We start from the raw sequence: 144,179 nt of genomic DNA, 5'->3' as shown, positions 1-144,179 counted from the left end.
TACGGGGATAGAGCCTGGGTGGGATTGTTGTCGGTGCAGACTCGATGGGCTGAATGGTCTCCTTCTGCACTGTAGGTTTTCTATGATTCTTCGATTCTATCTGCTCTGAGTGATCCATTCCTGATGGCATCTCAACCATTCACTCTGCGTCAGCTAGGGCTGTTGAATGGATTGTTAACCTCAATATTGACCTATAACTGCTTCCCCAACCATAGAATAGAGGCAATCTTTGTAATGACAATACCATTAAAATCAGATGCACTTTTGTTTTGCCTCATTCATCCAACTGCCCTCTCAGAAGATGCCTGGACATTATTTAGCTCGGAAAATCAACACTGAATGATAATTGTGTAAACAAATTAACAATTCACAAGGCGATGGCCTACTGGTATTATCACTAGATTATTAATCCAGCTAATGTTCTGGCAACCCGGGTTCGAATCCCGCCACGGCAAATGGTGGAATTTGAATTCAATAAAAATATCTGGAATTAAGAATCTACTGATGACCATGAAACCATTGTTGGAAAAACCCATCTGGTTCACTAATGTCCTTTTGGGAAGGAAATCTGCCGTCCTTACCCGGTCTGGCTTACATATGACTTCAGAGCCACAGCAATGTGGTTGACTCTCAACTGCCCTCTGAACAAGGGCAATTAGGGATGGGCAATAAATGCTGGCCAGCCAGCAATGCCCCATATCCCACAAAGGAATAAAAGTAAAATATCATTCCCTCCCTATCTCACTTTCCAATCTCACTTATCCAGACAAACACAAAATCAATAGCCTACACCTTAGGAAAGCCTTCTCCCCACTGGCTGCTAGCGCAACCGCCCACACCTTTTGCTTCAGGGCTGAGCTCATCTTAAGGTTGGTATCCAACAGCTTAATGTAGAAAAGGTGCATTCACAATTGACCAAAAAAGCCCCTGCTGGTAACTGCACCCTCTGATGTTGTGCCCAGTTGTTCTGTGCTCTCCCATCCATTCCCTCCCACAGCTCTCCACCTCAGTACTAACTCCAGCTGCCTCCCAGCCGTCTTTTGCTTGCTTCCTTCCAGAGCTCCTTCCTGGGCTCGAGTCCGCGTCCGACACCTGCAAACGTACTGAAGTACCCTCAAATGTGTTCTTATTTTATTCCAGGAAAGTCCAACGGGTGAACTAAGTGAGCAGAACATTCCGGAAGTTGACCCAGCGTTTCAACACCATCCTGAACACTCGCAAAGCAGAAGCACCGGCGTTTCCACGGCAACAGAGAGACAGAATTCCTCCAGCAGTTCATCGGACGGAAACTTCCCTGAAGAAAGTAATCTGAATTTCATAAGCAGCTCCCAGTTTGAAGTGATATATTCACAATGTGCTGCAGATTGAGAAAGATTCAATTCTGCTCCATCATTGTTAGAAGAATTTTGCAGACATTTCCTGACAGGCACTGTGTAGAATCTGGGAGCTCAGAGCAAGTATGTGCAGCACCATTGTGAATATTAGTGAAAATCCCCTCAGATCATCTTTCCAACTGAATCCTAAACACATTTATATGCTGCTGCATAGATAGATCGGAGAAAGATTTATCTTGTGGTTTCTCCAAGTATCCATGTTATTGGCATATTCATAGAATCATAGAAACTCACAGATGCCCTCCAGCCCATCGAGTCTGCACCGACACATTAGAAACAGCTAAACTCCCATCTAATCCCATCTGCCAGCACTTGGCCCATAACCCTGAATATTATGACGTGCCAAGTGCTCATCCAGATACTTTTTAAGGGATGTGAGGCATTCCTGCCTCCACCACCCTCCCAGGCAGCGCATTCCAGACCATCACCACCCTCTGCTTTTCCTCTCGTCCCCTCTAAACCTCCTGCCCCTCATCTTGAACCTGTGTCCCCCTTGTGACTGACCCTTCAACTACAGGGAAAAGCTGCTCCTTATCCGCTCTGTCCATGCCCCTCATAATCTTGTACACCTCAATCAGGTCGCCCCTCAGTCTTCTCTGCTCCAATGAAAACAAGGTGTCTGTTGCGATCCTCCTCATCTGAGCAGATCCTGTGTATTCGGAAGGCTTGTCCGTAGGGGATGGCTTCTTTAACGTGTTTAGGGTGGAAGCTGGAGAAGTGGAGCATCGTGAGGTTATCCGTGGGCTTGCGGTACAGTGAGGTGCTGAAGTGACCGTCCTTAATGGAGATGCGTGTGTCCAAGAATGCAACCGATTCCGGAGAGTAGTCCATGGTGAGTCTGATGGTGGGATGGAACTTGTTGATGTCATCATATAGTTGTTTCAGTGATTGTTCACCATGAGTCCAAAGGAAGACAATGTCATCGATGTATCTAGTGTATAGCATCGGTTGAAGGTCCTGTGCGGTGAAGAAGTCTTGTTCGAACCTGTGCATGAAGATGTTGGCATATTGAGGTGCGAATTTGGTCCCCATGGCTGTTCCGTGTGTTTGGATGAAGAACTGGTTGTTGAAGGTGAAGACATTGTGGTCCAGGATGAAGCGGATGAGTTGTAAAATTGCATCTGGAAACTGGCAGTTGTAGGCGCTGAGCACTGAGGCCGTTGCAGCAATGCCATCATCGTGGGGGATGCTGGTGTAGAATGCCGAGACATCCATTGTGATGAGGAGTGCTCCTGGTTCAACTGCTCCATGTGTGTTGAGTTTCTGTAGGAAGTCCGTAGTGTCGCGACAAAAGCTGGGGGTTCTTTGTACAATGGGTTTCAGGATGCCCTCGACGTAGCCAGAGAGGTTCTCGCACAGGGTCCCATTGCCTGATACGATGGGACGGCCGGGTGTGTTTGCCTTGTGTATGTTCGGGAGGCAGTAGAGATCTCCAACGCGGGGAGTACGTGGGATGAGAGCACGGAGGGTGCTCTGAAGGTCTGGATCAAAGGTCTTGATCAGAGTGTTGAGTTGACGGGTGTGTTCTTTGGTCGGATCTGTGGGTAATTGTCTGTAGTGTTCCTCGTTGTTCAGTTGTCGGTACACTTCTTTGCAGTAATCCGTTCTGTTCAGTATGACGATGGCCCCTCCTTCGTCTGCTGGTTTGATGACAATGTTGCGGTTGGTCTTGAGAGCGTGGATGGCGTTGCGTTATGCTTGGGTGATGTTCGGGGCTGTCTTGTGAGTGCGGCTGATGAATTTGGTGTTGACGCACCTCCTGACGGCTTGGGCATACATGTCAAGTCAAGGGCAGCGACCTTCCGGAGGAGTCCAATTCGACTCTTTCCTCTTCGGTTGCACTGTGGATCTCTCTGTCGGCTGTTCCGGTTCATTGGCTGTCTCATTGTGTTCGCTGTTGGCCTCTTGGGGTTTGTGGAAGAACTCCCGCAGCCTCATTCACCCTCCACTCACATTATCTGTATCTTTAAGACTTGATTAGTTGTAAGGATTCGCATTCTAATCAGTATTCTGTAACTTGATCTTGTGTCTCTGTGCCTTGTTTGAGAGCAGATATCCACTCCATCTGACGAAGGAGCAGCGCTCCGAAAGCTAATGGTATTTGCTACCAAATAAACCTGTTGGACTTTAACCTGGTGTTGTTAAAACTCTTTACTGTGTTTACCCCAGTCCAATGCCGACATCTCCACACCAATGAAAACAACCCAAGCCTATCCAACCTCTCTTCATAACTTAAATACCCCATCCCAGGCAACGTCCTGGTGAATCTCCTCTGCACCCCTTCCAGTGCGATCACATCGGATATTGATAGACTAGGTGAATGAGCAAAACTGTGGCAATGGATTTCGATCTAAGCAGTGCAAGGTTATTTATTTTGGACCGAGAAAGGACAGATCACAGTATGTTCTAGATGGTCTGAAGTAGATCTTCAAAGAGACTTGAGGATTCAGGTGCATAGATCTTTAAAATGACACATACAGGTGCAGAAAATATTCAAGAAGGCTAATAGAATGCTGGTCTTTATATCTCGAGAATATAAGGATATACAAGTTACACTGCAGCTATACAAAACCCTGGTTAGACCTCATTTGGAGTAGCATGAGCTGATCTGGGCACCACACCTTAAGAAGGATGTTTTGACGTTGGAGGCAGTGCAGTGTAGGTTTACAAGAATGATGCCTGGATTTAAGGGGTTTAATTATGAGGAGAGATTACACAAATTAGACCTGTTTTCTCTCGAATTTAGGAGGTTAAGGGATGATTGATCAAAGTCTTTAAGACACTAACAGGAAAAGACAGGGAAGATAAAGAGAAATTATTTCCACTGGTGAGATTCTAGCATTAAGGGGCAGAGTCTAAATATTAGGGCCGGACCATTCAGGAGAGATGTTAGGAAGCACTTCAACACAAAGGATGATAGAGGTTTGGAACTCACTTCCACAAACAGTAGTTGATACTAGATCAATTGCTATCTATAAATTTGAGATCGAGAATCTTTTGTTAAGCGAAGGTATTAAGGGATTTGGGCCAAAGGCAGGTATTTGGAGTTAGGCCACAGACCAGCCATGATCTCGTCAAATGGTGGAACAGGCTCGATGGGCTGAATAGCCTACTCCTGTTCCTATGTTTAAAGTATGTTTCCAATCATATCATCATTCTGGGAGTTACCATTGGCCAGAAACAGAACTGGACTAACCAGATAAATACAGTGGCTACCAGAGTAAGTCAAAGGCTGGGAATCTGACAGCGAATAACTCTCCTCCTGACTCCCCAGTCCACCATCTACAAGTCAGGAGTGCGATGGAATACTCTCCACTTACCTGGTTGAGTGCAGCCCCAACAACACCCAAGAAGCTCAACACCATCCAGTACAGAGAAGCTCCCTTGATTACTACCATGCTAAATTCTCCCTCAGTGTTCCTGAACAGGCGCTGGATTGTGGCGACTAGGGGATTTTCACAGTAACTTCATTGCAGTGTTACTTGTGACACTAATAAATAAACATAAACTAATTTCATAAGATAAGATTTTCTTTCATCTTCCTGCATTGTACTGTGTCTGCCAATCCTGTTTATCTATCAATGTCCTCCAGCAATCTTTCAGCCTCCCTGTCACAATTTCCAAAACCTCCCAACTCAGTGTCACGAAAAAATGTCAATATTGTTCCTTTATTTTTTGAGGCTGGGTCATTGGCACCAACACAGTGTAGAACACCAGCCACCCCACACTTTCCCAGTCTGAGGAACCAGTTTTCTGCCTTCCGGCAATCTCACTGCCAGTGTGAATAAATTCTCCTTAAACCTGTGCCTCATTTATTCTCTGGTGGACGACCTTATCGAAATCCATATGTACCACATCCACTGCCTTCCCTTAACTATCCTTTCTGTTCTCCCCAAACAAATTCTCTGAGGTCTGGTGTGGTACCCAGGAGACAAGCCAATTGTGACTCGCACTCATTGTTACAGCAGCTCCTGTCTAATGCTCCCATTGTTAAATATCTCTCACTGTGACCACATCCCTGAACATACTTGTGCGGTAGTCTACTCATGGTTGCCCTCTTCTGGATCTTGCCTGTTGCAGCAAATGTACAGGTGCTGAAAATGTGTTCGTCACAGCAAGTATCCTCCTGGGAACCCTGGTGTTTCCTTCCTTCTGTTGATGCATAGTTACAGTTTTCACTTATGTGATCCCAGCATGGAGCTTTTCCCACCAGGAGCATGTATCAGGAAATGATGCAAGTAGCCCATAATGTTCTGTCTAGACTGAAAATCATAGACTGTGTGTGTCGGATTTAATGCTATGCACATCCAGGAAATTCTTTCCTTTATAAAATTTACTGCATAAGTTCACTAAGAAAAATAAACAGTCAGCCAATTACAAAAGTTGACCTTCTGAATGAGTTGGTTCCACCGGATGAATAATCACATTAGCGATAGACAGCATGGTTTTGTACGAGGGAGGTCATGCCTCACAAATTTGGTTGAGTTTTTTGAGGAGGTGACACAAACGATTGACGAGGGAAGGGCCGTGGATGTCGTCTATATGGATTTTAGTAAAACGTTTGACAAGGTCCCTCATGGCAGGCTGGTGCAAAAGGTTAAATCTCACGGGATAAAAGGTGAGCTAGCTAGATGGGTGGAGAACTGGCTAAGACATAGAAGACAGAGGGTAACAATGGAGGGGTCTTTTTCCGGTTGGAGGTCTGTGACTAGTGGTGTTCCGCAGGGCTCTGTACTGGGGCCTCTGCTGTTTGTGATATATATAAATGATTTGGAGGAAGATGTAGCTGGTGTGATCAGTAAGTTTGCGGACGACACAAAGATTGCTGGAGTTGCGGATAGTGATGAACATTGTCAGAGAATACAGCAGGATATAGATGGGCTGGAACATTGGGCGGAGAAATGGCAGATGGAATTTAATCCAGATAAATGCGAAGTGATACATTTCGGTAGATCTAATGTAAGGGGGAGCTATACAATAAATGGCAGAACCATCAGGAGTATAGACACACAGAGGGACCTGGGTATACAAGTCCACAGATCCTTAAAGGTGGCAGCACAGGTGGAGAGGGTGGTGAAGAAGGCATATGGCATGCTTGCCTTTATTGGACGGGGCATAGAATATAAAGGTTGGCAAATGGTCTAAAGATGTGCAGGTTAGGTTTATTGACCATACTAAATTGACGTTGCAGCTGTATAGAACGTTGGTTAGGCCACATTTGGAATACTGCGTCCAGTTCTGGTCGCCACACTACCAGAAGGACGTGGAGGCTTTGGAGAGAGTACAGAAAAGGTTTACCAGGATGTTGCCTGGTATGGAGGGTCTTAGCTATGAGGAGAGATTGGGTAAACTGGGGTTGTTCTCCCTGGAAAAACGGAGGATGAGGGGCGAACTAATAGAGGTGTATAAAATTATGAAGGGCATAGATAGGGTGAACAGTGGGAAGCTTTTTCCCAGGTCGGAGGTGACGAACACAAGGGGTCATGGGTTCAAGGTGAGGGGGACAAGGTTCAACACAGATGTCAGGGGGACGTATTTTACACAGAGGGTGGTGGGGGCCTGGAATGCACTGCCAAGCAAGGTGATTGAGGCGGACACGCTGGGACTTATCTAGATAGCCACATGAACAGACTGGGAACAGAGGGATACAAAAGAATGGTCTAGTTGGGCACATGAGCGGCGCAGGCTTGGAGGGCCGAAGGGCCTGTTTCTGTGCTGTATTGTTCTTTGATTGTAATTCTGATTATAAAGCTACTTGCTTCTGAGTAAAAGTAGTTAATTTATCAACCTTTATTTATCTTTTCTGTTGTGTTTCCATGTGCATCAGGTGGAGGCTTTGAGTGGGATGACGATTTTCCTTTAGTGTCAGTGAAATCATCCTTAGTGGCAGAAGGTTCCTCTTTGGTATCTGAAGCTGCTTCCAGTGCTGTTCCCACAGGACCAGAGCAAAATCAGGTGCAGATAACACGGTTCTCCCGTTTCACTGTCTCTCCTGCCACCGTCTCCAGGTTCTCAATTACACATGTATTGGACTCAGAGATTGGGTCAGTTGGAGGTAAGCGAAAGCTCCTTTAATCAACTTTGCCACTCTGTGGCTTTTGCAAAGTGAGCAACATTGGGAGATTTCAACAATCTTTCTCTAAAAAGATTAGCGTTTCAAAAGTGTAATTCCGCACTCACCATTTCCTTATTTTACAATGGTGACTGCATTCCAAATGGGGTTGCCAACTGTGATAAAAATATTCCTGGAGGCTTTATCAATGATTGCCCCACACTGCGGCCAACACACCAGTCCTTGTGATAGACCATAAGATATAGGAGCAGAATTAGGCCATTCGGCCCATCGAGTCTGCTCCGTCATTCAATCGTGGCTGATATGATTCTCATCCCCATTCTCCCGCCTTCTCCCCGTAACCCTTGATCCCCTTATTGATCAAGAACCTATCTATCTCTGTCTTAAAGACACTCAATGACCTGGCCTCCACAGCCCTCTGTGGCAATGAGTTCCACAGATTCACCACCCTCTGGCTGAAGAAATTCCTCCTCATCTCAGTTTGGTTCTGAGGTTGTGCCCTCACGTTCTAGTTTCTCCCACCAGTGGAAACATCCTCTCCACGTCCACTCTCTCCAGGCCTCTCAGTATTCTGTAAGTGATGTCCTGCCTTCCGAAGCCAATTAGAAAGCAGAAAAGACTAATTATTTAATTGGATGCTGCCTGACTATCAACCAAACAGCCTCTCTCTTCCCATTTTCAATATTTTTATACCTGGTAAAGAGAAATGTTCAAAGATTTTTTTTAAAAACTATCTTTTTCAATGTTCCAATTTTTCTCTAGGGCTGCACACAGCAGTGTCTTGGAGATTGATCAACTCATGGAAACTCCAGGTCAATCCTGAAGGATTGGCAACTCTAGTTCAATGGTCGTTAAGTGTTTTGGGATGTCATAAAAGCAGTATATAAATGCATGCTCTGTATTTGCTTATCATAAAAATATGCCGCACTATCCCTGTTAGAGAGATGGCTTCACATTCGCCTCAGCTGCCCTATTCTGATCCTGAATAGTCCAGGTTTTGAGTTGAACAAACTTTTCTTTGCTTGGACAGGAGATAGATTCATAGAATCATAGAATCCCTACAGTGCAGAAGGAGGCCATTTGGCCCATCAGGTCTGCACTGACCACAATCCCACCCAGGCCCTTTCCCGTAACTCCACATATTAACCCTATTAATTCCCTGACACTAGGGTCAATTTAGTATGGTCAATAAACCTAACCTGCACATCTTTAGACCATGGGAGGAAGCCGGAGCACCTGGAGGAAACCCACGCAGACACGGGGAGAATGTGCAAACTCCACACAGATAGTGACCCGAGGCTGGAATTGAACCCAGGTCCCTAGTGCTGTGAGGCAGCAGTGCTAACCACTGTGCCACCGTGCCGCCCCAATATAATTGACTACTGTGGGTCCCCTTGTGCTTGTTTCTTAGTGAGTCCCAGCATGTGGGGAGATGATGGCATAGTGGTAATCTCACTAGGCTTGTAATCCAGAGGCCTGGATAATGTCCTTGGGGGTAAGGGTTCAACTCCCACAAAAGCAGTTTGCAGAATTTGAATTCAATAAATAATCTGGAATTTAAAGCTGGTCTCAGTGATGATGACCATACAACCATTGTTGATTGTTGTAAAAACCCATCTGGTTCACTAATGTCCTTCAGGGAAGGAAATCTGCCATCCTTACCATGTGATTCCAAATCCACAGCAATGTGGTTGACTCTTAACTGCTTCTTGAAATGGCCGAGCAAATCACTCGGTCCCAAGAACTGTTAGGGATGAAGCAACAACTTGTTGGCCTCGCCAGGAACGCCCACATCCCACAAAAGAACAAACAATATGGTAAGACTGGGTCCTCTGATTTCACTGCACGCCCCCCCCCCTCCCCCCCCCCCCTCCCCCATTCTATTCAAGTGATTCACCAGTGGCCCCCTCAAACAAACTGGCTCCTCTTTCTCGAAAGAATTTACTATATTCTTAGAACACACTCAAAGGTTCATATTAATGTGAATTCTCATCCCAACATGTTTAAAGTTTATTTATTAGTCACAAGTAGGCTTACATTAACACTGCAATGAAGTTGCTGTGAAAATCCCCTGGTCGCCACACTCCGGCGCCTGTTTGGGTACATGGAGGGAGAAATAAGCATGGCCAATGCAAAGATGTACATCTTTGGACTGTGGGGGAAAACCGGAGCGCCTGGAGGAAACCCACACAGACACGGGGAGAACGTGCAGACTCCTCACAGACAGTGACTCAAGTTGGGAATCGAACCCAGGTTCCTGGTGGTGTGAGGCAGCAGTGCTAACCACTGTGCCGCCCCGTGTGTGAACAAGGCTAGATTTTGAAAAAGTACCTTTCATTGTCTAAACTTGCCCAGTTCAAATCTTCTGACTTCTCATCTGAGTTTCCCAATGTTAGGTGCATTGGCCATGCTAAATTCTCCCTCAGTGTACCTGAGCAGGTGCCGGAGTGTGGTCATTAGAGGATTTTCACAGTAACTTAATTGCAGTGTGAATGTAAGCGTACTTGTGACAAATAAATAAACTTTAAAACTTTAATCCCTGCGAAGCTATAAAGTTAAAGTTTATTTATTAGTGTCACAAGTAGGTTTACATTAACACTGCAATGAAGTTACTGTGAAAATCCCCAGTTGCCACACTCTGGTGCCTGTTTGGGTACACTGAGGGAGAATTTAGCATGGCCAATGCACCTAACCAGCACATCTTTTGGATTGTGGGAGGAAACTGAAGGAAACCTGCGCAGACACAGGGAGAAGGTGCAGACTCCGCACAGACAATATCCTAAGCTGGAACTGGACCCGGGTCTCTGGCGCTGTGAGGCAGCAGTGCCACCTTGACTTAACAGTTGAATTTTTAATGTGGTTTCAAGATCCTCCTCTTGTAGCATAGTCAGGCATCGGGAAATGTAACAGCACCAATCCATCAAGTTCCTGGCTCAGTGTGCTATTTACTTCAATTGGTTGACCAGGTGAGGTCAGCATTCCTTGTTCATTAAACTGGGGGTAAGCTGCAGCTCCAGAGTGTGTCTGCAGAAACTCTGTGTGAACATGTGTGCACACGTACCTATCCGTCCTTGCCCATGTTGTGATGCCCATTTCCGTAATGTGTGTGATCTTCCGGATTGGTAAAAGGTGAGTTGGGACCATTATAACCATTGACGCACATGTAGCAGACTCAGGCCAGTATGCACATTGTTAATCCATGGTGTTTCCAAGAGGAATAGGGGACCTTTCCGTTATCCTGACCACTATTTATCCATCAGCTGAAAACAGATTCCCCGGATATTGTCACATTGCTGTTTGTGCTGCGCACTAATTATTTTTATTCATTTGTGGGACATGGGCGTCGCTGGCTGGGCCAGCATTTATTGCCCATCCCTAGTTGCCCGAGGGCCGTTGAGAGTCAACCACATTGCTGTGGCTCTGGAATCACATGTGGGCCAGACCAGGTAAGGACGGCAGATTTCCTTTCCTAAAGGACATTTGTGAACCAGATGGGTTTTTCCAACAATCCACAATGGTTTCATGGTCATCAGCAAATTCTTAATTCCAGATTTTTTTAATGAATTCAAATTCCACCACCTGCCGCGCTGGGATTTGAACCAGAACATTAGCTGAGTTTCTGAATTAATATCGAGCAATAATACCACTAGGCCATCGCTGCCCCTTAACTGATGCTGCGTTTCCTACATTACGTGGAGATGCCGGCGTTGGACTGGGCTAAGCACAGTAAGAAGTCTCACAACACCAGGTTAAAGTCCAACAGGTTTATTTGGTAGCACAAGCCACTAGCTTTCGGAGCGCTGCCCCTTCATCAGGTGAGTGGGAGTTCTGTTCACAAACAGGGCATATAAAGACACACACTCAATTTACAAGATAAAGGTTCAATTTATCTCGTGTTGTGTTCACCCGGTGTCGTGAGACTTCTTACTGCTTTCCTACATTACAACAGTGACTGAACTCGACTGTGGGACATCCCATCACTAATGCCTCTTTTTTTCCTGAAATTTTTTTGCAGGCAGGATTGAGGAGGATGAAAGGGAATGACTCACACGGACCAGGGCTGGAATTTTATTTTATTTTTTGGACAAAAAAAGCAAAAGGACAAGATCTGACAGAGGAAAAAAAAAGAATCGCAAATGAATGTTTCGCTCAATGACTTTAAATTGCTTTGAATTGTTGGACAATTTGATTGCGAGTTTTGGCTGCTAGCGCAAATGGACGCACTTGTTACAACACCTGTGGTGGCTAAAGTTGCTGGGCAATTCACAAATCTCCTCCTCGTGGGCACCCTCCCCCCTATCCAGCCGACGTGTATTTAATCAGGATTGCGTGAGGTTCACTGCAAGCAAATGTGATGGCCGTTTCAATTCCAGCGCCCAAAGCCACTGGGGCAGATTACCACTGAAGGGAAAAAAGATTTATCGTACAGAGGAGACTACACCACACACATACACACACACACGTCGCAAGCCTACCACGCTATCTGCCAGGCGGAGCGACTGTGAAGGTTTAATGGGAAAATAGACACTGCAGACTGTTACGGGGTCCATTTGTAACGAAACCACATTTTTGCAAATAACGCCACCCGCTTAATAGTTCTCATCTGCTCGGGGCATCTGACGAGAAGTTCTTGGACGAAGTTGGCTCACTAAATCTGTCTCTGCCCACATCACACCGTACAAATGTCGTACCATTGAAGATGCTTCTCAGTATTTCAAGTCCACAGTATTTAGTGTTTCCGCGTTTGATATTGAATAGTGTAGAAAAATCAGTCAAACTGCAATCTCTATACTATTTTTGTAAAACCATTCAGACTACTGATGAATATATTGTAAATGTTGCCAAAGAGATGTAAAAATTGTGCAGCTCCGAGCTACATTAGTTGCTACCTGTATGGCTTTAAGCTATTGTGTCATAGTACAGATTTTAAAAGAAAAGGAGATGCTTGCTGAATATGTAGCAGTTTTTTGCCTCTCCCATCAAGCTATACAGACGCAACATTTAATTATATTTAAAAAAAAGACCAATTGCATGAAAGCCAGTGAGCAGGGCTGTCTTTTAAATGTTACAGCTGTTAGTACTTTGTATAAATGATCAATACGGGTCATTACTGCTCTTCAATGTTTATTTCCATTTCGCTAGCAGCATGTGGTTTAAATCGCCAGACTAATAAACTTTTTACAATATCTTACATTCGTTTTTTTTCGTTTCCTGCCTGGTCCTCCTGGTACCTTAAATCTGCCGGCTCCAAGTGGAGAGGATCTCCAAGGAGATAGCAGATCTCCCACTCACCTGATGAAGGAGCAGCACGCTCCGAAGGCTAGTGGCGTTTGCTACCAAATCAATCTGTTGGATTTTAACCTGGTGTTGTTAGACTCCTTACTGTGTTTACCCCAGTCCAACACCGGCATCTCCACATCCTTTCTCTGCTGGACAGGATGTATCTCTGCTTCTCCCCTCCCCAACTCTTTTATTTTATATCTCTGCCCCCTTGTGTAAAGGTTCTCCCTCGGTCATTCTGCACCGGTCCCTGATAATAACGTGACCCCGGGTGTAATTTAAACCCCGTCACGGTGAAATTCTTGGATTTCCACAGAGAAGCGGGCGGAAGCGCAGGATTTGAACCCAGAGCGCTGGTAAGAATCCCATGCGATAGAACAGAATTGGACTAACTCAAGTCACCCTAAGCAAAGGTCTCTAATTACTGCCGACAGTAGTCCTGTTTGTACTCTACAGGGAATGTCCTTGCTGAGACAGAAAGAGAATTGACCAAATTGCAGAATGCAACTTATAAAACGCTGGTTTATTTTTTTTAAATTGGGAATCCTGTATATACAGAAACAAAGTTTCACTTATTCTGTCACAGTGAGGCTGTGGTCTAAGGCAAATTAACCAGTCAAAAGCTAATTTGATAAACGGAGCAGTAGCCTCTGCAGTGATGTTGCGAGTCAAAGGAGCGAGTTTTAAATTAAGTTCGGTTGAAATTTCTCCTGCTGCTCCTTGTGACTCTGCAATCTCTAATCATTTAGAAACTTCATTGCAACATACCTGAGTTGAAGTGTATTGGTAACTGGAGCAGTTTGATAAATTTACTGTGGATTTGACTGCAGACTACTTGGACAAGTTCATGTGGAATCCGGGCAGCAGATTTGATTTGATTTATTATTGTCACATGTACTAGTTTACAGTGAAAAGTATTGTTTCTTGCACACTATACAGACAAAGCATACCGTTCATAGAGAAGGACAGGAGAGAGTGCAGAATGTAGTGTTACAGTCATAGCTAGGGTGTAGAGAAAGATCAACTTAATGTGAGGTCGGTCCATTCAAAAGTCTGACAGCAGCAGGGAAGGAGCTGTTCTTGAGTCGGTTGGTACGTGATCTGACTTTTGTATCTTTTTCCCGAAGGAAGGAGGTGGAAGAGAGAATGTTCGGGGTGCGTGGGGTCCTTGATTATGCTGGCTGCTTTGCAGTGGGAAGTGTAGACAGAGTCAATGGATGGGAGGCTGGTTTGCGTGATGGACTGGGCTTCATTCACATTGGTAGATTTTATTTACTTTAAGAATCAAGTGGGTTTTTTTAAGTATACAGGCAGACTTGTTAATGCCTGCCTATTTCTTTTTTTTAAGTTCAGTCCGATTTTCCTTTGCTCTCTAACCTAGCTTTGCATGAAGATTACACATGAACATAGGAGACTGACGAGAATATTTTTTAAAAGTCCCCTCTGGTCAGCATTCATCGCACTTCAAATGTCAGAAGTACTTTCTTTAGAAGATAGTGAATTTTCATCTCTTCCTCTGACCCTGATCATCTAACCTTTCCCGAATGCAGGAATCGGGGTTTCAGAACAGCTGCCAATCCAGAGAGTTAGCTCAACAATTAGCCTTTACTTGTGACTTGGTGATGTGTCTATTTAAATATCTCCCCTGTAGGGAGACTATGAACGCTGGCCTGGACAGCACAGGGTGGGTAAAAGCGCCTCCATTTTACCAGCTAAACATTTAGTGGCTTTCCTTGAAGAAACCTGCCCATAAAGGGCTCGCAATCTCTGAGTTGTGACTTTTCCTTTTCCTCGTGGTACCTTAAATCTGGCACCAAGTCAAGGGGATCTCCAGGTATGCAGTAACCATGGTGTCAGCAAGCAGCCAATGGCATGGAGGTATTCCCACAGACAGCAAAACAGGAAGGCACTGATTATCATTTTTTACTTAAACTTTCAGGTAGCAGAATGGATTATTATGCAAGTTAAAATGCTCTATTCTGCCAACTTTCCTGAACTAAAGATATCCACTTCGTCCTCCCCCTGTTCTTGTTCTTTATCAACCATCTGGTCAAAAAAATGTTTCTGATAACAGAACCCTTCAACTTCCTTATCTTTACTCTTGGATTTCTCCTCCTGTCTCAACCTGTGATTTTGTGATCTTATTACCACACAGGAAAAATCCCAGGATATATGTCCTTTAACACCTCGAGTTTTGATTTTCCACTGGCTTTTCAACCACAGTAGGCATCATTCCCACCTGTGACCCAGCTATATCGTTACTCAGGATAACCTATAGTCCTGGACAAGATAATTCCTCTATTACTCCTACCACCACATCACCGCTTTTCACCAGACTCTCCAACCTTATCTTTATATAATGGAACATTACTCTTTTCACCATGAACTCCACATACCACCACCTTTACTGGCAATACACCTTCTGAACTATGTATCTCCTCTTTCAACCATTAGAGATTGATTTGATCCTGTAGCGCTTAAAATTTTAACCTTACCTACTCCTCCTCATACACGAGTAAACCTTATCCACATAAATAATTCTTTAACGATCTGGCACCTACTTATCGACCAATCTCTGACCAGGCTGCACATTCTTTTGCACTTCTTTAGCTTCAGCCATGGTTTCCTTTGCCACTTCAACAAAACCCACTGGCTTATCCTGTTTTGATGTGAAGGTGCTGGCGTTGGACTGGGGTAAACACAATAAGAAGTCTCACAACACCAGGTTAAAGTGTGATAAAATGTGTTATGCCAAAAAAAGCCACCAGTACTTTTGCACAAACACCAATGTTTACTTCTCCATTCCATAGGTACTAGCTTTCGGAGCGCTGCCCTTTCATCGGGTGACTCACCTGACGAAGAGGCAGTGCTCCGAAAGCTAGTGGCTTTTGCTACCAAATAAACCTGTTGGACTTTAACCTGGTGTTGTGAGACTTCTTACTGTGTTTATCCTGTTTTACCACATCTGTCTTTGCAGTGCTTTTCTTAAGCCATCAACACTGTGACCTTGCGTGTCTGACTTTATTACAATGAAAATATCTGAGACTTTTTATTTCTCTTCCACCTTCATATGTTTCCTTTCTAACCTGTGGCAAATTATCTTTGCTATCTCCAACGAGATCTCCTTTGCGTTTACCACCTGAGGATTTTTCTTTTCCCCAGTTTCTATCCCTTGCAGATTAAAATTGATGTTGAAAAGCAAACCTTGATTTATGAACCAATTCAAAATCATCTGCCATTTCTGCTGCTACTCTTGTAGTTTTAGCCTTTTGCACTTCTACTTTTTCAAGTTCGAATTTTCTTTTCAGTTCCTGAAATTCTAATTCTCTTTTTCTGTCTTGCCTTTCTCTTTTCCTTTCTGTTCTGCCAAAGCTATTCTTTGTTTTTCTCTTTGTTCTGTCAGGGCCATTCTCTCTCTTTCCCTTGCCATTCTCTTTCTTTTTTCTTTTTCTGCCTCAGTTGCCTCTCTCTCTCTTTCTGTTGCTTTGAATTCCAATTCAAGCTGTCTTATTTCATTTTCATGTTGCAACTGTCTCAATTCTTTTTCCTGTTCAAGCTGTTTCATTTGTGATTGAATTTTAGCCATTTCCAATTGTGCCATTGGCAAATGTAAATGCTGAACTATCACTGAAACTATCTCCATTTTCCTTGCCCCTTCAGGTGTGGTCCTGTGTAATAGATTCTAGCATTTTTAGAATCCTTACAGTACAGAAGGAGGCCATTCGGCCCGTTGAGTCTGTACCAACCATAATCCCACCCAGGTCCTATCCCCGTAATCCCACACATTTTACCCTGCTAATCCCCCTGACACTAGGGTCAATTTAGCATGGCCAATGCACCTAACCCGCACATCTTTTGGAGTGTGGGAGGAAACCCACGCCGACACGGGGAGAGCGTGCAGGCGCCGCACAGACAGTGACCCAAGGCCGGAATCGAACCTGAGTCTTTGGTGCTGTGAGGCAGCAGTGCGAACCACTGTGCCGCCCCTTAGGTCAACTCCAGCTGGTCCACCAATTCCAAAAGCTTTGCTTTAACCACCTTTTGTAAACCCCTCTTAGTGGACTCTTCCTTACCCAGGAAAACTTTAGCCATTGAAAGAGCCATTTCCCCACAAGGCACTCCCAATTTAAACTAGTTGAATGCAACACCCGAATGAAAACACCAATTCCTCAACATTCTCTGTTTTATAGCGTTTAATCTCAGAAAAGAGCCTCCAATTTGTTAGGATATCAAATCAGAAATCCAAAGGTATATTATGAAGTCAGACTAGACCCCAGCAATGTTCTGTTCTGGCATTAATCTGAGGATGTTTCACCCCAGGTGTGAGATTCTACTGACAACTGGAGAGCTTTTATTAAAACAAATTTTTATTAAAACAAATTTTTATTTAACAACACAGTTTAACAATAAGAAATCAATTAGCTTAACATTTAACAATTGAATAATACTTAAACATGACGCGATACAATTCTTAACTAGTCACCTATCCCTATGCGTTCCAATTCAAGCAACTTTCCTCTTAAACCCCCTCTTTAAAAATTGTCAACAAAACACAGGCCCACCTGCTTGTACTTAGGTTGCCAGTTTTGGAGCTTTCAGACAACTTCTGGAGCGAGAGGAAGAGAAGTCTTGCTTCTTTCAGAACTGGGCAGTAACAGCTTGTTTTAAAAATGAAAGAGAAACTGTGTTTTCCCTCAAGCTAAGTTCCTCCCATTAAGCACATGACTCTGTCCCCATCAATCAACCTAATCAAAACTCTACTTGAAACCCCAGGGGAAACCTAAATAGACACATATGCATTAGCTAAGTTTTAAAAAAACTTATGAGTACTGTGCAAGTCCACAGATCCTTGAAGGTGACGTCACAGGTAGAGAAGCTAGTGAATAAGGCATATGGCATGCTTGCCTTTATAGGACGGGGCATAGAGTATAAAAGTTGGGGTCTGATGTTGCAGTTCTATAGAACGTTGGTTCAGCCGCATTTGGAATACTGCGCCCAGTTCTGGTCCCCACACTACCAGAAGGACGTGGAGGCTTTAGAGAGAGTGCAGAGGAGGTTTACCAGGATGTTGCCTGGTATGGAAGGGCTTAGTTATGAGGAGAGATTGGGTAAACTGGGGTTGTTCTCACTGGAAAGACGGAGGATAAGGGGTGACCTAATAGAGGTGTATAAAATTATGAAAAGTATAGATAGGGTGAACGGTGGGAAGCTTTTTCCCAGGTCGGTGGTGACGTTCACGAGGGGTCATAGGTTCAAGGTGAAGGGGGGGAGGTTTAACACGGATATCAGAAGGGTGGTGGGGGCCTGGAATGCGCTGCCAGGCAAGGTGGTGGAGGCGGACACACTGGGAACGTTTAAGACTTATCTAGATAGCCACATGAACAGAGTGGGAATGGAGGGATACAAAAGAATGGTCTAGTTTGGACCAGGGAGCGGCGCGGGCTTGGAGGGCCGAAGGGCCTGTTCCTGTGCTGTATTGTTCTTTGTTCTTTGTTCTTTGTACTTATCCTGTGCTTCCAGCTATCAATTTAAAAGTGTGCTAGACAAATCGGCACCTTGTGAAACAGATCAGAATTCTAAACATACCCCTTACAAGAAACATGGCATTTATATATTCCTAAAGGCACAGTATCATCACACCAAATATTTTTTAAAAGTAAAAATATGTGGAGTGTTAATCATTAATGAAAAATTTTGACATCCTGCAAATATAAATTTTGATTTTTTTTTGGGACAGTGTGGGTGATTAATTGTAATTATGATGTCTTTCAAAACCTCCTTCACCAATGTGTAAACTTTTCTGAGGGTTTTTACAGACAGATTAAAAGCATTAAAGTGAAAATTTCCACCAATTCCCTGATTTCTTCGAGAGTGCAATTTGCGAAGCCTCCGGAGGAATGTCGAAATCATTGACCACAACGGTTTGGAGTCCTGGGTAATTCTGCGGACACCGGAAGTTGCTGTCAGTTTCGGTGGAGTAGTGATATCGAACATTAAGAGTTGGCCGTCATCCATCACCACAAAACCTGGGCCCCAAATCCTGTTCCAGGATGTCAGATCAGGTGAGGTGCAAAACCACTCGGACTAACTCTCTCTAAGTCAACCCTAGAGAAACAATGACAGCTGCCTTCGTACAAAATTTTAATTGTCTTACCAAGAGAGCTTCAAATCTATCCTTAAGTATACATAAACGGGGAAATCTCACACTAGGAGGAATTTGGCAGCAGAGTAGTTAGCACTGCTGCCTCACAGCGCCTGGGACCCGGGTTCAATTCCCAGCTATGTGGAGTCTGCACATTCTCTGTGTGGGTTTCCTCATACAGTCCAAAAGACATGTTGGTTAGATGCATTTGCCATGCTAAATTCTCCCTCAGTGTACCCGAACATGTGGCAACTTGGGAATTTTCACAGTAACTTCATTGCAGTGTTAATGTAAGCCTACTTGTGACACTAATAAATAAATTTCCAAACTTCTAATACCCTTTGCATGTTAAAGTGCTTCCCAAGATCTCTCCTGAATGGTCTGGCCCTAATTTTTAGACTATGCTCCCGGTTCTATATCCTTTCTAAGGTATGGTGCCAGATCTGCTCTCACTACTCCAAGTGGGGTCTAATCACAGTGGTATGGTGGCACATTACTGTCTCACAGCGCTAGGAACCCGAGTTCAATTCCTGACTTGGTTCACTGTCTGTGTGGAGTTTGCACGTTCTCCCCGTGTCTGTGTGGGTTTCCTCCGGGTGCTCCAGTTTCCTCCCACAGTCCAAAGTATGTACTGGTTAGGTTGCATTGGCCGTAATAAATTCTTCCTCAGTGTACCTGAATAGGCGCCGGAGTGTGGCGACGAGGGGATTTTCCACATCCTTCCTGTAATCTTCATTGCAGTGTTAATGTAAGCCTACTTGTGACACTGATAAATAAACTTTAAAAACTGTAATGAGCAAGATTGTAAAATGTCCTCATTGCTAACAAAACCCCTTCTAAAGGCACTTCTGGCAACCTGGCAGTGGTGACCTGAACTTTTTTTCCCAAAGATGTCTCAGGGACAGGACTGGATACTACAGGTACCGGGATTCAGATGTTTCAGGAAGGACAGGGAGGGAGGCAAGAGAGGGGGTGGAGTGGCACTGCTGATCAGGGATAGTGTCACAGCTGTAGAGAAGGTGTATGCTGTGGAGGGATTGTCTACAGAGTCTCTGTGGGTGGAAGTTCGGAGTGGGAAGGGGTCGATCACTTTGCTGGGAGTTTTCAATAGGCCGCCCAATAGTGACAGGGAGGTGGAGGAGCAGATAGGGAAACAGATCCTGGAGAGTTGCAATAATAGCAGAGTTGTTGTGATGGGAGACTTTAATTTCCCAAACATAGATTGGAATATCCCTAGGGTAAGGGGATTGGATGGGGAGGAGTTCGTTAGGTGTGTTCAGGAGGGTTTCCTGACACAGCATGTGGACAAGCCTACAAGAGGAGAGGCTGTACTTGATCTGATACTGACCAATGAGCCTGGATAGGTGTCAGATCTCTCAGTGGGAGAGCATCTTGGGGATAGCGATCATAACTCTAAGTCCTTTATGCTTGCATTGGAAAAAGAGAGGATCAGGCAAGCTAGGAAAGCATTTATATGGAGTAAGGGGAAATATGAAGACATAAGGCAGCAAATTAGAGGAGTAAATTGGAAGGAGGTATTCTCGGGGAAATCTACTGAAGAGAGGTGGCAGTTTTTCAAGGAATGTCTGTCTAGGGTTCTACAGGACAATGTTCCGAGCAGACAGGGAGGAGTTGGTAGGTTAAAGGAACTGTGGTGCACGAAAGCTGTGCGGGACCTAGTCGAGAAGAAAAGGAAAGCGTACAAAAGGTTCAGAGAGCTTGGCGAAGATAGGGATCTAGATGAGTATATGGCTTGTAGGAAGGGACTAAAGAAGAAAATTAGGAGAGCCAGAAGGGGGTCACAAGAAGGCCTTGGCAAGTAGAATTAAGGAAAACCCTAAGGCATTCTATAAATATGTGAAGAGTAAAAGGATGAGACGTGAAGGAATAGGGCCTATAAAAGGTGAAGGTGGGAAAATCTGTACAGAACCGGTAGAAATGGCAGAGGTGCTTAGTGAGTATTTTGCCTCGGTTTTCACAGAGGAGAAGGACATGGGTGGATGTACTGTGGGCTTGCAGTGGACTGAAAAGATTGAGTACGTGGACTTTAACAAAGAGATTGCGCTGGAATCTTTGAATGGCATCAAGATAGATAAGTCACCAGGTCCGGATGAGATGTACCCCAGGTTACTGTGGGAGGTGAGGGAAGAGATTGCAGAGCGTCTGGCGATGATCTTTGCGTCGTCGATGGAGACGGGAGAGGTGCCGGAGGATTGGAGGATTGCGGATGTGGTTCCTATTTTCAAGAAGGGGAATAGGGATAGCCCAGGAAATTACCGACCGGTGAGTCTAACCTCAGTGGTTGGTAAGCTGATGGAGGAGATCCTGAGGGACAAGATTTATGAGCATTTAGAGAGGTTTAGTATGCTCAAGAATACTCAGCATGGCTTTGTCAAAGGCAGATCGTGCCTTACGAGCCTGGTACGAGCACATGTTCTTCAAAAATGTGACTAAACACATTGACGAAGGGAAAGCGGTAGAAGTGGTTTATATGGATTTTAGCAAGGCGTTCGATAAGGTCCCCCATGCAAGGCTTCTCGAAAAAGCGAGAGGCCTTGGGATCTAAGGGGCTGCTGCCCTGTGGATCCAGAACTGGCTTGCCCAAAGGAGACAGAGAGTGGGTATAGATGGGTCTTTTTCTAATTGGAGGTCGGTCACCAGTGGTGTGCCCCAGGGATCTGTTCTGGGACCCTTGCTGTTTGTCATTTTCATAAATGACCTGGATGAAGAAGTGGAGGGATGGGTTGGTAAGTTTGCCGACGGCACGAAGGTTGGTGGGGTTGTGGATAGTCTGGAGGGATGTCAGAAGTTACAGTGGGACATAGATAGGATGCAAGACTGGGCGGAGAAGTGGCAGATGGACTTCAACCCAGATAAATGCGTAGTGGTCCATTTTGGCAGGTCGAATGGGATGAAGGAGTACAATATAAAGGGAAAGACTCTTAGTACGGTAGAGGATCAGAAGGACCTTGGGGTCCGGGCCCATAGGACTCTAAAATCGGCCCCGTAGGTGGAGGAGGTGGTTAAGAAGGCGTATGGTGTGCTGGCTTTTATCAATCGAGGGATTGAGTTTAGGAGTCTGGGGATAATGATGCAGCTATATAAGACCCTCGTCAGACCCCACTTGGAGTACTGTGCTCAGTTCTGGTCGCCTCATTACAGGAAGGATGTGGAAAAGATTGAAAGGGTGCAGAGGAGATTTACAAGGATGTTGCCTGGATTGAGTGGCATGCCTTATGAGATAGGCTGAGGGAGCTCGGTCTTTTCTCCTTGGAGAGATGTAGGATGAGAGGAGACCTAATAGAGGTATATAAGATGTTGAGAGGCATAGATCGGGTGGACTCTCAGAGGCTTTTTCCCAGGGTGGAAATGGCTGCTACGAGAGGACACAGGTTTAAGGTGCTGGGGGGTAGGTACAGGGGAAATGTTAGGGGGAAGTTTTTCACACACAGGGTGGTGGGCGAGTGGAATCGGCTGCCGTCGGTGATGGTGGAGGCAAACTCAATAGGGTCTTTTAAGAGACTCCTGGATGAGTACATGGGACTTAATAGGATGGAGGGTTATAGGTAGGCCTAAAAGGTAGGGATATGTTCGGCACAACTTGTGGGACCGAAGGGCCTGTTTTGTGCTGTAGTTTTCTATGTTTCTAAAGACTTGGACTGGTTTCTGAATTTGTTGTCATTGTAACCAATGTCTGTAGTTAGAGAAAAGCTCTGGGAATGTTTTGAAGGGACCAAGATCATAAACAATGGACAAGGGGAGGTGATGGCCTAGTGGTATTATCGCTGGACGATAATCCAGAAACTCAGCTAATGTTCGAGATTATTACAAAAGCAGGAATCCTTCATTTATGATGATTTTTTTTAACATAAAACCACTATTTGCATCCATAAAATGACAAATAAGAAAAACTGGGAAGATAAGGGTGGCACCATGGTTAGCACTGCTGCCTCACAGCGCGGGGAACCCCGGGTTTGATTCCTGGCTTGGGTCACTGTCTGTGGGGAGTTTGCACATTCTCCCCGTGTCTGCGTGGGTTTCCTCTGGGCGCTCCGGTTTCCTCCCACAGTACAAAGATGTGCGGGTTAGGTTGATTGGCCATGCTAAATTGCCCCTTAGTGTCAGGGGGACTAGGTACGGTAAATGCATGGGGCTACATGGATAGAGCCTGGGTGGGATTGTGGTCGGTGCAGACTCGATGGGCCGAATGGCCTCCTTCTGCACTGTAGGGATTCTATGATCTATATGATTGGGTCTCTTGTGCTGGTGATCCAACTTTTCTCTCCTCTACATTTCTACCATTGTCAAATTTCTCCACTTGGGTTAATTGAGGGAAGATGGAGGCTGAAATGAATGGGAAAAAAGAGCAACAGTGACTATTCTGGGTTCATAATTACTGGTCTGCTAACAGTCGTATTCTGAGAAACTGCAGGGTTCGAAATTGCACATTCCCACAAATTCATTCACAGGATGTTAATTATGAAGAGAAAGGACCATCACTGTTTTTTGTCAAGAGGGTTTCACCCAGCGAATGCTCCTCTCCTCAGCTCCAGCTTTTGCAGCGATGGTATTTAGCGTCTATGGAAATAATGTGGGATGTTATTCACCTCACTGATCTCATGTCGAATGTGTCAAGAGGATCGTTGCTTCTCTTTCACTTGCAGCATTGGCTACTCATTTATTACAGACAATTGACAAACAGTAATTAATGACTTGTCTGATACGAATAAACAATTATTGCCCTCGCTGTGTGTACCAGGTGAGTCAATTAAAATTAGAGAAAGGTCAAAAGACAAACATTGCGACTATTATTAGTGGCTAACAGCAATTACTGAATGGAAATGATAAAACAGGCCCCGTCATGGGGTATTACAGGATGCTTATATTAAACGCCTGCTATTAAGGGGCGGGCCATAATTGTGTTCCAAGGATTCTGCAGCTGCAATCATTTCGTTAGACCAGCTGGAAGCTTGTTTTAAATCAGGCTGAGGTTTTATTTTGCCTTCAAGTGGTGGATTTAAGTACTATAGAATTTTCATTTTTATGCACCTCGTGTTAACATCTAGCACTGGGGTCAGGAGCACTTCAGTGAGACAGTACATTTCTGTCCTGCCTTAACCCCAACCTCACCGAAAAAAAAATCACACTTCAAAAGACAAAGATGGCAGAGAGGGAAGTGGTCTGGCTTCTTGATAAAGGAATTGACAAACATTGTGACAGGGAGCTGGGGAGATTTGAACTGATCTCAGTGCAAAGGGAAGACTCGCAGAATGGTCACAGCACAGGAAGAGGCCATGGAGTTAGTCAAGACTCTGTGGGCTTTCTCCGAGAACAACTTATTTAGTACCACTCTGCAACCCTTTCCCTGTCACCCTATTTTGTTCACCTTCCAGTACTTTCATGGGCTGAGCCAGCATTTGATGCCCATCCCTAGTAGTCCTTAAACTGAGTGGCTCGCTAGGCTATTTCAGAGGGCAGTTAAGCGTCAACCACATTGCTGTGGCTCTGGAGTCACATGTAGGCCAGACCAGGTAAGGATGGCAGATTTCCTTCCCTAAAGGACATTTATGGGTGGCACAGTAGCACAATGGGCGACATGGTAACACAGTGGCTGGCACTGCTACCTCACAGCACCAGGGACCCGGGTTCGATTCCTGGCTTGGGTTACTGTCTGTGTGGAGTCTGCATGTTCTCCCTGTTCTGCATGGGTTTCCTCCGGGTGCTCCGGTTTCCTTCCACAGTCCAAAGATTTGCGGGTTAGGTTGATTGGCCATGCTAAATTGCCTCTTAGTGCCAGGGGGACTAGCTAGGGTAAATGCATGAGGTTATGGAGATAGGGCCTGGGTGGGACTGTGGTCGGTGCAGACTCGATGGGCTGAATGGCCTCCTTCTGCACTGTAGGATTCTATAATTCTATGACATTAGTGAACCAGATGGGGTTTTTATGACAATTATGACAATGGTTTCATGGTCATCAGTAGACTTTTAATTCCAGATATCTATTGAATTATCCAATTCCCCATTGAGACACATGCCTTAATCTGCCTCTTTTGTGGCCATGCCTTCCAGTTCGAGCCACTCGCTGAGTTAAAAATGATTTTCCTCATGTCAGTGACTTACTACAATCACTTTGAATCTGTGTTCTATGATTCTCAACCCTTCCTTCAATTGGAACAGCATTTCCCCTTCTTTACTCTAACTGGGCCATGCACAATGTTGAATATCTCTCTCTAAGCTGTCCTCAATCTTCTTCAAGGAGAACACACAAGCTTCTTTGATCTGCGCATATGACTGAAGCCCCTCTGAAGAGGCACTGGGGGCCCAGGGAATGCAGAGGAGTACATGACTTCTAGGCTGCACTACAATACAAACAGTTTGTATCAATTGTACCTGGAATTTGGAATGTTACTTGCGTTTTTTAGTGTGGAGCCATCGTGGGTTAACACTGGTGGGAGTGAGCTCTGGTTGACTGGAACTTGCAACATTTAAGGTGCAGTATGTACCAAGGGCCCTTCCTAAGAGCAGTGGCTGACGCATTTGGGAGATTTAAGAGGAAATGAATGGATGAGTTCAAGGGACAGTGAACAGCAGCCTATTGTGAACAGTAGTTGCTCGTTAGTCCAGAGTGGAGGAAACAGAAGTTTCGTGAAGCCGATTGCACAGTGCAAGGAACAGGGAAAAGACTTGCACAACTATATGTAGAGGTGGTCGGAGAGGGGCTGCTGATATAGTTAGCGATAGCGCATCACACCCTCTACCTTCATTTCTGCTGTTATTTTAAAACTGTATTAATACTTTCAAACTCTTTTCCCAAGTAAATATTTTAACCCATCATTGACACGTGCACTGCCACTCTAATCTAGTAATCATGTAACATAGAAGGATGTATAAGTGAGAAGGAAAATGAACTGTGAAGGCTTGTGGTTAATCCTCCATTTTCTATTTTTGTATTTCGTAGCTTTGCTTATGGGCGGCACGGTGGCACAGTGGTTAGCACTGCTGACTCTCAGTGCTAGGGACCTGGGTTCGATTCCCGGCTTGGGTCACTGTGTGGAGCTTGCACGTTCTCCCTGTGTCTGTGTGGGTTTCCTCTCTCAGTCTGAATGATGTGCTGGTTAGGTGCATTGGCCATGGTAAATTCTCCTGACTCGGTGCCAGAGTGTGGCAACTAGGGGATTTTCACAGTAATTTTATTAATTAATTTTAATGTAAGCCTACTTGTGACTAATAAATAAACTTTAGTTTCAGCTCAAGCTCCCCATCAGGTCCACCCGCCTGAACTTAGTTGCAAAGGGCTCGCATCTTAAACCAGGGTCCATTCCCCCTGAAATTGATATGTGCAAATGCAGAACCCAAAAGAGAAAATGCTGGAAAATCTCAGCGGGTCTGGCAGCATCTGTAAGGAGAGAAAAGAGCTGACGTCTCGAGTCCAGATGACCCTTTGGCAAAGATAAAAGGCATAGAAAGTGGGAGATATTTATACTGCAGGGTGAGGGAATGAAAGATAAGTCATAGCCACAGAAACAAGGGGAAAGGCTGCTAATGGCAGCCCAGAGAGAGAATAGAAGGTGTGAATGGCCAAACGGCAGAGAAGCTGAAATCAGAGGGTTAGCTGTGACAGATGAAGATGTGGGTGGGAGAGAGGTAAAATTGAGAAAAAGGGGGGGGTTAAATAGGGGAAAGAGTGGGGGGGGGGGAATGAAAGATAGAGAACAGTTTAAAAAATAAATAAAATGAAAACAAGGGGGGTCGAGGTGGGGTAGAGCTAATCATCTGAAGTTGTTGAATTCGATGTTGAGACTGGACGGTTGTAATGTGCCTAGCTGGAGGGTGAGATGCCCTTCCTCCAGTTTGCAAATACAGTGTGGAATTTGAAAGTTAGTTCCAAGCTGAGGTGATCCACAGCAAATAGCCTTTGGAGCTTTAGCCAATGACTGACTTTCAGTGCCCTTCCTCGAATAAGATTTCACAGCCTTTTATTGCTTTGTATTGTGCCAAGTGGCAGTGGTTAGCACTGCTGCCTCACAGCGCCAGGGATCCGGGTTCGATTCCTGGCTTGGGTCACTGTCTGTGCGGAGTCTGCACGTTCTCCCCATGTCTGCGTGGGATTCCTCCAGGTGCTCCGGTTTCCTCCCACAGTCCAAAAGACGTGCTGGTTAGGTGCATTGGCTATGCTAAATTCTCTGTGTACCTGAACAGGCGCGAGTGTGTGTCGACTAATGAATTTTCACATGTAACGTCATTGCAGTGTTAATGTAAGCCTACTTGTGACACTAATAAATAGAAACCCTACAATGCAGAAGATGACCATTCAGCCCATCCTGCCTGCAATGACAACAATCCCACCCCAGGCCCAATCCCCACAATCCCACTCATTTACCCCTCTAATCTACACATCCCAGGACACCAAGAGTCCATTTAGCATGGCCAGTGCACCTAACCCACACGTCTTTGGTCTGTGGGAGGAAACCGGAGCACCCAGAAGAAACCCTCGCAGATACGGGGAGAATGTGCAGACTCCGGACAGACAGTGAGCCAAGCCGGGAATTGAACCCAGGTCCCTGGCACTGTGAGGCAGCAGTGCTAACCACTGTGCCACCCAGTGTCACCACAACTCGCATCTCAGGTAGTTGAACACGAATCTCAGCGGACAGCTCATATTTTGTGCCACCTCATATGATCTTATGACCATTGCTCAAATGCCTGTATCATAGAAATCATAGAAACCCTACAGTACAGAAAGAGGCCATTCGGCCCATCGAGTCTGCACCGACCACAATCCCACCCAGGCCCTACCCCCATATCCCTACATATTTACCCACTAATCCCTCCAACCCACGCATCTCAGGACACTAAGGGCAATTTTTAGCATAGCCAATCAACCTAACCCGCACATCTTTGGACTGTGGGAAGAAACCGGAGTACCCGGAGGAAACCCACGCAGACACAAGGAGAATGTGCAAGCTCCACACAGACAGTGACCCAAGCCGGGAATCGAACCCAGGTCCCTGGAGCTGTGAAGCAGCAGTGCTAACCACTGTGCTACCGTGCCGTATCATTCGCTATTAGCCATCTGATAAATAATATGCATGGATATTAATTTACCTTTTCCTCAAAGACTATTTTCTACTCATCCGATATTGCTGGGCTTAATTTCAGATTGGTTTGCAAGTTTTTCACTTGTGTTCAGTTTCATTCACACTCCATTTAGAGACCAAGAGACACAGCACACTTCTTTCAAAATGTCTTAGCTGCTTTCATGTCATCAGGGCTAAAGCTATAATTTGGGTTTGGAGAAGCTGCATTCCTGATGAGATTAGTCACTTCCATTCCACTGATGTTTTTTGGAAAGTACATTAATGGCAACTAAGGAGTTGCTCATGTGAACTCTAACTACAGAGCAATATTGTAACACATCTGTGCTTTACATCTGTCACGACAGATGTTCCAGCATTGACTCGCCACAACTTTCGCCCTCCACTGATCCACCTTCTTTAACCATCTCATTCATATTTACCCCCAAATTACAAAGGAATAAGAATGCTGCAATACTATTTTTTTTAAGCCCCTTACTTTGTGGTGCTTGGTACAGATTCTCTGTACCTGGGTATATTTTTTACTTTTAAAAAATGTCTTTCAATTGGCAATAGGGAGTGATTTTAAAGATCCTTATTCATAATCACTTAAATGTTATTTTTTGGCAGTCCCTGAGTTGAGGGTAGAATCATAGAATTCCTGCGGTGCAGAAGGAGGCCATTCAACCCATCAAGTCTGCGCCAACCACAAACCCACCCAGATCCCTATTCCCGTAAGCCCGCACATTTACCCTGCTAATCCTCTTGATACTAAGGGACAATTTAGCATGGCCAATCAACCTAACCCGCACATCTTTGGACTGAGGGGGGAAACCGGAGCACCCGGTGGAAACCCACGCAGACATGGAGAGAACGTGCAGACTGACAGTGACCCAAGGCCGGAATTGAACCTGGGTCCCTGGCGCTGTGAGGCATCAGTGCTAACCACTGTGCCATTGAGGATGACTTGCTACTGTGTTAAAAATGAGTTCTGAGGAGTGAGTCTTTCAGGAGCTTTGTGGCTACACTGTGATCTGCTCACGACCACCACCACCTCCTTACCACTCTTGCTTTGACATCTCGATGTAGCAGTTCTAGGTGACAGTTTGCCTTCCTACCCATTAGTAATTCAGCTGGAGAGAGTCCTGTTGTTGTTTGTGGTGTGATCTGATACTGTGTATTGGAACAAGAGCCAAGAGAGCTTGATGCCAAGTATCACCTGACATTCTCTTCAACTCTTCGTTCAGTGTCTGAACGGCTTACTCCACTAAGCCAGTTGAAGCTGGATGGAAGGGCGCAGTACACACATGGCCGTGGCGTATTCCATTCCATTGCATAGACTCTTTGAACAAACCACTCAAACATTGCCCCGTTATCAGAAACAAGAGAATCCGGTAAACCTTGAGTTGCAGAAACGTGGCGTAGTTTCTCTATGGCACTGGCAGCTGTGATGTTGTTCACGATGTACTCCCAACCAACCAGAATGTGCGTCCACAACAACTAAAAACATCTGGCCATAAGGTCCTGTAAAATCCACATGAAATCTTGACCTAGGACAATCAGGCCACTCCCACGGATGGAGTGGTGCCATCTTCTGGTTGAGCAGACATGCAGAACAGATTTCACTTTGTTCTCCAAATCTTGATCCATATTAGGCCAACAAACATATGACCTGGCTAGACTTTCCATTCAGGAGATACCTGGATGTCCCTCGTGGATTTCATCCAGGACTTGTGAATGACCTAAAGGTGAAACCACTACTCTGGACCCCCAACGAATGGCATCATCATGCATACTTGGCTCATCTTCCACAACCACAGGCCATCCCTGCATCAGGAATTTCTTCACCAGAGTCTATCCACCGTTTAATTTGCTTAGCACTCACTGGAGAATGTGTAAGTGTCTCGCGTAAGAATATTGTCTCTGGAGGGAATGATATCTTGGTTGGCACATCAGGTAAAGGAAGACAACATGTCTGCATTTGCCCTGCCTTGTATACGATATTGTACTGGTAAGTTGACAGTTTGAAAGCCCAATGGCCCCTGTACTCTCGCCAAAGCCTTGGGGAGGAATACATTTGGATTTACTGAAAAATTCATCAAGGCTTGTGGTCGGTATATATAGTGAATGAATAACCATAAAAGGTACTGATGCGACAATACTGTGCCTTTAAGAAATGTATTTATTATGTTTCATGTAGGGGTTTGTTTAAAATTCAGCTGTGTTTTACACAGAGTTGATTTATCTGCACCAGGCAACTTATGCACAGAGAATGCAGGTTAATGATTGATTTTAGCTAAGGATGTTTTTGCTTTAATCCAAATCCATGCATTTTTGTTTATTTTGCCTTCTACCGAGGTTTCAGAGTAAGGTTTTGTTTAGGTTGATTGACAGAGGCAGAGTCGTGTGAATAGACAGAGCTAAGCTTGCAGGGAAAACAGTTTTCTTAAGAGTCAGTTTCTGCCTGGTCTTGAAAGAAGCAAGAGGTGTCTTTCTCCCTCTCTCAGTTGCTGTTTGGGGCCGTCAGGAGACAGGTGTCTCTCTGTGGGGATGTTCAAGAGACTCTAGGACTGAGAACAGACACACAGTATTGTGTGTGTCACTAACTCATTTTGAAGAGGAGTTTAAGTCTACAAGAGAAATATTGATTGAAATGGATCCAAGAGATATATTAGCAGTATCTTGTCATGTTTAAGTATTTCAACTGGTAAAAGTCAAGCTAATGCATTTGTTATAGTTAAATAAAAGCTTCCTCATGTATCAATAGAATCATGCCTGGAGTGAAACATCTTATCCTCACACTGAATAAAAAGTGGTGTCTAGTCAGGTTTCATAATGCGAGTTTCTGCTCTGGTACTCGTAACACTGCTGAAAGTGTTTCTCAGCAAAAGAGACGGCTAGGCCTTTTTGTATCCAAAGGGATATTCAGCTGGATAAAGTAAATCACTGAGGATGCCTAAAGCTGAAACAAAAACAGAAAATGCTGGAAAATCTCAGCAAGTCTGATAGCATCTGCGGGGAGAGAATAGAGCTAATGTTGAGTCTGGATGAGTCAACAGTGCTTCTCCATCATCTTTTAGTGCTTCAGCTATTTGCTCAAGGTGCCTTTTCTTTTTAAAGCTATCGAATGGCCTTTTCTACCTTGGACTGGTTAAGGTTGTGCTGAGATGTTGGCAGATAGCATGTTGTGGGATGGCGTTTCAGTTTTATATTTAATATAGAATGTGCTATTCTTTGCTAACTCAGAGAAACCTATATTTACAAACTTTACCCCATACTAGACTTCAGAGATTGCTTCCAACTGCAACACACTAGGAAAGTATTTAAGTGGGTAAATGACAAAACAGTGGTGCTGTTGTGAAATGTGTCTCTGATATCCCAGATAGGAAGTCTTCAAAGCTTACTTGGGGAGGGGGCAGGAGGGGACAAAGAAAAGCAGGCATCCTGACCGTTTTCCTGAACAAATCTCAACAACCAAGCCACAGGCTGAAGTAACCCCCCCCCCCCCCCCGCCAAGAGTGCAGGCTCTAGAGCTCTAAGGACAAGGTAGGAGCAGAGTTCATGATAAAATGACCATTGTGTGTAGTAACTGTTAAGTTTTCTAGTTGAAAAGTTCCCTGTTTTAAAGGAACAGAGAAAAGGAGGATTTTAAACAGTGAAACAATTTTTATTTCGCATAAGTTACTATCAAAATCATTTTTGATTACAAGAAATAAATTCTAAATAGGTCAATTTAATTCACAAAACCTGGTGATTTATGAAAAAAATGGCAGCTATAGAAATCTGCATTACAATACAGATTGTAATCAACAGTCTTGGCATATTTTACTACATTACAAAGCTCATGTAAAAATGAAAGGCACCAATTAAACCATATTCCTGCTATAGTGAGGGTTTAATACAGAACTGAAAAAAATGGTGGCTGTTTTATATGAAGAGTTTAAATGTACTGATTTGGCAAGTGGATATATTTTTCTGTAACAATCTCCACAATAGCACAGCATAAGAGACTAGAAGTGCCAGGTTTTCAACAAAAATAAATATGAAACAACACAGGTTGAATTTGGCATTCGCTGCTTTACAAGAAAAGCACAAAGCACTCTCAGCAAGTGTCTATGTTTCAACTACCTTTATCATCTACAAGCAACTTAAGCCAAATCAAAGTGACTGATGCAATAAAGTTTCTTTTAAAATTTTAATCCACTGCCTTTGCTCAAAATATACCCACAGAAAATCACAAATTTCATTTGGTTCTTGCAGTATATCATTTAAATGGTTAACTCCATCAATCATCTGACCATTGTTCCTTTAGCGATGATAGTTTCTTTCTTTTAACTTGTGTGCAAACCAAAAAGCTTTGTTAACTTGACAAACAAATGGGACATTGTTAACAAGATTTCTTTTCATCATCGTGACTAACCATATATCATTTCCTAAGAGATTACAGAACACTTTTCATACGTAAGTGAACCACAGAGTGTTTTGTCTTTGCTCATTAATACTGGTTATCTCCATGTCTAAACAATCCCTGCTTTAAATATTCCATTTGCAAGAGAGTCACCACTCAACTATTGCTGTATTGAAATGACTGTCACGTCGTATACCTGCCACATCTGCAAATGTTTCATTTTACAGAATAAAAAAACTTTTCAATTCCTCTCCCACTTTGAAGCAATGCTGTTAAAATAAGTAAAGGGATGCTTAATACATTCTTTCCACCCCTGAAGCTAGTGCAAGAGCAAGAATAAGAATGTTTCCCAAAGAGTCATGCTTCCGGTCTCAACTCAAAGGCATGGTTTCATTCTTGTGGTCTTCAGTGAGTCATTTATTCATTCAACTGACCTATCACTCTTGATAAGTCAAAAACAGTGTAAAAAGGAAGCACTACACATACTACAGACTGGAATGTGAAATGATCTTTGATAAACTTTGTGCTGTTTGTTGGGGGAAAACAACATGAAATTCTACAAAAAGTATAAATTCTTGTTTCTGCAGATTGTACAATGCCTTTGCCATCACCAGAGTACTTATTACTTGGAATGGAAGAGCAATAAGAGAGAGCAAGGATTCGAATAGCAACCATTAAATTTCTGACAAGTTGAGGTAACTCTGGACCAAAGTTAGCTCAGTCTCATGTACAATTCTACAATCTCATTTTTACTTTCATCCTCCCACCAACCCCAAAACACTTATTTGGAAATTGAGCACGGAATGCGCTTTATAACTAGTTTAACAATGGTCAATATTGCAGTAAACTAGTTTCGACAAAGTATCAACATTTAGCCAATTCCCGCAAATAGCCAGGTAATAAAATATTGTTTTATATGCTGATTAGTACAAAGTATATAATAGAAAAATACTAACTGCTAATTCTTAAACACATGCATAAATTACAAACACCATACAAATCCCTAGCCAGACAAGTGTAATTAACAATTCCCTCCACATGATCCCTCAAATATAAAGCAGGGACTAAGATGGGTGGGATTTAAAAGTGGCATTTCCATAGCAACATGTGCAACTGATATATCTGTAACTTTAGTGACCATCTTCAGATGGGTCAATTCTAGTCTAAAGACACTGTTTTCATGCGGTTTCAGATTTAGACATCTTTGGCCTATTTTGCCAGTAGCAAGTGTACAGTGTAAGAATCTTGCAGAGTCAGTGGTCAGTTCACTTTAGAGGCTGATTTGTCATTTGTTTTGGTTGGCTTCAGTTTGACATTTGCAACAGCTTCTCTGTAGAGAGGAGAGAGAGAAAGCATGTTAACACAAGGGATGATTCAGAGGAACACAGCAGTGACACCATGACAGTACGGCTTGCTAGAGCTCAAGGTGCCCATGAGTTACTCTGTGAATATTGGGAACAAAAAAAATAGGTGTGGCCTGCTCATTAGAAATATAAAATGACTTTCTGCAGCTAGTTGGGAGTTAACAATAAAATGCAGTTTTAGAAACCTGATTTCTGTAAGAATTCTTACATCGTGCTGAGATGAGAACTATATTTTCTTTTAATGTTTGAGGTTTTATAATAATCTATTTCTTCTGAATGTTCTCCTACTAAAAGTTGGGTTTTTATTGCTCTTCCTGGGGTGCCTAAGCCACTCGCACAGTCAGACTGCAGGACTGCTGTTCCCTGAACTCTGTCCAATACTGCTCATGAACTAGCTGCAAAGTGTGCGGGAACTGCTGACTGGGAGTGGCTCTTTGGTTTTCAATGCCATGTGCTCTTGCTGTCTGACACAAGCACTGGACCACATTCTCAGGCGTTTCTGAATTCGCATCACATCTGATTACAAAGAAAACTTGAACTAGAATTTATATTAGGTTTCTTTAGGCAGATAGATTTCTCATTTGCTTGGAGACATTTCTATTCAATCTTTAAATTACTGTAATTTTGATGCCTAATTCACATTAACCTGTAGGCTAGTTTATAAGAATCAATCATAACGGAACACAAGTTTCAGAAATGCACCTGCATTTAATTTATTTGCTTAAAAAATTTGGGTTTGAAAGCTAAATGAAATCTTTAATGTGGATTCTCTGAAAGACACCAGCTGAGCATCATCATGACGTCAGATTGTAGACTGCAATTAATGCCTGCAGCCTGCACACACTGTACTCCTCTGTGACACATCTGCTCTTGCCGTGCTGAAATGGTAACACAACTTATTGGGGGGGGGGGGAAATCACACAGACCAGTAAATTGCAAGCCACAGGAGGACAAGCAGAGAGGTGGTCAGCAATGAATCACAGAACCAAAAAGTGAGTCAATACCCTGAGTCAGAGAAGCTTTTGAGTGATTGGTGCAACAGTGAAGAGACCCAAAAGCAGCGATGAAGTTTGTGAAATGATGACAGAAAACATCAGCTTATTTTCTAGGACAAAAAGACATCAAAAGATAGACCAAATTTATATATTGGTACGGTGCAGGCTTGGAGGGCCGAAGGGCCTGTCCCTGTGCTGTAATTTTCTTCGTTCTTTATATATTATGTACTTACAAAAGTGAAAAGTAATTGGATAACAAATCTTTTAAAGCTTTTTTGAGCATATTTAAGGCCCTATTCCTTTTAATGGCCAGCTTTGTTGGTTTTATTCCCAGTGACATTCTCTTGCTTGCCGCCACCTAGTGTTTTCTGGCAGTTCTTAAGGGCTCCACTCGATGGGAGTGTCAAATGCAAGCGAGGGGGTACCTTAAAAAGGGGAGGAAGCATGGCAGAGACTAGCCATACCATACACTTACTGCCAATCAGTTCGGAAGTGGCATTAAATAGTAAACAATTAAATCTGGTAGATTACAAATCATGGCACACAGCACTGTAACAATGTCTTAAAAAGGAGCCAGGATTGATTCAGGAGGCAATTACCCTGATAATAAAATTCTGACAATCCTAAAATGGAAATAGAATTCCAGTTACTACATTTGACTTACATTGAAAAAAAAAATGCAACAATTTCTTGCCAGAATGAAACACAGAAACAGATGGAGCTCAGGACTGTGGAGAAAGTGAGACAGAACTTGCCCATTCGTGAAGCCACAGTGGAAAATGAGTGATTGTCACCAGCAACAGACAAGGCGATAAAAGTCAGACTGGCATATTGAAATGCCAAACTTACTAATCTAGAGAGGCCTTATATGTGGCAGAAGTTTAAATTCAAAACCTTTCAATCTCGGCATCAGAACTGCAATGAAAAAAATTCAGTCGATTTGTACCTATAATTGTAAAACTCTGGGAGGGAAATCAAACGACACAACACGAAGCTCAGATATACCATAATTAACATAAAAGCAAAATTTTCACCAACTTATTACCAATAGATGAAGGACCTCCCCTCATTCAATGGTTCAGTATTATCTACAGAGTAGCTGGTCCATATGGACCATATGACCAAGCCACGACCACTGGCCCAAGGACGTTATGGGTTGGGAAGAGGAAAGCCAGTCCTGCTCACCATTCAGAGGGAAGGCAGCAGGTGAAGATGGGGAAAGCACAGCATTGGTCTTTGCTTTGATGCTTCCAGCTGTGAAATGCTGGCCGACCTTCACCAAAGCTCAGTAAAGGCCGGAGAGTAATTGAAACCTGTGGAATCACAATCTGTCCAAACGTTCCGGAAAGGACAGGAGCCAGAGAAATAAATGGCACTCAGGATAAAATGTTAACATTTAAAATAAATGTTATTGCACGGTGCCAACTCATTTGAAAACCCAATACCAGCATACCAGAAACCCTGCTGATTTTACAAAGCAATATTTAAAAGCCAAGAATTTCCCACAAAAGTGGTGGAGGAATAAAATGAAATAACTAAGTTACTTTCAGAAGATACGCCCGACACGAAAATTAAATTAAAGCTTATTTATTAGTCACAAGTAAGGCTTACATTAACACTGCAATGAAGTTACTGTGAAATTCCCCTAGTCGCCACACTCCAGCGCCTGTTCGGGTCAATGCACCCTAACCAGCACATCTTTCAGAGGAAACCGGAGCACCCGGAGGAAACCCACGCAGACACGGGCAGAACGTACAGCCTCCACACAGTCACCCAAGCCAGGAATTGAACCCAGGTCCCTGGCGCTGTGAGGCAGCAGTGCTTGCCACCGTGCCACCCTGAAGATTTTGGGGCATTTTATTCAGATAGGGAACCCATCCTGCAGCAGCGTGACCTCACATTTGATGCTGGCTGCCCAATATTGAATCAACTGACTATAACCTGGCTTACAAAAGCAACATGCTGCGGATGCTGGGAATCTTTAACATAAACAAAAAGTACTCAGCAGGTCAGGCAGCATCTGTGGAGAGAGAGAGTTAATGTTTCAGGTCGGATAGGTCATCGAACTGAAACGTTAACTCTGTTTCTCGCTCCACAGATGCTGCCTGACCTGCTGAGTATTGCAGACATTTTTCTTTGGTTTTATAGCTAATCTGACTTTGTTGGTTTTTGCTGTTACTTATGAACTTAATATTTTAAAAGCTTGATTTACGATTTAGTGAAAAAATGTAATTTTTTTCTTACTTCAACGAGAGTCTTGAATGATTGAATTCCGGGCCCTAGAAAGGATGAGATAAGTTATTACGAGAGTGTCCACTAGATGTCAGCATCAATGCTTACAATCAGTTACTACAAACCTACATGATCAACTTTTAGCAGCGATGAATCTAAACACATTAAGATTGCGCTCATTGTTTTAACTTTTATATTGTGCACGCCATCACCCCCAACCACTACCTCAAACATTTAGTGGCCGAAACTGAGAAAGATTTTGCATTTTATACATCTTGCCTAGCCTCAGGATGTCCCAAATAACTTCACAGCCAGTGAATGACCTTGAGGGGAAACATTTGAATGGGGGCAAACAGAGCAGCCAATTTGTACACAGCAAGGCCCCACAAAGAGCAATGCAATGAAGAACAAATGAAATCGGTTTTTGGTAGAGGAATAAATGCTGTCTAGGTTGCTAGGAGAACTCATTGTTCATAGAAACCCTACAGTGCAGAAGGAGGCCATTCGGCCCATCGAGTCTGCACCGACCACAATCCCACCCAGGCCCTACCCCCACATATTTTACCCACTAATCCCTCTAACCTACACATCCCAGGACTCTAAGGGGCAATTTTTTTAACCTGGCCAATCAACCTAACCCGCACATCTTTGGACTGTGGGAGGAAACCGGAGCACCCGGAGGAAACCCACGCAGACACGACGAGAATGTGCAAACTCCACACAGACAGTGACCCGAGCCGGGAATTGAACCCGGGATCCTGGAGCTGTGAAGCAGCAGTGCTAACCACTGTGCTACCGTGCCGCCCTTGTTCTTCAAATCGTGCTACGTAGCTTTTTAATAAGGCGGCAGGCGGGACCTCAGCCCCAGCATGCCTTCAGAAAGATGCCTGCTTTGGTGATGCTGCATCCTCTCGGTACTCAGGCAGTGCGAGGATTATAGATCCACACCCCAGTGGGGACCGGGGGGGGGGGGGGGGGGAAGGGGCTTGAATCCACAATCTCTGATTCCAAGACGACTGGCACTCAGTCTATTTCTTAATTCACTTTATTGTCTTGATATAAGGAACTAGAAAGCCATTTGAGGTTGTATTTTTTCGTAAAGCAGGTGGACTATCTGACTTATCATCAACAACAGTGGTCCAATCAGCTGGGAAACTAAAAAGTCTTCATAGCTCATAAAATCTCCACCAGGGTGAAAATCCCAAAACCGCAAGACCAAATCTTATTGGGTCAGCGAAAATATTTATTGAAAAGATTATCAATAAAACAGGTATGGCAGTGAGGGAAATGTGAATTGAAATTTGAGAGAGAGATGAAAATCTTCACTAATAACATTCAAAGTTTAAGTAGCAGAAAATCAATACATTATTGAAATCTCTCAATTTCTAGTCATTAGAAATTCAACGGTATTCCCCTTTCAGGAAAAGCAAACAAATTTCAACACTAATTAATTCAAAAATAACTTCTCTGGCCTTGATGTTCACTGATCTAACGCACCAGGTTTGTAACTGTAGCTGTTTCTGAACAGAATATTAAGTTGTTTTAATTACGTAACAAGCAGATGACCTAGAAACTTGGATTAAGGAGTGTTCTGTAGCGTGAAGAGGCTTCACTTGTGCAATCACCATGTTGTAATTAAAACCCTTAAGGTCAGCCTGCATCTCTTGTGAATTTAGTTGAACCTCAGCTATGAGCAATCTAATCTCCTGTTGAATATGGTATTAGTGACTCAATAGCTCTGCTGTTTTGGTGATAACTGTTGAGCTGCAGATGCTTTACATGAGTGTACCACTTAATTCCTTGAAGACAACACTAGTGTTTATGGTGCAAAATTAAAATTTTAAAACTTTAAGTAAAATTTCAAAGTTGTACATTTATTTTTAAACTGTGCAAGAGAATCTTTAAGAACACTCAAAAAGTAATCTGTGCTTTTAATTCTTATGTTTGGTTGAATTTGTTCGTACAATGATCAGGACTTTTTCAAAACACTTAGTTTCATGTTACATGACAAAATGCTGCACAAATTTTTCACTCAGAAGGTGGTGAGTGTCTGGAATGAGCTGCCAGAGGCAGTAGTAGAGGCAGGTACAAATTTGTCTTTTAAAAAGTATTTAGACAGTTACATGGGTAAGATGGGTATAGAGGGATATGGGCCAGATGCGGGCAATTGGGATTAGCTTAGTAGTAAAAACTGGGCAGCATGGACACGTTGGGCCGAAGAGCCTGTTTCCATGATGTAAACCTCTATGACTCTAAATCAACTCTCATCTTCAGAACCCTATTTCAGAGAATTACTGTCAGATTCACAATTCCTTCCATCAGTGCATTATAAAACGCTCAATGCAAGTGTGTACTGAAGTCCTTTCTGCGTACGTGTGTGTAAGACACACTTTCCACCATGATTGCCAGGGGTCACAGCTAAAATATAAATGGTCATAAAAAATAATACTGATGTGCGATGTAGGATAGCTGAAAAGTGTTAAAGAAACTTGAGGCCAGTAGCTTCCCAATTTCAAAAGGTAGGTCACCATAAACACTAGTGTTGTCTTCAAGGAATTAAGTGGTACACAAAAGGTAGGTCTGGGTGCATGTCTACTCAGTTCTACTTTATATAAAAGGAGAACAGAAATCTGGAATAAACCTCAAAAAGATGCAAGGCAGGGCCAATTAAAAATTTCAGAATGGAAACTGATAGTACCCTTAACTCAACAAAAATCAGAATCTGAGGGTTACAAAAATCAAGGAAGGAGCATGAAGCTAATACACAAATCAGCCATGATCTAATTGAATGGTGGAACAGGTTCAAAGGGGCTGAATGGACTAACACACAACAAATTGCATTTGATGTTAGTGTACTAAAAATAAGGAACAATAAAAAGGAACAATAAAAAGTCTACATTTGAGAGAAACAATGAGGTGAAATTGAAGCTTGGTGGTAATACAAACCAGGAGGCAGTGGATCAGCCACCAATCAGACACCTCACCAGAAAACCACAGAAAAGAAAATTGAGTGGGATGTAGAATGTATTGACAATCTACCACCATCACCAAAGCTGAAACTTGCTTACAAGATGTGGTTTTATAAATACCTGAGAGAAACCTGGCACTGCCATACTGTAGGGCCTGGGCTTAAAAGTGCTTGAGGTGGACAGAGGATGAGGCGCCATTTTTAAAGTTGAGCTGTAATCGGGTGGAGGAATGGAGAGATCCTCTTTCTGCAGAAGGTTGCCTGTGCTGCTGCTTTTCAGATGGTTCAAGCTATTATGATGCAAAACATGACAAAATTACTTGAGAATAGACATGGATTGTATCATTTAACACAAGTTTATTCATCATTTGAGTGTATTCAAGGCACTTTTCATGATGGAGTCAGTGAAGAAAACCAGTTTGCAGGACATGGGGGGGTGATCACCAATGCCAAATCTGATGGTGGACATTCAAAAACTTGTGGTCCACCTCGAGAAACCTGTTGTATTGCAAGCTTGATCTGTGCTTTTATAAATTAGATCAGTTATTAAATCTTCTACAATATCAACTCTATCTTGTTTTGACTAAAGAAGTATTGCAATTATTCCCACTTGAGACGGCGAGAGAATTAATTAACACACCCATGGAAACATTTTCTTCCCAGAATCTTTAGTGCAGGAGGTGGCTGTTCGGATCAAGTCTGCATTGACTCTCAAAGAGCAGTCTAACTAGCCCCACTCCCCTACCTCTTCTCCCCGTAACCTTGCACATTCCTTCCTTTCAGATAGCAATCTCACTTCCTTTAGAATACCCCAATCTAACCTGCCTCCCTGCTCTCTCAGGTAGCTCCGTTCCTGATTCCAACCAACCTCTGGGTGAAAAAAATTTTCCTCACTTCACTTTTACTCCTTTTGTCAATTATTTTGAACCTGCGCCCCTGGAAACATTTTCTTGCAGGTATCAATCCCACATTTCTTAAGTAAATTTTCCTAAAAGTATAACTACTTTGTAACTTTCTGATTCATTAAGACGGTTTCTTAACAACATTCAGAACAGAAATTCAATATTTAAAAATAGTGGAATGTTCAATTTGAAACAAAAACAAATTAGTCATCTGTCCTGAAAATTTTATATAAAATCTCAATTTCATTTGTTTCTCAGCATTATTTATAAATGTATAAACCACTCTAGAATCCAGTCAAATTAGCCCAAATCCCTCTCAACTTGGTTGAATTTAGCCTCAGGACACACCTAACAATCGACAAGGGTTACAATCCTCTTAATAACAAGCAACTCCAAGACATATAGCTCAACCGAAGTTCAAGTAACTAAATTACATCCAAGAGATGCTCATTTATGTAAAGCACTGCTACCGTACATTAAAAATGGACTCAGTTCAAGCAAACAAAATGGACAGGTTTAAGAGTGAAGGCTTGGTGCCATGACGGGAAATGATACTGGTCCAAAAAGGAGCCTAAATGCCAAGGCATGCTGGATGAGCAGAACTTGGTTCACTTCTAGATAACTACCGCATAATTCACTGATCTCTTTAATTTTCCAAAATATTTTCATAAAAGGAAGTGGGAGGAAAAAAAACCAGAACTATAAAGCTATTTATTCTCACTGGAAAGAATTTCAGAAACTAATTTCCCCAAAAGAAATTTGGAAGATGAATGAAATGTGGGTGTAGCACTAGAGATTAAGCAGCTTTGAACAGTGGATGTGGCACCAAAGATTAAATGGTTTTGAAAAGAGTAGGTGTAGCGCCCAAAATGAAACAATACAAAATAGATGGTTACGTTTTGATGTTGGTATTTATATGATCCGAAAAGCAGGTGGATACAACTCATCGAACTTCTCCTTTTAAAGGGACGGCATGGTGGTTAGCACTGCTGCCTCACAGAGCCAGGGGCCTGGGTTCAATTCCGGCCTTGGTCGACTGTGTGGATTTTGCACGTGTCCCCCCATGTCAGTGTGGGTTTCCTCCCACAGTCCAAAGATGAGCAGGTTTGGTGGATTGGCCATGCTAAATTGCCCCTTAGCCATGGTAAAATGTACGGGGTTAAGGGGATAGGGTGGTGAGGAAGACCTGGGTGGGATGTTCTTTTGAAGAGTCAGTGCAGACTCGATGGGCTGAATGGCCTCTTTCTGCACTGTAGGCATTGTATGGGATGACTGTGTATTTGCCAGGTGGCATAAAAATTGTGGATGTAACCAGAGCATCTTATTTTGCACTTTTCTTTTGGCTCTGAAATACTTATTCAGCAAAATCAAATCAGTCATTGATAGTCCAAACTAGGAGATTTCTTTATTTTCTCCGTCAAATCAAAACACATTTCCACTTCAACCCTACTTCATCAGGAGGCATACATTATACAAGGTAGCACAAAATAATTTTTAAAATGTTCTCGGCCAAATATACACACTGATCGACTCGAACTGGGATGGTAGAGGCTGAAACCAACAGGAAAACTTCTTCCCCTTTCAGTCTTAAGCTGGTCTTTGCAGAGCAACTGAGCCAGACTAAGTTGGGGAATTATTTTGGGAGGGGGGTAGAGTCCAAATATTCTAATTTCGAAAATTCAGTCACAGGCAAAATTGAACTGCAAGATTAAATCTTCGAATGCAAATAAATTACTCAATCAATACTGAAGTCTGCTAAATAGGTCAAGTGAGCCATTGCAATTAGCAAGTGAGCTAATGAAGTTTTTTTGCGTGCAAGTACAGCCATGAATCTTAATTGACAATGGTCATGTTGGCATATTAATGTGCTGTGTCACAGAGAGGTCAATTACAAGTGGTTTGCTGGAGGTTTGGTAGCTCCAGTAAAACATAAGTGGCCTTTCCCAGGGAGGGAAGCCAACTTTTGCTCCTTTTGTACTCCTCAAAGTGGGTCTCCTCAAAGCAGCTCATTACAGAATGGCACCAGTACAGAAATAGATGCAGGAGGCCAGCAGAGCCTTTGAATGGGATAGTCACTGATGCAAAGTACAGGTGAGGAGCGAGCGCCAGGAAAAAGGCTGTGTCAGGGTGAGGAGTGGGAGTCTGGAGAAAATCAACACATCTTCAAAATCTTATTGATTCTTGAATTGCTACTTACTTGTGCAAGAATCCACCCTGCATTAAACGAGTGTAAGAGAAGGGAAACCATCCTCTCCTAGAAACAGAGTAATACAATTATTGGGTCATGTAATCTTATACAGAATAAAATATCAGGTGTCAACAAGAGCCAGTAACTTGGTAATGCCATATACTAAAGAGAGTTATTTATCTGCAACAAAGATGAAAGGGGGGGGGAATTAAACTGGAAGAAAATATGAACATACAATATCAATGTTACTTACAACCGTGTCTTTTCATTTTCTCCATAATGCCAGCCATCCTTGGCCTCAGGAACTAACAATGTGATGACATCTCCTTCGCTGAAGCTCAGCAACGTATGGTTGCCTTTTGCTTGATGTGAAAAAATAGCTTGCACTTTGGTTCTTCCATTCTTTTCCAATCCAGCGGCCATTGAGCTGGATCTGGGTAAAGTTCTGGTCTCAGCTGAATAGTAAGAAAATGTGATAATGTCACGCATTGGGTATAAAACAAAGAACTTCTGTCTTATTTGCTAAATCTCATTCACACCATTTCCCAGTTTCATCTTAGCATAATACGTTTTTTAAAAAAAAAACCCTCAAATACATGTTATCTGTCAAGAGTAGGGGTTTTCTGCTATCCAACCGAGGCTTGCTAGGGACAATCAGACTTAAAAGAACAAAATATAGCAGACTCTGGAAATCTGAAATTTAAAAAAAAAAACTTAGCTGGACTGGAAGTGTGTATATTTCAGGTTAATGACCTTTCAGCAGAATAGCAGTGTGGGATTGGAGTCACGTATAATTCAGACTAGACAGGAAAACAGGACCCTTGAAGAGCACTAGTGAAGTGGTTAGATTTTTATTAAAAATCTCACTGCTTTCAATGGCTGTGGCCATCTGCTACATTACAACATTTATTGGGCTCTTGCTGTAGTGGTTACTTGAATTCATGACTGTTGCACTGCCAGGTCAGTGCACAAATACAGGGTGTTCTGGGAATACTATCATTTTCCCCTTCCCAAAACATTATTACAGATTGAAAAACAATGGCCAGGAACCAAGAGAGTTAGAGTCAGCAAATAACAAGAACGAGAAAGGGTCCATTATGCAAGTCAAACACCATCTTCTCATATATTGGAACCCATGCCACTGACAATACCAATGCATTACACCAGCCAGCAAGCAGCAAGGTTACTACCTAGGAGTGCAGTGAAAAAAACTGCTGCAGTTACAGAAGGGAGAGGTGTGAAGATGCCCTTAGTCCATTGTTAGTACTGCATTCACTATATCTTTAATTTTCATTTCTAAGTCTCAACTTAAGTGGAACTTTTTTTTAAAAAGCACGAATACACCTTCCAAACAGTAGCCCTGGTATTGTGACGTGAACAAACATTACAGCATAGCATTTACCATGACTGCATCACCACCCAAACCCATGCGCAAGATAAAGCCTACACAAGGAACTTTTGCTGAGCACAAAGCAAGCTGCAGCGATAAATGAAATAAAAAAATACTCGAGATTCTGATGTCAAACAGCACCAGTGAGAAACAGTTAGCCTGCATAATTAATAAAATTGTTAGAACTCGGATGTATTCGGACCTGTTGAGTATCTCCAGCATTTCAAGATTTTTTTTCAGATTTCCAGCATCTGCAATATTTTGCTTTTGTTGTCGCAAAGAAGCAGGCCTGCTTCAATCCCATGCCACCACACATTCTAGGCTAAACGTGCAATTTATCCATTGCAAAATCTATTTATCCAATAAACTGAACAGCTTCTGGTGAAACATTGAGGCAGTAATAATCATACTGGACAGTTAGTTATTGAAAACTAGTGACTTTAGCATGACCATCACTATGGAACTAAGTGGAGTTATTTATATGTGACAGGATCCAAGAGTTAACAACAGTAAGAGGGCTTGAAATATTAACGTTCACATACAACTGGAATGGGGGTAGTCTTCTGTAATTTAAGAGAAAAACATCACAGGACTGCCTCAACTATTACGAGGATAATTACAACACTTAAAAAAAAATGTTCTTCCTGAGTATTAAGGAGGGTGAGGTACATTCCATAACCACCTTGCACCAAGTCTACACCCAGTTCAATACCTGTTATGATTAAAGAATCGTACAAGTCAGTGCAGGACTTTTTTTTTTTTCTATAGTATACATTTTGTGCTTGATTGCCATATATTTCCCTCATTAGCACCAGTCAATGTCTAGATTAACAGCCGCTCACCTGACAAGGGGCTGGCTTTCAATGGCATTGCTTTGCGTGTGGGTAGTGTATTGGAGTAGACATCATATTGTTGTTTTGGAAGCTGAGGTGGTGTGGGAGGCTTTGGTTTGAGATCAGGCTGGCCTGTGGTCTGATAGTCCGCAGGATGTGAATTTGAAAGGTCCCCGTTAGGCACTAATGAAATATCCTGACCCATCATGCGCTGAAATTGAAATAGAAAAAGTAATTAATTATTCAGTATCTAACTTAACGGTGTGTGAAAATGAAATTAAAATGTTCTAAAATATACATATTTCATATCCTTGTAACTACATAAAGCCAAAAGTATCAGGTTTCCATTATTTTAGTGTTGTACAACATTTGTCCTCATCAGCCTTCAAGATTTTCCCCTTTTCAGTAATAAGTCTTACATATTAATTTACAGTTAACAAGTTATGCGAATACTTGGATAAGTTTTCTTTAGCAACATTAACCAGAGTGCAATTAAAAATGCATTTGCTCTCTTGCCACTTATTTTAACAGCTTTGCAAAATTCATATCGAAGGGTTTCAATCACACACAAATTACAGCTCGGAGACTGGCCATTCAGCCCCAATCAGTACGAGCTGGTATTTAGCCTCCACATAAAAAGCGGTCTAATCCCGGGTGCCTACCCTCTTCCAATATTGCTTTATTCCTTTTGTCCTTCAAATACCTCTCCAACTTGGTGTTACATGTTGACATGGCTTCCTTTTCCATCACTAAATCTAATGGTGCACTCAACAATCTCAAGTACTTTAATAAAAAGGTTTCTCCTCTTTATCTTACCTAAATGGGAATAAAATGGAACTCCAAAAATGAGAATAATGACTAGTTGGTCATGAGCAATAGATAGGTACAAAATAAAGTTAAGGCCCTAGAAATCTGAGAGTCTGTTTTGCAGTGTTTTGCAATAGTGTGCGCAGTTCTGGTCACCTCACTATAAGAAGGATGTGGAAGCACTGGAAAGAGTGCAAAGGAGATTTATCAGGATGCTGCCTGGTTTGGAGGGTAGGTCTTATGAGGAAAGGTTGAGGGAGCTAGGGCTTTTCTCTTTAGAGCGGAGGAGGTTGAGAGGCGACTTAATAGAGGTTTATAAGATGATGAGGGGGATAGATGGAGTGGACGTTCAGAGACTATTTCCTCGGGTGGATGTAGCTGTTACTAGGGGGCATAACTATAAGGTTCTTTACTCAGAGTGGTTGGGGTGTGGAATGGACTGCCTGCTGTGATAGTGGAGTTGGACACTTTAGGAACTTTCAAGCAGTTATTGGATAGGCACATGGAGCACACTAGCATGATAGGGAGTGGGATAGCTTGATCTTGGTTTCGGAAAAGGTTCGGCACGATATCATGGGCCGAAGGGCCTGTACTGTTCTATGTTCTATGTAGTCCACACTCAAACAGAGGTTTAAGGAGTTGAGATTTTGGACCTTAAGATATCATCATGCAGAAGGAGCAGTGGGTTTGCGCTTCACCAGGTATGACTGGGCCTCAGTGTGATTGGGTAGGGGGGAGTTGGAAAAGATCACAATGGTCTGCACTATTATTAGGGGAGTGGAATATCGGGATGGCAGAGAGATTGGGTTGGGGCAGAGTCACATCTCGAGGTCGGAGTAAGGAGTGAGGTCAAAGATCTCAGGACCAGGAGTGGCAGTGATTTAGGTGCTAATCTTTTATCAGTCGTTTGGTTTTCTAGGAAGCAATCAATCCCATGTTGGTTGCCTTGGGTGCAAATCAAAGTTGCAAGAGGGAATCAGGTGTTATGTCCCTTATTTAAATATGTTAATTGCCTCACACCTAGTTCTGTTGGAGATAAAGGACACCTCTTAATTGACTCTTACCAAAATGCATCCAGTGTGGTCTGCAACAAAATTATGCGCACACATGGAAATCATTTTGGACATATAGCCCTCATAGCATTGACAAACTGGGTGCTATAGAACCACATTTCTAGCCCAGTGAACCCAAGAGCTAGCGCACATTAGTTTCCCCATACATCAGCTTTAGGTTTTGTATTAGTTATTGTACAATGATGTTAGTCACTTATCATAAGGAGTCAACCATAAAGGAATTTGGTTAGGTGATCAGCAGTTCTTTTATGCTATATCCTCATTGCCCTTTATTAATTCCACAACACCAAGTGCCAGGGACAAGTAATTATACAGAAATCAATTCCATTAATTCAAAAAATTAGATGCTTAGTCAGATTTTTATTTGTATTAAAACAGAAACCTTATTCAATAACTCTAAGTTAATGGCAGCAGAATGGACAGGTTTGCTTTCTCAAAGTAACCCTGGATACAATTTAGACAAAATCTACCTACTTCATAGATTAGAATCCCCACAGTGCAGAAGGAGGCCATTCGGCCCATCGAATCTGCACTGACAACAATCCCACCCAGATCCCAACCCCGCAATCCTACATAGGTCCTATCCCTGTAATCCCACATATTTACCCTGCTAATCCCTCTAACCTACATATCCAGGGACACTAAGCGACAATTTAGCATGGCCAATGCACCTAACCTGCACATCTTTGGACAGTGGGAGGAAACCTGAGCACCTGGAGGAAACCCACGCAGACACAGGGAGAATGCGCAAACTCTACACAGACAGTGACCCAAGCAGGGAATCGAACCCAGGTCCCTGGAGCTCTGAGGCAGTAGTGCTAACCACTGTGCTGCCGTGACATACTTATTAAATCTAAAAGAACTTTTCAGAATATCAATGCACTGAAAGAAGATAAAAACCAATGAACATAAATTAGACCAAAATTAATTCAATCTCAAAACAAACCCACAGATACCAGAACTCCTACTGAAATCTTTGGAAAAGATATTTTAATTATAGTGTGAATAACTGGTCAGTATGTCCCAGACTTACTGGGGCGAGATTAATGGAAATCACTGTTAAGATAAACAGTGACTGACAACTTCAATTCATGCTTGCATTAGAACTTAAAAAGTATGCATGGTGTACATTGATTTACAACACATTTATTAATCTGCACAATCTCCTTGCAGAATGTGTGGCACCATGCAATTATTTCCCAGATAGGTTTTGGGTCGCAAATTGCTTGACATCTGCTGTCTTTGCCACTCACTGATTAACTATTGGGAGGCAATATTCAAGTAGGATTAAATCAGTTATTTTTCTCTTGCTACTGTAATAAAGAAGAACTTGGTATTAACAATGTCGAGCCAGGCCAACTGAAAAGCGATAAGACCAACTGGTCTAGGCTCGAGAGTTCCAATTCTTAGAGCTATTGCAGTATACAGTTTATCCTCGAAAACACCACGCAGCAATGGGGAAATGGTGAAAAGATCAGCTAGGCATCTGTTCTTTAAGTCCAGTTTCACAATAAGCACAGATCATTTATCTCATTATTGCAGCAGCACTAAAGTTCTATCTATTGCTTAAACAGTTGAGCACTGTTGATTGTATCCAAAGTCTTTTCCGGTGGAATCAAGCCATAGTTACATTTTGACCTTGATTTGATAGATTTGAAGACAATTCCATAGCCGAGTAATAGCAATGATATGAACCCACCTATAAAGTGCACCCATGTAACCTCAGTATTAAAAATGCTTAATTTAACAAGCTCCTCTAGTGCACCAGTCACCAATTCCATCCATTACTATAAAAATACCTCAGATTAATTTGGATCAGTTGCTGCGATTGTCGAACAAATCAATAACCAGGACATCAACTACTCCCAGGAATAGGGAAGAATATGATGACTCAAGAACGAGAACTACTACCAACCAATTCCCAATAGATAATCTGTCAAACGTTAAGCTACAGTTGCAGTCTCCCAGCTGCAAGATAATAGGGTAAAGGCTGGGTATTAGCTTATTAAGAAGGGGACTGAAGAGAAAGAATCAATACATAAACAGTTTTGATATTCAGAATGTTAGGTAGTTCAGTATAAATTGATCTGAATTTAATGGAGATATATAACTGCAATAGTGTTGGGAGAAGAAACACTCAACAAAATTATTCAGTGAATAAGAAAGCATTAATTTGGAGACTGGTGTTTGTTAATTGCTTAAACCTGTATTGCATCTACAACTGCCAGTTGCAGTGCATTAATAATCCTTAACAACATTTCACAATTCTCCTTTTATGCAAGTGCAATGCCACTTATTATGACTTCATCAACACTGACTTTATGGGATTACTGAAGGAGGTTAATTTAGCTTAATTACATAAAAGATTGCATCAACATCAAAAGTAAATTTTCAGCCTCATAAGAGTTGCTGTTGCTTCCAGCTGATCGGGGTCCCAGAAAAATCTCTAGGGATAGAAATCCTCCGGAAGAGAACATGTGACCAATTTCAGGGGAAAAAAAAAACTTGGTATTTATGGAAATCAAATAAATTCAGCAAGATCTTGCTTCTCATTATATGCTAAAGGAACTTATCTAACTCATTGTCCCTAACCCGTGACACCTTCCATCATATGACATGTGATGAGTGGGAAGAGGTGGAGGAATTCCCTGCACAACTCCCTGTTTTAGCATAAGTGGTGGTGTTGTTGAAAACAATCAAATCCAATTTGGACTCTGGTAGGCAGAACAGGGAAGCCCTCTGGTTGACATGTGGGCATGATGTTTTAATGTCACATTGCTTCAAAAACAGTAATATAATTAGATAAACCGAGTGGCAGCATTAAGCGAGAACACAAAATACACCTGTATACTGCACGAGGATTCTATTCATGAATAAAAATAGATTAATGTATTCAGGCCTTTTAACAAAATTAGGACAGTTTCAAACACACTAAACTGACTGACAAAAATCAATACTTACAGGACCTTGACCCAATCCACCTCCACCAACAAAAGGTGCAAGTTCTGGTGGTACTGGGAGAGGTTTAGCACCTGGAATGGGGTCCGATATAATCAGCCCTGATTTGGTGGTAGCAACGGGTTCAGAGATGAGGGTTCCTCCATTGCCTGAAGACATCTGCTGCACCAATGACAATGCACAGTCAGGTATTTTGGAGGGATCACTGCAGGACTGTTGCCAGCCAGGAAGCTTTTGTGTCATCATATCCTTGCCCTGTTAAAGAACAAAACAACTTAGAGACTTCTTCTGATGAATCAATCCTTCAATGTTCTTAATTTAAACAAATTGAGGGACAAAGATTTAATAAAGGACATTGCTTGTCTTGAATATTAATAATTGTATAACAAGGTTGAGAAGTAGTAAAAATCCGATAAAAGAAGCCATATCATTAAAATATAATCAATGTGTCTGCAAAATATAATTGCCTAATCTGAACCCTTTGCCACCACCAAATCAGAGCTGATTATATCGGACCCTATTCCAGGTGCTAAACCTCTCCTAGTACCACCAGAACTTGCACCTTTTGTTGGTGGAGGTGGATTGGGTCAAGGTCCTGTAAGTATTGATTTTTGTCAGTCAGTTTAGTGTGTTTGAAACTGTCCTAATTTTGTTAAAAGGCCTGAATACATTAATCTATTTTTATTCATGAATAGAATCCTCGTGCAGTATACAGGTAGTATTTTGTGTTCTCGCTTAATGCTGCCACTCGGTTTATCTAATTATACTATTGTTTTTGAAGCAATGTGACATTAAAACATCATGCCCACATGTCAACTAGAGGGCTTCCTTGTTCTACCAGAGTCCAAATTGGATTTAATTGTTTTCAACAACACCACCACTTATGCTAATACAGGGAGTTGTGCAGGGAATTCCTCCACCTCTTCCCATTCATCACATGTCATATGATGGAAGGTGGCACAGTTTAGGGACAATTCCTTTGTATACAGCCATGGCCATTGACTGTGTGTTTCACAGCTTAAGGAGTCAGAGGTTTACAGCATGGAAACAGGCCCTTGAGTCCAACTTGTCCATGCCATCTTTTTTTTTAAACCCCTAAGCCCGCAATAGAGTCAGCTGAACCATTTCCAATTGTCTATGCACCTTGAGGCATGTAACTTTGAAAGTTTTTTTATACAAGTTATTCTGCATGTATCAGATGATCTGCAAATTTTTCTAATTGATTAAGTTAACTTCACTCCATATACCAAATCTATCCATATGACAAAGAGCCACTATTAGAAAGTTAGAAGAAACTATTATTTATTATATATACTTGTGGTGGTGAATATCATTTTCACTCTTTAATGCTATGAAACTTTTGCTTGGGTAATTATCAGTAACAAAACTGAGATCCCTAGATGGCCCAGCTAATCACTTGGAATGTTACAAAGTTCCATCTTTGGATTTGTGCCAAATTAGGTGGTTACAACTGAACAGTGCTACAAATTGCATGTAAAAAAAAAGCACAGCCAGGGCCTTTGTTCCTTCTTAATCATCGTCCAGTAATCTTACACAGATTAGAAAGGTTTGGTGAGGACAGGAGCAGAACTGGCTGTGAAATCCTTCAAGATCAAGTAGCCTGCTGGCACTTACTGTCAACCGACAGAAATGTTTGGTACATGGGTGAAGTATGGAGGATAACAGGACAGTACACTGGGAACGAATCGATACCTTCAGGGGCAGTAAGGACAATGAGCAAACTGACAAGGAAAAGAAAGGGAACTAACAGAAGAAAAGGAAGATGATTTTTTAAAAAGTTACATTTTTCTGCGGGATACACAATACAAAGATCTACTGTGGCGTTAAGCATTTGATATGGGTGTGTACTACTGTAACAACAGTAGCTCAATTATTTATGAGGTACCACTTTCAATATCAAGGTAATGTTAAACATCATAACCATGGAACATTGTGTGATACTGAGCAATGCTGATCAGGGACAGGCTAAATCTGAATCTCGGTCTCTGCTCAATGAGCTGATTTTATCTAGGATGACAGTTGGGCATTACAATTGTCCCCAAGAGGAAAAATTACAGAAACAATGTGAACAAGTAGACTTCAGCTGAGGACAGCACTGATCTCAACTGTGATAATGCTGATCAGGGACAGGCTAAATCTGAACTTCAGTCTCTGCTCAATGAGCTGATTTTATCTAGGATGACAGTTGGGCATTACGAATGTCCCCAAGCCTACATAAAGATAGAAAAGGGAAAAGTTACGGGAATATAAACAGGTAGACATCAGCTGAGGACAGCACTGATCTCAACTGTGATATGCACAGCACCATTTACATATAAAGAATGGTCAGCTGAAATGCTAATGAAGGCCTGACACCAGGGGACAAAATGCCATCTTTAGATGAGGAGAGAAATATGGAAGATGTATGAAAAAAACCACACGTTTCTTCATTGCTCTTTGAACATTTTTTAAAAGCTGCAATGTTGTGGTTTAGATTTACTTAATTTGAAAGGATTAGCAAATTACTTACCCTGCTGTGGTATACCATGCTATTCTTGGCAACTGCACACTGCTTTTCTACCAGGAAGCAGTACCGCCTACGTTCTTCACTCAACGCCGTTTTGTAACCACCTCCAACATGGCTCTCCAGATCAGATTGCTTTTTGCTTATTGTCTCCACAAACTGCAGAGGTTAGGGGAGAGAGGAGAGAGAAAAATAAAAGAAAAAGTTTTAGGAAATGACGACAAAATGGTGATGCAGGGAGAGAGAAAATTTTCAATTACGACTGGCACACTTGTGTAATTAAGTTAATGTGGGTACAATCTGAAATATAAATTAAAATATTGTAAACTAAATTTACACCACCACAAAATTTTAGTTTCGATTAAATCAGTGATTATTCAGCAATAAAGTCAGACCCACATTTTTAACCTGTGCTTACAATCAGGACATGTGATCCATTATAAAGTGGCAATGTAATAATGGTGAATTAATTATAATGGTTTAATAAGGTCATTAGCGGGGATATATTTATTCAGTGTGATTCCACAATTTACAATATACTTTACAGACAACAGGCTAGATGGCAACATGAGACATGATTAGAATTGATCTTCATCATGCAAATTCCCAAGAAGAGTTCCAAGGACAATTCAACAGTTCTTTTTGCCATTGTTCTGGTGCTGGGCCACCAACCATTAAACTTATTGAACTCAATTCACAACAAACTACAGTGGATTTGAAGTTAATTTCTGGATTGTTAGGATTGTAACATTGTCTAAAATGTTTGGCTATAGACTAATAAACTCAGTAAAAACCAGTTCTATGATTATGCCTTTCTTCTTGACAAATGTGTTACAGTACAAATAACCAATCATTCTCCTGCCACTGTTAATTGCACATTACTTGTGAAACCTTTGTCACAGATGATATACTATCAAAATAAGGCAATGCATATATACCAAGATGTATTATAAAATATTTGTTACAACATAAACTTCAAAAAGCATTGGGAAAATAGAATTTGTGACCAGTCACCACTACAGTAACAAAGTACCACATGGCTGTTTATTCTCCTGGTTCATGGACATGATCCCATTAATGTGATAGTGTGAATTGCCTAACGGAGAGGCAGGAGGAGCAGAAGTTGCATTAAAAAGTAAAAGATTATCTTTCATGAAGGTAAGTTAAGTAAACTTTTAATCAAACATTCCTAAACCTCCCTCCGTCACAAGTTGATTAAACATTGGCACTTCAAACAGGCTGCTCCTGTGATGTGAGGAGATAATTGCAGCGAAATCAAAGATGATTCCCTGGGTGGGCACCAAACACCTGCCTCTTCCAATCCACAAAATGAAGAACTGAAAATATATTCTGCCTTTTACGAAGGCCTCCAGCAATCCTTTTAAAGCATAGCTGGTTTGCTCGCTCAGTCTCTGGTAGAACTAGACAGATGAAGAGTGACGAAAGCTCTGTCCATATGCAACTACATTTCTAGCGTAGGACCTTGTTTACATTTAAAGGAGCCTAATACACGATTCAAGCAGGCGAGCCAGATGAGAAAGTCACCAGAGCCAAGATGATGCCTGACGTGACGAATCACACCATGAATTTCGGAGGCTTAATGCCAACTTTATGTGGAAAAAAACAAGCGACTGTAAATTATATTTCTCTCCATTGTATTAGCTGTGGCTTGATGGTTATAACATTTAATAGGTGTGAAGATTGGAATTATTGAAACAGAGATTGATTATGAATGCTAATTTCTATCAACCTCTGTTGAAACAAGTTTCACAAAGACTAGGTGCCAGAAGTTAGCTGGCTTGTGATCAAATGCGAATCCTAAAGGTTTAGCATGAAAGCAAGTGGAACCTCACGAAATAAAAAGCTTTACCCTGGTGCACTGCCAATTAAATTTGCATAAAAATTACATTTAAAGCTTGCAGAAGGTCAAAGAACAAGAAGCAATTCTACTTTTGAGTCCAAGAACGGTGTCATCTTGCCTCAGGAGTTAAATCAAAACTAATCCTTTACTGCAGAAAAAATACATCTCTTTCTTTGCTCATTTCAAAGATCAAATGAAATAAACTCCAGTTTACTAGAAAACTTGTATGGTCTAAAAAGAATTACTCAAATGTAAATGAGAAACTGAAAAAAAAATTAAATGATGCTTAGTTTCCCTCATGATGGTTAATGAGAAATAAAACATTCACACCAGTATGAAGCAGGAAATAGCTATATAAAGTGAAATCAACTGTGCTCTACACAATATGGGGCTGTTCACTACAAATACTGATCTGTCAAAAGTACAACTATCTCATTCTGCAATACGGACCATTAACGTTAGTGATATGACTACGGGGGAAAAGAGGCCAAAGATATAATCAACTTTATTAAGACATTAAAGTATGGCCACTGAGCAAGAAGAAATATAATGAAAATCAGTGCTGTATTGAAAGAGTAATGAAGAAAAAACCTATGCTACTCCATTTTTGGTTAAAATTGATAGTTAAACAAAGGAACATTGGTAAGGTAATACGATTCCTTGACATTTCATTGACAAGGCAAAGGGAACTCATTTTTTCAATCAAATAGATGAGTTTAAAAGTGGAGAAAGAAGAAAGTACATCACGACAAGAATGGACTCCTCACTCATACTGCGGAGGAAGGATTATGATTTGGAAATATAGAGCTAAATTGAGACCTCCAAGGGATTATGCTTATTTGGGATTTGGCAGTGAACAAAAGGCAAGCTGTGGATTTAGATTTAAACACAGTGGTTTTCATGAAGTTAATTAAAGCACATCAAAAAGACTACAATCAAAGACGTTCCTCAAGAGTTAAAGTTTTTACTCGTATTTCAGAAGAAAATTAGTTGCAGCAAGTCAAATCAGCCAATCGAAGTACAATTAGAAATCTGGAGTTGCAATAGTTAAGTGATGGGAGGACAGATAAAGCCGCACCCAGCACAAACAACGCCCCAGACTGGATTCACAAGGAAGCTGAACATAACTGCAGAAAAGGAGAAGTTAACAGAAACAGGTTATGCAAATGACGATGTCTGTAATTATTAGCATTCTGTGGGTTGCTAATTAAAATATGCTAAAACAAGCAGATTTTTCAATATACATGCTCATTTGCACTCAAGTCTGCCTTTTGCTTTGAAGAGCATTGCATTTTTACCTTCCAGAAAAAAAATTCTTGAAATTCCTGTGTTGGTAAGATTTCCATAAACATCTTTGATCTTCAATTATTGCATAGAAATGTCATTTTTCATGACTCACAACACTATTCCAATAGAAATGTGCTGTTGCCATAGCTACAGGAAATAGGTCAGAGCAGAAATTCTTTTCATAGCTGGAACGGCATTATTTAAGGGATGAAACCAGAGGATGTTGCTACAAATAGTTAAAACAAGCATTTGGCATCTCCAGCTAATACAATAGCATTGTTATCAATTGCTCAAGTTACCCACAAATCAGGGAACAAATACTGCTGTAAAAAAAATTAAAGTGTTCTTAAGGACCGTGACAGTCATGCTGCAGTCATTCCATGACTCACTGTCCATCAGGGACAGTTACTGTATACTTAATGTCTGAATGTTCCTTTATTTGACAAAAATACATTTCAGATTGAAACCAGGTGCTCAATTTATATAAAAGTGACTAGTAACTGTGCTAGTGTAATGTTGGTCCCTCTGCTCAGAGGATATTCTTAATATATGTTTTTTAGTCTAGGCCCTTATCTAAATGTTTGTGTGCCAGTCCACCCCTGGTAAAGCTCTTTTGTTGCAACAGACGTGGAATGGAAGACAAGTCAGTAGCCAACTCTCCTCCCTCCTGCACAGTCTAATCCCATAATTTCAGTTACCACAGCACATGGGAAGAGGCGCATTTAAAAAAAAAGTTGCCTAGTTGGCAACTACTGGCTGATGAACGTTTGTGAACTAATTAGGATCTTTCACAGAGCCTCTTCAGTTTTATTTACAGGTTTAGTGTGGTGCTATTGGAAAAATCTAAACGCACAGTGAAACAATTGAACAGCATCATGCCCATTAAGCACCTGGAAGACTCCCTTGAAAACAAATGACTAGGAAAGGAAGTGAAAAAGAACCATAAACTGGAGTTACAACTCTTGATCACATGGTAGAAATGCATGTGTGTGCATGGACGTTGCGCGTGGACAGAATCAAGTTTGGCTACGACACCCAACGGATGCTGAAAAATCTGCCGACAATCCCGCCCAGGCTCACAAGTTACTACTTGGCTATGGCTGGCTTCCAAATACTCATGGACTTGCACATCCACAAGACTCAATCTTCAACCAAGGGCAGAAATTAGAGGGGAAAATTTGTTCCAAAAAAAATGAAAGGTGGTGCGCAACAAAATGATAGTTATTCTAGAAGTATAAATTCACCTTTATTTAATTTATGCATGTACAATTACAGCAAAAATCTGAGCATTGCTATCGCACATGGGGGTGCAGTAGGGAAGAGTTGGGGCACTGTTCCAAGTCCACAGTGACACAAATCCACAGAATGTCCAATTCCCTTACTCCACACCCAAACATTGACATTAGTTTACAGGAGTTAGTATATTTGGCACTGACTTGCACTAAGCTAACTAAAGTATGATAATCAGATTGGGCAACAATGATGCATTTTTATGCTGGTCGGTCACTGGCATAAAAATAATGGGGTAAAACTTGCACTTTTTAAAAGCCGTTCAAATGCCAGTTTTCAAAAAGTAGTTCAAATTTGTAGTAGCATCACAATAATCTGCCAGATAGCTTTGACTGCCTGGTTAAATTGTCATTTTTTGATACAAAGTAGTAAGTCTGGAAAGCATTCAAACCCATCTACAGTGCAGCTAGGCAACTTGGAAATAGCAGATCTTATTGTGACACCTTACTACAATACAACAAAAATCTGCAGTGAAAGCAGACATACTTTTAACAAAAATCATGGTGAAAGAAGCAACATATTTTACAAAACAGGTGGCGCCCATTTGGACAGATAAGAAAGAAATAGGTACTGCATGACTTACAGAGCAACTGGAAAAATAATGACCAGGTCCTGTGTTTTGAACTGAATTGAAAATAACTACTAGCCTTTTGACTTGGCATACCCCATCATTAGGTAGAATATAAATAAAAGTTAATTTACAGCATCTTTATATGCAAAAACTGATCACAAAAATATGGTACCATATATGAACCCACTTAGATTAACCCACTATTCAACAAACTGAAGCTTCCTGAAATGCAGACTAATGATGATGTTGGATTGGTGCTCCAGCATGTAATGTCATGACACAGGTCCACATCCATGATTTCTACAGCAGTGATTTCCCACACTTGTGTTATTAGGAAGATAGATAACCTGCCCCATCAACGGAGAAGTACCGCAAACCTTAAAAATCTAGAGGATAGATATGCAGTGGGTGCAGTCAGTAAAGTTTTTAGAAAGTTTTTAAAATTAAGTATTGCACAGGACATTACAACAGTATATAAATCAGGGCATTCCTATTTCAAAAGTACAACATTGGTTATAAACCTCTAAGGCATGCTGGGCTTATGAAAGGTGGTTTATAAATGCACGTTCTTTCTTTTTTGTAAGTGGCTTGCTGGGAAGATAATAAAAGGTCAATTTGGTCACACAGACAGAAAAAGAGTATGAGCAAAAAGGAAGTGTTCCAGACTAGAAAGATGTAGTTAGTCTTGCTTCATCGTGGTCGCAATGCATAATTTTAAAAAAAGCAACATCCAGAAATAACTTGGAAAATGAGAACAAAATACCAAAATTTAGTGATGACATCCAATGAACAGAGGGATATTTACAAATTGGGAATTGGGCTCGTGAAGCCCCCACAAGGGCATATCCAAGACATTAGGAAGAGTAGGTAGGTGAAAAATTCAATGGGTCCAATAGTTTCTTGTTCTCCCATCATGGCAAAGATTATTTTGTTCATCTTCTGTGGCGTTTAGTGGGGTTCCTAGTGGGTATATAGATTTTCTGGTAAGACTGATCATTGCCTGCAAGGTTCTGCTGCAAATAGCTTGACTGAGCTTTGAACAAGTTACCTGCTTGGGATTTCCTCTGCTTGCATTTTCTGCTTGTTACTCACTTGCTTTTGAAGGAGGCGTACCATTTATTTGGTTGCACCAGGTGCAACATTCCTGGACAAGCATCTGCCAGGACGCCAAGTCAATATCAAAACTCCTGAAGCTTTCAGTTTGTGCAAGTAGCACTTCCTTTGCACACCCCATACTCAAACTCTCCTTAGAAGATTTGTTTTGGTGGGCAAGTATCAGGTATTCTGTCTACATGACAATCCCAACTCAGTTGAGACCCTCTCAATATGGTATGGGTGCTCGGAATGCCAGCTCGGGTCAGCACCTCAAGTGTGGTATTTTGTCCTGTCATTTGATCTTCCAAAGTTTCCAAAGACGTTAAAGTAGTCCAGGTTTTGCATGCTTACAGCAGAGTGGACAGGACTGTTGCTCTGTAGAGTTTGGTAGGCAGACTTATTCCTCTTCATTCCCTGACTGATGTTCAAAGTCTGCTGAACAGACTTGGCAGTTTTTGGACATGTCTCATTTTTGACATCAACATTGAGAGAATGTGCTGCCAGATCTCCACAAACGAACCTCTACATCCCGTTTACTGACCTGATGATGGCCTTTGACAGTCAATCATGAGGGCTTTTGGAAGGCAGTGGAGAAAATTGGATGCCCTGAGAAATCCAGCATAATGATTTGACAGTTCCACAAAGGCACACCAGCAGGTTCCCATGTACTGACAATGCTTCAGACGTCACTAGTGGAGTTAAGCAGGGTGACATGCTAGTACCAACATGTTTTTTCTGCCATGCTCTATGGTGCCTTTCATGGTGATCCTGGCACCAAATTAGATTTCACATGGATGGGAAGCTGCTCAATCTGAGATGACTCGAGACAACATAGACCAAGGTCTCCAAGGATACATCTGGTGATTTCCTGTTTGCCAGATGACTGCACTAGCTGCCGGTTCAAGGCTGCATGGGCTCGTTCTCCAATGCATGAGACAACCTTCAATTAGCTGAAGAAAACTGAAATAATATAGCAGCCTGCTTCAGGAAAGTCCCATCTTCAGCCCAAGGTTTCAGCCATGACTAGAACCTGTCAGCAGTGGATAAATTCACTCATCTCTGCTGGGTCTAATGGTACAGAAATATGAAATAGTGCATTTTTGGATGCAAAGAGAGGATTTTAGGATTCTAAATAGACCAAAAGGATCTTTGGTGTGCAGATTAACTGGTCATTGGTTGTGGTCGTGCAAGTAGATGAAACTATACACAGTGCAAATGGAATCCTAGATTTCATATTCAGGAGGCATCGAATATAAAAGCAAGATTTTACAATTTGAACCAGTAGAAAAATGCTTGAGGCTCCTGAAAAATGAATATATTCTGGAAAATAAACCAGGGTCACTGGCAATTTTAATTGCAAGAACATCTTTCAGTCATTTCATGATCTCACTCAAATCCTATTTGATTTGTCCCATTAGTTCTTTGTAAGTGCATTTACACTGTCCTTGTAAAGGAACAATAATAAAACCTACAACAAGAAAGCGATTTTGTTCATACTGTCAAGATTTGACAGACTAAAACCCTCCATTACAAGGGAATCCTAGAAGAATTCTTCCTCTTGGAACCATCACCTGCATTGTCCTTAGAAACAGCACACCTACATGGAACATTTAACAGATTTAAAATGTTATGACAGCTTTCTAAAAGCACTGGTGATACACAGTGCAGCGTATGACTCATATTGTGGTTGGCGGTCGTCAACAAAGAGCGTGTGGGGGTTGGGATGCAGTGGGGGAATCACCCTTCATTGGAATCACTTTGAAGAAAGTTGTTAGAAAGTTTTAAAATGCATTTTGGTTATTTAGAGGTATAGTTTTGGGAGAACAGATAGGAATGCCCAGATATCAGCCATTTTAATGTAAAAAAGGGACTGAATATCCTCAGCACATAATACGCATATTATAGTGGTGTGTGAGGTTGGCTTACCTCCAATATCATCTAAATAAGAATTGTAAGGTAACATGATTATTTGTAGAAAATTATAACCATGTGCATATGAATGAAATTCCTCTGACCTATTCTTATTCCTGAATGATTTACATTTGGCACAAACCTTTTTTTGGTGGGGTTGGGGGAGAGGGTTTACACACACAAAACTGTGGCAGGTTGAGGCAAGTTAATGTTCTACAAAGGAAGAACGAGTGGTCTGTAATTCTAAGAGCAGTGGAACATCAGCACACAGCATTCCTACAAAGCACACAAGCCCAAACGCTTTAGGGCTATAAATTTTAATAAGCTAATTTGTGTGTAGCTAAAATGGCCCTGCAAGTGGTGCGATAACGCCTCTCAAAGCCACAAGGATTCTCAGCAACACCACATACTGCTGAAGTGTCTCGTGTGACTTTGTCTCCATGGCATCAGACACACAAAATAAATTTAGTTTGATAATTAAGGGATCGTATAGTACAGCATTTCACTTCCCTCAATTACTTACAGTACCTGTTGCAAGTTTCTCTAAATCCCAATCTGGTCTACAGTTTTTCTTTATTCTCTCATGGGATGTAGGCGTCACTGGCAATACCAGTATTTTTCGTCCATCCCTAACTGCCCTTGAACCAAGTGGCTGGCCACACCATCACAGAGAGCAATTAAGAGTCAACCATATTTATATGGGTCTAGCGTCACATGTAGGCAGACCAGGTAAAGACAGCAGATTTCCTTCCCTAAGTGACATTAATGAATCAGATTTTTTTTAAACAACTAGGTTTTCAATTCCAGATAAAAGTAAAGTTTATTTATTAGTCACAAGTAGGCTTACATTAACACTGTAATGAAGTTACTGTGAAAATCCCCTAGTCGCCACACGCCGGCGCCTGTTTGGGTACACGGAGGGAGAATTTAGCATGGCCAATCCACCTAACCTGCACATCTTTGGATTGTGGGAGGAAACCGGAGTAGCCGGAGGAAACCCACGCAGACATGGGGAGGATGTGCAGACTCCACACAGACCCAAGCCAGGAATCGAACCCGGGTCCCTGGCGCTGTGAGGCAGCAGTGCTAACCACTGTGCCACCGTGCATGATTTGAATTCAAATTTCACCAGCTCCCATGGTGGGATTTGAACTCTTGTCCCCAGAACAATAGCCTGGGTTTCTGGATTGCTAACCCAGTGGCATAGTGATAATGTCACCATCTGCTCACTGATGCCTCACAGCGCCAGGGACCTGGGTTCAATTCCCGGCTTGGGTCACTGTCTGTGCGGAGACTGCACATTCTCCGTGTCTGTGTCGGTTTCCTCCAGGTGCTCTGGTTTCCTCCCACAGTCTGAAAGACGTGCTGGTTAGGTGCATTGACCCAAACAGGCACTGGAGTGTGGCGACTAGGGGAATTTCACAGTAACTTCATTGCAGTGTTAACGTAAGCCTTACTTGAGACTGATAAATAAACTTTACTTTTTTTTTACTTTATGACTAAAACTCATCCAAAACTCTGCTGTCTCTATCCCAACTTTCACCTGTCTTGCTCATCCACCCATTGATCCACCACATTGCTCACTGAACTACACTGGCTCCCAGACCTCCTGGATTTAAAAATCCTCAACTTATTTTCAAAATCTTTTAACCCTCATTATAACCATAACCTCCTCCAGTCCTAAAAACTCCAAGGTCCCTCCATTCCTCCACCTCTGGCCTCTTGTGCATTGATGTGGAGATGCCGGCTGGGGTGAACACAGTAAGAGTGATGTCTGTGTCGATATGCGCGATCTTCTTGGAGATCCTCTCCACTTGGAGCCGGCAGTTTGCAGTGTCGATGGTAGTCATGATGTGGAGAGGCCGGCGTTGGACTGGGGTGAACACAGTAAGAGTAACTCTTGTGCATTCCCAGTTTTAATCACTTCATCACTGGGGGCTGTAAAGTTAGTCTTCTAGGGTCTAATGTCTGGGATTCTCTTCCCAAACCCCTCTACCTCTCAACTCTTCTTTAACACAGTCCTTAAAACCTCCCTCTTTGACCAAGCTTTTGGCCACCTTTCCTCGTGACACCTAATGTGGCTCAATGTCACAAAACCACCTGCAGATATTTTATTACATTAAAATGGTTATATAAATGCAAACTGCTGTCATAAAATACATCTTGTGAATACTAAAAGGATTAAGACTGTGAACTCAATGTTAATAGGGCCCTCAAACAGCTTAAATGATTCTGTAGAAAGGTTAGTCTTAAAAATGCAATTAATCTAATTGCAGTGCAAGTCTTGCAAGAAGCCAAGAGCTAGGAAAATAAAAATCTTGCTTCTCCTACTCGTCACTTTTTGAGCTCTTCAGTGAAATTGTCCATACACCAGCAGCTGATACATGCTAAGACCATGGGATTTTGCAATAAGTATGTATTCAAGGCAGTTAAAATTTAATACACAAGAGTTCAGTAATTTAAATAGTCCAAAGATGATAATATGAATCAAAATTCTATAACTACATTTCTATCCTGGATTTTTAAAAATCTCATCATTTTCAGTGACCTATCATGAAAATATATTTTCAGTAGCCATCATCACTGTGGAATATATAATTTATCCATAAGAAATTGCCATCAGTCTGAAAAATGGTGTAGAGAACCAAGGTCTCATCATTTCTACTCTGGTGCGAGGCCAAGTAAGAACTAGGCTCTATATTCTCTGTGATTCAATAGGTAATTTAATCAGTGTTTTATTAGTTAGCTTAACAGACCAGGGAGGTCTCAGCTTCAATCCCTTGAGTTAACATAATTACAGCCAAAGCATCACTGACAGCACTACAATTGGCTCAGCATCATTTGGCTTGGGAGGAAAAAATAAATCAGTCAGGGTTTCTGCTTTGATTGTGACCCAGGGGTCTGTGCTGGAACATGCTGCTGATACCAAAAGATAAAGATACAATACACATATTTATCATTCTGAAAAGATGTAAATGACAGTATTAAGTGTATTGCCTCCCAAATCTGTTCTCATCTTCCCAGAATTCCATGGTTGAATCAGGATTCCAACTATTCTGTTTCCCATGGTTAGAAACTTACTCTGAGCTTTGATTGCAGAGGATTTCCAACTTCTGGGACTGAACTTTGTGGGGAATTCATTGCCAGTGTTTCTAACAGGTAAATCTTAGGGTTAAGCCTAATGACTTTAGTTAAAATTATGTTATATTTGAAACATATATGGCTGGATCAAAAGATAAGTTAGTGCATGTAACTGCTTTGAAGAAAGTAAATTAAGAAAACGTATTCACAAGTACTTAAAGCTTGTCAATGTAAATATTCACCAAAATCACCACACAACTATATTTTTCCCCCAAGATAAAAGTGGTCTGATAACGATGTAATTTTTTTTTGTTTAAGCAAAGTCTATAGCCAACATTAACATTGAAAGAACAGCTTTTCATTCTAAACACAGTTTTGATTTCAAGCACTCCTGGGTCAGGTGAGCACAACTCTGTCTACGGCATCCCAAACGTGTACCCTTTGAATCTCAGAACAGCATTCACTGCTGCATCAATGCACCATTTCCATTCATCAAAGGGGCCATTCTTAAGGCCTTGCTGAACAAGGTGGGCAATTTTACTGCAAAGTATTTGGACTGTTTACCCATGTTGGATTGAAGCCATCTTCACAGAGGCTCCTTTCAGTTTATAGTAGGAAATATTTTTCCGTTCCATTTAGATTCGGGAAAGACCACCGCTCCAACTTACTGGGCTACTCAGCCTCCCAAAATGAAAAATAATTTCACCACCTCCCTGCCACACATCCACCCCTCCGCCCCAACTCCCGCCATACGTTAACCTTTCCAAGAGAACTTTTGTTAATCATTTCCAAAAGGTGTTCAAATAACTGATCATGTGAAGAACACCAGGGGAAAGTCCATACCTGCATTTCTTTATCCCCATATTTCTGTGGGTTTTTGCTCCCATGGCTCTTTCTTCGCAATTTCTTCAGCTCTGCGTGGCATTTTTCCAGGGACTCCAACCTGGCTTTGTGTTCAGCTTGATACTTCTTCAAAGTTGCCTAAAGGGAAAATACAAATAAAAGTAAATTAACAAAATTGTCAATGGTGACAACTTTTAGCAACAGGAAGGAAGTCTGCCTTTGTTGTGGGTTAATAAAGTAGAAGTAAAAAGGAAAAATGTATTCAAAAAAATCCGGCAAGGCACAATTATGGTATCAATTTCAAACCAATTTTAATTCAATTCACTTCCTAATGGTTTCTAACACAACCTATTTAGGAGGTTCAATATTTCAAACCTATCATTAAAGGATACAGGTGAGAACCTGTTCTGGCTTTGTTAAACAAACAAAATATGATAAACCTTTGGTCTATCAGTAAAGGTAGCCACATCTGGTTCTATTGCCCATTATTCACTAAGGTTTGAATCTAGGAGACTTGAAGAAACAATGCTAAAAGAATCATTTGGAGCGCCTTGGGAGATTTTATTATGCTAATTATGCTGTATAAATGCAATAGTTATTGTTGAGGCCAGCCAGTCCATGTAATGAGAATCACATTTCTGGCAGTGGATATTAAAATCATGCCAATCCGTCCAAAAAAATCTACTGGAAGTTTACAAATTCTTCAAAGCATATGAGCTATAATGTAAATTTATGAAGTTTTTGGCTGACATGAGGTTCTCTTGGAACTATCTACGAATTTGACTACATTGATTATAGAATTGCCTCCAACTTGGGTCAACAACTTGTAGTGTTCATCATGACATCAGATTGTTCCATTCATCACTCAGATCAATAAATTAGTACAATAAATATGCTATACCCAATTCAAAAGCAGATTCACTCAACTGTTAGAAACTTTCCACTCCTGGTCCCCATGTTAGCCGATATTGTTAATGGTTCTCTAGCTCTTCATGTTGTCCTTCTCTCCTTTATAAAAGCCACCATCACCCCTCTTCTCCCCCCGCCTCCCCCCCCCCCAAAAAAATAAAATCTACTTCCTCATTGTCCTTTGTAAACTACTACTCCATCTTCAACCTCCCTTTCCAAAGTCCTTAAGCTGGTCTTTGCCTCCCAAATCCATTCTCATCTTCCCAGAATTCCATGTTTGAATTCCTCCAACCAGGATTCCATCTGCCAAAATACTAAAGCAGTTCTTATCAAAGTCACAAATGATATCCTGTGTTGCTGTGACAAAGGTGAACTTTCCCTCCTCATGTTCTTGACCAGTTTACCATCCTTTCTTCAACACTTCCCTACTGTGGTCCAGCTGGGTGGGACTTTTCTCACATCATTCCATTCATATCTATCTAATCATAACCAGAGTATCATTTGCAACAGCTTCTCTTCCTGCTCCTGCACCATTATCTCTCATGTCCCCCAAGGCGCTATCCTTGGCCCCTCTCATTTCCCCACATGCTGTCCCTGATGACATCATCAAAAAGACGGCATTAGTAGTCACACATAATCTAACGACACCCAGTTCCATCTTGCCACGATCTCTCTCAATTCCTCCACCGTTGCTAAATTAGTAGATATCAAAGTACTGGATGCACAAAAATTTCCTCCAATTAAATACTGAGAAGAATGAACTAATTGCTTTTAATTCTGCTCCTCAACTACCGACTCCATCCCTCTCCCTGGTGTGTCACATTTGTGTTCTAACTTGCATTTGTTTCCCTATCACACCCACGCTTACTGCCTACAATGGCTAGTAGTCAAACAACAGCTTGATTTTAACATGTTCATCCTAGTTTATGGGCTCACCCTTCCCTATCTACGTAATTTCCTTCAGCCCAAAAACCCTCCGAGGGCACCACTGTGCATTCAAAATTTTACTCATTCCACCAATGACAGTCATACCTTCAGTTGTGTAGGTTCCAAGCACTAGAATGCCCTCACTACCTCGCTTCCCTTCTTTAAAATACTCATTAAAATCTACCTCTCTGATCAAGCTTTTGGTTATCTTGTCCTTGTGCGACGCATTCCTGTGAAGGGCCGAGAGATATTTTATCACATCAAGTTGTTTTTGTTCGTGAATCGTGTGCCAGCTTACCATTGAATATTATAGAAAGGGCTGCAGTATCTCAATTGGATGAAATAAAGTTGTCACGTCAGCAAATGTGTCCGTTGTAAAATTTAACACAAATGGATAATGCCCATCACTTCCAGGGTGCCTGTAGAACCTACTGATGGGAACTACCGCGGCAGGAAACTTTTTCCAAAAGCCAGATGAAGTTCTAAACCAGAAGCTTCAGAAGACATTCCAGGAACCAAGTCTACTTGAAAAACTTCCCAAACCCCAATTCTCTAAAACCGCATTCCTTCCTAATAAAAGACTGGTGGGTCGGAACAATTTCAAAGCTTTAATTCAACCAAGTTCATTACGCTAGTATAGTCTTGAACTCTGTTAGATTAGATTACAATCTTGTAATCAGTTGATGATATGTTTAATTTAAGTTGAAAACATACCAGCTTTTCTTGCTGTAAAATTACACAATAAAGTGAACAGAAAGATTAATAATGATTTTATTAATCGAGTGGTGTGACAGCACAGCATTCAATGTGAAACTTACACTCAAGTATTTGGCATCTAATTCAACCTTCTGTTCCAGTTGCATCAGCAGCTCATTGTGGAACACTTTCAACTGCAATGACAAGAAAACGTCAGCAACATTTAATTTCAATAATGTCAAGAGCACAAGAATCCCCCTGAACGCCCACACATATGTACTCACACACACCCACGTTGCAGAGGCACTGATTGTACTTTGGATCCTCAGATTAGTCATGTGCAAGTGATGCTTCCCTCCTCCATAAGTTCAGTTCCTTAAAAGCTATAATTTTACCACACATACACAGTCTCTCAACACTAATTAACTTGGATTCTTATCCCAAGGGATGCACATTACAATTCTGTTTTGCCTCTTTTCCTAATCAAGAATTGCATTCTCTTTACTAATTAAAAATCTCAAAAAGCAAGGATGACAATTTTGATTTTTTTCCCCCCTCGAATAAAACTGCTACACAGCAGCTATGATTTTAATTTGCTGGCTAAATGTCAGACACATTTCTCTCAATCAGCAAATAGGTTTTGAACACAGGCGTTGAGTGTTTAATCTGCCAAAAATATATTAATTTGTAGCTAGTTCGTCTGAAAAATATCTCCTTCAAGGATAATTAAACAGAATTTAATTTACATAAATCTCTTGACAGAAACCTTTGCTCATCAGGTACAAGCTCTAGCAAATTCAGTGTGCATGCATACTGCCTAAAAGAGAAATACTTACCATTTCTTCAAGCTGTATCTGAATTTGCCTGTGGACCTCTGCCATCTGGAACAAGACATCCCCTGCAAAATAACAAACGGAAGCTAAAACAACTATTTCTACCATTTTAGAACATTAAGTGCAGCATCCACACAACATATGGACATAATGATTGAGGCAATTGGGATACATATTAGGTGTCATGTCAAAAATGGTGAACAAAAGTTTAATTAAAAATCTACAATTAAAACTCTGCTCAGAGGTTTCTTTGCTTTTTCTTTTAGTTACAGTTTTTTTCCACGTTTTTTTATTCATTCGTGGGACATGGTCATCGCTGGCCAGCTGGCATTTATTGCCCATCCCTAGTTGCCCTTGATTGATGCAACTGGGTGGCTTGCTAGGCCATTTCAGAGGGCAGTTGAGAGTCAACCATATTGCTGTGGTTCTTGAGTCACATTTAGGCCAACCAGGTAAGGATGGCAGATTTCCTTCTCTAAAGGACATTAGTGAACCAGATAGGTTTTTCCAACAATCAACAATGGTTTCATGGTCATCAGTAGATTCGTATTCCAGGTATCTTTTATGGAATTCCATCTGTCGTGGCAGGATCCCCAGAACATTAGCGGAGATTCTGGATTAATAGTCCACCGATAATACCACTAGGCCATCATCATTTCCACCCCCCCCCCGTAACAATGCCTGCTCCTCTCTGGTCACATTTCCTTCAAACATCCCCATAGACATCATCAATAACTCCCTAATTAATCTACTAAAAGGCAAGAATATTGCATTTGGAAAGCTGATGACGTTGCAAATTTAAACCTGCAATTTTGTCTACTCAAAACTACCTCCGAGCCACTTCTGGCCCTCCCATTACTAAAGCTATCTTTGACCTTCCCTCAGAATACACTCCCCTGACCTAAAATTTTTAAACTCACTCCAATCAAGATGTGATATACCGCAAGAGGGGGAAGGGAAAAATTATAGCCTTTATCACAACACTTGCAACAATCAGCAATGCAAGCCAGGAATGGAACTCAGAGCAGGAGCCTCTTTTGAATTTGTACATATCAAACACATGAACATTTATTTATATTATGTAGAATTAATTCAATTTTGGTGACTTCATTTTAAAAGTGGATACCAGTGATCCTCTACGGTGTCCCTTTGTCACTGTACTGGAAAACATATGAAAGCAATGAAATAAGATGCACCTTTGGGATGTGATCTAGGAAATCATCAAAACTGTACAAGTGATGAAGCAACTATTACACAGCACCTATAAATCTTAAATTCCTATCAAAAGTCCAGTAGCACAAATACTACTATAGTAGTTTGCATGTGGCCGAGTAGTTCCTTTAAATTTCCCTATTTTAGCGTGCAAGAAAGAATGTATTGCAATTTGATTCAAATTTTTCTTCAACTACAACAGTCATTCTCTAACGCTATTATGCAAGTGCAAATTACAGTTGACAACCAGTTCCCTCCCCCTCAGTGAACAGCACTTTCCAAAATGATTTCCACACAGCCAGCAGTGACAATGGACAACATTTTTCTTCCAAAAAGTCTTTTCCCTCTGCAGCCTGCCAATCATACTGAATCTGTTCAGTGCATCAACATACGGCGGGCGGCATGGTGGCAAGCACCATGCCTCACAGCGTCAGGGACCCGGGTACAATTCCCAGCTTGGGTCGCTGTCTGCGTGGAGTTTGCACGTTCTCCCCGTGTCTGCTTGGGTTTCCTCCGGGAGCTCTGGTTTCCTCCCACACAGTCTGAAAGACGCGCTGGTTGGGTGCATTGACCCGAATAGGCGCCGGAGTGTGGTGACTCGGGGAATTTCACAGCAACTTCATTGCAGTGTTAATGTAAGCCTTACTTGTGACTAATAAAGAAACTTTAACATACCAGTGTCATGCCACAAAGCAGCCCAAACGGTGAGGGCAGCAGTATGTGGGACTGGCTCAGTATCAAAACTTAGCGATACCAACTTTAAGCCTTTAAAACAGTTTGTAAGTTAATTTAAAAAAACAACTTCACTGTCAATACATTTAACAAACATAATTATTTAAATTGTTCTATATGGTATCAAAAATATATTCAAAGATGCCATTTAATTTTTTTTGTGAGCACAGGAAGGCGATGGCCCAGTGATATTATCGCTAGTCTATTAAACCAGAAACTCAGCTCATGTTCTGGGGGCCCGGGTTTGAATCCTGCCACGGCAGATGGTGGAATTTGAATTCAATAAGAAAAAAATCTGGAATCAAGAATCTATTGATGATCATGAAACCATTGTTGATTGTCAGAAAAACCCATCTGGTTCGCTAATGTCCTTTAGGGAAGGAAATCTGCCATCCTTACCCAGTCTGGCCCATATGTGACTCCAGAGCCACAGCAATGTGGTGACTCTCAACTGCGCTCCAAGGGCAACTAGGGATCGGCAATAAATGCTGGCCAGACAGCAATGCCCATGTCCCATGAATGGATAAAAAACCTCTTGGGCTGGCAAGAAGTTGTGAACACACAAACACTTCCAGCTTCACAAACAAGTCTTGAATCTAGTCAGCTCGCAAAGCCATGAATTCGAACGGAGGCTAGATTCACTACTACACTCCTACGGCACTTGCAACAGAATACAAGAGGGTCTTAAGATAATAATACATTAGCGAACTTCACGAGTGGGGCTGAATTCCTGCAAGCTAAACCTATGTCTATTAGGCCTATTCTCCATAAAAAAGTTTCCTTCACTTAAACTGATGTCACTACTAGCCACAAAAGGATGCATTCTCTCACTCCACAACAAACATATGGGCAAAATGCTTCTGTGATATATACCAGTCATCTTGCAAGCATATGGAGCCTCTTTGGCAGCTCCAAGCAGACCCAAACCTTTCATGGAATGCTATCTTACCCAGATCTCCCCAGCCACACTCTACCACAAATGGGTTAACTTGGAAAGCACTCAAAGGCCATCAAGGATTCTCATGTGTTCAGCATGGCTGTAAAAACTCCATATATTGCAAATACCCAACCCTATGAAACTTTAGCTTCATTGACAGGTGCTGTGAAATCTCAGTGATTTCACTGAATCAGAAGGAAGGCCACTTACCCTCGTGGCCTTCTCTCCAAGAGGGTGTGATTCCCAGCATAGACTTAATTGCAGCAAGAACCTCAATATATATTTCCCCAAGTACCATCTTCATCCACCCAATGGTATGTCAACTTCACAAAATATATATATTTTTCTCTGATAATAAAACATAAGAAAAGGAAAGTGTGCACATTATAGACCTACCACATACATTATGCTCCAATAGGTTGTCCTGACAATGGGCAATCATTGGATGCATAGATCTTGTAGTTGCTCACACTAATAAGCCTGGCCAGTCTTCAATTTTCCACCCTCCACAAGCTTCAGCTCATACTCTGCTGTCCATATCTTACCTCGCACCATGTCTCACACCCATGCTTGCTGATTTACATTGGCTCCAGGCCCCAACACCCTTGTTTTCAGATCCCTCCAATGATTCTTCTCTCCTCGTCTCTCACCTCCATCCCTACAATCCTCTGAATCCTTGGTCCTCCTCCAATCCTGGCCTAAAATCTAGTGGATTTTAATGATTTCCACTATTGGTAGCCATGCCTTCCACTGCCTAACCCCCAAAGCATGCAAATGTGCCGCCTCTCTTTTTGTATGAGAGGCTCCTACAGCCCACAATATCTCATGTGGTTTGGGATCAAATTGTGTTTGATAACATTCCATGAAGTGCCTAGGGATGTTCTTTGATGTTAAAAACTGATTTTTATTTTTAATTAATACAATCTGTCATTGTAACATGACATTGAAACAACAGGGAAGAGGGAATAAATATTGTGGGGCTCATTTGATTGCAGAGGCTAACAACACACACACAAAATATTATTATACTGCTTACAAAGCCCTGATTTGTTTACAAGGGGAACACCATTTCTATATTTGTGTCAAACTCCATTCAAAACAACTCCGGCTGGTTAGATCCGTCTTGGATGTCTGAAACTTTCACACGAGGTACAATAGCCAGGTAACATCAATAAACTTAAGTGCTAACTTTCAAAGTGTTTCTGATACTGATAAAAACAAAATACTGTGGATGCTGGAATCTGAAACAAAAACAGAAAATGCTGGAAAATCTCTGCAAGTCTGACAGCATCTGTAGAGAGAGAATAGAGCCAATGTTTAGAGTCTGGACGACCCTGGGCTCTGACAAAGGGTCATCCAGACTCGAAACACTGACTCTCTCTCCACAGGTGCTGTCAGACCTGCTGAGATTTTCCAGCATTTTGTGTTTTTATTTCTGAGACTGTTATGTTTAGCCAATCTAATAGCATTAACAAGGTTGGATCTGACTCAACCTAATGCAGCTTCTTGTGATACAATTGCAAAAACCATTTTTGCCATTCAAGGTGGCAGTGGTACAGTTCTGTAAAGATTTGTGGATCTCATCGTCCATTTGCAGGCGAGTCAACCATTAAGAGCTTCACAGTTAAGCCTAGTTCTGTTCCTGACACACCTTTGTTGTTGGTAAATGAAGCAGGTATAAATAGAAAGTCTGTTTGTTCCAGTTGCTAGCAGAAACCTGTTTCTATGCAAAGTCTGCCACTCCCAAATGATGTCAAAATATCCTCGCAAAAACAAAGTTGTTATTCATGTAGTGTCCTCAAACATACACACCTATATTTAGCACTGCCTACAAGTCAAAAAAGAAAATCAATGAAATTTCAAAATGCATGTTGAATTAAGGAGGAACATTTCAGAGCAGATTTATAAATGGCAACAGTTGTTGTGGGCTGCCCCATGTAGATTTGTGTAGCCAGGTAGGTCTGGGTCTTACAATCTTACGCTTAGCTGCATCGATACGCTCAGATATTATCTGGATCATAGCCATTATAAGCAGTGGCACCATGATTAAAAGGAAAAGAAGTGGATTGGAATGGGGAATCCTCATTTCCCCTGGGATCACATTTCACCTATAATTAGAATTAGATCTGACTGGATCTTAAGAATGGGAGTTTCACTGATTATTTTTTTTAAAAGTTAATTTGACTTACCTAGCAGTGCTGAAGATTTTTTTTCAGTTGGGGGCGGGGCGGGGGGGGGGTCGTAAAATTGGTCTGCACATGTTTTTGGACACTGGTGTCACAATTTGGAACCTGCCATTCTGATTCCCAAAGTGGCAGACAGCACACAAATTCTGTGCTGCCTCCTCATTTAGACTATTTCTGTGTGAGCTCAGCCTGACCCACACTGCTGACTGGCTGCAGGAACAAGGTAGGGGGAATAGTGAGATTTCAACATGTCTGCTAGCTAGACTCTAGGTCTTAAGGAAGCATGTTGTAAATGATTAATGCAATTTCAATCAAGGGAATTGGAATGCCAGTGCAGAGAGGGGGCTCTGTGGATCATGGATGTGAACAGGAGGGCAGAGACAATACGGCCCTAAAGAAATGTTCTCCATAGGGGCTGTGAACAGAGGCCACGGTGGTCAATTCCTGGAGGCTGGCACTGAGGACCTGGCAGTGGCATCACAAGAAGTTTAATGACTTCAAGGGGATGCTTAAAGTCAATGAATGCATCTTCCGACATCTCCTACCCAGCACATCACCCAATCTCTCTCTCAGCTCCATCAATCACCCAGTTGACTCCAATCAGTTCACATGCCTAGCATTCATTTACTCTACCTCACTTTCATACAACTTTCAATGATCCCAACCTCACACCCTCCACATGCCTCCACCTATGTCAGGCACAACATCCGAAAACAGTGCCACACCATCACTGGCATTGTGCTCCTTCTCTTGCAGGAAGAGATCTACATAACAGAAAGGGTAACAGAGAACTAGCAAGGGCACCCAATCATCCAGATAGATAAAAGAGATGGTGCTCTGAATGAGAGGACTGTACAGAATATGGCCCATAGTATTGTGTGTCACCAAGACCATTCGTGATGACAGCACTTCTTACAACCCATCTCAATACTCACCCCAACCTCATCCTGCCATTTGGCTTCATAGCAAGTTGCAGACAGTGTGACCTTGGATCTCTTGCTTTACATTCAACTCCCGCCATCTTCTCCCTTCTTATATTACACATTCAAATACTAAAGAACTGACACCTGGCTAGCCACATTTTGCATAGACAAAGAGGTGAGATTTGATCTTAGGTGACTGATTAAGAGTATTGCATCTACGAAGTATGTTAAACTAAAACGGCTCTAAAGAAGTCATAGAGGCACAGAAGGTTAGCTCTGTTCTCTCTCCACAGATGCTGCCAGACCTGCTGAGTTTTTCCAGTATTTTCTGTTTTTATTTCAGATTTCCAACATCCGCAGTATTTTGTTTTTATTGTAGAATTAAAAATACTTTGCTTTTCAAGTAGATCCCTTGCGAATGCAAATCAGGGCAATTTGTAACTTTTAATAACATTCCTCAACAGGTTTAAAAATAAATTGCCTTATTTTGTTATTGACATATTCTGAAAACATAAAAGGTCAAAACAATTTGAAATTATCTCAATATTTTTTTTAAAGAAAGGGTCCCTAGTTTGTACACTCTTATTTGCAGCTACTCCAAAAATAGCACTGATATCACATGCTCAGTAGAGCATTTCAGGTGCAAAAGGAGTCATGTCAGCAGTACAAGAGGTGACTTTGTAGCATACGCTACCTAAAGTACATAGCTATGGTGAAACAAGAGATTGTAGAAACCTGGACTTTCAACCCTCTTCAGTAAACTGTTGGAATCTGTACTGTGCTGAGATAACTTCTATCAGACTTCACAAACACGTTTTGAATAAAATAATGACCAGGGTCTGTAGGACTGGAGATGATCTTAACCACAACCTTTGGGCACAGTGTCACACTGTGTTTTGCAAGCAAATTGTTTTTTTCCTCTCATTTCAATTGCATCCAACCTACTGACAAACATTTATAACTAAAAATACTCAGCAAAATATCAGAAGACACTGACAAATTAAAAGTTTAAATTAGGGGTTGAAGATCAGCCTAAACTGGAGCTTTCTACAATTATAAACAGCAAATTCTGATATCACATTTGAAGATTCTGAAGATAGAAGTAACAAATTGGACTCCATTTTAAAAAAGGTTAGCCACAAAACCGCATTTGCACAAGTTAAAGTCGACTTTTTGGGGATTTAAAGGCATTACACCGCAAAAGCATTCCCCCCCCTACCCCACACTTTTTGCAAAGGTATATTTTCACCAAATGCCTATGGTTTTCTGAAAGTAGGAAGGCACACTCCCAATCTTTGGGCCTCCTTTGGCGAAGTAAGGAATGTGAAATTGCAGTTTGCGTTTCTGTTACATATTAATAGTGTTTCAGCAGGGCAAAGCAAAGTTCACTTTTGGAGGTGCCGCATGTGACTGTTCCTCCCAGCACTGCTGTAGATAGCAATTTTGGCAACCTGGCATATTAGGTGGAGCATTATTGTCTCGCAGATGTTGGGGCGGCACAATGGTTAGCACTGCTGCCTCACAGATTTAGGGACCTGGGTTCAATTCCCGGCTTGGGTCACTGTCTATGTGGAGTTTGCACGCTCTCCCCGTGTCTGCGTGGGTTTCCTCCGAGTGCTCCGGTTTCCTTCCACAGTCTGAAAGATGTGCAAATTAGGTTGATTGGCCATGCTAAATTGCCCCTTAGTGTCCTGGGATGTGTAGGTTAGAGGGATTAGTGGGGTAAATGTGTGGGGATAGGGGCTGGGTGGGATTGTTGTTGGTGCAGGCTCTATGGGCCGAATGGCTTCCTTCTGCACTGTCGGGTTTCTATGATTCTAGGGCACCACACTGCGATCCCATCGAAGCAAAGAAAGATCTCTGATTGGAGCTGAAGCGCAAATTATGCATCTACTCTGCATCAGCGTTAAAGGATTCAATGACAAGTATGCACAGTAATTAATGTTTTGAGCTGCATTATATTCATTAATGGTTATAGCCAAATTCAAATCAGTTTGGCAAATAAATAGTGATTTGTAAGCGCAGTTCTAATTCAGAAACGTCTGCCTGCTCACAATGTACTTAGATTTGTGGTGTATTGTGTCAATGCACACTGTGTAAAGGAAGATACATTTAATAATGTATAGCCCCAGGATCTTCAGGCACAGCTTCAGAGAGAATTATTTGCGAGATAATGCTGCTCCCATTTCAATGCCTCATTTATCTTAAATCAAAGCAGACCTACAAAGGATGAATTCAGCCGCATAGTATCAGAATAATTCAATACTCTAGCAGCCTGAAGGGAATCACATTCCCCTAAAAATAGACCAAATACCCTTCATAAAATCACCCTCAACCCTAGAATAAATTAGGCATATCCTTCCCTTGTTACTATTTTGATCTGTTCTGTATTGCACATTGTGCCCATTTAGATAGAAAAAGACTCAACATTCATTTTTAAAAAAATATCAGTTCCACAACAGATAAATGTTTTAAAAAGTGTCATTCCTACCACCCTCAATACACATTTATTTTGTGAAATTATATGTGCGACATTATTGCATCACCTACATGTTCATTTCTCAAGGTTCTTGGGTGTTTCAAGGTCAACATTACCATATGCCCATCAATGGGAGCACCCAAATATTGCTGGAAAGCACCTGGAAGTTCTTTAGACAATATCTTGCTGGACTATTCTATCCTTTAAACTTGAGCCAGTAAACTATCACTCCAGTTTTCACAGTGACTGAAGAAGTGATTTGAGGAATATTAGGAAGTTCACTATCCCAGATTTCCCTATAAAAGGGATCAGAGGCATGGAGCAGGCAGAAGCACCACAACAGACAAGTCCTCTGCCCCCCACACGAGGTAGCACTCAGCACAAGCATAGATCAGGGAAGCAATGGCATAGTGGCAGTGTCACTGAACTAATAACCTAGAGATGCAGGGCAATGCTCTGGGGCTCTGGGTTCGAATCTCACCATGGCAGATGGTGAAATTTGATTTCAATAAAAACCTGGAGTTAAAAGTTTAATGTTAAAAAAATCTGGTTCACTTTCGGTTTTTTAGGGAAGGAGATCTACCATCCTGACCTGGTCTGGTCTACATGTGACTCCTGATCCACAGCAACGTGGTTGACTCTTTAAATGCCCTCTGAAGGGCATCCATCCCAAAAAAAAGAAAAAAAAAATTAAGAATGAATCCAAATTGTTTTTAGAATACCAGAAAATCCTGCAAACCGTCCTTGCTGACTCCACGCTCACCTTTTCAATCTGCACACTACAAAAGGAAGAAACTCCAAAAACATACCCACTGCACTGATAATCAAATAATATGAGTATTCTCAGAACCACATGACATTCCAAAGCTCTTTAAAGGCAATAATGTATTACTAGAATGGAGCCACTGTTGTAATGCTGGTAAACATGGCAGCCAACTCGCAGTCAGCAATGAAATAAAGATCAAATCATCCGTTTTAGTGATAAGCGCAAGCCTGAACATTAATTGGGAAGAATGTTCATTATAACTCCGGCAGGTAAAACCTTGTGCACTTCGTTGAACTGAGCTACAAAAACATTGCTACATTGTTGTGGTTGGCCAAACTGTAAAGTTTCCATCACAGCTTTAAAGTGTTGCATCCCTTCCATTTTGTTAATGACTGCTGTAGTACCTTGCTTATCACTTGTTTCAGCAATCTACAAACCCAACTGGTACATCTGTTAAGTCTTGCTTTATTTCAATCGGGATCATTTTCCTTCTCACATTTTCTAGGCATAGGTGGCTGCCAAAAAAAAAATCCTCATCTAGACAGATAGCCCAATTCTGTCAGAACAAAAGTATGAATGCAAGAACGCAGTTTCATTTGATACTTTGCCAGGTCAGATTACAAAGCAAATTGAGCATTTTCCCCAATGATAAGCATATCTAAACTTTTCAAACTGATATGCCTATGTGGGCACCTTCAAACAATATTGCTGAGAAATTTTCAGGATCAGCAAGTACCCAGTTTATTTAGGACTGCAGGAAAGTTTACTCTTTTAAAGACAACTATAAATGAAAGTTGGTCGTTGCCTTTTGCAACACAGCAATGGCCGTCATTTGAAGCGGAACTTCCACAACACTTCACAATGCCTGGAATCTACCATCACCGATGAAGTCGGTCTGGAAGCGGGTAGCAAAAGTGAAATAGAAATGAATGCAGTCAAAGATTTTAGGTAATAAATTCCGTAGTACACTATGTTCATATCATGAATCTGTATTACATGAGTATCTGACTCCAATTTTAAGTATTTTAATAAAAAAGACTTTTGCTTATCAGGTGGAACAACATAGCTGTAATCCCAATAAATCCCCAAACACAAGACTTTAATCTTGTTGGTCTTCTTTAATTTTGCTTTGATGGGACGTGAAATGACAACAAAATTCAGCAGTGATTCAGAGAAAATGAGGGGATCTAGTAACAAAAAGGTACAAAATGCCAAGGGCAACATGGCATGACCGTATGGCCCTTCTCTGCACTACTTCCATAGAATTAACGTCTTAGTGATTAGAACCAAATATTCAAGGTGCAGCCTGACAAACACAATGCCCAACTGCGTCAACACAACCTCAGATTTGAACTTGGTGAATTTGGCAATATGCCTCAGCATTCTGTTTGCTTGTTAATACTGCTCAGCAATGACTCAATATGGTCAGAGTTCAGTTTTTACCCTCCCAGATTTCTTACAGCTCCTTCCCTGATCTGTATATATCCTGTTTAAAGTAGGTTGAACCTCCTCTATTTTCTTCCAGTGCCCAGGACTTTATTGCCATTGTATGTACTAAATTTAACCTGACATGATTCTGCCTGTACCAATAGTGTCTTACATTCTTCTGTAATTCTTTGGCTGCTTCATTAGAACCTATTACCAACTTAGACTAGTAGTCTTTTTTCTGTCTGCAAGTCCAAATAATCAAACAGCCCATCTGAGCATCTCTTAAACCATGTGTGACGCTACTGTAGTTATTTGCACAGGGATGTTGAACCCAAAAGTTGTGGCAGCAATGTCTCAACATTTCCTTTTGGATGGGGTGTGCCCTCATTCTGGAAGTGTACTGACTGTAATGATAAAATGGAAACCGTTTTGTTGTGATGTTAAAGTTGCAGTGTAAATTCCTCTGCAGGAAAATACCTAGGTGTACTCATTTGATGCTAAAGCACTCCTCCTTGCCTTTTGTTACCTCAAGACTTTACTATTCCAACACGCTTTTGACTCGCTTCTCATTTTAGTAAACTTGAGGTAACCAAAACTCTGCTGTTCAGGTCCTGAGTCACACCAAGTTCCTTTCATTTATCACCCCTGCAGTTGGTGACCAATACTGGCTCCGAGTTAAGCAATGCCTTGATTATAAAATTCCCCTCCTTGCTTTCAAATCTCTTCACGGTCTTGTCCATCCAGACCTCCAACATCTCCTCCAATTCTGGCCTCTTAATCATTCCACCACTGGGGCCCATTCCTTCAGCTGCCAAATCCCTTACCAAACTTCATGATGTTCTACTTCAATGTCCTACTTAAAAGCTATCTTTTGACCATCTGCCCAAATATCTCAAGTGGCTCAGTATCAAATTTTGATTGAAGAGACTCTTGCGAAGTGCCTTGTGATGTTTTACTATGTGAAAAGGTGTTACACAAATACACGTTGCTGTGGTAGGCAGATGAACACAGAATCTCAGCTGTGACACTATCCATGATCAGCACCACATTGTATTTTAATCCTGAAACACTATCAAACAGCATGGTGGGAGTACTTTTACCATGTGGACTACAGTAGTTCAAGAAGATGACCCATCACCACCTTCTCAAGGGCAACTAGGGCGGGGAGTAAATGCCGGTTTTGCCAGTAATGCCCATACCTCAAGAATTTTTTCTAGAGTGACCACAGTCCACCATTACATCCAGAAGTTTAAGTGTCAGGTTTATTAGTAACAAGCTGAGATTTATGAAATATGTCTCAGTTGCTCCGATAACTCAGTTTATGGATTGCATCTCATTTCATTATTTTTGATACCAGCAATAATTAAATTTGGTTCTTTTTTCCTAAGAACCACTGCATATCTACCAACTGAGATCAGAGAGAGAGAGATCAACGCCATTTGATAGAATGACTTGGCTAACCAGACTGCAGCTGCATAAAAATGTGGTCAATCTTACGAACAATCATATTGAAGTGCTAATGCAAACAAAAACAGTAAGAGATGCTGCAAGAGCAGGCTTTGAGGCCAGTGTAAACCCCACTTCAGATGTGCTTCACTGCATTATGAAGCATAATGATGCTCACTGTCAAATGGCAGATGTGTGGAAATAAGCTGACTATTGAAAAAGCTTTTGAATGCCAATAAGCTCATTACAAGTACCTGATGTGATGAGTTACTCAAAATGAATCATCTCTGCAGAAAAATACCTTCAATGTTAACTGAAAAGTTTCATTTAAAACAAATACATTTGTTGGATTTTATACAATAAATTACAACTTATAAAAGTGGGGTTTTGGATACATTTACAGAGCATGCAAAACTCAGCAGCTACAATACTGATAAAAATGAAGGATATTAAGCACAGAGCTGACCCCACCTTTCTCCACCTCCACCCACACCACTCAAAATATTCTGTCTAGTTGGAGGAATTTCTGAATGTTTACCCTCAAATATCACTCAAATCCTGAATGGCATACTTTAGTCATTGTTTATTCTCCATGAATTATAGAAATTTTAATCACAACTATTTTTCCTCAATGTCCCTTCACCACATGGAAATACAAATGATCTGGTTTGCACAGCCCGACACTATCTGCCAATTTTATTTTTAACTATTTAATATTCTATGCTATGCCCAAGAAGAGTGCTGAAGGGCAGGATTTAATGTTATTAAACTGATCGTTACAAAGGCAAAGTTTCATAAGATGGTTAGGTTTAAACAATTTCTTTATTTTAAGGTAAAATGGAGTAATGAAGAGAATCATGTGATCTCCTACAGGTTCTGCCTGACAAAAAGCCTGTGTGTGGCATGGTTACCATGGGGACAGAGGGGCCCGGTCAAAGGTTGATGAAGGTAGAAGCAGATGTTCTTGGTATTGTGGACTTTCTGGCTCCGATACTTTGAGCAGCAATTTAGAGACATGGGAGGAAAGAGATAGAGACAGGGAACAGAAATTGCTGTTGTCTGTCTGCAGAGGGAAAAGATTGTTTTCTGCTAGCTACCAGACAGAATGCTGGGGAAAATTTGTCCACTGGTTGAGGAGATTTAAAGACACTGATGAGACCAGAAGAAGAAATTACTGGATTGGGCCTTGCTGCTGAAAGTTGGTTTGGGAATTCTCAGAGGACTGAGGGAAAGGAAATTTGGATGTCACTGGACATCATCGCTTGGCGAAAAGGAGAGATGTGAACCTGTTGGTTGCTGGGAGCGATTTCAGACTGTTTCCTGAAAGACTGCAAATCTGTAGAAAGCATGCTGTACAGGTTACTGATCATATTGCGACATTAATAAACGTCATCTTCTCTGTAGTCTAGAGTATTTGTTGCCTGCTGAGTAATGTTTAGTCAATGTTGCCTTTAGTTTATTTGTAACAGTAATATAGAATATTTTGTAGCAGTGTTTTATTTTACACTCACCTTCCTGCTTCATGGTTGTCTTCTACCAATTATTTTTCAAACAAGCAACTACTGAAACTTGTTCATCTTTCAAATTACAATGTGACATGAACTGCCTCTGTGTTGTCAGCTTCCAAGTGTCAGCCGATGGGTTCTAGAAAGGATGCTGTACAGGATAAATCACAGCAGCCCCTTCATCTTAATCTCTTAAATAATTGGGACTATAAACTCATAAGCAATTCAACCATGGCTAAGCGGCTGACTTCACATACTACAACCAGCTTAGATGCAATTTTACAAGCCATACAAGTTCAGTCATTTGCACCTGTGATGCAAGAGGTAGAGGCAGTCACACCATTAGCAGATTCTGACCTCTCAGAGGGGTATCCTGACACAGCAAGCTCTCTCTGAAGAGCAAGTGCACTCTCTGCAAGGTAAAGTATGAGGGGAAGAAACTTGTGTCAAGCAGTGGCACAAAACAGGCAGCACTGGACCAGCCACCCTGTTATATGCAGCACCCAATATTCAGTTCCATTGTAGTCAATGGAATTAAATATCTGGTATTGAGTATAATGATGGCACCAATACTTCAGGTTGGAGCGCAAAACAACCCCACACAGAGTGAGGAAAAGAAACAGATTCTATCTCCTACTTTGCTCTTGGTCTAAGCTGGAAGGTACCACATGGAGTGAAGAGCGAGTCTCTGTAGAGAGGGGAGGGGGAGAAGGAGAAAAAGTCAGGTAAACTGCCCTTATTTCATCAGCATAGGTCTTGTAAACTTAAAAAAAATGCCTTTCCTATCACAAAGCTACACAGTCCAGCACAATCTATTATATGTCATCAACACCTGGAAGTTCACCTTCAAGCCACTCACCATCCTGATCTAAAAATATATTACCATTCCTTCGCTGTCACTGGGAATTCCCACCCTGACAGTATTGTGGGAGTTCATGAGGGCAGCTCACCACCACCTTTCTCAAGGGGGGGGGGGGGTGGTGTCCCAAGGTATTTAGTTACATTGTGATTGGTCAGGATAGGCTTGATACACCCAAACTTGTATATCTACCTTTTCATAGGTTTGCAAATATTTTCAATAACAAATTAAGCATGTTTCATGAACAACTAATAACCCATTAGGTTTGCCAGCAGGTACTGTACAGCTATGTTTAAACAAAAATAATTAAAAATTAATGAAAAAATCCTTGTTTTCCAGAACTCCTAGGGTATCAAATTAGGATTTGATATTTGGCTTTAGTGAAATATCAACAGAAAACACTGTCCAATTTTCTCTATTATTAAAACAGTGTATCTTGCCGTTATTACTTCAAATATTCACTGCTGCAATGTATATTCAGTTATATAGTCAACCAATAACCACAATGCTGAAAACAAAAGCCTATCTCCACAAATAGATTGCCAATCTCTTCAGTCAGTCATCAAGACAGAAAAATACAAAAAAACAGTGCACACAATTGTTATTTTGTTAAAGACAAAGGAGGGCAAACAATTTCCAAAGCACAGTTTGAAGCTTTTTACTTCACTAAATTGAGATTCACAAACTATAAGACATAACTATTTGTCTTTTTTCTGACCATGAATTTAGAAAGCAGCTGAACATGGGTTCACTAACAATTTGAATGGAAAGACGGTACGGTCTGCAGCCTTAATTCATAAGCAGAGATGGATTGGATTCTTCTGTATGAGTTACAGGAAATACCCCCCCTCCACCCCACCCCACTCACCCACTACTCCCCCCAGCAACACACCCTGCAGAGTTTTATTGGATTGCTGCAAAAACTTTGGCTACAAATTCCTTTGTTACAAAACATGGTTAGCAATGCACAAGTCTCAAGAGGGACATAAATAACTGTACAGCAATTCCCACTACTGAAAAACACAATCACAAGGAGCAAATAAATTAGGTTGCTGCACTAATAAGTTGTTTACTGGTGACTTTGTCACGACAGTGCTGCAGGTCAGCTATCCTCAACTTTGAACAAACTGCCTTAAAACATTGCAAAAATCATTTCCAGCATCTCTTTTTTAAAAAAAACTGTACTCAGTCGACTACACAAGGAATAAAAGGTTCATGTAGATTTTTAAAACTTCAATAATATGATTAATCAAATACAGCATCCAAAAACATGTTGTTATGGACTTGCATCCATTGGATAGAACACGTCATACGCCAAACTAAGATCACGAGTTACTTTCTACAAATATAGGAACAAAAACACCTGGAACTCATCAAAGCTCAGTTATGAGGTTTCCTCCCTGGGCATATGGCTCCTGCTGGAACTATAAAATATTTTTATTTTGCTTTTATACTAATAGTCTGGCACTTGCATCAGGTCTGGTTTCATTAACAATTCTGTGCCAATGAGACAGTGCTACTATCTCTGAAACACCTCAAAAGGTGCTTTGCCACTGACCCTATCCACAACATTGCCACAAGCATAGTGCTAGCAACATGCAAACGTTAATGACAGCTGCTTAAAGACCATCTTCTTGCATTACTAACACACAGAAACAAATCTCCAACTTCAGGAAACTGCCACAGCAACAAAATAAAAACAATTTTTAAGAACATATTACCATTACAACTTACCTTTTAATACATGAAAAATGTTCAAAGCATTTGTAAGAGAAACCAGACACCTAGTCAACGTAGAAAAGGTGAAGAGGAAAGATTCGCCAAAGAGGTGGATGTTATGAAGTTTACAATTTTACAAAAAGAGAGGAAACTGAGAAATTTCTTAGAACAGAACCGAGATAAATGAAAGCACAGCTACCAAAGAGTTTGGGGGCAGAGGAACAGAGTTTGGGACTGGTTGTAGGGCTGGAGGTGGTTCTACAGATAGGGAAGGACAAGGCCATTAGACAACTGCTCACAACATACTTGTTTATATTTAGGCACTGGTGCTCAAAATCTTTACCATAACTTAAATTGCATACTGTTACAAGGCATCTATAGTCCTGCTTCCATTTATCATTATTTCCATGCAATCATAAACCCAACCTTAAATTCTATATTCTTTGCTACTGATGCAGCTGCATGCTATTTCCCACATCCAAAATGTGGTAGGCAATGAAATCAGGTTGGATTCATATAATAGTACAGTTTAATAACAATGGTTCCCAATGATTCTGCTCCAAACATTGGAATCATGACCAACTCTGGCATTAAAACCCCCCCAGAAGAATGATCTTTTATTTGTTTTGGATGACAATGAGGACTTCATCAAGGTCAGAGTAGAACGTTTCCTAAACATCTTTACTGGAGTTAAGGGTTGGGTCATAAGTGCTGATATTAGTTATGGTTGAACTGTAGGTGAAGTATCATGAGTTTTTCATGTATACAACTGGGAAATTCTGGCAGTGCATCCAAAGTCCCACAGCAGATGGCACAGCCAACGTCGTGGGCACGAGGGTCTCTGTCAGCCTTTCCTTTAGAACATGTATATCCCACTTGTGCCTTCAGCTGCCCCTCCCCAAGAAGCCAGGTCTCACTGAGGGTGACGATGTCAGTTTGGAGTAGAACATGTATATCCCACTTGTGCCTTCAGCTGCCCCTCCCCAAGAAGCCAGGTCTCACTGAGGGCGACGATGTCAGTTTGGAGTTTGAATAGTTCACATAGTACCACTGCAGTTCTTCCCAGTCACTCAGGAGATTATCCACGAGTTCTCTGACATTCTAAGTTGCAAAATGTAAAGTTTTCTTCCTTTGACCACAAAGATGGTGAATCTGCAGGGTGTGAGGGGTTCCCTAACCGAAAGGAAAGTGGGACAGCCAAGTGGGAGGTGCTTCAATTAAAACTGCAAAGCAATAATCACTGCACTACAACACACGGATTCTGGGATATGGAGTATTCTACAGCTGAAGTAAAAATGTTCATATCCTTTAATATTGTGTATATTGCTATACATTTCCTGCTAAATTAATATACCAGTAAGCTTTATTGGGCCCTTCAAATGTTATTTAGTTACATTGGTCATTCTCCAATATTGCAAGAGTCCAATCTCAAGACATTGGTTTACTCACAACATAATGAGGTGATAATTCCCCCACCATTGGTGGCCATGCCTCTAGTTGCCTAGGCCCCAAGCTCTGGAATACAGTAACTCCTCAACTAACATCCTATTTGCATTTCTTAAAAGTGCAACTTTAGGTGGAACATTATTAAGCGAGCCAGATTTTCCTGAAGGAAAAATGTATAAAAACTGGAGCTCTGTTCCACGGTAGGTTTCTCCCATGATTCCCAGCAAGCCTCTTCCCAATCCCCAGCAATTCCCTCTACCTCTGGTCTCCAGCAATTTCCTGGTTCTCAGTGATTCTCTTCCTCCCAAACACCGGCGAGTCTCTCTCCAATCTGACCCCCAAGTTTCTTCCCAGTCACTGTTGCCTGGATGTGGACACCGCGAATCAAGAGTACTTTTGGCCATTTAGTGCGAGATGACAAGCAAGCTAGGTGAGCAATGCAGCAAGCTGGGTGGGGCAGGAGTGAGGCAGTGAGCAGGGCTGATTTGGCAATCCCCCAAGCCAAATCCGGAGGTTACAAACAAATCTTCTGACAGCACTGCTCTATTGACCTTCTAAAGGCCGTAGCAACACACAATGTTAAAATGGATATCAGAGTGTAAAATGGAGAAACTGGGTCTAAAGAATAACTTTAAAATGAAACAACATTAGCACAACAACTCTGAAGATTTTCTGTACCCTCCCTACACCTCTACCTTGTTTTCTTCCTCTAAAATTTCTTAAAACCTAGCCTAGCGTTTGGTCATCGCATCTACTGCCTCAAGTAGCAGAGTTGGTTTTCTAATGCTCCTGTGAAGCAGCTTGGAATGTTTTATTATGTTAAAGATGGTATATAAATAATTTGTTGTCTGATTAATTACAGAAGGCAGGATGACCCTTCATCAGAGCTGTCATTCAGTCATCCAGATTCGAAACGTTAGCTCTGTACTCTCCCCGTAGATGCTGTCAGACCTGCTGAAATTTTCCAGCATTTTTGTTTTGTTTCAGATTCCAGCATCTGCAGTAATTAACTTAGAAGTTAAAACAGATTTCTTTGGAAAAAGGGTAGAAAATTAAGCATATGGACACTAATTAGTGAATCCTGTTATCTAGCCTGTTCATTTCAGAGTACCTTTGATGATAAATGCAGTGTGACTTGCTCCATAGCTACTGATTTCACTCCTCCGTCAGTAACAGGCCAAGAAAAACACAGCTGGCATAAAAGGCAAATTGTCTGTTTCTGCTTAGCTCTTCTGTCCAAATGACAGAGCTTTGGGTTCTGATGTCCTTTCTTTTCTGAACATCTTGTTAGCAATACTTAATGCAATCATCACTTTTCACTCCAAACTCTTCAGTGGATTTTCAACATATTAGATGTTTCACATAACTAGCAAATGAGTGTTTCATTAACTTTCCTACAAGCGGGGCACAGTATATAAAACAGAAAAACAGGCTTTTTGCCAGCAAGTGAACCAGCCTGAAACATGCTAGAAAAGCAGGTTTTGCCAGAAGAGCCATGGGGATCAAATATCATTTATGGCTTTGTAATTGCTGTAAACTAAGAGCACAAACGTTGCAAAATGAAGTCCTACCGTCACTTTGTATTAACATGTTAACTTTGTGGCTGAAATGACAATTTTACAGAGCAATGGATAATGATATTAGCTTAGATAAAAGATATGGGGAGTAATTTGAAACGCCAGTCACTTGGAGGAAATGATTCTATTTCTACTTTGTCATCGCACTTTTGAGATGTAAATAATCGAGTCAGTGCAGGAATGAAACACTATTGGCACACTATAAGGACAATCTATAATGAATTAAAAATAACTTTGATTCTGAAAAGAAATCCAAATAAAGCATCAACTATAACTGGGACACATGTTACGGTTGCCCACTTTATTTGTGAGGACACCAAGTGAAATGAAAATAGTGTCCAAATAAATAATGGGTTGGTTTACCAACACAAATGTAAGATACAGTAACAATAATTTCCTTCTGATTATGGCTGTTAAGCCAGTAATTCAACATTTTAGTTTCCTTCTGAGTGTCATCAAAGCTTACTGATTCTCAACTGACCTTTCCCATTTACATGGCTTATGGTCATTTACACGGGCTCCACAAACCCTTCCATTCCTAATGGTGCGAAGGCTTGCACCGTGTAAGCCTTGAGCTCAAGAAATGTAAAACATGTCCATCAATCAGGAATAGGCTGCTAAAGACAGAACAAAGGGTGAGAATAGCATGTATCGGTAGCTAGGTATGTGAAGAACCAATCTGGAAATTGCAAAAGGAAAACAACCTCATGGTCTCAAAGAGAGAAAAAAAATACTTGTGCAAAACTTTTCAAGAACGCATAAATCCATCTAAACCAAAGATTGCAAACTGTTGGGGCCAGTTTATGCTTCATATCCAACTTTTTGATGCAACTATGACCCAAGATAAACATTTAATGATTTGATATTAGTAAAAGTTCTATGCCATAAACAAGTCCTACATGAATTAAAAAGTGCAGAAATCTTTACTTTAATCACTTTTGTTTTAAACACAGGATATTCTTCATTAACTTAATGCCTAATATAGTAAACTATATGTATAATATGCAAGTTACCCAAAGCAGTATTATTTTACTGACTAAAGTATTAACTACTTCCCAATCAATGTTTCAATGCAAAAACAGGGACCAGTGAATCTTGAGAAGCTGCTCACATTAGTGATGGGTTTACTGTATAAATGTGATAACATCCAACATTGGTCTGAATAAATTGGTTGCTGAGGGACATTGTTACAGTTCTATTGAACAAAATGAAGACCATTCTTCTGCTCATTCAGAAAACCTGGATTGAACATTTCTTTAATTGCAACTCTAGAATTTAAAGTTCTTTTGTGACCTGGAATTAGTAGCCTGTCCTCAAATTTAAAAAAAAAATCACATTGAGTCAAATTAGCCGCATTGTAAATATTCTGTAATGTTTGTTTTTCCAATTTCTTTATGGATGAAAATACTGCAACCTTTCCTCTGAGCTTGCACTTACTTCCCCATTAGAATGCACTTCATGTGTTAAATACGCGTCCTTGATGCATCATTTTCCAAGTGTGTTTAAAAAAAAAGCATTTGAAGTACTCCCATGGATACTCAAGTGGTTTGTGAAAAAGAAAGCAGATGTGATGCACTGATTATCAGCTGAGGGGATCCCCATGGAGCAGGTCTGCTTCCTAGCATTGATTTCAAAGGGACTGCGCCAACAAGAGGCTGTTTTCAGTTGCTGTGCTTCAGCACAATTTTAGTGAACAGAATGCAAAATGGGAAATTCAGACAGTAATTTGAAGACAAGTAGAAGAGAAGTCAAAGGGTTTAAAGATTGTCCAAATGATTTACAAAAGATTAAGAAAATACCCCGTGCTCCGATTATGGAGAAACCAAGGACAGAATTCTGGCGGGTTCGATGATCAATGGGGGGGGGGGGGGGGAAGGAAGAGAATTTGGCAGGAATGCAAAAATCAGTTTCACACTGGTAGGATTTTCCCATAGGAACCCACTAATAGGATGCAAATGAAGGCCTGACCAGAATCTTCCACTGATGCCTGATTCTCCATAATGCCAACGGGAAAACATACCGGCCGGGTGTGTGGGGGATGTGGGGGATGTGGTGTATGGGAGCATCTACAGGTGGAACTTCTAGATTCAGTGTCATCGGCACAGTCCATCTTCCAGCCTCGTGTTCCTGGAAATCCACCTTCTTTCTTCAATAATGGGTCAGTCATGTTGGGCGCCATCTCAATATGGTGTCTGGATACAACAACATCAACTACATGCCATCAGGCCTACCCTGCCAGGGAATAAGGTGCAAATTGCCCAGTTGTGTAATTAATGAGGTTGGGGCCAGAATATATGGTGTGGTTTCCTCCTGGCCTCTGCAGTGGGAAAGATTACACATTCCAGGCTGTGCCACAGGACTTAATCCCAGATGGGAGAATTCCATCCTAACTGTTCAATTTACTAGCACAGTGCAGCAATTGGTGGAGGTAGGGCAGGAAGACTAAATAATCAGAATTGAAAATCATGATGCAGAATGTCTAGCTAATTGCATGCAAATAGACATTATGTTCACACTTGCATTATTGCCCCGATACTGTAACTTTTATCAAAGTAAATGAACTAATTCAATAAATTAGTTAGTCATAGGCTTGTTTGAACTCCTTATCCAGCAGCAAAAAAAAACATGAAAGCCTTTTTGTTCTTGCTGAGCATAACAAATCATGCTAAAATGTCATGACAATTTGTTTCTTTCTATTGTGTTTCAAATTTACCCCAAGGTTTCCTCTCAGGAACCAGCTGTTTTCGGCATAATTGTATTGTGCCGACAACAAAAAGCCGACCTTTACTCGCCATAAATCTGATTCAAGTATTCGCTATTTGCCATCCAATCAGCGTTTATAGAGCTGCTGATAGCAGCCATTACTTTCATTATAAAATATGTCCCACTTAACTTCATCTAAAGAAGCATCTTAATTCCAAACTTTTTTTTAAAAAAGTACCCACCCTCAACAACAGAGTAATTTGGTATTAGCTTTGCATATAAAGTATTTTGGGCGGCAATGGTCGCACAGTGGTTAAGCACTGCTGCTTCACAGCTCCAGGGACCTGGGTTTGATTCCCGGCTTGGGTCACTGTCTGTGTGGAGTTTGCGCATTCTCCTCATGTCTGTGTGGGTTTCCTCCGGGTGCTCCGGTTTCCTCCCACAGTCCAAAGATGTGCGGGTTAGGTTGATTGGCCATGCTAAAATTGCCCCTTAGTGTCCTGGGATGCGTAGATTAGAGGGATTAGCGGGTATAATATGTAGGGATATGGGGGTAGGGCCTGGGTGGGATTGTGGTCGGTGCAGACTCGATGGCCGAATGGCCTCTTTCTGTACTGTAGGGTTTCTATGATTCTTTCTATGATTTAATCCATTGGGTAAAGGTTTAGGGAGGGAAATACAGAGTGTAGGATACAGAACTGAGTGGGGGAGGGCTAGTGGGGGTGGGGGAATACAATGTAACTCAACAAATGTAGGGATGAATGTGATTTGATTTGGACAGCAAAGTTCTGAATGAGCTGAACTTTAAAACCTGGAAAACGGGAGGCTGAGCTGGCCAGCACTGGAGTAGTCAAAACTGAGAATATCATAGGCATGGTTGAGAATTTCATTAGCAACGGCTGAGTCACATAAATATAGGTAAATAGACAGCTGGCAAAGATATTGTCTATTTACGATGATCATAATAGTTCCTAGAACTACCGCTATTTTATGTAGGACTGGATGGCAAAACTGATTAAAGCCTGGTCGTCCTTTCAATGTAGCAAAAACAGTGATAAAAGCTTGGAATTCCCTCCCTAACAGCATTGTGGGTCAACCCACAGCACATGGACTGCAGCGATTCAAGAAGGTGGCTCACCACCACCTTCTCAAGGGCAACAAATGCTGGCCATCCAGTGATGCCCATGTCTCACAAATGAAAAACAAACAGGCACTCTGATACACCCTGTACTCCTTTTTGTTATAATCATATTTCCAAGGACAATGTAACACCAAAATAGAACTACTGAGGACAAGTACAGCCTATGGCCAATTGGGCAGTCTGTTTACCACAGAACAATGCCCCTTTAAAGCAAAACACAATGCTTGCCTTAACATTGCCAACATATTAAATGACATTAGCAATCTTAAACTCAATAGCAAAAATACAATCCTCAATAATCATAATCTGTGGTAACTGTGTAGTCAAACTAGGCCACCTCCGCCAATGTCGAAAAGGAAAATTACATTTTTTCTATTAATACTGTAATTTCTCAAACGTGTTTGTATTAAAATGAAGTGAACACTGCAGTTGTTGAAATTCACATAATAGTTCTAACTGCAACTTTAAAAGGGTTGGCTTGCGTACTTGTGTTCAGAAGGACAATTTTATCAGCTGTTATATGCGGTTAAGATCTTCCTGTAATGGACTGCAAAGCACTCTCTCTATTATTCTTAAACAATATGTTGCACTAATGGATCTGTTGGTATAAATATGTCTTAAAAGATGCAGTAGTTTAACTGCCTGTTCTTCATAGAAACAGTACACTTGAACCTGCAGCATTGACTATAGTAGTGGAGGGTTCAATAATGCATAAAGGAAATTAACAGAATGTTGGTCCAACATAAATATCATCCTAAATGCCACAATATTCCATTCATCGCAATGAAGATGAGATAATGCAAACAATATGAAAGATCACTAAAAAAGTTATGAAATACAATCGTAAAATAATGCAGACTTGAATTCTCCGACCATTCACATTGGTGGGGTTCTCTGGTCCCGTCGACGGCGCACCCCCTGCTGTGGGTTTCCTGGTGGCGTGGGGTGGCTTCAATGGGAATTCGCATCGACAGCGGCAGGACCAGACGATCCCACCGCCAATGAACGGCATGCCGCATCAGCCAGAGAATCGTGCCTATAATCTCTCGTACAAGACAGTGGGCAGCGTTCTCCTGTCCCACCTGTCACAGGGATTGTAGCGGATGGGACAGAAAATTCGGCGGACCATGTAAAGGTCTGTTGACCCTGGGTGGGAATTTTTGGTCTTGAGACACGCGTGGCCGGAAAATTTGCCCAGTGTCTTGGAGTGTGGTAACATGACGGTAATGTTAACCATGTAGCTCCTTGAAAAAAAATGCAGGTGAATACTGATCAAGAAAAGTAAAAAGGTAAAGAAAGACTAGAAAGAGAACCATCCCTAGGTGGAAGAAGCCAAATTAATTAGCCGACTTTCAATGTAGTTTTTCCATAAGAAAAAGACTGTTGTTTGGTCTGCTGGGGTAACTATTGCTTAATAATTCATCTTAAATTGTTTTCATCAGCGAAGTTATCTGAAGGAAAAGATATCCAGGGAGTTGCAACTCATAATCAAAAGGAGATTGTAATGAACAAGGTTTCTAATACACAGAATTATTGGTCAATGATTTTAATCTGCACTGGCTGGGTAATAAAGGGATACAAAATGCAAATTGTTTTCTGTTGGACAAGTTACCATTCAATTAAATCAAAACAAATCCTAGTCCTGGGAGCATTTGAATTCAAATAGCAACCAAGTTAATATTTTCAACAATTTTAACTTTAAGACAAAAATTTGAGTAATTTTCTCCAGTAACTATTAAAAATTGTATTTTTAAAACAGCAGATTAAGACAATTAAATGAAACTGATAGATTAGATTTTTTTTGCCTTGATAATAGCACAACGCACTAGTGTGAAATGTAAAAAGCCTAATGGGAAAAAGTGCCAATTCCCCCTTCCAAGAGAGGGTTAACAAAAAAAACACAGGAAATAAGAGTCATAAGATGCAACCCCAACCTGTCACTTAAAGATCCAAGCATTTTGCCATGGAGTTGCAGGTCATTCTTCAAACTTTAAATTGGGTTCCCATTGACAGTGGGAGCCAAACTTAAATATGTACAGTTGCTGTGTAGTTTTCCCAGGGAATTCAGAAACCTGGCAGTGAAACTGAACCCGAGCTGCCGGATCCACAAGGTTAATTAGCTTTTACAGTACTTCTTGTAGGCTCTGGATGCTTCCTGGTTCAAGGAAAACTTCAGTTTATCCTCCACCAATAATTACCCTAACATCTGACCGCTGATCGTTCCCCTTCCTAATTGCTGTGGAGTGTCCCCAAGGGTGCCTGGCTGCTGCCTCCAGCCACTGTTTTTCCCGACTACCAGTGAGCGAACTTGCCAATTTGTCCAGGTGAAAACAGGGGAAAAAAAGAACTGATAACGAAGGGTCCTGTGTTAAACACAGCAGAACTTCCGCATTCCCAGCTTTGTTGGGTTCTTTGATCACTTTTGGCTTCCACCGCATCCTCCCTGTAAATATTAGGGCCATTAAAATAGAGATTTACAGAGGGGCGGCACGGTGGTTAGCACTGCTGCCTCACAGCACCAGGGACCCAGGTTCGATTCCCAGCTTGGGTCACTATCTGTATGGAGTTTGCATGTTCTCCCCGTGTCTGTGTGGGTTTCCTCCGGGTGCTCCGGTTTCCTCCCACAGTCTGAAAGACATGCTGGTTAGGTGCATTGACCAGAACAGGCGCCATAGTGTGGCGACTAGGGGAATTTCACAGTAACTTCATTGCAGTATTAATGTAAGCCTTACTTGTGACTAATAAATAAACTTTAAAAACATCTATAAGCTAGCAACTGATGTAATTATTTTAAAACATGTGAGATATCCAAAGTTTAAAATCACCATTTACAGTAGACCCTTAAAAAGGAATAATAATGATGCAGTCTAAACTAATTAGTTTACACTAAGCTGCAAACATAATTCAGTACTCAATGGAGTGGCGCACCATGCATTCAATGAGAAAGCAATCAGCTGCTGTGAAAAAGCTTGCCTCAAGTGTCTCAAAGAATGCTCCCACAGTATCATCTCTTGCTCCCTTACTAAATTAGGTGCTATCTTAACATAGAACACAGGGATCAAAAACAAGTCCCTTCATCAGAAGCAATTGGATAACAAGCTGTTTGAGCTGGAAAATCAGCTGCCCATACTTGGTAATGCTCCCATGTTCCTTAGGGAACATCAGGCCATACTTGTGTACTGAAGAACCCAGGAAATATCTCTCGTGGGAGCATGACAATTAGTAAAAATCAAGTCTGAAATTAGAATACTTGTAAAGCTGACAAGTATTTGAAGAGGGACAATTCAAGGTGTTTTAATAGAATAAAAATATTTTAAAAGGCTTTTCTCTTTACAAGGGGCATGGATAGCATTGGGCTATAAAGACCAATGTAGAATTTGGAGTTTGGGTTTGCAACCGTAATGTTGGGGTCAACCTTGCACTGTGTAAGGACACAGCAGTAATTATCCCTGAATTCACCAATTTGTGGTCAGAGAACATGCTTGCTATCGAATTAAGGATAGTTTACAGGTTCTCAAAGCTGAGGGCAGCCATTAAGAGACCCTCCAGCACAAAATAATTTAGAAAATGGCCAAGGCTGCCAGGCCACAATTGTGATGTAGGTGGGGAGAGCCTTAAGGCCTGCCTGAGGTGCTGACACCCCCACTTTATCTGTCGCCAGAAGCCACCGCAAGACATCTGACCTGTTCCTATCAGCTTCTGACAATTGGCCTGTCACTTACCTTAACTGATTTGTAAGCAGTAACATTACAATGCCCAATAAACCTCCAGGAAAAGGACCTGGGATGGGATAATGTCGGCAAACCAGCATGTCAACTGCCAAAATTACTTGCTCACCCACCTCCATATTCACTCCCATAATCAGAACAAAAATTCTGCCCCAAGGCCCCAGATTCCCAAACTATTTGAAGTTAAATTAGCAGACCTCTGCCAAGGTCTGAAAAGTCTACTGTACTCGTTCCTAGGAAAGGAGAAAGAGGTTCCTGAACTGAAGAAAAGGAATGGGGTTAAATGGGACAAGGAAAACAATGGCATAAAGAGATCTGTTTCCTGACTTTGACTTTTCGTTAAACATTTTAGAGCATAGTATTATATAGAGGTCAGAGTTCAACTAGGATATCTTCAATAATCCCAAACACTGGCTAATGCCCTTCGGTTTACCTCATAAATGAAGATTGGTTCAAAGTGGAAAAGTGATGATGCTCATGCAACTGTCCCACCAACCAGAAATAATGAGAAAATACTTTCGAACTAAGTGTTTATACTGGAGCATACAGATAGATGACAGAACTCGAAAGACTAGTTGTTCTTAACACAATTTATGTGGTGAAGATGAGCAAGGCATCATCAATGTAGAATTGCCCACTTTGTAAAAATTAGTTACCCCAGAAATATTACAACATTCACAAGTAAGCATTTAAGGGCAGTTTAACACTGTTCGAAATAACTCAAATTTCTTCAAAAGGTTCTGCCGATTTTTCTGTTATTTGCCTGTGTGATCTGGTTTCTCAGTACCAGTTAATGTATCCCATGACTCCAGTCACAAGGCACATTAATTCATTTCATGCAACAGCATGGAAATAATCTGCTTCTCAGAATGTAGACAAAACATCTACTCTAATATATTTATCACCATTAACTTCGCCGCTTTGGTCTATTCAGTAAAATCCTACAAGTAATGTTTAAAAGTTGGTGCAAATCCTGGAATTGTGACCGCTATGAAACAAACTGCTGTTTGACCAAGTTAGGTCATTAATTACTGAAGACACTGCAATCATAATGTGTACTGTATTTCATCAGAACTATTTTAGTGTGTCTTTGTGCCACTTAAACCTCATAAGTCAAGGCTGCGGACAAAGTGACTTTTAATTCTTTCATGGGATGTGGGCATTGCCAAATAGCTCAGCACTTATTGCCCTCGACAATACGGCAATGAGCTACCTTCTTGAGCCGCTGCAGTCCATGTGGTGCAGGTACGCCATACTGCTGTTAAGGAGGCCAGTTCCAGGGCTAGAACCAGTGATTTTGTGGTGATTACCAATAAAACATATTGATCCAGCAGCAGAACAAATGTTATGCCAGTGCATCACACTCAGTTTGAAATGTTACAACCCAAGGAAAACACCAGCATCTAACAAATATATTTGATACGTACTGCGTAATAATTGAACTGCCAGTGGAAAGCACCCAAGGCTAGGCACTTCCCTAGAGTCATAGAGACAGATCAAATCAGTACAAGGAACTCTCAACATATCCCAGAGATTATTTTTGAACAGCAACAGACAGTAATGATCAGGATAGCTCTCTACCTTTCCAGCTAAAGAGCTTAATACAGGATCCCACATTTCAATAAGATTCTAAACAAATCCGTCATTTTTTAAAAAAAAGTAATTCGCTGAAGCTTCCCACTCGACCCTATTGAGAATAAGGTGATCAAAATGTCAAATGCAAGGGTATGATAAATTGGTGGTTGTCACCGAACAAGTAATCCAAAGGGCACAACTAATTATTCATTGAATGTAAGTTCAAGTTCCACCATGGCAATTTAAGAAAATGAAAGGCTGGCAACAGTAAAATAAAAGAACCCTGGAGTTATTGGATTGTGTTAAAAAGATCAACGGGTTCACTAATATGATTTAGAGAAGGATAGCTTCTGTTCTTACCTAGTCTGGTATATACTTGACTTCAGTCGAACAGGAATGTGCTTGACTCATTAACTTCCCAGCCAACTGAATTAACAATCCATTCACTTTCATCAAACTGCTGAAGGTGGCCCACCACCCTCTTAGGGCTACTAAAGGCAGGCAACAGATAGCAGTACTGCCAGCAATGTCCACAACCCAAGAATGAATAAAGAATGTCAAACTTAATTCACATTTCTTCAAATTAATCTTATTTCCAATTTTGCTTTCAGCTCTGGTCATAGTTCATCTTAAGTTTTTTTTTTAAGTGGGGATTGGCAGATGAATCACTGCAAATCACTTTTATAGAAGAAACATGCATTTATTGCAAAGTGAAAATGTGACTTAAGTAAAGAGAGTACAAGAAACATGGTTACTGTTCACGTATTAACTACAATTCCATACCTCAAACCTCTGAATCTTGCCAACATATTGTACAAAACAGTATTTAAAGACTCATATCACAGCTGCTACTGTTGGGCGTAAACTGCTGTGCAAGTTACAACAGTTCACATATTTGAAGAATAAGCAGTTTGGCTGTATACATTATTTAAACCATTACTTCAAGACCTATATTGCTTTCAAATGGTATACAGACCAACTGTTATCACCACAAATTTTGAACAAAATATGTGCATTTGTTCAGATCCAGTTAGCCTGATCACAGCTATTTATCAAAGCAACTCTTAGGAATATAAGAAATAGGAGGACTAGTTCATTCAGTCACTTGAGCCTGCTCCATCATACAACTTGATCATGGCTCATCTGCTACTTCAACATTATTTTGTTTCACTATCCCCATGTCTTAATTATATCAATTCTGTCTTGAACATACTCAATGACTGAGTCTCCACAGCCCTCTAGGATAGAAAATTGCAAAGATTTAACACCTTCTCAGTGAAGAAATTTCTCCTCATCTCAGTCCTAAATGGCCTATGGTTCTAATAACTGCCCCCGCCCCCCATTACAAATAAAGGGAAATATCCTTCCTGCATCTATCCTGTCAAGCCCTGTAAGAATTTTGTACGTTTCAACGAGATCATCTCTCATTCTTCTAAACTCTGGACAATACATAGGAACAGGAGTAGGCTATTCAGCCCATCAAGCCTGTTCCACCATTTATTGAGATCATGGCTGATCTGTGGCCTAACTCCATATGCCTGCTTTTGGCCCAAATCCCTTAAGACCTTTGCTTTACAAAAAAAAAGCAATTGATCTTGTATCAACTACCATTTGTGGAAGAGAGTTCCAAACCTCTACCATCCTTTGTGTTGAAGTGCTTCCTAACATCTCTCCTGAATGGTCCGCCCTCATTTTTAGACTATGCCCCCTAGTTCTAGAATCTCACCAGGAAATAATTTCTCTTCATCTTCCTTGTCTTTTCCCGTTATTATCCTAAAGACTTTGATCAATCATCCCTTAACCTTCTAAATGTTAGAGAAAACAGGTCTAATTTGTGTAATCTCTCCGCATAATTAAACTCCTTAAGTCCAGGTATCATTCTTGTGAACCTACACTGCACTCCCTCCAAGGCCAATATATCCTTCCTAAGGTGTGGTGCCCAGATCTACCTTTAGGTTCAGTCTCCCCAATCTATCGTCACAGCCATTCCAGGAATCAGTTTAGTAAACCTTTGTTGCATTCCCCCTACAGTAAATATATCCTTCCTTGAGCAAGGTGACCTAAACCATACAAAATTAATGGCCGGAACTTTCCATCCGATCATGCCCCACCGCTGCTGCAAGCAAGGGCGGAGAATTTGGCAATCAGCAAAATCTCCCATCACTGCAGTGGAACCAGAGAATCCCACCGGCATGAAGTGCCAGAAAATTCTGCCCAATATATTTAATAAAGATTAATGGAGAGGACTTCAAAGCTCTAATTTAATCAATGAGCTCTAAAGCCAAACTGCTAAAGCGGAGCTCAACTGATTTAATGTCTAAACGAAGAGATAATTGCTGACACATATGATCTGTTTCCATTGAGTTATAGTTCAAATATCTTGAGGCTGCACACGTAGAAAGTACAAGGTTGTAAGGGATTAAGAGGACAGCACACCACAAACTATTTGGATTTTTGCCTAATGGTGTCTAGAGTAAAAAACATATACATATATGATATACGCATATACTACACTTCCAGACACAGCAATATAAGTGGCGCCCCACCAAAGCAAGAATTTACAAAAAACACAGAAATTAAGATACTAAGAATGTGGTCTCCATTAACATTTTTTCACGAAGAGAATGGGATGCATAAATACCGCAGTGTACTGAAACTCATCAGCTACAATATGGAAAGCATTTGGGAGCACATGTTATCAATGTCAGCTCCAGCATTACATCACCAAAGTAAAATCCCAAATAGTCAAGAGCATAAAACCAGATGATCGTTTTGTCCTCCCATCCTAACCTTAGGCCTGGGTACGGTCCATTGGTGCAGAAGGCTCACCTAAAGTCACTGATCATGCAGAAACCTCTGCGGGGAGTCTGGCAAACTTTCCACCTTAGAGGGGCATCAAAGCTAAATCTAGTCCTATCCTCACATGACACACATTTACCTTGGGTTAGGTCACTGGATAGTAATTATGAGCAGCCAGTTCTGGGCGATTTACTTTACCTTTCACCAGGCATGCTCAGAGATAGATATGCATATTTTTAAACATTGGACTGTTTCCAGATACTTTCAAGCCTTTGTTCCATTAAATGTTACCAACATTAATAAGCTATTAACGCAGCACTTCAATTTTTACCAAACTAAAAAAGCCATGCTGTATTGTTTTTTACTTTGCCCATGAAGCAAATTAATGTGGCATCACAAGTAAAACTTAACTTTTATAACAAGTACAGACTTGCAATTCATTCATACTCTAGTCATGCTGTAAATTAGTACTTACCCATCTCCTTTGAAGCATGGCTGTCGCTGGCAAGTTCGCCCATTTTCACTAGTGCCTCAAAATAGCCTTTTGCTGCATAGGTCATACCTGGAACATTGAGATTTTAGAAACTGTATTTGTAGATTACAGTCTAATGTGCAAGTTTATTGTAGAGTTATTTGGATTCTGTGGTCAAACCATTGAGCACCATATTTAGCATACACTTCTTAAAAAATTGCCAGTGTGGTTTCAGATTTTGATATTTCTATATTTTAAAGAGCAATTCGGGATTACAAAATTTAATTTTGGTTTTAAAATAAGAGGAAAAGTTATTTAACATATTTCAGTGAAGCTTTTAGGTTTTCACTAAGAGAATGGGATGCATAAATACTGCAGTGTACTGAAACTCATCAGCTACAATATGGAAAGCTACTAAGTTAAACTTGGAAATGAAAGCAATAAGAGCAAAGCAGTCAATGGTACAAACTATAGTTTTGAACAATTTTGATATAGGTTTTATGAATTATAGATGGGATATACATTGATCAGAGGATAGTAGCTCAAATAAAATCAAAGCACAGCAGGTTATGCATTGGCATACTCACCCTCACCTAGCACATAAATACAAGTTACAAAATAAAACAATACTTTTGTCACAAAAATCTACATGTAAACTTGGCTGATCAGATTTATCATAATATATTATGCGCCTGTATGACTGTACAGGAGTTATAACCGTACAATTAGGCATACCAATGGGCTTCAATTAAATCATTTACATTAATTATGAAATTTGATTGTTTTTAATTATTCCTGCATAATAATTACTGAACTTGAGAGAGAGTGAGTTTAGGTAACCAACCCTAGCAGTTTGCCATTTATCACCGTCAATTTCACATTCCCTTTCAGCCAATTTCAGGAAGAGACAATTTCTTTGAACGATATCAAAATGAAATCCAATTATCTGACCAAAATAAAAATAAAGTTGCATTAGATTCTGAAGTGTACATTCCAAAGATCCCATTTCACTCACAGGAGATGCAGATATTGGGCCAGATTCTCTGACCTTGCCTGCAGTTGGGATTCTCCGGTCTCACTGCAGTGAACAGAGATTTGACTGAGCGCCAAATTCTCCATTCTCGCTGGCAGCAGCGGAAGGGCGTGAATGGCCGGAGAATTCTACCATTAGTTTCCAACCACAGCCGCTGAGGCCTTATCCCAGAAAGGCCTTTTACGATCTTGTGAATTTTTGTTCTGAGTGGCTTGTTCAATGAAAACAAGTGCTAAACTTTGAAATATATATGCCAGAAAAACTCATTGTGTACTGCCACTTCCGTTAAAGGTGGTATGGTTTCAGATTTTGATATTTCTATATTTTAAAGAGCAATTCGGGATTACAAAATTAAATTTTGGTTTTAAAATAAGAGGAAAAGTTATTTAACATATTTCAGTGAAGTTTTTAGGTTTTCACTAAGAGAATGGGATGCATAAATACTGCAGTGTACTGAAACTCATCAGCTACAATATGGAAAGCTACTAAGTTAAACTTGGAAATGAGAGCAATAAGGCGTCCTTTTTAATAAAGAATTGATTTCAAGTAAAATTGGAACCAGTTACAAAAAAACATTAAAAGAGAAATATCAAATTTAAAACAGATTTTCAAATATTTATATCATGCAGAGGTTTTTATATGCTCCATTATAGCTGTGTGAGAGGGGGACAGGACATTACTCATTCTCATTTCCACTGAGCTTAGAACATTCATCTCATGGGATCACAACTCTTAAATAATTTGCAAGTCAGTCTCAAGGCAACTGAAATAAATTAAGCCAGACATACAGTTTGTTACTGTGGAAACTATTTCTGGAAACAGATTTATATAAAAATAAGGAGGTCAGAAAAATAATTTCTGCACCTTTGAAAACTCAGTACAGCACAATTATATATAAAATATATATAGATTATTTCAGATCACGCATGCCATGCAATATGAACATTTTACATACATGTAGGTTAACTAAAGCGGGAAGGTCACACTCAAATTAAATTTCAACATGTGACATTCCCTTCCTTGTTGCTCATTTCCACGTAATCTCCTTGAGCTTGGCAAGTAGTTTAGCCAAGACCTGGGGCCTTCACTATGCTGATAGGCTGACAAGGATCTTCCAGAGAGGAGAGAAAGAATTCTTGTCTACTTTCACATCATAAGAAGTTTGAAAGTTTTATTAGTGCAAGGTATCTCTTAACTGCAAAGAAAACTTGTTGAAAACACATAAGCCGAAGCACCCTAAAATTAGGCAATCCTGGGATTTGAACCAGACTCAGCGATCAGTCTTACTACTGCACTACCCAACAATATTAAGAATCTGCTTTTCAATTAGCCCATTAACTACATAGTTTTGTGATACAAAGATACCTAATTTGCACTGATCTCCACAGCACTTGGTCACACTATAAATTTTACACAAAGTAGCAACAACAGTGTTCATTACAATGAAAAGAGTCATGTTAACAATAATTCAGGGCTCAAAGTTAATGCTAGCTGACTAACCTAGTGTTAAGGAGCCTTTAAATGTTGTCAAATCAACCTCAAACACAAATAGAAATTTGCCAATTAAGGATGAAAAAAATTGAAGCTCAGCATATCCGCATGCACTCTCCATTACTGTGGTGTGGCTTTTTAAAAAAAAAAAAATCAATATCAGTAATGGATTTAGGTGGTGGAGCAATAACAAAATGCTGTTTCCGTACATGCACGAATATACTTTGGTTCACTGCACATACGGTATGAATTTCTCACCTGTTCTGGCTCTCTTCATCCAAATTTTCTCTGCACCCATGTGGCCTGAGGTAATGTTCCAACAAGGTTTGAGAAAAAACAGTAACAGTAAAAAAAACAAAATTCAGGATGGTGTTCCCAGCAGAACGAGCGATAGCTACAACCACCAGTAAAAATGTACAACGGAGAGCCACTTTGTTTTGTTGATATTGTTTCAGTTTGGATTTCAGAAGATCGACATCCATGAACCAGTTCCCATCTCCCTCAAAGGATCAAAACCAAAAAGTTCGCTCACTGAATCCAAATGAAAACAATGGCAATATAAAAGCAGCTTAAGGTAGGTTTAGATTCTCGCCCCGAGATTTCGATATTTTCTGTATTAAAATCTGAGAATTAGTTTTTCACTGACCTCCCATAGTGACAGTAGGAGTTTCAGTTTGACTAGCATTTGGAAGTTTCACTAGCAAATATGTTACCACAAATACCAAGGCAAACAATGGATCAAGTCAAAATGGACGCGTTGCTTTCAACCTTGCAATATTTATCATTGAATTTAAAAAGAAAATAGAGGCCCAGCATCAATATCTCACTAGAGCTATGGCAAATGCTTTTTAGCTGTGTATGCTATTAATCTTAGTTACTAACAGTAGCACTTTGGAAATTGTAGAGAGCCATAAATGCTTGTCTATTTAAAATTTGCAGTTTAGTTTGTGCATAAATCCAAATCAAGACGCCAATAGACATTGTTTTCTATACCTTAGAAACTTCCTTTTTTGGCACCAGCTAAGAAATGCATCAATAAATCCTGGGGCTGCAACATGAGCTCCAGATCGCAACCTGCCTGCTATGCAAGATACTCTGGCCATGGTAGAAGATGCATGATCCTTTGCTGAAAATATCTCAAGTGCTGTTCAGGCAATGAAGGACTGGAAAACATTTCCTTACATGCTGCAAAGACTTTCTTTTAAAAAAAAAGACGTGCTTTACATCATAGAATCTGACATCATTGAAGGAGACACTCAGCCCATCATGACTGTTCAGACTCTTCGACTACCCAATTAATCGCACTCATCTTTCTTTCTCCACAGTCCTGCAAATTCTTCATGTTCGACTATATATCCAAATCCCTTTTGAAAGTTACTATTGACCCTGTTTCCATTGCCCTTTCAGAAAGTACATTCCAGTTCATAACGGCTCGCTGCAGAATACAATTTCTCCTCATCTGTCCCCTGGTTCTTCCACCACGTCTCCATTTTAACCAAGATTAATTAAGATGTCAATCCTTTATTAGGATGTATTATTGCACAACTTATTAGTGGTTTAAAGACTACTTTATATAAAAGGGTTTGTTTGGCATTATATAAAGTTCAGAATAATTACCAAAGAATTAATATATACCTCAAACACTGAATAGGTTATTTTGTTCATAAATAGTGCAAGGAATGTTAATCTAGAATATTTACCACCACTTTCCCAAAACATCCCAATTCTTATTTATTTTAATAACTATGCTGTTTCTATGCAACTACCACTATCACTTTAATTCTCTAGAAAAATGACAACGTTGAATAATATAGAAGTGCTGGCAATTCATAACATAGCACATAATTTTTGTGGGCAGAAATAGGTGAGGCAATATAAACTAAATTGTACCATTTAAAACTGGATACAGGGGAAAGAGACCTGGAGTTACACGTACACAAATCTTTGAAAGTACTCCTTGTTTTATGAATAGAAGCATAGAGTACAAAAGCAAGGAAGTTATATAAAACCTTTATAAAATACTGGTTTGGCTCCAGCTGGCAGATTTTGTCCAGTTTTGGGCATCATGCTTCAGGAATGGTGGCAAGATCTGAGGGGTGTAGAGGAAATTTACTAGAATGGTATCAGGGATGAAAGACTTCAGTCATGAGGAAGGAGTGGAGAAACTGGAGCTGTGCCCCTTACAGCCAGGAAGGTTAAAAGGTTTAATAAGAGGTGTTCAAAAAAAAAGAGTTTACTCTATTTTCAGCAGGAGGGTCAGCAACTAGAGGACATAGATTTAAGTTAATTGGTAAGACAACTAGAGAAGCATGAGGAAAAGAACTCTATGCAGCAAGTTATAGTCCTGTTTGCACCACCTGAAAGGATGGTTTAAGCAGATTCATTGATAACTTTCAAAAGGGAATTGAATAAACACTTGAAGTGGAAAAAAATGCAGAACTATGGAGAGAGAGAGAGAGAGAGACCAGGGTTAGGGTGGGACTCATTGAATAGTTCTTTCAAAGAATTGACACAGACACAATGGACTGAATGGTGTCCTGTGGCATTCTGTGATTTTACATGATGTACAATTCACACGTGATTCTACATTGGTCCAACACCCACTTTAATGCTGGCCTCTGAAGCAAACCTTGATTATAAAAAAAGAGCATCGTTCTCCCTCACTAAATTTTGATTGCAGTTTTTTTCTCATTTGGAGAGGCTATGAGAAGTTTCCAGTAAATGCATTTATATTTATTATGAATTAAATAGGACTACAAACTCATTGGACAAATGATCTGTTTACAGGTGCCATTGTGGAGACTTGTACTCACTTTGAGCCCACTTTCACCCGCCAGATAACCCACTTATCCTCTCCATCTCATTTTTCACCTACCTTTCCAGTGTATTTAAAAGAAAACCAAGAGATATTATTGGTGAAACATTAACACAAGCAAAAAGACTCACATACACTAAGCCAGTAATTGTTAGAATGAACATACAGGAGAAACTTGCAGACATACAAGTGAAAAAACCCAACTGATTTTTTAAATATAAATAATTCCACCCGACCTTATGCAAATACTTTAGTAGGCAAAAAGAGTCATTTAATATGACTCAGCATCACTCATCCAAATCCAGATGTGAAAGCATCAAGTGGAACACACTGATTTAAATGACCCCTTCCAAAAACTTCTCCCTATCCTGAACTGCTAAAGGCATCACTAAATTTCTAAAGCATGTTTTCAGAAACTCTACTACTCACTGAAACTAGCAGAAAATTGAGTTACCTTGGGACTAGCATGCTGTGAAATCAATTTCACTATTATGTCAAAGTTAAATCCCAGGAAGCAGGAACAAACCCTGTTTTGTTAAAATAACCCTCTTGCAGGCACTACATCTTACACATATCCAGTATAATGTCTGGCTACACTTTCATCCTTTATTGTGCAATATTATTTGGCAGACCACACCCAACTGGTTTCAGTTTGAGCACCCAGGTAGTGTAGTACAGTAATTAAAACAGTCGCTATATCCACTTTGGTTACAAGGTGAAAACCCCAGCAGTGGCTACAACCATTGAAATCTTCGACTACATAGTGCACCAACTTTCATTAATTCTTAGTAGGGCTACTGACAGGACACCTTGTATAAGCAAAGTGTCGTAGTTTGGGCAGAAATGGGACACTTCTGCCTCATCCCACATGTACAGGCAGAGTGAAAAATCACCTGGTCACCCACCTAGCTAGAGGAGAATGCATGGAGATGAGCAAACATACTTACACAAGCAAACAAATAAGGACAATGCATATGCAGACATTAATATTAAATGGATATTAAAAATAAACTCAAGTAATAAAGCATGATTAATATCCAAAATGGACAAATAACTTACTGGAAAGTGTCTTTTCATAAGATTTCCCCATAGCGATGAAATTTCTCAAGCTGGGGTTGAATTGGTCCATAATGGTCTACAAAAACAAAATGGCGGGATTAGTTCCCATAGTCTGTGTACTGCATACATTTTTTACCATCTCAAAAAAATTTTCATATGCTAGTAATAAATATTTATGGTTTGAACATACTTGAAACGCAAATCAGAATATGGACAAACAAAAACCACTTTTGAAGTTAACCTCTGCAAACCATTAACTTACACTTGGTGTATTTAACAATGGCAAAGATTTGAAGAGCTACATAAGTCATGAGGTATCATGTGATTTCTCTTATTGCAAAACAACATAATTACATAAAATAGAAATATAATTTGTCATAAAACAATCAATATAACTTGAAAACATATAAAGAATAACTACTGGAGTACATACAGTTTATTGCTCAACCAGTTTCCAATGGAAATGAATAACTGGATTAGGATTTAAAAAGGGAGTCAATTTTCTATAATTGATTTTTGATAGATATCATTCAGATAAGTGTAGAGATAACAAACAATTTCGGTTTGTAAAATTCAACCTGCAACAGTTCTATAGACTGCTGTTGGTCACTGGTCTCGAAGAGTAATGGTATTCACACAATTGGTAACAGCCTCCTTGGTCGAACAGTCAATGTGGGACAACCAATTTTGCCTGGCTTGTAGAACTCTGGTTCAATTTAAACCAGCCAAAATCTTTTCCTTCAACTTTAAGATATTTTCATAGCTGTTAGTTACACTCATTACTGTCAGGTTAGACCTGGTACTTCAGTAAGTTGTGAAATAGATGTTAGGTTATGCATAACCATTTTTAATTTGAATTCATCAGATAGGAACTAACACAAAAATTATAATAATTACTGATGCAGCTTTAGAAGAGCATTTGGCATGGGGAAATTTCAGACATTAGAACCATGGATCTGATACAGAAATAGGTCTTTTATTTAAAAGATGATCTTGGGTGGCTGATCAAGTGATGACTGGAAGTTGGTAATGTCACACTGCTTGTTTTTATATTGAGTCCTACCCACAGGTAAAATAGACTGCATAATTTTATAACTACCAACTTTGAAGGGTTATTTGAACAACTGCCAAAGTTAGAGTTATCAAATTTAAACCATATTATTAGTGTTTACTAATCAAAATTTTAACCTTCATTACAGTCCAGTATCTAATATATACTTAATGAGGTATCCTGTTTCATAAAGAGCTATGTGTTGAAAAGGGAGTATCTCAATAAGTAGCGAGTTTCAGTGTCAAATATTTGTTTGAAATCCACCCATCTTAATTTCAGGGTGTGAAAGAGATAGTGTTGCATATGAAACATTTACCTTCTCATAAAAGTCATATTACTCTCTTCCTAATTTTCGTCTCTTGTCAGAACTACCACAGGTGCTACCACAGAGAAACAGATGGTTTCTCTTAGCACATGTCCATCACACCATGCCTGAGATTGACAGCTCACTGCTAAGCACCTCATCAGACTATTGGATCCAAGATAACTCATGTTAGTGATTCAATATGCTGCTTCAGAGCTCCATGCAGATATTATGTAATAATTATAATCTAAATTTAAGTATACATTAATGCTAATTAACCTGACTATTGAAGCATTAATCATATTGCAAGATCAGTTACTTACAATGGCACTGTAGAGCATTGGGAAGAGAAATGGTGTTGGCAATTCTTCACACAATGAACAGTTAATCTCCATCAAATTGTGGAGGGCAATAGTAAGTGTATGTGAAATGTTCTCCCGGAAGGAAGCAAAGGCTATACATAGTCTGCACTATCTCAGATAGCAGGCTACAGATTACCTGCCTGTCCTTTGGGGTAAGAATGATTTGGTGGTTCTACTTCCTACTATTTGGTTGTGATCAGGTGATCATTAAGGATATTCAAAGCAGAAATCAATAGATTTCTGGAGACTAATGACACCAAGGGATGCAGAGATAGTGTGGGAAAGTGACATTGTGGTAGATGATCAGACATGATCTAACTAAATGGTACAGCAGGCTCGATGGACTCAATGGCCTCGTCCTGTTCCTACGAGTTAGCAGTGGGTAGTCGCTCTTGTATCTATTTCATTATGGAAACCTTGCATTTTTAATTGAACAATCAGCTGATGGGAGTGTAAAGCCCACCAGCAGTCAGCACTCAGTAACTACAACAAACAATTCAATGTTTCCAAAGTCACCTAGTATGAATCATCCACAACTTGACTGTGCTCCACTGTGAATCCTGGCCAATTATTTCACAGTGAGCTTTAACCTCCTTGTTCACACTTCAAGAAAAGTGTTGATTTAATGACTCACTACACTGTGAAAGAAAAAAATTCAGCGTTCAATGTGTGTACATCAATTTATCAGCACCTAAAGACCAGACTCAATCTAGTTTCACACTCTTCCCTGTTGCTGATTAGTAAATTGTATTAAACCCAAGATACAGGTCAGACATGAAAAAAATGGTCTTGAAGCAGCCGAAAGATGTGCCAACAACAATAGAAGACAGCAGAACGTACATCCATTAAGTGTAAAATTTTACTAATAGCCCTAAAGAAAATATGGTCCTCATAATAATATCAAAGAATGCATTTTCTGCCCTTTTTAAAAACTGTCCACTCCTCATCCATCTCAAAATGACACGCAAACACAAATGGGAAGCACATTATTGCCTCACAAATGCAAATTTTGGCTCAAACATTTCTTCACCTTGTTTTTGAGTACTATGGAATATCTCAATTTACCAATCAACGCATTCTAAAGCCAAGTTAAATCAGCTGAATCTCCATCCAACCAAAATTTCTTCTTTTCAATTCCACAGAAAAGATGATATACTTGAACAGTGTTTAGGTTTTTAATTCAAAAAACGTCCTCAGCTAACACAAGTACATCTACAAACGAAACGCTCTACTGTTTTATAGCATTTACCAAAGCAAACAAACCCAATACCTAGGTTTGGAATTCTGCATCTTTGAAAGGAACGAAGCTGCTTAAAAAGTAACTCGCTGATAAATAAAATTAGTACATTAACATTGACCCTAGGGTGGCTCGTTTTACTTATTAGGATGTTAAAAACAAAGTGGGTAATTAATGCAAAAATGTTTCCCACTCTATTTGGCGCTAGCAATATTGCCCTTCCCTGCACTACTACAAGCAGGGGCATGGAAGCTGGGACAAGTAGGGTAGCCATTTCTTATATATAAATTCATATTAAATATGGTAAGCATGTACTGTATGTAATTCCATGGAGGAAACAGAAAAACTACAGCACAATACAGGCCCTTCAGCCCACAAAGTTGCGCCGAACATGTCCCTACCTTAGTGATTACTAGGCTTACCTATAACCCCCTATCTTACTAAGTTCCATGAACTTATCTAAACGTCTCTTAAAAGACCCTATGGAATCCACCTCCACCAACTTTGCTGGCAGCCCATTCCACGCACCCACCACCCTCCGAGTGAAAAACTTACCCCTGACATCTCCTCTGTACCTACTCCCCAACATCTTAAACCTGTGTCCTCTTGTGGCAACCATTTCAGCCCTGGGAAAAAGCCTCTGACTATCCACTCGATCAATACCTCTCAACATCTTATACACCTCTATCAGGTCACCCCTCATCCTTCGTCTCTCCAAGGAGAAAAGGCCAAGCTCACTCAACCTATCCTCATAAGGCATGGTCTCCAACCCAGGCAACAACCTTGTAAATCTCCTCTGCACCCTCTCTATGGCTTCCACACCCTTCCTGTAATGAGGAGACCAGAACTGAGCACAGTACTCCAAGTGGGGTCTGACCAGGGTCTTATACAGCTGCAACATTATCTCACGGCTCCTAAACTCAATTCCTCGATTGAAAAAGGCCAGTACACCATATACCTTCTTAACCACAGCCTCAACCTGCACAGCTGCTTTGAGCGTCCTATGAACTCGGCCCCCAAGATCCTTCTGATCTTCCACTCTGCCAAGAGTCCTACCATTATTATATTCCACCATCCTATTTGACCTGCCAAAATGAACCACCTCACACTTATCTGGGTTGAACTCCATCTACCACTTCTCCGCCCAGTTTTGCATCCTATCAATGTCTCGCTGCAACTTCTGACATCCCTCCACACTATCCACAACACCTCCAACCTTTATGTCATCAGCAAACTTACCAACCCATCCCTCCACTTCCTCATCCAGGTCACTTATAAAAATCACAAAGAGTAAGGGTTCCAGAACAGATCCCTGGGGCATATTGCAGTATGTAATATCAAACCAGATACCACAAAACTGTTGCCCCTATGCCAGCTCTGGTATCTCAGGACACCCAAAGTGATATGGGTAAAAAGAAACTCATCCAATAAGCTGGGAATGAGAAAATAAAGCATTCCCTTCAATGGGTCTCAAAACATCTGCATTTCAATAGTAATGAGGCAAATACTTCATACGAAGGAGTTGGCCATTCAGCCCCTCAAGCCTGCTCCACCATTTAATAAGATCACAGCTGATCTGATAGTAATCTCAAATCTACACTTCACCTATTCTATCTCTGATGCTCCAGTTTCCTCCCTTTAAATTAGTGTCTTATGGAAGAGATATGGTATGCCCTTGAGATTATAACATCCTCAGTGAAGAGAGACCTGAAGACAATCACCAGTTTTCTCTTACTCACAGTCATGATTACTCATCCATCATTTCAGTACTGCTATGGCATTTGCTGCTGCTGCCCACTCACTGCACAACAGCAATGAGGATACCAGCTGGCTTCTTCCCGAGAACTGGGACCTACAGTAGAATTTGAGTCTGAAACTACTGCTTCATAAATGCTATTGTCCAATTCCAAGATTTTATTTCAGTTGTTATGAAAATGGTGACAAGTCTGAACTCCTTGAAACAAGTTAACCTGGCAGCAATCTGATAATGTGACAATTCAGGTTTCTGTTACATAGTTGACATTTCTGATGCCAGCATTGCCACATCACTCTGTAATGACAGGCTAATCAGCAAGCTGAAAGCAGGTTCTGCTTTCCTACAGTCAAGGAATGTGAAATGAGATTCTGGGGTTGGACGAAACCAGAAACCACCACTGCAATCTGACAAGTCTCAAAACCAGATCGCCACCGATTTTAATTGCAGTAAACGCCTCCAAATACTGCTACCAGCAACATTCTCACACCACCAATTTGAATACAAGCAAAGTATGCGATAGGGTGGAGAGGGCGAGTCCATCATCGGCAACTTAATTTTTTGGCAATCTTTATAGCTTCCCCTTAGGCAAGCCCCGCCCCCCCCGCCCCCCCACCTCCGAGATCATACACCATCTTCAGGTCAAAATGAATGCCTGTCTGCTGGTAATTAAAACTCAAAATATCAAGTTTGCAGATATACTGTATTACTCTGAAAAATACATTATTTACACTTCACACAGTAAAATCTGATATTTATTAAAATATCAAAGGGTAAATATGGAACATGCGTCATTCGGATACACCATTCTGAAACATAACACAAACTGTGCAAAGAGCCCATTGTACAAGCATCAGGCAGAATACTCTCATACGACAGCATAAAGGAGTTAGGATTCCCCAGGTCTTTCCCTTGTAAATGAACCGCCTTCGGTTTTGAGCGACTACAGATAAGAAAAAAACCCAAACTCTATTACTACCATGAGAAAGGAGAGGTTCTCTCAAAAATGCAAGGGAACCTCTATGTAAAGGCAGATTATTCTGAAATTCAACATCCGAAAGAACACAAAGGTATTTGATACACAATGTATCATCTGATGATACCAATGAAAGGGCGTAGATAGATGGGTGCAAAGGACTTATAGACAGCCTCTCAGTTCCGATGATTAGCAAACTGCCTAAGCTTTGCTTTCGTATTTCATGACATCAAATGGACTCCACGCCTAGCTGACTGCTCCGGAATGCTCCCCCACCCATCCAGGATCTCCCCTCCTGTATCATGAAAATTCGTACTCCCCGAATTCGACCTAAAAACTGCACTCCCTAAATGGCAAGGGCAAAGAAAAAGTTTTAAAACACACTTAGCCTTGCTGAGCAGTCGACTTTTCAAAATAAAAGCACTTCCATAATAAGAGAGTTTTCCTTTGTACTGTGGAGTACAATTGGGATTAGCAAGAGTCCTGCTTTGGAAAAAAAACTGGAAACTTCTAAAAATAGATACTTGCACCTTGTAGACACTCGTACCTAGTTATTTAAAATAAAGTTAAGTCTGCATTGGGATGCAGAATCACGGATAATAATCCCCCCCATCAGAATAGCAAGGATCTTCTTTTTTTTAAAAAAGTAGAACATCCCAATAGAAAAAATGCTCAATTCAGTGAGAGGAGTACGTTTTTGTCAAAGGAAAAAAAAATCAAAACTTTCCACCAAAAGCTTAAGAAAAAATACTGGACCTTCATTGAAAACGAGTAGCAGTACATAAAATTGTTTAACTGACTAAAATAACCATTTTTTTTGACCAGAAAACCAAATCTTTTCGCAAAAGACTCATCAGGGGAGAAAAAAAAATCTCTTCAGAAAGAAAAAGGTTGGACTGGAGATTTTCACCCAAAGTAGTGGAGAGGAAGAAAAGAAGTTAGAAGTTACTGTTGTCTGGCATTAGATTACAATGAAGAGGCATAAAACATAGAAAGGTCAGAGATTTATATAAAAGTGTTGGAAGAAGGTGACCCCCCATCTCTGTTGAAGCTGACGCCCAAGAACTCACTCACCTTGTAGACATTCTCGGTCATACGATGCACTTCGTCCGTGCGAGACATGGTTCGGTGGCTGAAGTCTCCTCTCTCTTTCACCCTCAGTTCAGTTCAGACAAGTCAGTCAGTCAGCAGCGAGCAACTTGCAGGATCTAATCTAAAAGTTACTCCACGGCGCGAATAAAAAGCCTCCCTCGCCCCCTGAAACTTTTTTTTTCTCTCACTCACACTTTCACAGCTTGACAGTAATTTCCAATCCGCCCACACAGCAGCAGCAAGCCAGAGGGAGAGACGCGCGCTCTCTCTCTCTACCACGCAGCCGCCAAGCTCAGGGCCGCCCCGCCCGTCGCCTAGGAAACCACACCCCCCCCCCGGGTCCTCCCGGCCGCAACCTAACCTGATAGCTGGGAGGACCTCCTCGCGGCCTCTCCCCCTCCGCCCGCCCCATTGGCTGGGCCGGTGGGACCGCCCACCCCCCGCGACCCCGCCCACCCCCCGCGACCCCGCCTCCTTCTCAATCACGTTCGGTTGCGTCCGCACTGCTGACGTCACGGCCTGAGCGGGACGTCGAGCGCGGCTTTGGTCGGAAAGGCTTCTGCAGCGAAAGACCAAAGAGGGATTTTTTTAAAAAAAATTCTCTCGTCGACACACACACATAAATATATAAATGAGAAGACACGTAAGTCGTCTCCATGCCAACTCTACGTTAGAAATCCCCCCCTTTCGTATGTACCAGACTGTGCAGCAAAGCAGCTCCTGCAGGGATTTTTAAAATCCCCCCCCTCCCCATCTCAAGCTTTACCTTTCAGAAGAAAAAGCAGGGGGTAATTATTTGCAAATTAATCCAGTGTGGGCTCATCTGGTGGGCAACGGTGACTCATTCTCTCAACCAGCGGTTACTCAGGTGCTCAGGGGATGACTAGCCCAGCCCGGCCCACTTCAAAGTAAATGTCATCCCAAACTAATCACCGCAGTGATTTTTTTTATTTAATGCCACCCAACAAAGCCCCGTGCCGCAGTTTGCAGTTGTGGCACTGTGCTCTCCAAGCATCTCTCTGGGCGGCAGAAGCGCTTGCTTCGCAGGGTTCGTTCGATTCCGGGGCTTGGGTCGCTTGTCGGTGCAGAGTCCGCCACGTTCTCCCCGTGTCTGCGCGGGTTTCCTCTCACAATCCGAAAAGATGTGCTGGTTAGGTGCACTGGCTGTGCTAAATTGCCCCTGAGTGAACCTGAACAGGTGCCGGAGTGTGGCGGCTGGGGGATTTTCACAGTAACTTCATTGCAGTGTTAATGTAAGCCTACTTGTTAGACTAATAAATAAACTGTAAACTCTCTCCATGTGGAGTTTGTTGCTTTTGCACGTTTATGCTCTTTTTTTTCCCCTCTTGCTGCTGTTAGTTCATCTTCTATAAGTCCTCCAGCTGTCTTGAACATCAGGTACAAGATCTAAAGGTTCCCCTGCTCCATGGTTCCCTCTTGAATGAGACTCCTCTGTTTTTTTCAGTAACAGAGTTCTGTAATGCCTGTAACCATTTTCTGATGGACTTTCATTTCTGTTTATTTCTAACAAAACGTCTCGATAGATTTACAGTTACAGCCTCTCTTTTTAAGGAAAATAAATATTTCAAGCATAAAATATGTATGTACAAGTCTCCCACTGTCCCAGAAAACTTAGTTCTCCCCCCAAATGCTTCCCTGAGAAAGATGACTATCTTCCTGATTCTGTCCCCAGGGATCTTAGTATGTTATGAATTGCTGACAACATAAATGTTTGCATTGGTTTAATTAGAAATATTTTCTTGGTAAAACAAAGAAAGTAACAATGATTGTGTTAGATTAGATGATTCAACCTAAAGGCGAATTAAGAAAACATTTGAAGAATGTAAAACTTGGATTACATAAGCCATTAAAGAAAGTTTCCAACAACAATGAAGTATCATACGGATCATTAATATAATATGTTATTGTATCTGGAAAATTGTTCCTGTAACTTTGGTTAAGGGCGAGGAGAAGTATCAGATGGATGGTGCTTAGCCCATGGTATTTACTTAGTGAAATCTGTCTTCACTAGGAAGTTATTGCATAAAGTGCTCATGCGTAGGGAATAGTATTACATGATTTAATACAATGATTGGGGGAAACCCATCCAGAATCCATTCTAATACGTGGGTGGCACAGTGGTTAGCACTGCTGCCTCACAACACCAGGGACCTGGGTTCGATTCCTGGCTTGGGTCACTGTCAGTCTGGAGGTTGCACATTCTCTCCGTGTCTGCATGGGTTTCCTCCGGGTGCTCCGGTTTCCTCCCACAGACCAAAGATGTACGGGTTAGGTGAATTGGCCATGTTAAATTCTCCCTCAGTGTACCCGAACAGGCGCCAGAGTGTGGCGACTAGGGGATTTTCACAGTAACTTCATTGCAGTGTTAATGTAAGCCTACTTGTGACTAATAAATAAACTTAAAGACCACACCGTTTCATGGAGCGAATGCAGCCATGCTTATAAATCAGTTAATGGCTCTTAATTTGTCCCTTTTATGCATCAGTCTATTTTATGCATGGTTGAATTTTGTTTATCAGGCTATGGCAGGATGGCTTGACAGTCTGTTCCCAGGCGACAACAGTTCAGCCAACTGCTAGGAGCTGACCAAAATTGCCTGGACTGTGCTCAGCAACTCCTCATAGCAACCCAGTGGAGCTGGTAAAATCACTCTTAGCGCCTCATACTGGCATTTCAATATACTGCAACATTATGTGACCATGATTTTATTTGTCATTTTCTTTAGTTCCAATTTCTACATCTGTGTTTCCTTCCCTACTACAATGATGGCAACAGCAGATATTTATTTAGTGTCTTTAATGTAAAAATAATCACAAGGCCCTTCAAATAAAGATAATCAGATAATAATGGGTGCTAAGCCAAAGAGGAAGCAGTTCAGAGTTTTAACTAAAAGCTTGGTCAAAATGGGGGATTTTAAGCTACTTTCTCAAAGGTTAGCAACACCTCCAGGATTGAGTGGCAGAGTGGAGGCAAAATGTTGCGTTCTTTTTTCTGGGGCAGCATGGTGGCACAATGGTAAACACTGCTGTCTCACAGTGCCAGAGAACCAGGTATTATTCAGCCTTGGGTGACTGCACAGAGTCTGCACATTCTCCCCGTGTCAAAGAACAAAGAACAGTACAACACAGGAAACAGGCCCTTCGGCCCTCCAAGCCTGTGCCGCTTATTGGTCCAACTAGACCATTCGTTTGTATCCCTCCATTCCCAGACTGCTCATGTGACTATCCAGGTAAGTCTTAAATGATGCCAGCGTGTCTGCCTCCACCACCCTACTTGGCAGCACATTCCCGGCCCCCACCACACTCTGTGTAAAAAACGTCCCTCTGATATCTGAGTTATACCTCGTCCCTCTTATCTTGAGCCCGTGACCCCTCGTGATCGTCACCTCCGACCTGGGAAAAAGCTTCCCACTGTTCACCCTATCTATACCCTTCATAATTTTGTACACCTCTATTAGGTCTCCCCTCATTCTCAGTCTTTCCAGGGAGAACAACCCCAGTTTACCCAATCTCTCCTCATAGCTAAGACCCTCCATACCAGGCAACATCCTGGTAAACCTTCTCTGCACTCTCTCTAAAGCCTCCACGTCCTTCTGGTAGTGTGGCGACCAGAACTGGATGCAGTACTCCAAATGTGGTCTAACCAGCGTTCTATACAGCTGCAACATCAGACTCCAGCTTTTATACTCTATACCCCGTCCTATAAAGGCAAGCATACCATATGCCTTCTTCACCACCTTCTCCACCTGTGTTGCCACCTTCAAGGATTTGTGGACTTGCACACCTAGGTCCCTCTGTGTTTCTATACTCTTGATGGCTCTGCCATTTATTGTATAACTCCCCCCTACATTAGTTCTTCCAAAATGCATCACTTCGCATTCATCTGGATTAAATTCCATCTGCCATTTCTCCGCCCAATTTTCCAGCCTATCTATATCCTGCAGTATTGTCCGACAATGTTCATCACTATCCGCAAGTCCAGCCAACTTCGTGTCATCCGCAAACTTGCTGATAACACCAGTTACACCTTCTTCCAAATCATTTATATATATCACAAATAGCAGAGGTCCCAGTACAGAGCCCTGCGGAACACCACTGGTCACAGACCTCCAGCCGGAAAAAGACCCTTTGACTGCTACCCTCTGTCTCCTGTGGCCAAGCCAGTTCTCTACCCATCTAGCCACCTCTCCTTGTATCCCATGAGCCTTAACCTTCTTAACCAACCTGCCATGAGGGACTTTGTCAAATGCCTTACTGAAATCCATATAGATGACATCCACGGCCCTTCCTTCGTCAACCGTTTTTGTCACTTCCTCAAAAAACTCCACCAAATTTGTAAGGCACGACCTCCGTCTTACAAAACCATGCTGTCTGTCACTAATGAGATTGTTCCGTTCTAAATGCGCATACATCCTGTCTCTAAGAATCCTCTCCAACAACTTCCCTACCACGGATGTCAAGCTCACCGGCCTATAATTACCCAGGTTATCCCTGCTACCCTTCTTAAATAACGGTACCACATTCGCTATCCTCCAATCCTCCAATGTCTGCATGGGTTTTCTCCAGGTGCTCTGGTTTCCTCCCACAGTCCAAAGGTGTGCAGGTTAGATGAATTAGCCGTGCTAAATTGCTCCTTAGTGTCCAAAGATGTGTAGGTTAGGTGGATTAGCCATGGTAAATGTGCGGGGCTATGGGGATAGTGTGGGGGTGGACCTATGTAAGATGTTCTTTTGGAGAATCAGTGCAGACTCAATGGGCTGAATGGCCTCCTTCTGCACTGTAGGGACTCTATGGTTTTACTATTCCTGAAACAGTTCATGTTCCATGGTGCCCTGTCCGAAAAGTAATATGGTCAGTTCTTGCTGACCATTTTCAATGTTGGGAATTGCCAAACTTTGATCATGCCAGCCAAATAAAGATGCTTCCTTAGAGTGAAAAGGGGAAAATGGGATGACAGTCCCCATAGTCGCTCTTATGTACATCTTACTCCTGCAATTAAGAGCTGTATTGGATGCAGGTCATTTGCTCATATGTCCCAGTCTCAGGTGTGGTTTTCCAAAACAAACTAAAGTGCAGCATTTACATGTATACTGTAAGATTAAAACTTTTTAATAGTTAATATTCCTCCAAATAGTCAAGAAAAAAGTCCAAAGAATTGAGATAAAGCTTTTTTTCAGAACACTATCTTGCTTTAAGTTGACTGCTGATCAGTATCGGGGTTCTGTAGGTTTCATGTCTACCAGATTATCGAGACAAGCTTTGTTTATACAGATGTCATAGTCTCAGGATAGAGGTCAAAGTGTCAAGATAAGATTTGACCATTTCGGAATGCGATGAGGAGTTCACATCGACCGTTGTGAATCTTTGGAATTCTCTACCACAGAGGACTGTGAATTTGTTGAGTGAATTCAAGACTGAAATTCGCTATATTTTTGGACACAAAGGGAGTCGAGATATATGGGAATTGGACAGGAAACTGGCATCTTGTGATCTTTTTGAATGACAGGGTAGGCTCAAGGGACCGTATGGCCTACTGTTGCTCCTATTTCCTATGTTCTTATGTTAATTTGCTTCTTTAAAAAAAAAAGAAATGTAATAATTTTAAAAAGAGCATACTTAATTTATGTCTACTGTACCATTAAATCAAAATCTTTACGCTGCTGCATTTTCACAGCCTTTCCTAACCTGGAACTAACCCAATACTGAATAAAAACTAGCTGGGCACTGCAGTATTTTATTATCAAAGATTGTATTACAAAGAACATTCCCATCAAACTATATTGCATTCTTCTGCTACCAGTAAAATTATTTGTACTGTTATCAAAATAAACAGCTATAGTTATGACAACTATGAACAATTAGCTTGATTATTTAATAGAAGGGTGTCTACATAAATGTTTAAATAAATCTAGAGTATTGGCAGTCAATGCTAAGTGATTGGCTTATGTATACTATGTTATTTAAGTCACTGATCAGTAGTGCAATGTGGCACCAAAGGAACAAAATATTGATTACATTCATAGACACAGCAGGGAAGGAGGCCATTCAGCCCATCTTGCAAGAGTTAGTCCATTTGAAAGAGTCATCCAATTAGTTCCCATAGCCCTGCAAATTTATCTCCATATCTATCAAATTTTTCTTTTGAAAGTTACATCAGAATCTGCTTCCCATCTTTTCAGGCAGTGTATTTCAAATCATAACAATTCACTAAAAAAAATATTTTCCATCTTCCCTCTTGAATACAAATCTGTCTCCTCTGATTGCTGAGTTAGCTATCAGTAGAAACAGTTTCTCCTGATGTATTTCTTAACATTCTCTGCGCAAAAGATTTAAGTTTCCCTAATTTCTCCACATAAATTAAGTTCCCCAAAATTTCCCCACCATGTACAAGTCAGGATTGTCATGGGTGAGTGTAGCTCCAACAACATTCAAGAAACTTGACACCATCTCGGACAAAGCAGCCCACTTCATTGGCATCCCATCCACAAACATTCAGTCCTTCCACCACCAGTGCACAGTGGCAGCTGTGTGTACCATATACACTGCAGGAACTCACCAAGGCTCCTCAGACAGTACCTTCCAAACCCACAAACACTATCATCTAGAAGGACAAGGGCAGCAGATACATGGGAACATCACCACTTGGAAGTTCCCCTCCAAGCCACTAACCATCCTGACTTGGAAATATATCGCTGTTCCTGTACTGTAGCTGGGTCACCATCCTGCAACTCACTCCCTAACAGCACTGTGGGTATACCTAAACCACATGGACTGCAGTGGTTCAAGAAGGCGGTTCAGCACCACCTTCTCAAGGGCAATTAGAGATAGGCAATAAATGCTGACCTAGCCAGTGATGCCCAAATCCAAAGAATGAAGTTTTTTGAAAATTCTAGTTAATCCTCGCTACATTCTCTACAAGGCCTTGGACATCCTTCCTAAAATGTGGTGCACAGAATTGGACCATAATAGTCTAGCTAAGGATTAATCATTATTTTATAAATGTTAAACAAAACTTCTTTGTGCTTATGTGCTGTGCCTCTACTTAGAAAGCCTAAGATTCTGTGTGTATTTTTTAATGGTCTCTTTAACTCTCTGAAAGATTTTTTTTGTCCACTTTGGCTGACTGCATGTAAGTAGATATCCTTTTCAGACACTGCAGAAGTCAGCGTCTCCAATTAATCTGAGTAGGTGACTAAAAAATCTTTTAAGAGCTTTTTAAATCTCCACTTACTGAACAAGGAGTGATGTTAAAAAAAGATGCATCATCAAAGCTACCGCTCCCTGTTACTTTGACCATTTTGTGTTTGGAAGCACCAGCACATTTCTAAACCTAAAACATTTAGAACAAAGAAAAATACAGCACAGGAACAGGCCCTTCAGCCCTCCAAGCCTGCGCCAATCATGATGCCTGCCTAAACTAAAACCGTACGCACTTACGGAGTCCGTACCCTTCCATTCCCATCCGATTCATGTATTTGTCAAGTTGCCCCTTAAATGCTGCTATCGTACCTGCTCCCACCACCTCCCAGGCAGCGCGTTCCAGACATTCACCACCCTCTGTGTGAAAAAAAAATTAGTGACCAAAAGAGAGGAAAGTGTGTAAATAGAAATAGGATAATTATCTTAAGACAAAAAATAATACTGCATAGGCTGGAAATCTGAAATAAAACAAAAAAAGGTTGGAGATAGTAAGTCAGGCAGCATCTATGAAGAGAGAAACAGAGTTAACATTTCAGGGTGATGACCTGAAACGTTAACTCGGTTGTCTCTGCATGAATGCTATCTGAGCTGCTGGATATGTTTAGCATTTTTTATAATTCAGATTTTAGAAGCAAAGTTTAAAAACAACAATGGTATTGTTATTCCAATAGAATAGTGAAAAGTAGCAGATATAATGTGTATAAAATAAACAACATCTTTGCTCTGAGTGGTCAAAACCTAAAGTTGGTGACCATAGTTTATGCCCATCAGTATGTAGTGGCTCAATAGGGAATTCTGTTTCCTCCCAAAAAGAGATGATGTCAAGTGTAATTATAGTTTGGCATAAGTAATGCTTTATTTTGTTTATTATTGTCACAAGTAGGCTTACATTAACACTGCAATGAAGTTACTATGAAAATCCCCTAGTCGCCACACTCCGGCGCCTGTTCGGGTACACTGACTGAGGGAGAATTTAGCATGGCCAATGCACTTAACCAGCACGTCATTCAGACTATGGGAGGAAACCGGAGAGCCCGGGGAAAACCCACGCAGACACTGGGAGAACATGAAGATTCCGCACTGTCAGTGACCCAAGCTGGGAATCAAACCCAGGTCCCTGGCATTGAGGCAGCAGTGCGAACCACTGTGCCATCATGCCGCCCCTTGGGTTTCTAGGTGGGACAAGTTGGCTTTTCCTTCCTAGACAGTCAAGAAACCCAAAGCTACAAGCTAAAGTAAATCATAGAACATTTGAAACCAGTCTTGTATGAAAAATGTGCCAACAAGCATAGCCTCAACTGTTAAGAACAAAGAACAATATAGCACAGGAACAGGCCCTTCGGCCGTCCAAGCCCACACCGCTCCCTGGTCTCAACTAGACCATTCTTTTGTATCCCTCCATTCCCACTCCGTTCATGTGGCTATCTAGATAAGTCTTAAACATTCCCAGTGTGTCTGCCTCCACCACCTTGCCCGGCAGCGCATTCCAGGCCCCCACCACCCTCTGTATAAAATACGTCCTTCTGATATCCGTGTTAAACCTCCCCCCACCTCCCCCCGCCCCCCTCACCTTGAACCTATGACCCCTCATGAACGTCACCACCGACCTGGGAAAAAGCTTCCCACCGTTCACCCTATCTATACCTTTCATAATTTTATACACCTCTATTAGGTCACCCCTCATCCTCCGTCTTTCCAGTGAGAACAACCCCAGTTTACCCAATCTCTCCTCATAACTAAGCCCTTCCATACCAGGCAACATCCTGGTAAACCTCCTCTGCACTCTCTCTAAAGCCTCCACGTCCTTCTGGTAGTGTGGCGACCAGAACTGGGCGCAGTATTCCAAATGCGGCCGAACCAACGTTCTATACAACTGCAACATCAGACCCCAACTTTCATACTCTATGCCCCGTCCTATAAAGGCAAGCATGCCATATGCCTTATTCACTACCTTCTCCACCTGTGACGTCACCTTCAAGGATCTGTGGACTTGCACACCCAGGTCCCTCTGCGTATCTACACCCTTTATGCTTCTCCCATTTATCGTATAGCTCCCCCCTACGTTAGTTCTACTTCGCATTTATCTGGATTGAACTCCATCTGCCATTTCTTTGCCCAAATTTCCAGCCTATCTATATCCTTCTGTAGCCTCTGACAATGTTCCTCACTATCTGCAAGTCCAGCCATTTTTGTGTTGTCCGCAAACTTACTGATCGCCCCAGTTACACCTTCTTCCAGATCGTTTATATAGTGTTATATATATTTGTACTCCAATATTTCTTTGCTCCTCTACCCACCTAAACTTGCCTCTTCCAAGCAATAAGTGACCCCTCTCTTCTCAAAATGTACTACCTCACATTTGTCTGTGTCAAACTTCATTTGTCAATTATTTGCCCATTCTGCAAGTTTATTAATATACTCCTGTTATTCTTCCTCATTATTGACTACCTCTCCCCAATTTGGTGTCATCCTCAAATTTAGAAATTGTCTATTGTATTCCAAAGTCCAAAACGCTAATGTAAATTATGAACAGCAGTGGTCCCAACACTGATCCTTGTGGAACACCTCTCCCACCTTCTACCATTCTGAATAACTACCTTTTAATCCCACTCTGCTTTCTGTATTGAAGTCAGCTAGCAATTCATTAGGCCACTTCCATTCTGACTCCACGCTCTCTGACCATATTCTTTGGTTTATTCTGGGGCACCTTACCAAGGTCCTTTGAAAATCTAGATAAATTTAGATAATTATCTAGATAAAATCTAGATTATTGATATCTACTGCATTACCTTTGTCTACTATCTTTGTTGCTCCCTCAAAAATTCAATTTGTTGGGTCAAGCAAGATTTTCTCTTTTGAAATTCACATTGACTATTAATTTTAAAACTTTTCTTTTATTATCTCAATGTTCTATTTTTATCTTTCGTATGGATTCCATTATTTTTCCTATCGTTGTGTTCAGTTGACTGGTCTATAATTTTTGACTTGTTCTCTGTGATTTTCTTCTTTGCAGCAAGTTGCTTTGTACCATTTCATTTGTTGCTTTGCACCTTTTCACTGGTGTCCTTGTGTCACGGGAAAGGGAAGGATGGGGGAGCGTGCTGTTGATTTGTCTGTCCATTGACACTGGGAAATCAACACCAGTGGATCAAGATTTTGAAGAATTTCTCCTGATTCTGAGAGAGTGAACACAACTTTTTTCAGATGAGGCTGCTTTCCATGATTCATTCTTGCTGTCACTTCAGTAAAATGCATTGTTGAGTTAGGAGTAGGTCAGGAGTTATTGTTATCTTTGATCCAATCATTGTGTATAAATGCTGAAGATAGGGTGACCAATCTGGCTCAACAATTAGTAATTAATTCTTGATGTGGAGTTGTCGGCGTTGGACTGGGGTAAGCACAGTAAGAAGTCTCACAACACCAGGTTAAAGTCCAACAGGTTTATTTGGTAGCACGAGCTTTCGGAGTGCTGTTCCTTCATCAGGTGAATGGGAGTTGGGTTCACAAACAGGGCATATATAGACACAAACTCAATTACAAGATAATGGTTGGAATGCAAGTCTTAACAGGTAATCAAGTCTTTACAGGTGCAGACAATGCGAGTGGAGTGAGGGTTAAGTACAGGTTAAAGAGGTGTGAATTGTCTCAAGCCAGGACAGTTAGTGAGATTTTGCAAGCCCAGGCAAATCGTGGGGGTTACAGATAGTGTGACATAAACCCGAGATCCCGGTTGAGGCCGTCCTCGTGTGTGCAGAACTTGGCTATCAGTTTCTGCTTGGCAATTCTACGTTGTTGTGTGTCTTGAAGGCCGCCTTGGAGAACGCTTACCCGAAGATCAGAAGCTGAATGCCCTTGACTGCTGAAGTGTTCCCCGACAGGAAGGGAACACTCCTGCCTGGTGATTGTCGAGCAGTGTCCATTCATCCGTTGTCATTGCGTCTGCATGGTCTCGTGAATGTACCATGCCTCGGGACATCCTTTCCTGCAGCATATCAGGTAGACAATGATGGCCGAGTTGCAAGAGTATGTACCGTGGACCTGGTGGATGGTGTTCTCACGTGAGATGATGGCATCCGTGTTGTTGGTCCGGCACGTCTTGCAGAGCTTGCTGTGGCAGGGTTGTGTGGTGTCGTGGTCACTGTTCCCCTGAAGGCTGGGTAGTTTGCTGCGTACAGTGGTCTGTTTGAGGTTGCGCGGTTGTTTGAAGGCAAGTAGTGGGGGTGTGGGGATGGCCTTGGCGAAATGTTCGTCTTCATCGATGACATGTTGAAGGCATCTTCCGGAGAAGATGTCGTAGCTTCTCCTCTCCGGGGAAGTACTGGGCGACGAAGGGTACTCGGTCCGCCGTGTCCCGTGTTTGTCTTCTGAGGAGGCCAGTGCGGTTTTTCGCTGTGGCATGTCGGAACTGTTGATTGATGAGTGAAGTGCCATATCCAGTTCTTATGAGATAAGAATGTCATTCAGCGTCTGTAGGTGTCTGTTGCGATCCTCCTCATCTGTGTATATGGAGGGCTTATCCGTAGGGGATGGCTTTTTTAACGTGTTTAGGGTGGAAGCTGGAGAAGTGGAGCATCGTGAGGTTATCCGTGGGCTTGCGGTACAGTGAAGTGCTGGGGTGACGATGGAGATGCGTGTGTCCAAGAATGCACCCGATTCTGGAGAGTAGTCCATGGTGAGTCTGATGGTGGGATGGAACTTGTTGATATCATATAGTTGTTTCTGTGAATGTTCGCCATGAGTCCAAAGGAAGAAAATGTCATCAATGTTTCTAGTGTATAGCATCGGTTGAAGGTCCTGTGTGGTGAAGAAGTCTTATTCAAACTTGTGCATGAAGATGTTGGCATATTGCGGTGTGAATTTGGTCCCCATGGCTGTTCCATGTGCCTGGATGAAGGACTGGTTGTTGAAGCTGAAGACATTGTGGTCCAGGATGAAGCGGATGAGTTGTAAAATTGCATCTGGAGATTAGCATTTGTCAGTGTTGAGTACTGAGTAGTTAATTCTTGACATCTTAAAATTTTGCACAGTCTTCGTTGGCCGTAAGCTTGTCTTTGCAGCATGTCCAAAAGATGTGCCTTTGTGTGTTGTCCTGTCATCTCCTCTCCAATGGTTATCTAATAGCTAAGGATTCCATTTATCCCACGACAAGAATGTGTGTGTGTGTTATGGCTTATTTTAACTTGTTCCCGTTTCATTGTTGCAAGTAGAGACTGTATACAGCTAAATTCCCGGTCATCTTCAATTAACATTCTTTGTAGATCTCTTTAAAAAACACTGTTTTGATTTTCTTTATACATTGGAGTCGAGATGTATAGCCTCCTGACAGTAGATTGTTTTGTACAGTATCTTTGTTGTGGTGTCATTTTGGGATATATTGATTTCTGTGCTTAAAGATGCCATAAAGTTGATGTTTACTGTAATTATGCCATAAATCAAAGCCCTCACTGATGACTCTTGGCAGGATATTATATAGCCTGTCATACATTTGTCAGCTTATGCTTCTCCAAATTCATAAAGTGACTAGGAAGAAATTTAAATGCTAGACCACAGGAATAACTTGTCAACATTCTTGCTCAAGTGTTGACAGAGGGTGGAGTACTAGACCATTAGCCAAGCAAACAACAACTTTCATTTATATAGCATCTTTTAATTTATCTGTGGGATGTGGGCATTGTTAGCTAGACTAGCATTTATTGCCCATCCCTAGCTGCCCATGAACTGCTGCAGTCCCTATGTGTAGGTATAGCCAAGGTGCAGTAGGGAAGGAGTTCCAGGAATTTAACCCAGCAACAGTGAAGGAACAGTAACATATTTCCAAGTCAGGATGGTGAGTGGCTTGGAGGGGAACTTCCAAGTGGTGGTGTTCTCAGGTACCTGCTGCTCTTGTTCTTCTCAATGATAGTGGTCCTGGGTTTGGAAGGTGCGGCCTAAGGAACCTTTGTGAATTCTTGCAGTCCATCTTTTAGATGGTACACATGGCTGCCACTGTTCATCAGTGGTGGAGGGATTGAATGTTTGTGGAAGGGGTAGCAATCAAGCGGACTGCTTTGTCCTGGATGGTGTCGAGTTTCTTGAGTGTTGTTGGAGCTGCATTCATCCAGGCAAGTGGAGAGTATTCCATTATACTCCTGACTTGTGCCTTCTGGATGGTAGACAGGCTTTGTGGGTGGGGGGTTAAGAGGTGAGTTACTCGCCACAGGATTCCTAGCCTTTGGCAAGCTCTGGTAGCCACAGTATTTATATGGCTTGTCCAGTTTAGTTTGTTTTCAATGGTAACCCTCAGGATGTCAAAATGGGGGATTCAGCGATGGTTCCGCCATTGAATGTTAAGGGGCAATAGTTAGGTCCTCTCTTGTTGGAGATGGCCATAGCCTGATACAAATGTTACTTGCCACTCATGAGCCCAAGCCTGGATATTGTCCAAGTCTTGTTGCATTTGGACATAACTCCTCAGATACTGAAGCAGTCTGTGAATGATACTGAATATTGTGCAGTCATCAGCCTATTTCTGACTTTATGATGAAAGGAATGTCATTGATAAAGCAGCTGAAGATGGTTGGGCCTAGAACTCTATCTTGAGGAAATCCTGCAGTGAAGTTCTGCAACTGAGATGATTGACCTCCAACAACCACAACCATTTTCCTTTGTGCCAGGAATGACTCTAACGTAGAGGATTTTTCCCCTGATTCCCATTGCCTCCAGTTTTGCTAAGGCTCCTTGACGTCAAACTCGGTCAAATGCTGCTTGATTTCAAGGGCAATCACCCTCACCTCACCTCTGGCATTCAGCTCTTTTGTCCATGTTTGAACCAAGGCTGTAATGAGATCAGGAGCTGAGTAACCCTGGCGGAACCCAAACTGAGTGTCCATGAGCAGGTTATTGCTGAGTAAGTGCCGCTTGATAGCACTGTTGATGACCCCTTCCATCACTTTACTGATGATTGACAGTAGACTGATGGGGCAGTATTGGATGGGTTGGATTTGTCCTGTTTCTTGGGGCAGCATGGTGATTAGCACCGCTGCCTCATAGAGCCAGGGGCTCGGGTTCGATTCGGCCTTGGATGACTGTGTGGATGCACATTCTCCCCATGTCTGCGTGGGTTTCCTCCGGGTGCTCCAGTTTCCTCCTCCATTCCAGAGAGGTGCAGGTTAGGTGGATTGGTCATGCTAAATAAATTACCCCTTAGTGTCCAAAGATGTTACGGTTGGAGGAATTAGCGGGGTAAATATGTGGGGTTGCGGGGATAGGCTGGGGTGAGGGAGAGGCCTGAGTAAGATGCTCTGTTGGAAAGTCAATGCAAACTTGATGGGCTGTATGACCTCCTTCTGCACTGTAGGAATTCTTCTATGAGGACATACCTGGGCAATTTTCCATATTGCCGTGTAGATGCCAGTGTTGTAGTTGTACTGGGACAACTTGGCTCGGGGAATGGTAAGTTTTGGAGCACATGTCTTCAGTACTATTGCCAGAATATTATCAGGGCCCATAGCCTTTGCAGTATCTAATGCCTTCATCCGTTGTGAATCAAATTGGCTGAAGACTGATATCTGTGATGCTGGGGACCTGCGGAAGAGGCCGAAATGGATCATCTACTTGGCACTTCTGGCTGAAGATTGTTGCGAATGCTTCAGCCTTATCATTTTCACTGATGTGCTGTGCTCCTCCATCATTGAAAATGGGAATATTTGTGGAGCCTCCTCCATCAGCGAGTTGTTTAATTGTCCACCACCATTCACGGTTGAACGTGGCAGGACTGCAGAGCTTGGATCTGATCTGTTGCTTGTGGGATCACTTAGCTCTGTCTATCACTTGCTGTTTATGCTGTTTGGCACGCAGGTAGTCCTGTTTAGTAACTTCACCAGGTTGACACCTCAGTTTTAGATATGCTTGGTGTTGTTCCTGGCATGCCCTCCTGCACTCTTCATTCATTTTGATTGAACTTACAGCACAGAAGGAGGCCATTTGGCTCAATTGGTTTATGCTGGTATTTATGATCCCAGTTTATTTAATTTAATCAAAGATGATTTTTTTTAAAATCCTGGCGGCTGCTGCTGAAGAGACATGTTCTCTTGAGAGATAGCTATCAAAAATGATCATCAAAGCTGTCACAAAACCAGTTACCAATTCCAGATAGCCAATTTCTTCCATTCTCCTTAACATAGAGCGGAATTCTCTCATCCCGCCTGTGGCGGTTTGGTGGTGGGTGGCAGCAGAGAATCTAGTGGGAGCCAAAAAGTCGAAAACCCACCAGGTAAGATCACATTGCAGTTCTCCCAATGGAGAGTTAATAGCAGGTTAGTCTCCCTTCTGGCATGAACGCCATTTGCCATTCATGAATACTCATTAAAACAGCTGCCGAGAATCATAGAATCCTACAGTGCAGAAAGAGGCCATTCGGCCCATCGGGTCTGCACCAACCACAATCCCACCCAGGCCCTATCCACATATCCCTACATATTTGCCCACTAACCCCTCTAACCTATGCATCCCGGGACACTAAGGGGCAATTTAGAATGGCCAATCAACCTAGCCCGCACATCTTTGGACTGTGGAAGGAAACCGGAGCACCTGAAGGAAACCCACGCAGACACAGGGAGAATGTGCAAACTCCACACAGACAGTGACCTGAGCCGGGATTCGAACCCAGGTCCCTGGAGCTGTGAAGCAGCAGTGCTAACCACTGTGCTATCGTGCCGCCCCGTATCCTTTCAGGCCTTCCAATCTTGTCATGTCAGGGTGAAATTACATCGTCCCAATTGCTAAAGAGCTGTATGCACAAGATGGTCCTCAGTTCACAAGAGGCTTTGAGATGAGTGCAATAAAACCTTTCGGCCCTAGTGCTGCTCTTGATGCGCTATTCACCACTCTGCTGGAACAGACTGGGTCTTGCCCTCTACTCCATGCCGAGCTGGTCATCATGGACAGCACTGTGCTGCTGGACCCATGGGCCCTCCTGTGTCACCAGGTCAGATCTACTATGACTGGGATTGTGGAGTTCAGGAGTCTCCTTCCCCCTGGTGCCACAAACCAGTGTCTATCTGGACAGCACTGTGCTGCGGAACTCATGCAACCACCTCAACAAAGGTCCAAACTTTGACTGGGGGGAGAGTGGCCTGGCAAAGGCAAGGGGCGAGGGTGGGGCAATGTAGAAGGATGACTGTGCAAGAACGGGGATGCAAAATGGCAAGAAGATGGATGAAGATGATGAACAATGGAAGGCAGAATGAAGACAAGTTCGGGGTGGGGGGGGGGGGGGGGGGGGGGCTGGACCCCAACATGGTTGCATGAAAAACTCTCACTATAGGAAGAATGTGATTCCACAAGAGGGGGTGCAGAGGAGATTCACCAGGATGTTGCCTGGGCTGCAGCGTTTCAGCTATGAAGAGAGGCTGGTTAGACTGGGCTTGTTTTCCTTTAAGCAGAGAAAGCTGATTGGGGACCTGATTAAGGTGTACAAAATTATGAGGGATATAGATAGGGTAGATAGGAAGATACTTTTCTCCTTAGTAGAGGGGTCAATAATCAGGGGGCATAGATTTACGGTCAGGGGCAGGGGATTTAGAGGGATTTGAGGAAAAACTTGTTCACCCAGAGGTTGGTGGGAATCTGGAACTCTGCCTTAAAGGTAGAGGCAGGAATCCTCACAACATTTGAGAACATTTAGATGAACACTTGAAATGCCATAACATACAAGGCGACAGACCAAGTGCTGGAAAATGGGGTTAGAATAGATAGTAGTTTGATGGCCAATGCAGAGACAATGGGCTGAAGGGCCTCTTTCAGTGCTATGAAGCTCTATGACTCATAAACAAAGGGATCAAAGTGATACCACATTATTTATGGAAGGGATGCATAAAGATTCCAGATCCAGTGGGCAGTGATCCAGTTGAGGCATGGGTGCCTTGAAGGTTTGGGGGCAGGTTGGTTGAATCGAGGAACAAGCTTCTTTTTGAGCTAGCCTTTTTCCTCTGGGTTGCTGACATCCTGCACAGTCTGGCAGTCCAATACCTGAGTAAGCTTCGATCTGCAGTGCTCTAGGATGCTATTGATGATTAACCAGACAACCTTGCTTATTAATGGGTCCCAGATGGGTAAACTGCTGTGATCAGGAATTCTTCCCACTTGTCTCCAGTCCTAGCAGGTAGGTCCAGGACAGAAAAGCTCTCCTCTTGTAAGCTTTCAATTTAAGCTGTTTAAACTCCAGCAATATTCCTGCCTCTTCAGCATGGGTTTCAGATATCTGGTGACAACGAGAACAAAACACCCAGTAAAATAGCTTTTTGTGTGGTTACTTTGTATTCCAAATGGGGTGTTAAATATTCCTGTGCAAGTTTCCATGTTGTGAAAAGACAAAATGAGAGTTTACAGTTTAATGATAATTCATAGAATCATAGATCCCCAGTGCAGAAGAAGGCCATTCGGCCCATCAAGTCTGCACCAACCACAATCCCACCCAGGCCCTATTCCTGTAACCCCACATATTTACCCTGCCAATCCTCCTGATACTAGGGTCAATTGAGCTTGGCCAATTAACCTAACCCACACATCTTTGGACTGTGGGAGGAAATCGGAGCACCCGGAGGAAACCCACGCAGACACGGGGAGAACGTGCAAACTCCACACAGACAGTGACCTGAGGCCGGATTTGAACCTGGGTCCCTGGCGCTGTGAGGCAGCAGTGCTAACCACTGTGCCACCGTGCCACCCAATTGAATTTGGTTCCAATAAGACTTTGTGTCCTGGGCCTGCTAGTTTAGTCCCCTTTATCTTTGGGTGGATGCAAATTTCTACTGAGTTATTCAATGATTAGAACACAGAGAGATTATAGACCATTTGGTGATGAGATTCAATGTGCCCAACAGCCATATCCACCTGAACTATCTGAATTAGCTCTGAATCCTGAATTCCCCTTTAGAATACAAAGAAAGCAGAAAATGGTACGGGTATACAAACTCCATGCACTGCTGAAATTGATTAAGTAAGGAGTCTCACAACATCAGGTTAAAGTCCAACCGGTTTATTTGGTAGCACGAGCTTTCGGAGCGCCGCTCCTTCATCAGGTGTCAGGCACTCACCTGATGAAGGAGCGGCCCTCCGAAAGCTCGTGCTACCAAATAAACCTGTTGGACTTTAACCTGGTGTTGTGAGACTTCTTACTGTGCCTATCCCAGTCCAACTCCACGTCATAAAATTGATTAATACTGTGGAAGATAACTAGTGCTGGGTAACAAATCTTTACCCTGGTAGAATTCCCTAGCTCCAGCTATAAACTGAAGTACTAGCAAGCGTGAGGATCCTTTCAGCACACTCATTCCAGAGACTGAGCTTTACTGTTTGCTTATCTTCTGAATGCTGATCAGAGCCACGTTTTGCATGTTATTTTCTATTCATGTCACCCTTGGTTATTGTCCTTTATCAATTCCTGTGGGAAAACACCTGGTTTTTGCTGAATACCTTTCCATGGTATCTGAGATTGGAATTTGTCAAGAATAATGGAAACTATCTGGTCCCCAGCCTTTCTGTAAAACTATAAATTGAAGCTTCAGTATCTCGTGCATGCTATATATGCTTTACTTAAAATGCTGCTTTTCAAATTTATTGCAACGTAAACTGGAAGGCTGTTTTGTAAGATACCGCATTGTTTTAGTTTTATCTATACGCTACATGGTCCTAATTCATTGTTAACGCATGAGGATTCATCGAATGAGAAAAAGCAACTCAGTCCATCTCAAAAACAAATTATTTGGTCATTATCACATGACTGTTAATGGGGGTTTAGTGTGAGCAAATTGGCTGCCATGTTTCCTATATTACAACAGTCACTGCACTTCAAAAATACTTTATCATAAAGGGCTTTGAGACATCATGAGGTCATGAAAGGTGCTATTTAAATATAAACCTATTCTTTTTACCCCATTGTGAGCTCAACCCTACCCAACAAAGAAATCTTCAGCACCAGTAGATGGAAAGTGACCAGGCCTAAGTTTACTGCTCAACTTCAGCTTCTGTTGGTATGATTTGTGGGGGGGCGGGGGGCATTCATTTGCAGACCAGAGATTGTACAAAGGCTCATTAACTGCTGGATTCAGTTTTGTAATTTTTTGTAACTATCTAAACAGACATAAGAAAACAAGCAAAAAGTAAATTAGGTCTTGCCCTCATGCTCACGTGTTCATTCTTGGCCTGCTGCAATGTCCCAGTGAAGCCCAACAAAAGCTGAGGGAGTGGCATCCCATCTCCCAGTTAGGCGGCACAGTGGTTTAGCACTGCTGCCTCACAGCGCCAGGGACCCAGGTTCAATTCCCGACCTGGGTCACTGTCTGTGTGGAGTTTGCACGTTCTCCCCATGTCTGCGTGGGTTTCCTCCGGGTGCTCCGGTTTCTTCCCACAGTCTGAAAGACATGCTGGTTAGCTGCATTGACCCGAACAGGCGCCGGAGTGTGACGACTAGGGGAATTACACGGTAATTTCATTGCAGTGTTAATGTAAGCCTTACTTGTGACTAATAAATAAACTTTACTTTACTAGGCATGTCATAGCCCATTGAGCTCAACAACTTTAAACTGTGACCTTTCTCCTCCTTCTTCAACCCTTTTTTTAATATCCCACACATTTATTATCTCAGTGCAATCCCCCCACCACAACACTCACAGGATCACCCGTCACTGGTTCTTAAGGTTACTATGTATTGTTGCAATCTCTCCCGACTGGTATAATATCCAACACGTTTTCCCTCTCTTTCGTTCTGATGAAACATCAAAAGGACTCAATATTAACTCTGTTTTCTCTCCCAGTAGACGTTGAGTATTTCCAGCATTCTCAGTTCTTGTTGTATCAAAGTAAGTGATTTTTTAAAAAAGATTTAGTTTCATAGAATAGAATCCCTACAGTGCAGAAAGAGGCCATTGGGCCTATCGAGTCTGCACTGACAACAATCCCACCCAGACCCCGTAACCCCACGTATTTACCCTACTAGTCTCCCTGACACTAATGGCCAATTTAGCATGGCCAATTCACCTAACCTGCGCATCTTTGGACAGTGGGAGGAAACCGGAGCACCCGGAGGAAACCCGTGCAGACCCGGGGAGAACGTGCAAACTCCACAAAGACAGTCACCCGAGGCCGGAATCGAACCCGGGTCCCTGGAACTGTGAGGCAGCAGTGCTAAGCACTGTGCCACCGTGCCGCCCTAGTTGCCAAATATAACTCATAATATTCCTCACACACCCTGATAGATAAAAGCAAAATACTGCAGATACTGGAAATCGGAAATAAAAATTGAAAATGTTGAAAAAAACTCAGCAAGTCTGGCAGCATCTGTGGAAAGAGAAACAGAGTTAATGGCCCCGATTTTACCGTCACGGGAAATTGGGGCAGGTGAGGCTCGCAGAACAGCATTCCCTGTTGGCCTCGGGCACGATCTTACAAGCCTCAGGCAGGTGTGCCGGTAAAATTCTGGCCAATGTTTAAAGTCCGTGTGACAAGTGTCTCTTTTTACTTTCTGATAGATGTTGGTTTAACTTGACTGTGGGGCTTTCCATCAAATTCAAATTATTTTGAAATTGAACAGCAATTTTTATGCTGTGAACTAGCATCCCTTGGAAACCTGACTGGAAGCACCCAGGTTATATCATTTGAAACGATTAATAGTTGATCAAAATAAAAGCAAATTACTGCGGATGCTGGAATCTGAAACCAAAAGAGAAAATGCTGGAAAATCTCAGCAGGTCTGGCAGCATCTGTAAGGAGAGAAAAGAGCTGACGTTTCGAGTCCAGATGATCCTTTGTCAAAGCTTGAGCTTTGACAATAGTTGATCAATCATTGCATAGTGAATTAAAGCAAAGTGTAGTCAGGTAACTAGACAGGGAATAACTGAACCAGTGCACGCAGACATAATCAAAATCCGCATGTTAAAGTCATACATTGTCTCCTTATTTTGTATAAATTCCTATGGTCAGCAGTTAGAATGGAAAGTGTAACGGCGTTACATTGTAATTACACACCCCTGCCGTGCTTCCAGTGGATGGGGGAAATAATCACAAGCTTTACGTAGGCTGAGTACAAACACAGGTTCCCATGCTGAAAAGGAAGTACTTTCAATTTAACTATTACAAAGTTAATTTATTTTTTGAATAGGGAAGAGACTTTAAATAAAATGGTATCAGGTTAAAAGTTACTAAGAGGTGCAATAATTGATGTGAATTTTATAAAGAAAACACCTGCGACTCACTGATAGATTAACCTAAGATTTTTTGCCAACAAGTTTTCTGCTTCCAGAATTTAAGATTATAATGAGTCTGTGGCAATATTTTTATGCATGCCAACACACTTTCTTCACTCTACTAGGAAAGACTGTTCCCGTATAGGGACTTTTCCTACTTGTTCTATTAATTAAAACGCTGGCATTACACTGTAGTTTGCAGTTTGACTGGAAGTAGGCTACCCTTCTGCTATTTGCCGCCTCCGCATTTTACACCGTCACTCAGACTTTAAAGAGTACAGACATTGAGATGTTACAAAGCAGCATTCAGTTGTAAGATAGGAATTTCATTTCAAGTCAGAACTTAACAAAATTTTATAATAAACAATATTTTATATTCACTCCTCACATGCAGCAGATTTATTTTAGAAATGGCTATATACATTTCCTTTGGGGATAGGGTTGATATCGACCCTGCTTCCAATGGCATGCTTGAGCTTGGCAACTATGTAGAGACGATATAGGAAATATGGGCAGCACGGTGGCACAGTGATTAGCACTGCTGCCTCACAGCGCCAGGGACCCGGGTTCGATTCCTGGCTCAGGTCACTATCTATGTGGTGTTTGCACATTCTTCCCGTGTCTGCTTGGGTTTTCTCTGGGTGCTCCGGTTTCCTCTCGCAGTCCAAAGATGTGTGGGTTAGGTGGACTGGCCATGTTAAATTGCCCCTTAGTGTCAGGAGGACTAGCTAGGGTAAATGCATGGGGTTATGGGGATAGGGTCCGGATGGGATTGTGGTCGGTGCAAACTCGATGAGCTGAATGGCCTCCTTCTGCACAGTAGGATTCTATGAACATGGTATTACTCAGTGTGTTAGACTTGCATTCTCCCATATTGCAAAACTTTGCACTTTAAATACCGTAATCTTTCAAAAAGGGTATATACTTCAAAGATAAATTGAACATTTCACATTAGTATATATTATGCAAATACATGTTTGCATTCTACATGCATATTTAGTTGGGGACACAATCTCCAGATCTGCCTAATCCTGCCTCCCTCTAGTCGTGGGTGACAGGTGCAGTTGTGAGCCTATCACTGTATCACTATCTGCCTGGAAAACACTGTCAGGCTGTAGGTGGGTGGGAATGTGTGGTTACAGTCTGCTCAGCACGCCTACATATAAAAGTCACACACTAGTACTAGAGCAGCAATGTACTCCATTTGCAGTTAATATTTTATTATATATTAACACTATTTGGCAGGTTGCTGGTCTTAAGATTCTGAATATTAGTGATCCCGCTATGTACATTGCTGGAAAAAGACTTCCTCTTGTGCACTGCTACTAATGTCTGTTTATTGCGATCTTCATATCAACCTGGGAATACAGCTAAATCCCTGAACACAGTTGCACTTTATCTTGTCGATTCACCAAGCCATACAAAACTGAAAATACAATAGCAAGGAGATAATTAGACAGGAAATGCGTAAATTAGTCCCAATTAGCAGCATAATCAGTTCACAAACAAAGTATCATCATTGGTCATGACTTCTAAACCAAAGACTGATGTAAACCCCACTCCAGACCTCAAGAGCATAACCTCAGTTGACATTGAACAAAAGGGAAAGGCAGCAGCTTTGAAATAAGGTAGCTGCAGCTCTAAGTTTTTGGGTTAAGGAGCCCAGCAATGTTGCCCAAAACATATGACGCAATAATGCATTCTCCTCGTTTCCTACCCAACACTCCTCCCTTAACCCTTAACTAAATTAACTGTTTGATAGTTGTGGAACCTTGCTGTGTATGAGACTATGGTATTTGCTACCAAATAAACCTGTTGGACTTTAACCTGGTGTTGTGAGACTTCTTACTGTGTATGAATTGTCAGCTGTTTGCCTTCTTAACCACAGTGATTACATGTCAAAAAGGTAGAACCATAGAACCCTGACAGTGCAGAAGGAGGCCGTTCGGCACCAACTATCCAAAAGAACATCTTACCCAGGCCCATTGGGGTCCTCTCTCTACACATTTACCATGTCTAATCCACACACCTACACACATTTGGACTGTGGGAGGAAACCAGAGCATCCAGAGGAAACCCACGCAGACACTGGGAGAACGTGCAAACTCCACACAGGCAGTCAGTCACCCAAGACCGGAATCGAACCTGGATCCCTGGTGCTGTGAGGCAGCAGTGCTAGGCGCTGTGAGGCAGCAGTGCTAATCACTGTGCCGCCCTTAGCTCATTATGTAGCTCACTATATATGAAAAGCTTTGAGATATATAATAGGTCACTATATAGATGCAACCTTCATATCTCTGCACTAACATAAAAGGCACTCGAGCATATATTCTTTCCAATTAAATTTAAACCTTAAAAGGTAGCAGGTGGCAAACAAAATGCTTTAAGCACACAACACGAGGCTACACATGAGATTCTCTCGGGGTCTGTGCCACCTGCCAATTTAATGGAAAACTTCACCTTTCAAGTCCAGTTATGTGAAAATGAGAATCCCATGAATTAATGCAATGCTGATGCGCAGCAGAAGTGTTTCCTCTATCAGACGTGTGACTTGTGGCTTCAACATTCTAGCACATCCAGGAAACCTGCTTTTTAATTAGATGTAAAGTATATGATTGGTGGATGACTCAGCATATCAGTTATAAACTCACTTAACTCTGCAAGGAGAGACTTTCCCATACACCTGGTATCAATGGCATAAAACACAAGTACAAACTGTTCAGGTAAATTTGAATTCTTTTTTAATCTGCAGAAGCTCCAGAAATATCAGAATAAGTTCAATTGAATCTTTATAAGAAATGCAACACTTAATTCGCAGATTACAAAAAAATGCAGTACTTTGTTCATTGCAGGAATATGGGCATAGAACGTCATCATATTAGCCCTTGAAGTGTTTTGCTGTTTTCAAAGATTCACGTACAGTAATGATGCTTGTAACATGGAACCTGCTAATTAATTGTTATTGCCGGAATATCAATAAAGGTTTTATAATCAAAGTGCTCTTTGAAGTATTGAATACCTGCTTTCACTTTAATGTATTCACTACAATCTTTTTATCACATGCAAATGAGTTTGTTCTACATTTCTCAGGTAGAACCCATCATATTAAATAGTGGCATGTTACTGAATTTGCTTAGAAAACGTGAGAATGGACTCTGAAAGTTTTTCTCAGGAAGCCCAGAAGTAAGTCACCATCATGACAATCATCTCCTGCGTCCTTTAGAACAGCAATTTTGAGGGCAAGAAATATATTTTAAAGGGGATTCTAAATTGTGTGATTTGAGGTTACCAGCTATAGAACCTCACAGTTTAGGAGGAGGCCATTCAGCCCGTCGTGCCTGTGTCAGCTCAGTTTTTCATCATAGCAAATTGCTATTCCTCAAATACATGTCCCAATTGCTTTTTAAAAGTGAAATCTGAATCACCACTGCTTCAGGTGCTGGATTCTGGCTCTCAATGATCATCTGTTTGAAGAAGTATTTTCTCAGTTGCCCTCTAGATCTTTTCCCAATTATTTTAGTTACTAACCTACATGCCAGAGAGAATAGGTTCCCTTACTAGCTTTATCAACCGCCCACCCCCCTCCACTTCTCCATCATTTTAAATACCTTTATTATGACTTCTCTTAAACTTCTCCATTCTAAGAACAATCCCAGCTTCTCCAATCTCTCAACATAATCAAATTCCATCATTTTTTATTCATTCGTGGGACATGGGCAACGCTGGCTGGCCAGTATTTATTGCCCATCCCTAGTTGCGCTTGAGAGAGTGGTGGTGAGCTGCCTTCTTGAAATGCTGCAGTCCATGTGCTGTGGGTTGACCCACAATGCTGTTACGGAGGGAATTCCAGGCTTTTGACTCAGTGACTGTGAAGGAACGGCGATATATTTCCAAGTCAGGATGGTGAGTGGCTTGGAGGGGAACTTGCAGGTGGTGGTGTTCCCATGTATCTGCATATGCACCTGATATCATTCAGATTAACCACCTCCATACCTGCTCCATAGCCTTGAGATCCGCCCTAAAGTGTGGTGCCCAGAATTGCATGAAGGTTTGGCATGATCTGTGTTCGTTTTCCAAAGATGCGCGGATTAGCTTGATTGGCCATGCTAAATTGACCCTAGTGTCAGGGGGATTAGCAGGGTAAATGTGTGGGGTTACGGGACTAGGGCCCTGGGTGGGATTGTGGTTGGTGCAGACTTGATGGGCCGAATGGCCTCATTCTGTACTGTAGGGATTCTATGATTCCATTTTCCTGTTTTCAAAGGCAAACTTGGCCTTTCCCCTTCAATGATTTTTGAATACACACATGTCTCTCAGTTCATGCAGCTGACCGACCACCCCCCCCCCCCCCCCGACACACACTCAAAATAGCAATTATACTGGCTCCTGAATTATTTATTCCAAAGTCCATCACTTCTCACTCATCCACATTAAATTACGTCTCCCACATGCCAGCCCATTTCATCAATCTATGTCCTTCTGAAATGTACTCTCCTATTTTCCATGTTGCCAAGATTTGTATTTTTCCCAAACTTCAAAATTATGCTCCCTATGGCCAAGTCCAGTCATTTATACATAATAATGATACAGCTCTCATATCAACTCCACTCCATACTTCTCTCCTCTCAGAAAAACATTTGTTTATCCCTGCTCTCTTGTCTTCTATCCCTTAGCTAATTTCATATCCAAGTTACCACTGTCCTTTTGATACGATGTGATTCTCTATTCCAAATTGGGCGGCACGGTAGCACAGTGGTTAGCACTGCTGCTTCCCAGCTCCAGGGACCTGGGTTCGATTCCCGGCTTGGGTCACTGTCTGTGTGGAGTTTGCACATTCTCCTCGTGTCTGCGTGGGTTTCCTCCGGGTGCTCCGGTTTCCTCCCACAGTCCAAAGATGTGCGGCTTAGGTCGATTGGCCACGCTAAAATTGCCCCTGAGATGCGTAGGTTAGAGGGATTAGTGGGTAAAATATGTAGGGATATGGGGGTAGGGCCTGGGTGGGATTGTGGTCGGTGCAGACGCGATGGGCTGAATGGCCTCTTTCTGTACTGTAGGGATTCTACCATTCTATTCTATCAAATTGCCCTATTTTAAAGTACTTTGCGCCTTTTGAAATTCCATGTATACATCTACTGCACTACCTTCACCAACTCTGTTTGTTACCACATCAAACATACAGTCTACCCCTTAATAACCCAGGCTTCTCCAAGTAAGAAATAATTTTATCTTTGACAATGGTCTTTGGCAATTTTCTCATCGCTGACTTTAGACCGAATCTAGTAATTACCAGGTTTATCCCTCTTTTCTGAATGTGGGTGTAACACTTACAATCTTTCAGTCCTCTGGCACCACTCCAATATCCAAGGAGGTTTGAAAGATTCTATTTAGAGCTTCTCCTACCTCTATCCTAGCTTTCCTCAACAGTCTAGGGTTCACCCCATCTGGACCAGGTGACTTGGTGAATTTGAGTGATGCCAATCTACATGTGAAAATGACTCGGGTTGGGAAGCATTTTCCGATCGGGGCCATTGTGATCTCCTGGACTCGTTTCGATCGCCTCAGGGGGTCGGAGAGGAATTTCCCAGATTTTTTTTCCCCATATTGGCCCTGGGGTTTTTCACTCTGGGTTTTCGCCTCTCCCTGGAGATCACATAGTCTAGAATGGGGGGGTGGGGGTGAGTTAATAGGTTGTAATGAACAAAGCATCGTAGCTGTGAGGGACAGCTCGGAGGATAGGATATTGGTATGTAGATAGGCTGGAAAATTGGGCGGGGATCCTGGATTCAGGATTCAATCCTGGACCGGGGAGCGGCGCGGGCTTGGAGGGCCGAAGGGCCTGTTCCTGTGCTGTATTGTTCTTTGTTCTTTGTACATGGCACATCCTTTCTATCTACATTCATCCTATCCAATATCCCCTTCCTCCTCTTCTCTAACTCTTTTGTGAAGTCAGAATTGAAGTAATCATTCAGTATCTGGGTCATATCTCCTGCCTCCACGAGATTTCCATCTTTTTGTCCCTAATCTTGCCTAACATTCCTTTAACTATCCTTATACTTTTTAAAAATGTTTATAAAATATTTAAAGTTTGGATTAAAGTTTATTTATTTGTGTCACAAGTAGACTTACATTAACACTGCAATGAAGTTACTGTGAAAATCCCCTCGTCGCCACACTCCGGCGCCTGTTCTGGTACACTGAGGGAGTATTTAGCATGGCCAATTCACTTTCAGACTGTGGAAGGAAACCGCAGCACCTGGAGGAAACCCACACAGTCATGGGGAGAATGTGCAAACTCCACTCAGGCAGTGACCCGAACTGGGAATCAAACCCGGGTCCCGGGTGCTGTGAGGCAGCAGTGTTAACCACCGTGCCACCGTACTGCGCTACATTTCTTTTAGTGTTCCCTTTTATGTTATCTGCTAATCTTTCTTCACTCTCTTTGCCTTTGTTAAATTCTTTTTCAGTTTTCCCCTGCAGACTTTCTGGTTTTTGATTGATTGTACAGATGTAACCTCCATTTTGTTTGTTTTATTTTAACCTTTTTGTTTTATTTTAACTTCTATTTTTTCATCTGAGGTGTTTTACTATGGTTGCCTGATCATTACACCTTCTTTGTACCCAAACTATCTCCACTGTGAAACCCTGCCATTGTTCATTTACTGTTTCCAAATCCCATCTTTGTTTCCGGTGCTAAATCCCTTGTCACAATACTGAAATTGGCTCCCTTCCAGTTGGGTATTGTCACTTTGGATTTTTTTTTTGACCCTCACCTTAACTACTTTAAACCTAATTATATTATGATCACTATTACTTAGATGAGCTCCCACTGAAGCACACTCCATTTGTCCCACTTCATGCCCCACAATTAGATTCAGCACTGTTTCATTCCTCATTGGGCTTCTCCTGTACACGTCTTAGGAATTAATCGTCTTTCTAAATCTTTAATATAGTCTGGGGTAATTGAAGTCCCTAATATTACTGCTGTAGTTTATGTTGGTGGTTCTTATGGTGACCAGGCTTCACAATCCGTTCTGTTCTTGGTGTTCCTTTATCCTTGGGGTACAATGTACATGGAAGCACTCAGCATTGTGAGGTGGGCTTTGCCTGGCAGTGGCCATGACTAACATTTATACTGACATTTATATTTTCACTGCTGTGAAATCGTGAGAACTGGGAGAACAACATGAATGTAACATAAGGTTAAATTACGGAGATGTACAGAAGCACAGTATGGTGCTTTTTGAACTCATCCTAAAATTGCATCTGTTTTGCTAAAGGAGGAGTTACTACAGTTCTCAAAGACCAAGAAGCTCTCACGTTAAAATCAAATGGGCCAGGAACAAGTGAATGCATTAACCTTCTTTTAAGATTCCCTGTGGTGATGACTGTACAGGACAGGGAACATTCCGTGCCAACCACCACAAATACATATTAACATTGCAATCAGACCATTTGAAAATCATCAGAACAATGATATATTGAAACTTCAGTCTGGTGACCACAACACAATATGTTCAGTATCCTGAAACAGTACAATAATGTCGCCCAGGGGACAATACTAACTCAAAAAGCCCCAGAGGAATTTCTACTGCAACATTTTCAGGACCTTTTTGACATTTCAGATTTTTGAAACCTCTTTAGGGATGAGAGAAATAATTAGCTGATGAGGATGATGGAAATTTGGAGCTTTGTCCCCCAAAAGTTGAGACTAAGTCAATTGCAAAATGAAAAACTAGGATTGATAACATTTTTGTTAGGCAGTGTTATTAAGGGATACAGAAACAAGGGGAGGGGAATAGGCGGGGAGGGGAATAGGCGGGGGGGGGGGGGGGGGGTACAATAGGGCGGCACACTGATTAGCACTGCTGCCTCACAGCTCCAGAGACCCAGGTTCGATTCCAGGCTTGGGTCATTGTCTGGGCGGAGTCTGCACGTCCTCCCCATGTCTGCGTGGGTTTCCTCCGGGTGCTCCGGTTTCCTCTCTCAGTCCAAAGATGTGCTGGTTAGGTGCATTGGCCATGCTAAATTCTCCTTCAGTGTACCCAAACAGACGCCGGAGTGTTGCAACTAGGGGATTTTCACAGTGATTTCATTGCAATGTTAATGTAAGCCTACTTGTGACACTAATAAATAAACTTTAAAAGATCAGCTGTGATCTATTTAAACACAGGCTGTAGTGATTGAATGGACTACTACTGTTTGGCACTTAAGGGTACTGACTGCAAAGGAGCTGAATGTCAGTCGCAGTATATAATGGATCAGATTCTGCTCATTTTGCCCCACTGTCTGATATCTTGGGCAGAATTTTCCACTTTTGAGACTAAGTGTACTCACGGGAACTCTCATCCGATTTCATACTTACAACCTCATTAATTATGTAGCTCTCTGAATCACAAAGCGCGGTAGGGACTGATTCTTCTGCCCCACCTTTACCTAATCGGGTTAAAGGCCCAGCACCACATTTAAATGCCACCCAAACACGCACATTCATTCTCTCCAGCCCAGCCGTACGGAGGAATCGTATGAAGATGGCTGCATCAAGGTTCAGCAATGACTCCTTTGAGGCTCTTATCCACAGAATACTCCAGCATTGTGATGTCCTCTATCCCAGGTGTGGTTCCAGCAGGCCCACCAGTCTCACCCTGTCGGCCTAAGAGGTGGTGGCAAAGGTGGCCAGTTTGCTGGGCACACACTCAAGAAACGCAGAAAGAGGACAAATGATCTCATCTGCTCTGCCAGGGTAAGTCAACCTTCAGCTCACTCCAATGTCACATTCCCATAATGGCATCATGCATTCAAAGGATTACACTGACAAGAGATCTCACACGCTATTAGTGGGGGACATTTCAGCACTGATGTACTGCTGAGGCTTTATAAGGCTCTGGTCAGACCACATTTGGAATATTGTGAGCAATTTTGGGCCCCGTATCTAAGGAAGGATGTGCTGGCCTTGGAGAGGGTCCAGAGGAGGTTCATGAGAATGATCACGGGAATGAAAGGCTTGATGTATGAGGAGCGCCTGAGGACTCTGGGTCTCTACTTGATGGAGTTTACAAGGATGGGGGGGGATCTCATTGAAACTTACAGAATACTGAAAGGCCTGGACAGAGTGGACGTGGAGAAGTTGTTTCCATTAGTAGGAGAGACTAGGATCTGAGGGCACAGCCTTAGAGTAAAGAGACGATCCTTTAAAACCGAGATAAGAAATTTCTTCAGCCAGAGGGTGTTGAATCTATAGAATTCATTGCCACAGAAGGCCAGCTCATTGAGTGTATTTAAGACAGAGATAGATAGGTTCTTGATTGGTAAGGGGATCAAAGGTTATGGGGAAAAGGCCGGAGAGTGGGGTTGAGAAACCTATCAGCCATGATCAAATGGTGGAGCAGACTCAATGGGCCAAATGGCCTAATTCTGCTTCTACATCTTATGGCCTTATGGATACTTTAACATCACCAGTGTCTCATCTATCATGCTGCACAAATTCCATCCCTAGCCCTAGGAAGGTGGGTGGTGGAGGCGCTTAGCACACACAGCAGGATGCATGCTTTCCACCCTCTCATCCATCTCTTCATACTCCATCCACTTGTCTCCACACAATCCAAGCTTGCCCACATCAAGAGGGAGAGATCCCAGACCAAAGAAGGGACAGTCAACATCCAGGAGCTGTCCAAATTCAAATAGGATACAGCCATGTTGTGGGGGGGTGTGAGGACAAAGATTGATCCAGTGGAGAAAATGAGACCAGTCTCTCCCAGCAAGCCAATATGGAATCATAGAATCCCTACAATTCAGAAGGAGGCCATTTGGCCCATTGAGTCTGTACCAACCACAATCCCACCCAAACCCTATCCCTGTAATCCCACATATCTACCCTGCTAGTCCCCCTGACACTAAGTGGCAATTTTCCACGGCCAATCACCTGCACATCTATGGGTGAGCCCTCCATGAGTTCATCACATCCTGACACCTCAGTGAGCGACGTGCTATTATATTCAGCTGTTCATGAACTAACTCTATCTTTT

At 41.7% G+C, this 144,179-nt stretch overlaps 2 protein-coding genes across 2 annotated transcripts in view; one reads left to right on the top strand and one right to left on the bottom strand.

The window, feature by feature from the left end:
* aatkb (apoptosis-associated tyrosine kinase b) overlaps window positions 1-12,657 on the top strand; it is a 187,180-nt gene extending 174,523 nt beyond the window's left edge. Inside the window, exons 13-15 of the mRNA XM_078226066.1 lie at window positions 1,141-1,303; window positions 7,222-7,449; window positions 11,483-12,657. Coding sequence (XP_078082192.1) covers window positions 1,141-1,303; window positions 7,222-7,449; window positions 11,483-11,511 — 420 coding nt within the window. The 3' untranslated portion in view covers window positions 11,512-12,657. The remainder of the gene's footprint in view (window positions 1-1,140; window positions 1,304-7,221; window positions 7,450-11,482) is intronic.
* Window positions 12,658-31,606: 18,949 nt separating this feature from the next.
* On the bottom strand, window positions 31,607-113,049 carry LOC144501740 (BAR/IMD domain-containing adapter protein 2-like). Its single transcript, XM_078225718.1, has 15 exons — window positions 112,698-113,049; window positions 105,941-106,016; window positions 99,546-99,632; window positions 67,913-67,974; window positions 67,199-67,270; window positions 64,545-64,682; window positions 52,612-52,764; window positions 50,085-50,336; window positions 45,253-45,454; window positions 43,274-43,475; window positions 43,030-43,086; window positions 40,052-40,220; window positions 36,975-37,009; window positions 35,580-35,645; window positions 31,607-33,701 (listed from the first exon to the last, which is right to left on the bottom strand). The coding sequence occupies exons 1-14, from the start codon at window positions 112,743-112,745 to the stop codon at window positions 35,618-35,620; spliced, it is 1,581 nt and encodes a 526-aa protein (XP_078081844.1). The 5' UTR covers window positions 112,746-113,049; the 3' UTR covers window positions 31,607-33,701; window positions 35,580-35,617.
* Window positions 113,050-144,179: the final 31,130 nt, after the last annotated feature.

This window comes from Mustelus asterias, chromosome 12 (genome assembly GCF_964213995.1).
Source record: "Mustelus asterias chromosome 12, sMusAst1.hap1.1, whole genome shotgun sequence".
NCBI lineage: Eukaryota > Metazoa > Chordata > Chondrichthyes > Carcharhiniformes > Triakidae > Mustelus > Mustelus asterias.
The sequence above is the reverse complement of the archived record's forward strand: the minus strand, read 5'-3'. Positions and strand labels throughout refer to the sequence as shown.

Excerpts from the sequence above, each read along its gene's own strand:
- LOC144501740 (XM_078225718.1), bottom strand. The coding sequence starts at position 112,745 with ATGTCTCGCACGGACGAAGTGCATCGTATGACCGAGAATGTCTACAAG. Across the intron at positions 99,633-105,940 it reads TTATGAAAAGACACTTTCCA|GTATGACCTATGCAGCAAAA; the intron begins GTAAGTTATTTG and ends TCAATGTTCCAG. Across the intron at positions 45,455-50,084 it reads GTGGATTGGGTCAAGGTCCT|CGCATGATGGGTCAGGATAT; the intron begins GTAAGTATTGAT and ends TTTCAATTTCAG.